This window comes from Saccoglossus kowalevskii, chromosome 4 (genome assembly GCF_978046115.1).
Source record: "Saccoglossus kowalevskii chromosome 4, keSacKowa6.1, whole genome shotgun sequence".
Taxonomy (NCBI): domain Eukaryota; kingdom Metazoa; phylum Hemichordata; class Enteropneusta; family Harrimaniidae; genus Saccoglossus; species Saccoglossus kowalevskii.
Window position 1 is genome coordinate 26076479 of NC_140644.1, and position 111716 is coordinate 26188194.

General features: G+C 34.2%; 11 protein-coding genes and 1 long non-coding RNA gene across 14 annotated transcripts; 6 read left to right on the forward strand and 6 right to left on the reverse strand.

Moving 5' to 3' along the window:
• Positions 1–495: 495 nt before the first annotated feature.
• Positions 496–25000, reverse strand: LOC100375034 (uncharacterized). Its single transcript, XM_085498012.1, has 25 exons — positions 24890–25000; positions 24318–24468; positions 23009–23096; positions 22072–22242; positions 21235–21457; positions 19709–19904; positions 18926–19186; positions 17814–17847; positions 15797–15952; positions 15001–15073; positions 14069–14286; positions 13871–13954; positions 12648–12791; positions 11176–11342; positions 10848–10959; positions 7726–7905; positions 6989–7159; positions 6219–6423; positions 5959–6096; positions 5267–5481; positions 4070–4231; positions 3203–3361; positions 2516–2656; positions 1993–2093; positions 496–1840 (listed from the first exon to the last, which is right to left on the reverse strand). The coding sequence occupies exons 2-25, from the start codon at positions 24374–24376 to the stop codon at positions 1570–1572; spliced, it is 3729 nt and encodes a 1242-aa protein (XP_085354138.1). The 5' UTR covers positions 24377–24468; positions 24890–25000; the 3' UTR covers positions 496–1569.
• Positions 25001–25007: 7 nt separating this feature from the next.
• LOC100373973 (short coiled-coil protein B-like) lies at positions 25008–33422 on the forward strand. The gene is made up of 4 exons (XM_002736949.4): positions 25008–25374; positions 25658–25816; positions 30032–30179; positions 30941–33422. Exons 1-3 carry the CDS (start codon positions 25314–25316, stop codon positions 30172–30174), a joined length of 363 nt encoding a protein of 120 aa, XP_002736995.1. The 5' UTR covers positions 25008–25313; the 3' UTR covers positions 30175–30179; positions 30941–33422.
• Positions 33423–37713: 4291 nt separating this feature from the next.
• Positions 37714–43276, reverse strand: LOC100374881 (protein unc-50 homolog A-like). Of its 3 annotated transcripts, XM_006819199.3 has the most exons (9): positions 43126–43276; positions 42185–42232; positions 41776–41983; positions 41511–41536; positions 41171–41236; positions 40916–41036; positions 40086–40228; positions 38368–38469; positions 37714–37912 (listed from the first exon to the last, which is right to left on the reverse strand). In XM_006819199.3, the coding sequence occupies exons 3-9, from the start codon at positions 41979–41981 to the stop codon at positions 37773–37775; spliced, it is 804 nt and encodes a 267-aa protein (XP_006819262.1). In that variant the 5' UTR covers positions 41982–41983; positions 42185–42232; positions 43126–43276; the 3' UTR covers positions 37714–37772. The 3 variants fall into 3 exon arrangements, with proteins under 3 accessions (XP_006819262.1, XP_085354140.1, XP_085354139.1); XM_085498014.1 differs by lacking the exon at positions 42185–42232 and having other exon boundaries at positions 43126–43273; XM_085498013.1 differs by lacking the exon at positions 43126–43276 and having other exon boundaries at positions 41776–42227.
• A 72-nt stretch (positions 43277–43348) lies between these two features.
• On the forward strand, positions 43349–44877 carry LOC100373820 (cytochrome c oxidase assembly factor 5-like). The gene is made up of 3 exons (XM_002736948.4): positions 43349–43659; positions 44342–44437; positions 44526–44877. Exons 1-3 carry the CDS (start codon positions 43552–43554, stop codon positions 44571–44573), a joined length of 252 nt encoding a protein of 83 aa, XP_002736994.1. The 5' UTR covers positions 43349–43551; the 3' UTR covers positions 44574–44877.
• A 127-nt stretch (positions 44878–45004) lies between these two features.
• Positions 45005–57588, reverse strand: LOC100374734 (TBC1 domain family member 15-like). Its single transcript, XM_002736954.3, has 12 exons — positions 57361–57588; positions 56943–57120; positions 53092–53167; positions 51721–51860; positions 51392–51504; positions 50834–50937; positions 50287–50354; positions 49891–50037; positions 49708–49798; positions 49361–49509; positions 48815–48962; positions 45005–48503 (listed from the first exon to the last, which is right to left on the reverse strand). The coding sequence occupies exons 1-12, from the start codon at positions 57502–57504 to the stop codon at positions 48350–48352; spliced, it is 1512 nt and encodes a 503-aa protein (XP_002737000.2). The 5' UTR covers positions 57505–57588; the 3' UTR covers positions 45005–48349.
• A 120-nt stretch (positions 57589–57708) lies between these two features.
• LOC100373674 (leucine-rich melanocyte differentiation-associated protein-like) lies at positions 57709–61574 on the forward strand. Its single transcript, XM_002736947.4, has 4 exons — positions 57709–57971; positions 59513–59773; positions 60690–60825; positions 61360–61574. The coding sequence occupies exons 1-4, from the start codon at positions 57853–57855 to the stop codon at positions 61408–61410; spliced, it is 567 nt and encodes a 188-aa protein (XP_002736993.1). The 5' UTR covers positions 57709–57852; the 3' UTR covers positions 61411–61574.
• A 2321-nt stretch (positions 61575–63895) lies between these two features.
• LOC100373524 (uncharacterized) lies at positions 63896–71029 on the reverse strand. The gene is made up of 9 exons (XM_085498016.1): positions 71022–71029; positions 68994–69127; positions 68134–68219; positions 67197–67432; positions 66466–66559; positions 65809–65902; positions 65603–65695; positions 64838–64916; positions 63896–64547 (listed from the first exon to the last, which is right to left on the reverse strand). The coding sequence occupies exons 1-9, from the start codon at positions 71022–71024 to the stop codon at positions 64458–64460; spliced, it is 909 nt and encodes a 302-aa protein (XP_085354142.1). The 5' UTR covers positions 71025–71029; the 3' UTR covers positions 63896–64457.
• Positions 71030–71219: 190 nt separating this feature from the next.
• LOC100374582 (WD40 repeat-containing protein SMU1) lies at positions 71220–83052 on the forward strand. Its single transcript, XM_085498017.1, has 11 exons — positions 71220–71268; positions 75976–76186; positions 76629–76781; positions 78753–78992; positions 79526–79666; positions 79957–80052; positions 80276–80403; positions 80788–80914; positions 81406–81573; positions 81852–82004; positions 82745–83052. Exons 1-11 carry the CDS (start codon positions 71243–71245, stop codon positions 82841–82843), a joined length of 1542 nt encoding a protein of 513 aa, XP_085354143.1. The 5' UTR covers positions 71220–71242; the 3' UTR covers positions 82844–83052.
• Positions 83053–84337: 1285 nt separating this feature from the next.
• On the forward strand, positions 84338–86145 carry LOC146747235 (uncharacterized). The gene is made up of 2 exons (XR_014929191.1): positions 84338–84514; positions 85910–86145. It is a non-coding gene; the product is annotated as an uncharacterized LOC146747235 (long non-coding RNA).
• A 1441-nt stretch (positions 86146–87586) lies between these two features.
• Positions 87587–90260, reverse strand: LOC102804972 (uncharacterized). Its single transcript, XM_006819198.2, has 4 exons — positions 90174–90260; positions 89646–89807; positions 88084–88220; positions 87587–87747 (listed from the first exon to the last, which is right to left on the reverse strand). Exons 1-4 carry the CDS (start codon positions 90258–90260, stop codon positions 87618–87620), a joined length of 516 nt encoding a protein of 171 aa, XP_006819261.2. The 3' UTR covers positions 87587–87617.
• A 71-nt stretch (positions 90261–90331) lies between these two features.
• Positions 90332–93927, forward strand: LOC100373371 (signal peptidase complex subunit 3-like). The gene is made up of 4 exons (XM_002736945.3): positions 90332–90534; positions 91918–92071; positions 92728–92843; positions 93787–93927. The coding sequence occupies exons 1-4, from the start codon at positions 90392–90394 to the stop codon at positions 93905–93907; spliced, it is 534 nt and encodes a 177-aa protein (XP_002736991.1). The 5' UTR covers positions 90332–90391; the 3' UTR covers positions 93908–93927.
• A 4064-nt stretch (positions 93928–97991) lies between these two features.
• Positions 97992–107069, reverse strand: LOC100373123 (aldehyde dehydrogenase 1A1-like). Its single transcript, XM_002736943.4, has 13 exons — positions 106961–107069; positions 105023–105127; positions 104661–104801; positions 104243–104369; positions 101254–101444; positions 100720–100833; positions 100330–100432; positions 99891–100075; positions 99467–99631; positions 99126–99283; positions 98960–99034; positions 98389–98428; positions 97992–98175 (listed from the first exon to the last, which is right to left on the reverse strand). Exons 1-13 carry the CDS (start codon positions 107003–107005, stop codon positions 98143–98145), a joined length of 1482 nt encoding a protein of 493 aa, XP_002736989.1. The 5' UTR covers positions 107006–107069; the 3' UTR covers positions 97992–98142.
• Between the last annotated feature and the right edge of the window lie 4647 nt (positions 107070–111716).

The window sequence follows — 111716 nt, forward strand, 5'->3', positions numbered from 1 at the left end:
AGTCAAGTAGAAACAGTCAAAATATTTTATCAGATTTTCTCAATTTTTGCATGATATTTTCATACATTCTGTTGTTCAAACTCAGGGAAGACTTTATACTGATGAATAAGGTGACCAAGTTTGATAAAGTTTGGAATAGAATTAGTAAAGTTATTATGCACACAATAACAATTATTAACGACGACGACGACAACAACAACAACGGACAAAATATTTCCCTTAATATACCTTTCCCTTCCATCTTTGATGGTACGGGCAAGGTAATAAACTGTTTTGTGGCAGTCAATACGGTTCATAACTGGGTATGATGTGGAAAAACAAAGTTATTTATTTTGAGTCAGTGTGTCACATAAGTTCAAAAGGGGCAACTTTTCTTTATCTGGTTTTCTGCCAAAATATTATAAAAGAAAGGAATGAAGTCTAAAAAAGGTATATAACATTATAGCTCTTCTATGGTAAAATCATCACGTACATCTCCAAGACAGAACTCCAGAATTACAGTTGCATAAATAATGCCAACATTTATTTTAATATAAATTTATAAAAACATTTAATAACTTTTGACAAATACATTCAATTGTAATCAACAACAACAAAACAATAACATAAACTGTAATTGATTAATGTAAAAAAAAAAGACACTGTGTTTTAGGTTATTTTTTGCCGTTATAAAAAAGAAAACATTTCAAACTTTTTATAATGTATAATGACTACATTCAAAATAGAGATAGTTTTGACTCAACAGTACTGTCAACGTGGAAGACCAGTGATAGAATTCATAATGAATTTCTCGAAATTTGCAAGTTAAATTTTGTTTGACAAGTAGACATAATTTACCACTTTGAGGGTTTGATTGAACTGAAGCCTTGGTTGTTGACAAAGGCAGAGTGAAATGGTGTACACGGGTACCACACCATCGTCATATTAAAGCATATTTACCATGACCCATAACAAACTTTAGATAGTTTGAAATATTTATAAATCAAACAATAAAAGCTAATAAGTTAGTAATAATCATAAATAATATATTAAAAACTTTCTAAAATACATTGCACATATTAAATAAATACTAATGAGCACTTTTATATGAGAACTGAGAAATCAACATCCGTGATTACATGCATTATGCATGCCACTCCTGTAGCATGACTTTTTGCACAATGCAAGTGGCAGTGACAATAGACCCTGCGACGGGGTATATGATCTGTAATTTTCTTATATACTTTTTTAACAGCACAAAGCAATGGTCCAAGGAATATGCCAGCAAAGAAAGCTAAGAGATAGAAGTCTCCTCGATTATTTTTTTTTTAGTACTTGCACAATAAGGATCGCAGTAGAAAGTTTGTGGCTGCAAAGTTTGAATGAGTTTTCCGACTGACACAAATTTGTCTTGTGAAATGAAAGTAGTTTACCATAATTCTTTAAAATGCTTTGTACCAATTTTTTCGATTATGGTATTCTCAGTTGTATGTAACGGAAAAATGCTTAATTACTGGCTTGGATTTCTGCCTTAAGCTTAATGAGCTAATATGAGCTGCAGTAGCCAAAACTGGAACTATATCCAGACTCTTATCCTCTGCTAAACAAAGCTCTGAGGTCATCATTACTCATACTGCCGATCCATTGCTCACCAACGTTAACCGACAAGTCAGACAGATCTTTCTTCTTTACAATCATCTCATCTATCCTTTCTTCAAATGTCTTCTCTGTAATCATTCGATAGACAAAGACAGACTTGGACTGCCCAATACGATATGCTCTGTCTGTTGCCTGGTTTTCTACTGCCGGGTTGTACCACAGGTCATAATGTATCACATGATTTGCTTCTGTCAAGTTCAATCTGCAAAGATTAGGTATGATGAATTCAAGTTGGTTTTATGCCAAGGGTGGATAAAAAGCAAGGACAAGCAATAGTAGAATGTATCACTACAATTTGATATCACTTGCAAAGTCAAAGCTTTCCTGTACCACACTGGTCCTACACATACTCACCCAGTGCCACCTGCTTTCAGGGAGATAATAAACACCTGTTGATGTGGTTCAGTCTTGAAGGCGTGGATGACTTTATCACGCTTAATCTGCGACATGGAACCCTAAGAAATAAAAAGAAATTATCAATTGTCATGCAAGAGATAACAGAAACCAGTTGGCCATTTTGAATCAGAACTTGGCTGATATATAAATAATATGTGTAAAGTTTGTTTTTATCTGATTTTGTATTGGATCATGCCTATGTATGTGTGATAAGACATATATCGGTAACGTAACTCCACCCTCCTCTCTCCTCCAATCAAATAGCTTCCCATTATTTTCTATATTCTGCATCATGACTGCAGTGAAAATGTTAAGACATTCAAAACTTCAGTTAGTAATAGTTAATTGTTAACCCCAAGATGTAACTTTTATTTCCTTTATCTCTCTATCTAAACATTGTATAGTTATTTGCCTCTTGGAATTCACTGAGACAAAACAATGAGAAAATATTTTAAGCCAAATAAATGACTACTGTACATACTTCTAAGGTTAGTGGTTTAATGTGGAAGTGGTGTTCCAGCATCTTGGCCATTAGTGATATCATTCTAACATACTGGGAGAAGATCAACACTTTCTCTCCCTGCTGCAGTATTGGTTCTAACAATTCAACCAACATTTTCATCTAAAAAAAGAAAAACACAATGTATAATGAGTTGAAGAATTCAATTGTTATCAAAAAGTTAAACAGTTTAGGAAATACATAAAATCTGAATATAAACAGAGCATGTCAGGAATATTACAGCATTCATTAAAACAATATGGCAGCCAGTCAGCCATTTTGAATCCAATGAGATAAACAAAATGACATGCAACAAAATACCATTATGTTCAATGTATGTGCCAAGTTAGAGCAAAATCCATTTATACATGACCTGTTCTGGAATGCCAGAAATGCTTGATTTTGATGAATTGTTAGCACAAAAATGGCTTCTATTCCACTATCTTGAATCAGATTGTGAAACGAATAGCCATTCAAACATATCCCAAGATATACGATGTATGTGTAAATTTGAGAGTGATCAGTCTAGGCATGTCTGAGAAACAAGTGAGGACAAAAAAACATAGTCCAAACAGGGTCTAATCAAAGTACACAGAAAACAAGGATGAAATGAAAAGCCATGTTGATATATTGATTTTGTGTATAGACATCAAGACGTAAAACTAGTACCTTTCCAGAGTGCTCTACTATGGATGGTTTACTGTCAAGGTAGTTGGCTGGATGATTACAGATTTGTTTCAGGTGTGTCAGGATTTTAAAGATGTATTTGTTCCTCTGTCCTTTCTCTTTGCACTCAATGATTTTCTGCATCATCTCTCGTACTAAGCTCTGAAGAAAACAAAAAATAATTAATATGATGCAACACAGAACTTGCTGAACTGTAGAGATTAGGATCCCAAACATTCTGTGATTCCCGGAAGCAGAATTTGAGGGTTACAAAATCCAAAACTCAAGGTTTAAAGTGCTAAGTATTGGACATCTTTGATTCTTTAGATTGTTGAACACTGAGGGCAGTACTCACCTCATAGAGGGCAGCCTGTTCTGTAGACAGACTTACATACTTGTTGTCTATAACCTTATCTGGTAGATCTTTGATTATATACAACACTGAGGGCAGTACTCACCTCATAGAGGGCAGCCTGTTCTGTAGACAGACTTACATACTTGTTGTCTAAAACCTTATCCGGTAGATCTTTGATTATATACAACACTGAGGGCAGTACTCACCTCATAGAGGGCAGCCTGTTCTGTAGACAGACTTACATACTTGTTGTCTAAAACCTTATCCGGTAGATCTTTGATTATATACAACACTGAGGGCAGTACTCACCTCATAGAGGGCAGCCTGTTCTGTAGACAGACTTACATACTTGTTGTCTAAAACCTTATCCGGTAGATCTTTGATTATATACAACACTGAGGGCAGTACTCACCTCATAGAGGGCAGCCTGTTCTGTAGACAGACTTACATACTTGTTGTCTATAACCTTATCCGGTAGATCTTTGATTATATACAACACTGAGGGCAGTACTCACCTCATAGAGGGCAGCCTGTTCTGTAGACAGACTTACATACTTGTTGTCTATAACCTTATCTGGTAGATCTTTGATTATATTCTTATCAGTTTTAAGTCTTCTCATCAAGAATGGTGCAGTGATGGATTTCAGGATACACAGCTTTTCTGGATCTCTCTCAATCTAGTTATAAAAAAAATATTGTATTAGTATGTAACTAGACATCACTTTATATCTTGCACACATATGGAAGTTACTGTGTTAAAACTGTAGTAGTATTTTATGTATACATGTTTTCATTGAGATGTATATTTGCTTTATTAGTACAGTAAATGTGGACACATAAATGGGATATGTCAGTCTATGGTCAAAGAATGCGTTCTTTTAATGATCCAGTGACCAATAAAATACAGTTTTCAGTTTATTGTGTGCTCCTATTGGTGGTTCGCTTATAATGTTTTTATTTTGCTGTTTTAATATTTAAAGCTTCACCTCACTCGGCGCGGAGAAAAACAAGACTGATTTGGAAGCCAATATGACGCCGCCTCATTGCCTCGGTCGCGTGGTTTGTGACCTAAGGGGAGAATCTTGAGGTTATGGGGCTTCCCCTGACCTAGATTTCTCTCTCCGTCATTGGCTGAATCACAGATTGGTGTCTACAGTTCAAAATAGTTATTTTGACTGACCAGAGTCTATGGTGGGTAATTGAACGTAGTGAATCGATTCACATCAGTGCAAACCATTCTCACAAATGTAATGGATAATAAGCACTCTGAGTGAGCATTCAACTGAGTGAATTAAATTCACAGTTACCTCAATACAGCACAAACAAGCTGACCACTGTACCACACCCTGGTCCAACATCTACTGTATATGCCTGTCATAATGTTTTCATTGTTTCATCGTCAAAAGTATTTGCATCAAACAAGAAACAAGAAAGTCATATGCATCAGCACTGAATCAAACAGATACACTGCATTTAATGTCAATTGAATCCCCAGTAAATTAAATAGAGACTGCATTTGATATACTAAATAAAGTTTGGAATAGAATTAGTAAAGTTATTGTGCACACAATAACAACGACGATGACGACAACGACGCTGAGTGGAAATTTTTCCCTTAATATACCTTTCCCTTTCATCTTTGATGATATGAGCAAGGTAAACAGAACAAAGACACAAGAGACTACAACAATATAAAAGTTGATAAAACTTACTTCAATTGGTTTAGCAAGGTTGTCACTGAAGTCCTTTATAGTGCCAAGATACTTTGGAATAGCAAAGTCAAACACAGACCACAGTTCAGACAGTTTGTTTTCCACTGGTGTACCGGACAAAGCAACACGCATCGGTGATTTGATCTTCTTCAGACACTTACTGGTCTGTGATTTGAAGTTCTTGATGTGTTGAGCCTCATCAATAACTATCATTCCTGTAATTTGAACAAAATATTGTTAAAGCTACTTAATGTGTTGAGCCTCATCAATAACTATCATTCCTGTAATTTGAACAAAATATTGTTAAAGCTACTTGATGTGTTGAGCCTCATCAATAACTATCATTCCTGTAATTTAAACAAAATATTGTTACAGAATATTTGTTGTACCTAAACACTGCATTTCAAATGTATACAGTACTATCACTGTAATATCACTTTATTTGATGTAGATTGAAGATTTCTGGTCTATTCTAATAGTATTACATTCAGTAAGCTTTGTGCCTGTGTAACGAATTGCAAAGTATACACCAATACCTGCTTTAAAATTGATTCGTATCTAAAAAGAAATCAAATCAGTTGAACCTATGTTTGGAATTGTAATTGAAGAGTTTATCTTCACAGATTTTTTTTATAGTTATTGGGGTGAGGTGCAGTTGAATGTGTGGTTAGAAGCCAATCACAAATACTCACCAAATTTCATTTTCTGTAGCACCTCCACATCTCTCCAGAGCAGTTGATAGGTTGTCATTATAATATCGCTGCCATTACTGCTGGTCTTCCTACGTTTACGTACGGGTTCTGTACTGTCATAACCATCCATTGAGTCAACTAAACAAAGTATAATTATAGAGTGAGAGATTTAATGAAAGAGTAGAGCAGCATCCTGATCATATTAACGACTGGCAATACTAATAGAGGTATCACTTCACATTGCTAGTCACATGACCTACTTGGTAATGCTCTGCCAGTACCATAGTACTTCTCTACTGTCAAGCATGGTGCGAATCTCTTTACTTCCCTCTCCCAGTTACTCATTACGCTCGTTGGCACTACTAACAGTACCGGTTTGACCAGTTGACCAGTCAGCTTTAAGTGTAATATTGTGGTGATTGTCTGAATAGTTTTACCCAGACCCATATCATCAGCTAATATCACCTGAAAACATAGAAATGAAATGTGTAATTGGAATGAAATTTTTATTACCAATTGGTTTATACAACTCTGTTTTTATCACTATCAGAAATTCATTTAAGGCAGACTGCTATAACATTCCACAATTTTCTCGTGCAATGAAAAACCAGAATACATAACTTTTGTCATAATTTCAAAATCTTGCATTCAACAGATAAAATGTGACGTGGAACTTTTCTGTGGATTTTCAGAGATTTTTGAATCTCAAGGTACTTGCAGTTTATTGCCTGAACAATTATTTGAAATTCACTGCAGTTCTAAATCTTGCTATCCTAGTTTATTACTTTTTTCTTTGAATGAAACATCTTTATGAATAAGTAAACACTTTCACGTTTAGTGATATCATTTTAAACAAACTATCGTATTTGCTTTATCATTAGCACATTTGCTCGTCTAAATGACAGAGGTGTGTCTATGGTAAACTTAAATCATATTTCAATGTTCTATCAAATTTTTGGTTTATGTGTGCTTTTATTTGAGAACCCTTCTAATAGGGAGAATACAGTATTTTAACACAGTAACAACTCACCCCAAATCCATTGAGAAGATTAGAAACCATCCATTTGAAACCATTTACTTGGTATTTACGTAGTGTAGCGTTTAACTCAGCGGGTACAGGGAAGTCAGAAACTCTGATAAGGCGTTTCAAGAAACCTTCTACATCGGATGACAGATGGAATGGAGAATCCACCACAAGAGACTGAAATGAAAATAACTTGTTATAATAACCTTTGACCTTCAAAGTCAACTTTTGATACCTTTCACAAAATTAATTAAAATATTTTGTTTTTATCTTTTTTTTCAAAACTTTTGATCAAGACTGTGTATTGAATTAATAAAGGAATTATAGAAAATACATACAAATTCACAAAAATTATGGAGCTACCAGCAATTACCAAGCATTTAACATGTTGAGCTTCATGATTTTTGTAGTTTTGTATTTATTTTCTATGATAACCAGCTATATGAAGGTCAGTATAAGTGGGACTTGAATTTATAGACTTTCTGGTAACTTGTACAAGCACTTGACAGCAAATACTAAATAAGCCACAAAATTTAAACAATAAAATAAACAAATGTTTTTCAGTCAATCTGGAATCAGCTTTGCTTATACATGTATCAAAAATTAAAGACTTCTAAAAACTAAACGACTGCCTTAATGCGTTTGAAACAATCTGGCTTACTTTTCTGCATTTGTTTTACAACCACCGAGTCAAAATACAGGCTAATTCAAAGGAGAATTTTAAACACAATCATTTCTCCTACCTCTTTGAGTAAGTCCAATGCTGACATCTTTGGTATCTGTTTCTGTACACTAGACAGAATATTTCTCATCTCTTCAGGACTGATTGACACATATTTATCCTTGAACTTTACCAATTTATTGCCAGCCTGCACCATTTTCTGAAACTCTGCTACAGATATCACCTCGTCACCAATAGCAATCTAGTATAGCAATATATTCACATTGATTTATGTGCATTCACATAGACAAGATATGATTTCCAGAAATGTATATATTTACAAGAATGTATAAGATGAGGTTACCTTATGCAACTTTGATGTCTATGCAAGTTTATATGCAATAACAATCTTATGATCTTGTGAGTTCAATGTGCACAATCAATAAAACATATTTTAACCAAAGACATTAGAAAGAAAGACGTTGCATGTCCCTGTATTATCTAGTGTCTTTAACCAAAGATACTAGAGATCTTCTCTAGTGTCTTTGCTTTAACTAATGGAATCACTAAACATAGTGGATGCTTGGAAAAAGTTTGATAGTGTAAACAGAAGCAAGAATATTGTCCTATTCAAAAATGCAAAACGCAAGCACCGTAAAATCTGTATCAAAAGCCACATCCCTATTAAAAGCCACAAGCCCACTATCTGGTCCCATCACCCAATGCAAAGCACACAACTAAGATATGACGACTTTGAATTTGAGGCCAGTTCAGGGTGGTTCTTGCGATGGCAAAGAAGACGCGCTATCGATACACGCAGTCTCAATCCAAGGCAAAGCTCGATATGGGAACACTGACACTGTCAGAACTTTTCCCGAAAAACTGAGAGAAATTATCTATGAAGGTGGTTATTTTGACGAACAAGTTTATAATTGCGATGAAACTGGTTTATTTTGGAAGCTGTTACCGTCGAAGTCACAAGCAACAGCAAGCGACCCATCAATATCAACCACAAACAAAATAAACAACGCAATGTTTACAGCAAACATAATCATGATTTTATTCGAATACCGGTACTGCCTGACACATGTGATGATACATCAATTAACTAACCCGAGGGTTTATATGTGCTTTTATATGTTTTACAATGCACGACCTCCCTCTTTCATGACATCCCTCGGTAAGTCGCGTTTTTTGCTTGGATCCTGACACCTGCGACTTAGCGAGGAGCCACTGTATTCATTTTATGAAACCGGGATATTATATATACTCACTTTTACATAATTTTGAAAATGTCTCTGATTATTATTATTATTCAACATTCACATTTGAGTTTATGCAATAAATGTTTAGAAAAATGACTTTGAAAATTTGATAGCCTGTAGTAAAAATGGAGTATGTTTTACTCAAACCAAAAAATCTATAATTCAGATAATTAATATTTTGCAAAATTTTATAATTTATTTGTTTATTTTGAATTAAATGGACAAAATTTCTTAGGTCTTAATATTTATTTTCGAAAAACAAATTCAATTTGTAAAAGGTGATAATAGTTAGAAGTAAACAAAGCCATCCGCAGTAAGTCCAATCATGGCAGCTAATTTGAATATTAACATGCCTAATTTACATATGGTTATACCATTATTTTCATTATACATACATAGATGTATTTAAAAGCTTTATTTAATAAATGTTAACATTGAAAATATATATCTCTTTTTGTTGTGTTACTGAATAATTCTAAATTAAAAAAAACAAAACAAAAATCAAATCATATAATTTTTTCAATTTTCTCTCAGACAAGAAGTAAATTTTGAAACCTTTTTATGTGTCCTTGGAAAAATATAAACCTGTCTACATCATTAAAATCAGACTTATGGTAATACCTGCAATTTGCAAATTTTTTTAAGTGTGTGTACTACCGGTACTAAAAAATGTCAATCAGTAAATAAATTAAATTATCAGTAGGTAAAATCAATTTAAATTAGCTGGAATTAATGGGTTTTTGGGTGTTTTGTATGAATCATTCTTTCAGTGAAAATTAATTCCAAGTGAAAATAAAGTATTTTACAGTATTTCAAATCCATGGTACTACTGTAACATTAAATGATAATAAGTTACATGTACACATGCATTTACGCTTGTCAATAATGTCTGCAATCAGATAGATGACTCTACATAATAACATCATATATTTAAATAATACTTGACTCTAAATGTCTTGCAGCCAATGTTTTAGCTAATCAGGCAGCTTCTTAAGTCCAAAGTGGGACAACATCAGAATTTAAGTGATGCTTGAAGTATCCATGGCAACCTACTACTACCTCTTAATTTATCTTCATGAAATACTTAAATAAATTAATATATCTAACAAATCTCCTATGATTGGGAGATCTGTAGGAATATTTAATGTGGTTTGACTGAATTGAAAATTTTGTAATTTCTTTGTACTTTTAATACTATTGAGTACCATTACTTGGCATTAAGGATAATAAATATGTGAACAAAAAGCCAAACAATTTTTGGGTTCCTGAATGTCCTTGAAAAATGGTAAAACTTGCATATTATTGATCTTACAATGGTTTCTATGGCGATGATATTTCTAAACTTTGCCCTTGGACACATTGACAAATAATATGCATTGTAATTCATAGTAAATCAAGTATTATTACAATTTGAAAAAAAAAAGCATGTTTAAATTTAATAGCAAGTATTCAAGCGAAATAATAGTTTCGGATTAATAGTATATTCAACTTCTCTCCCATAATGCATTGCACACATGCATGGCAGCATGATGAGTAGTGGAAAATCTGGATTTAACTAACTTCAGCAGCTTCAAATAAATTGCTCTAACTCTCTAATTACAGAGAATCTTGCACTTTGATCGATGTCTCAAACACAAGGGATTAAATGATTTACAAATGTCTGATTCATGTTAATGACACTAGATCTCTGTCAGGAAAAATTGAGGTTGCAATGCTATTTGAGATGTATACAGATATATATAATAAACATTTTGCAATGTACTAACAAACAAACAAATAAAAATATAAATTAATGAAGCGAAACTCTTTCTCATGATATTTTTCTATTGAAAGTCTCACCTAACTGACTTATAACTTATATGAGTTGATTGACAATGTTCAAATATTAATGCACATGTTTGTACATGATTGATGGCAATAAAACTTATACAACTAGTACCTTCCAATCATAGGATAACATCTGGTCGAGTGTAAAGAAACTTTGATGACTGGCTCCAGACAAACTGTCCTTGCTTTCAGCATGTATTACAGCTCTGGGTTTCAAAACTTTCCTGCAAATCAATAGATAAACATGGCAATTGTAATCAAGGGTCAACACATGTATGTGGAGAGGATGGACATAAAAGTGATCTGTATATTCACCATCAAAACTGGTTGTTGTCAAACTGTCACTGAAGGGAACCAAGTAGTCCCCTTTTCATTCTTCTCACACTGATCCATTGCTAAAGGTGCAACTTATTACTATGAATAGACAAGTAAGTACTTACATGAGTTCTTTTGGCAGGACAACTTTAACACCAAGGTTGGTGAAAATTCTGATGGTTTCCAGTATAAAAGATTCCAGATCATCACTAGACATTGGTACAGCATCAGATATCATCAATCGTTCTACTTGATTCAAGTACGGCACCAGAGTGGACAGAAACTTTAACACCTGAATAAAAAAATGTATTTTTAATAGAAACATACACTACTACTGTGTATCATTTTTACTTCCTGACAAAGACACTACTCAATTTGGGGTATAGCAAATAATCTCCACCATAGCAACCAATGTTAAAAACAATTCTAATACTGACAAATGTCTGCCAATTACTATATATTCTTTAAAGATAGGTTGGTAACCCCCAACAAAATTGTATGTCAACATTTTTATAGTTACTGGAAATACAATTTATTGCAAATTAGATAATTGTGAATATCTTCATGTATGCGAGTGCTTTTGCTTTAAAATCCCTAATTTGCGAAATTAACATTATTGCCGGTCTATGCCTTTTTCATTTATTTCGGCAAGTCCAAGGGGCTTTCAGCAGGTACTGTGTTATAAAATGGTTTACAGTATACTGTAAAACCATTTATTTTTACTGGCATTTAATTTCACTATTTTGATGCTTTTAACAATTTCAATAGGTTTTAAGTTCACAAATTTGGCAGAGAAACAATAAGTTATTTTGTTATTCAAGTTCACATGTATTCAGTGAATTTTACTTTTTTGTGAAAATATTGAAATTAAAAACTTGCGCATAATTAATACATATATAGTATGCCAAAATCTAATCAGAAAATTTGACTTGATACTTGTAATTGTTTGTTCCACAAAGACAGAAGCAATTTGTTGAAAGCCTATTGATGGTTTGAGTGACATAACAGAAAGTGTCATTCTGTGATAAATGTAATTATAGTTTACCGACCCTTTTATTAATTATAGGACAGCAAGCATACAAATAAACGATATTCATAATTTTCTATTTACAGCTACCATACACATATTTCAATAAATTAATTCAATAAATGTATGAATGTGTACTGAAAACTGTTTGACCCTGATTCTAATTTTGCACTACTGAATATGTCTATATATGCAGTGCATTATAAGAGACACAGTCAATCAAACGTAAATTTTTAGATAATATTTCAACAATATTAGCATTCATATCAATAATAATACAGGATTTTTTTTATGTAATGTCACCAATCCAAATTTCAGGAATAAGAAGATACAATTATACCATAGACAACAGTGCAAAATGCAATTTTTTTTTTTATATTTCTTGAAAGTTGTTTTGTTTAAAGCAGTTTGTCCATGACTGGAGATGATCACTGGCTATTTTGAATCAGATGGAATAGAGGTCAATCTATAAGTCCCTATTTGTGGTGTTTCAGTAGAGAAAATTATTAACCACTACAAATAAATGCCATCATGCAATAGTAAATCCATTATTTTTGACGCATATTTTACCTGATTTCTCGTATTCGGATAACGTTTCATGTACGTTCGTACAGGGAGACTTTCAGCACGGTCAACTTTCTTAGGTTTTAACCACAAACCCATTTGATACTCATCTATCAAAGACATGCCAAGATCCACATCATCATATTCTTGCTGCGGTGAAAATGAAAAATCAAATATTACAAATTTTAGTAATGTGGCCTATAATTGAACCATGACATGAAATAATATGAATGGAAAGCATTCGATCAACAACACAGCACAATATTATAAATTGCTTTCACAGACTAATCTTTTAGTAAGTCATTATCTGATTTGTAGACAAATCTTGTCAGTGTTATGTCAGATGTCATCTCCATGGAGACGATATGAAGAAAGAAAGAACATGGCTGATATCTATATCAGATATACTTTCAGCATTACCTATACAATCATTTTTTTTTGGTCTATGGTCAAAATAAGTCATACTAAAGATTTATAAGATAAGGGTATACAACTTTCACAACCATGTTTGTTGATATGTGATAAAGGTATTACAAGGAATGGACTGTCATACTTTGCAAGCACTGAAAGAGATCTAATTTGATGGTGCCTGAAACAAGCGCAACTCTAATTATTATTGTCAAAGAACACAGTGGACTCTTAGAAAGGTTTAATTGCGTAAAAATATAGATATAGTCTTGGATCACTACCAAAAACAATCTAAAAAGAACATTAATCGGCTTTTTTTACAGTCACACCACTGGAAATTCCTTTATTTTTGCTTGGAATTTATTGTCGCTGAAAGGAGGATACATGTTTTCTCCTTTATTTTACTTATCAAAAATCAGTGAAAAAAAATCCATACAAAAACATTCCCGGTAATTTGCATTAGAACTTCAGGAAATGTAGATTTGTCATGTAATTTTTGTAATGATTTCGGTTGCGAAATTTTATAAATCCTTGATCATATACATATATACACTATGTGTGAAGAGATGTTCTTCTGATAGAGCAAATATGATAGAAGTCTTTCACATAATCAGCAACTTAGCAATTATTTTTATGGCGAGTCAGGAGTTTAGCTTCCATACAAATCTATGTAGAATCAGGAATTCAGCCTTTACATAAATCTACCATGTGTGTCTTTAAAGTATAAGGAAATTGACCTGCACAGTAGTTGCTAATATCAGACATTCAAAATGATGCACATAAGATAACTAGAGACACTACATACAAATAGTGTAATGTACCTTAATAGATATATTCCCAGCAAGCTGATTCACATGCACAGATACTTCAAAGTCAGTCTTCATCAAATCAAAAACACCAAAGTACTGAAATTTAAAACACCACATAAAAATGAAAGCATCAACATCGATGAGATGCAGCATAAATACACTCCAACACGAATATTTGATCAGTACAAATTAAAATCCGTATTACCCTACCTTTGCAATAGACTTGGGAATGCTCTTCTCTGCTAGAGAGAGTACTTGAAATATGTTACCATGGAAGAATGCCAAAGATTCTTTGGGAGGACTATTCTTCAGTTTTTTATGCATGAATCCAAGATCTCGAACGTAGCGAGTGAAGACTACAGACATGAAATGCAAACCAGCTGACTTGCCGTCCAGGTCTTTCTTACCAACATTCACACATGGCTTACCTGCAAACCAAAAAGTTTAAATTTTCTAGTAAGAAGTCGAAATCTTAGAAACTTTTATAATTTTTCTCAAAATTAACAATCATATTTTTTTCAAAAAAAAATGATCAATATCTGTAAGCAATGGGAGATTATGCCAATTTAATCCAAACAAAGAATTTGTCGAAAAATATTTAAAAAATGTGCAAAATGATGCCCCAATAATATTTTGAGTATAATATGCTCATTACATTTTAGCATGTCTAATCAAGACATATAAAGAAAAAAACTGCATATGACAATTTGAACATCCATAATGTATGAAAAATTTTACTAATGTTCGTAATTTCGCATGTAGAGCTCCACCTCATTAGAATGACACTGATGAGAGTTTTAATAATGTTGATGTAGAATGTGTGTTAAAGATATCGTCAGACTTGCAGTTTCCAACAAGAAATAAAAAATATCACTTTTTACCAAAAATGACAAGTATTCATCAAAATAAGAGAATTGAAGATATCATCACGAAATGAACTAATCTAAGAGAGGTCTACCCAAGGTATATATACACCAAGTATAAAAGCAATAAGAATTGTAGTTTTCAAGAAGAAGTCGAAAAAGTAAAAAGTTGACATATACGACAGACAATGACTCATATGATAAGCTCCGCTCAGCAAAGTCAAAAGCGGAGACTAAAAAACACAACTAGAAAACACAAGCAAATTTATTGTTAGATACCTGGATAAAGATTTGCCAATTTGTTGAGCTGTTCTTCCACTGTGCTACAAGTAAACAGAGGTTTCCAAATAATCTGTAAAAAAAGCAACATTATGACATCTAAAATTTTAGATGATAACATAAGTCTGTTAACAGGTTTGGATACATGACAATGAATGTAGAGAAACATTCACAGACATTTGTATCTATACTGTCAGGGATTTATAAGATAAAGATATGCAACATTCACAACCATGTATGGTTATATGCAATGAAAATCTTACGCTAACTCTAGGTCTTTGCAAGGGTTGGGATGTGACCTCATTTTGTACGTAACAATTGAATATGGTTCTAGCCAATAACATCATAGAACACTGTGGATGGTTGAAAATTTTTGATTGTGAGAACAGAATTGAGTGAGATTATTGTTGGAATTCAGCATACCAGTACCCCAAGGTACATATGTACTAAACTTTATCAATATGCAAATTAGCTGCTTAATATGCACAGACATTGTCCTAAAACTAATCATGGCTGTGTATTATTCCAAGGTACATTTGTATGCAATTTAATCAAAATTCGCTCAGAAGTTTTTGAGATTTTGCAAACACAGCCTGAAATAAGATAATTATTATGCAAATTAGCTATTTAATATGCACAGACATGTCCCCAAGAAATCTCCATACACTGGATAAGTCCGCAAGACATTCAACATAACATTCAGATTAGCCCCAGAGTTGAAATAATTGTACAAACTCATTCAGCAACTTGTCCATGAGTGACAGTAAACCGATGATACAGGACCTCTATGACTGACCTTAAAATTAGCAATCTTTTCATCACCATGAGTGGTAAGAGGCAGCACATCAGGAACGAAGGCCTGTCCTGACATGATTTGTAACGCAACACGACTTGCATAGAAAAAATAGTGATAACTAGAACTTCCAAAGTCATTGCTGATATGAAACAACAACTGCAAAACAGAAAAAAAATCATCTTAAATATTATTACTAAAAATCAATGAGGGGTGGACCACTACGGAAGGGTGATAAATGAATTTTGTTTTTAACTGTTCTAGTAATCATTTTACACGAGTTTCAGTACATATTGCCCATATATATATTGATTTTTTTCTGGTACAAATCTGTATACAAGATTTGTTCTTCTCTTCCCAAATATTTTTATGTGGCCTTCCCTAAAATACCAATGCAATTACTTCACATTTTATGACATTGTAAGTTAGTACATCAAATATTTTAGATTACAAAACTAAATACATGTGAACTGGAGAAGTTTCACAAACAATAGTACTTTTATGGCTGACTCATTTCATTAAGTCTGCACCAACCAAAATAAAACTAAGTTCTAGACAATCAAATTTAGTCATAGACCTTAGAAAAGGTCTATGATTTAATTCATTCTATTAAACTTATTTCATTGAAAACAAATCATTATGATACATAAACCAAATTGTGAATGCATTTTCAAAACAATAAATTATCATTCAATAATACAGGAGTTTCCCTGAGAGAACGCTTGTGACTATATAAATGTAGCTATCTACTTTCAACCAGCTACTTTGTATACAAGACGTGCTGTCTAAAGCAAGTGTGACATTTTGGTCTTCTACTATCTAATTCTAGTCACCTATCTTAATACAGTGGCCCCTCGCTAAGTCGCTGGTGTTGGGATCCAAGCAAAAATCGCGACTTATCGAGGGCCGCGACTTACCGAGGGACGTCGTGAAAGAGGGAGGTCGTGCATTGAAAAACATATAAAAAGCACATATAAACCCTCGGTTTAGTTAATTGATGTATCATCACATGTGTCAGGCAGTATTCGAATAAAATCATGATTATGTTTGCTGTAAACATTGCGTTGATTATTTTGTTTGTGTCTGATATTATGTGGGCCGCTTGCTGTTGCTTGTGACTTCGACGGTAACAGCTTCCAAAATAAACCAGTTTCATCGCAATTATAAACATGTTCGTCAAAATAACCACCTTCATAGATAATTTCTCTCAGTTTTTCGAGAAAAGTTCCGACAGCGTCAATGTTCCCAGATCGAGCTTCGCCTTGGATTGAGACTGCGTGTGTCGATAGCGTGTCTTCTTTGCCATCGCAAGAACCACCCTGAACTGACCTTAAATTCAAAGTCGTCATATCTGAGTTGTATGCTTTGCATTGGGTGATGGGACCAGATAGTGGAGTTCCGCCAGACCGTTCTTAAAGAAACGTAAACAGCTTTATCGGTGTCATCATTGTCGGACACTTTCGCTTGTTTTTCTGTTCAGTCCCGCCTCTTGGTCAACTTTGAAAACAAATTTACTTTTCATTTTTTACCCACCCACGAATAGTGGGCTCAACCACGTGCAACCCTTAACTTGGTTTGACACGGTCGATCGCCGTGAGTTTATGGCGTACGAACAGGCTGTATAGCTTTCGCTTTGACATGCTGCTCAATTGAGAAATAGAGATCAGAATTCTATGAATTCAACTCATTGTAGCGAGTTTTTGTAGGGGTATACCAAAATTGGCCCGGCCAAGAAGTACGTACGGTCACTACTCGACACCCCTGTTGACACCTTGAGTAAGGCCACTGTTGCTCATTGCGTCTCAGCAATTGACGGACAGTGGGTGTTAAGTTGTCTCTTTAACGGTTAGTTAAAAACACTATGCCACGAAACATTTAGTCTTTGTACTTCAAAATTGCTGTCAAAACACAATAGAAATTTTGGGAGCCATCCAAGTACCCGCGACTTAGCCGAATCGCGACTTACCGAGGCGCGACTTAGCGAGGGGCCACTGTACAATCCTAATAGTAGAATACATACCTGTATTGCAATCAATATGTCCAGCTTTACCCATCTCTGTGACACTATATTGTGAGAAAAACAATATATATAGAATTAATATACATCAGCAATGATCATTTTGTTTATTACGCTGAGGAATAACAAATCTAACAAGTCCCCATCCAGTTTTTAGTGACTGTCAACATTAGTGCCAAATAATTATTTACACTCATTCGACAAACATGATACAAAGTGGAGCTAGTTTATTTGTGCAATTCCTTCCTTCATTCTGCCCATGACATTCAAAATGCATTCTTAGCACAAAAATGATGATCAGTCATGATGATCTGAAAGAAATGCATTGCAAATGTGTTATGATGTATGTACAAAATTTGAAGATGTCCAGCCTTGTTAGCAATACTGGTTAAAAACAACATGGCTATCAGTCAGCTATTTTGAATAAAATTTGGATCACCTAGGACCCATTATGTTCAATGGATATACCAAGTTTGAATAAAATTTGGATCACCTAGGACCCATTATGTTCAATGGATATACCAAGTTTGAATAAAATTTGGATCACCTAGGACCCATTATGTTCAATGGATATACCAAGTTTGAATAAAATTTGAATCACCTAGGACCCATTATGTTCAATGGATATACCAAGTTTGAATAAAATTTGGATCACCTAGGACCCATTATGTTCAATGGATATACCAAGTTTGAATAAAATTTGGATCACCTAGGACCCATTATGTTCAATGGATATACCAAGTTTGAATAAAATTTGAATCACCTAGGACCCATTATGTTCAATGGATATACCAAGTGTGAATGAAATATATCCATTTATGACTATTATCCAGTTCTGGAATGGCAGTAATGCTTAGTTTTGATGAGTTTTTAGCAATAAAATGGCTACCATTCAGCCATCTTGAATTGGATTATAAAACACATGAATCAGCTCAGGCATGTCTGGGACTTGGAGATACATGCACGGACAGATGCACAGGGGTAAAATTATAAGTCATTTTTTTCGTATGACATCCAAATGTGGACTAATAATGAAGATTGTATCAGGGCTCAGCCTATTACTAGAATAGTAGTCATTCTACCCTAATATATGCAAATACAAATAAAATTTCCACTTACAACCATCTTCCTGTAGCATCTCAGTTGTAAATGGCATGCTTTGAAACAACTGATTTGGATTCAAATCTTCATCCCACAATTCATTATGTATCCACACAGATCTACTATTAAACTTATCATCCAATGACAGACGAAATTCACTCTGTGATAGAACACGATGTACGTCATCCAAATCTAATTCTGAGAGCCAGCCTTCTTCTTTGCTGCCAGCACCACTCAGTCGCATTAACATCTCTCGTCCTTTCTTGGCAGTAAAGCTAAAAGAATACAAAATACAAATCATTTTATTTGGAATTTACTTTCACCGAAAAAGTTAATCAGATACATGTTTTCTTTTTTGATAGATTGTGGCAGCTAGCTTGTAAATAGCTATCTGCTTGAGATGTGAATAAACAGTTGTTGGTTCTTAACGAGCTGTAATAATTCTTTATCATCATCATCATCATCACAGTCTTTGTTAAATTTGAAAAACATTGTATTGTTGTATTAAAATGATTCAAATGCAAAAGCGTTGTTTGTTTCCTGCTGCAATATAGATTGGTCTGCAGAGAAGCGATTTTGAAATGGCAAATGCCAAAATGCAATCTGTCAGCCAATACATTTGAGAAAATAAATCAACATATAAATCAATTTATTTCAAAGATAAAGTAGCCCAATCAATCTCAATTGTCTCAGAAAAGTTTAGATCAGACTTCAATAGTAGAAGGATTAAAGATCTGATAAAAAATGTACAATGGAATGATTTATTATGATCTATTAATACATTGTAAAACCACTACCTGTAGAATTCCTGCATAACCTCTTTGTAGTCCAACTGTGATGAGAACGGTGGATTACTACTCAGACAGTCTAAAATAAATCCTGACAAAGATGGAATCTTCAACAGTTCACACTTCTTTAGTTCATTCATGTGGTCAAATTCTCCGTCGGTCTCATCGATCTCATCCTGGTGATCAATGAAAGTGTGCTCAGTAAGTGAAGTTAGTTATGAACAATTCACAATTTGTGTTGCGTTTACGTGTTGTATTATACAATTTATGGATAATATCGTACTACCTCATGATTTAATTCACTTCTATCAACAAGGCCTTAGGGATAAAAAGAAGATCACCCTGAGTATAAATCCTACATTTGTAACTTTTGAAATGGATCAATGCAAGGAATACAACACTAATATTTTTGAAATTCATAAATTATCCAGGCAGATTTTGCAAATATTACAGCGGGCAAAAGATTCATATAGGTAATTATCAAGGAAAGTCCATAGCAATGTTCCAATTCCTCAAGAATTCCTCAAATATGATTTGTAGAGATAACTTACAATTTCTTTTGTATAGTCACAATAATCTTGCATTGTGAAACAGACAACTTAGCCATAGTACTACAAAAATTCTAGGGGGAGTAAGATTGTCACAAAATGTAATAAATCGTTTGCATAACATTAGGTTATTTGATAGCACCAATAAGAAAGTCCCTCATAGGCTGCTTGCTAACTACAGAACATACAGAGAATTAATCATACTGAGAATTAAAAAACAATTTTGCTTTCGAAACATACCTTGTTACCCTGAAAAACATTGATATGCGCGAAAATTTAACTAAATTCCGCCTCAGTGACCATAACTTGAAAATTGAGACTGGCAGACACAAAGGAATACCCCTTGCTAATAGATTATGCAACCTTTGTGATAAAAATGAAGTAGAAGATGAGTATCACCTCATGATGTCATGTAAAAGATATACCCCCGAAAAAAATGTCCTATTCGAAATAACAAAAACCATAATCCAAAACTTTAAAAATTTGCCGCTAAAGACCCAATTCATAGCCTTGCTAAACAACAGTGGCCTAACACTCCCCGTAGCAAGGTACCTAAAGAAGTGTTTTGAAATAAGACAGCAACCCCAGTGACAACCTTCTCTCACTATTTGAGTTTTGCATTTTGTTTTCTATCTATCGTAGTATCATAATTTTATACTAGCTATTATCTGTAATGTATTAGCTTAGATTGTTTTTTTGTTTGTTTTTTTCTTATCTATTTTCTGTTTTGTAACCTTTTATTCCTTTTTAAACTTTTGTAACCATTGCCAATCCCTCCGGGGAATGTGTAAGTGTTAATAAAATTATTATTATTACCAGTAGGAATCTTGTTTGTGTTTGCTGTAAAGGTGTTCTAATGCAAGCAAAATGCATTTATTTGTGTTAATATTTATTTGGGGCTCTTAAAACAATTTCGTTTACCGCTATAATAGTGACATTAATTCAATAAACCTAATTTTTTGCTTACCTTAACATGTTTAGCTGGATGAATTGGCAGTGGGTATCCTGGTTCAGTCTCAGACACTTTAATATTGAAATGTTTAACAAGATCCATACCATGTAGGGTGAACAATGTAAAAGGATTCTTGTCAATTTCTGACGTGATCAGGAAATATACTGCTGCCATGTGCTTACAAGGATTACCAAAGTCTGGACAACTGCACTTGGCTTTCATATCACTCCAACGTTGGGGAAACAAATTCACCTTCGCCTGTAAGATAGAATTCATAGTAATGCATAAGTATATTGCAATGTCTATTTTACAGTAGCCTCAACAACAGTGTCCATAACAGTCTAGGAAAACTTATTCACAAGCAACCAATGCAAGGTAAACCTGGATAGGCAAAATATTAAGTGTTTATTTTCATTTATTATTCAAAACAACAGGCTACTTTGAGTGAAAGCAACTATCCTGTGGTCAAATCTGCTACTATTTGTGATGTGGACACACAAGAAAGTGAATGGAGGACAGGAACAGCATACAGGACAATTGTCATTGCTTCCACCTGATAAGATGCCATTCTCTTAAATCTGCTAAATGTTATTTGTGATTTAGACAGAAGATACTGTAGAATACTTTATTTTCGCTATTTTCGCTGAAGGGATGATTCCGTGTAAATAAAATCCAGCGAATATACTTTTTTTCCTATATTTCACATTAAACTCATCAAAAATCAGTGAAAATAAATTCCATACAAAACGCCCAAAAAGCCTTTTCAGCGAAAATTAATTCCAGCGAAAATAAAGTATTCCACAGTAATCTATTTTATACTTCTGAGTCAGCTGGAGGGTGAACCCACAAAACCAATGTTTATCCTTGCTTACCTCTTCAATCATTCCAATCAGCTCAGCAGGTAGTTCACCATTGATTATATGGCCATATAGTAATGGATTCTGTTCAATTAAGGAATACACAATGTTTTTCTTGGCTTGTTTGAAGTTTTCATACAACACATCTACTGTATATATCATTTGCCCCATCACCTTTGCCTTGACCTGAAATAAAAATCATTATTTAAAAGAGATGCCAACATTGGAATGGCTACAAATGATTGCTTTCTATCAAAAAAATAAATTATATAATAGAATTTAAATGCCAAGGTATGAGTACTGGTTGCTCATTAATATTCATAACCTCATTAGCATAATAAACCCATAACATACATTACAAATCAACAACACAGACAGAGGCAATTCTAGTCAAAATCTTTTTTTTTTTTTAAATTATCAAAATTTAAATAAAAAAGGAAATTATTATACTTGTGTCTCAAATACATTTTTTAAATTGAAAGAACAAATTATAAATTTATTCATGAATAGCTTTAATATATCAACAAGTCAAAATCTTGTTCTGAATAAAAAAAAAAAGAAGAAAATTACGAGTACTACAGTGTCTCAAATATTCATTCTTATGTCTACACCGGCAGCTCATTTATGTTTAATGACACAATCTGTGTGTGATGTCTCAAATAATCTGTGATATGGAAATGGTTTTATATAAAACTGACTGCAGAGAAACAGGATGAAAAATCTTACTTTGACTTTACAGTTGGAAACCAAACCGTAAACGGCTTATTGACAATATACAAATGATATTATTGGCACTATAAAATACTTTATTTTATCGGAATTCATTTTTGCTTGAAAGACATTTCAGATGTTATTTTCACTGATTCATCCCTTGTTTTTAAAATGGAGAATATAAATTCCAAGTGAAAATATAATACTCTCCAGTATGTAGAAAATAAATTGTCTAAGATACCTGTGATCCATTGATAGTGATTTTCACCACTTTACCAGTATTTGCATAACTTTTACCTCTTCCCAATCTGGCATTCATATCTATTCTCCTGTCATATAAAAAAAAAAAAGAAGAATATAATTAAAGCAAAAATGTCTGCACTAGCAACAACTGATTCATGTTGAAAGCTTGTTTTGATCTTGAATGTTTATCACCCGCTAATGTCAATTATTTCATCAATTAAAATCAAAAAAATATTCTGTAATAACAGTGGGTGGTTTATTGATATTATTAGATAGATAAAATTGTGCATTTCTCCAAAGTTAATTCACATATCCATAGGCTCATTCATTGAACAATGAAAACAATTCAATGTGACAGACTTCCTGTCAAGTATTGACCGCTTCCTGCCTGCATGGGACAAACTTTCAATATTCGCCAACAATTCACCTGATTTCTTAATTTTAACTAAGAAAACAAAATTTAAATAAGAGAAGCACAAGACATACAATGCTGTAAAAGGGTACTGTAGAATACTTTATTTTCGCTGAAAGAATGATTCCGTGAAAATAAAATCCAGCGAATATACTTTTTTCCTCTATATTTCACATTCAACTCGTCAAAAATCAGTGAAAATAAATTCCATACAAAACAGCCAAAATGCCTTTTCAGCGAAAATTAATTCCAGCTAAAATAAAGTATTTCACAGTATGTTCTGAGATGAGTTAAACTAGACACCAGTATTTTTGGCCAATCATTGTCATAGTATCTAGGTGCTGCTGGTCTTTACAATTTGCAGCAACATTAATCTTGTATTATTTGATACACTGACAGTGGAAAGGTTGGTTGAAAAATTAATACAGGAACGCCATTAATTTCAACCCCTTTTTTTAAGTAGAACAAATCTTATTTTCTTTACAATTTACCTTTCAGCATTATGTGTGGCAATTTATGAAATGTATGTAGAGTTGCAAAATACCATGTACTGTGGAATACTTTATTTTCGCTGGAATTAATTTTCGCTGAAAAGGCTTTTTGGGCGTTTTGCTTGGAATTTATTTTCACTGATTTTTCATGAGTTTAATGTGAAACATAGGGAAAAAAGTTTATTCGCTGGATTTTATTTTCACGGAATCATCCCTTCAGCGAAAATAAATTCCAAGCGAAAATAAAGTATTCTACAGTATACAGCCAAAATAATGCTTCTTAGAACACATACCAATGCAAGAAATATTGCTATAATTATCAATAAAACTTACTACAAGCATGGAGGTAGAAAAGCTCTTTTCTACCTCCATGCTACAAGCAAGCAATGAAAAAACAAACTTACCCCATAGCATCTAGAAATGCCTTTCCCCAGGCAGTTTTACCATATGTATTTTTCACCATGATGAAGTACTTAAACTTGGAGATGGGGACTGTAAGATGTACACCCAAGGACGCTCTGCTCCAGTCTGTTTTCTATATCACTCAACACTAAACTATAAACAATCAGGGCATCACACAGGAAGTTAGTAAGGTGGTGTGCTGATCCCCACCACCACTGACACAAGGGATAAACCATTATTGTAAAGGGCGAGAGGGGCTAAAATAAGTTTGACATCACACAAATAACGCAGAATAGAATGTTTCATTTGGTACATTACTGTGAATTCAATGTGTTACAAATGGAAAACACAACATATTTTGCAACTGGAATCTTTCCAGATGTAGTGAGGGTCAACTATATAACAATAACAACGCAGAGGTGATCTGGAAAACTTAATTAAAGTCGAGGTGGACAACAACACCACTTTTCATGTTCAATCGATTCAATCACTGCCTCGCAGGATTACTGATAACATTAGTTAAGTGATGAACTTTTTTTCGAGACCAACACTTAAAAATAAAAGAAATACTCACAAAATACCGCTTAATGGGCAGATGTGCACCTTTCCAAATTTCTAGCGTTTATGGGACACCCCCTGACGTCACCAAATTTCGCGCCAGACATTTAACTCCCATCATGCCCTGAACTCTAGTGACGTCATTACTGGCAAGATGGCCGACGGTGGTGAGAGGTTTTATTAAATTCCCGTGTTTTGTTACTAAATTTAGCCTTTGCTGGAGAGATTTCGCGACCGATAGAAACGGCACAGATATTGGACTAACCAAGCACGAGTATTTACGCCTAGGTTACCTCGCATGAAGTAGAAAAATTCATAGTAGAGTGGCAGTTCTAACAGACGTCGTTAGGAAAAACCGGAAGGCGCTGGCGGCCTGCATACAAATAGACTGACTGACTAGACTAGATATTTCTTCAAATTAAACGCTTTCAAAGATCACGATGAGTGGTGCTGGAAATGGTGCGATGTTTAATGTGTCTTTGTCAGATGACAGTGAGCAAGGTAGGTTAGCCTCGGTTAAGTTTAGTATCAAACTAAAACGTCGTAGTAATCGTATTGTCTGGCGGTCAACGGATGATTCAGGACTCAAGTCGGAGTCATAAAATTGACCGTAATGTCATTATTTCCGGAATTTGATTAAACGCTTTTCATATTTTTCCAGTGACCTTGACTTTTATTAATTTCATTTTTAATATGTACTTATTATTAATGGGATCGATTATGATATAATAACACGTTATAATCCGCCCTGTAAATTAATAGTAAACCACTTGTTCGTTCATAGGTGAAGTTCGCAGTGTAATGCGGCAAAGCAGTAGTATGGGGAGTCAGTTTGCTAGTACCCCAAGCAGCACTTGTAGTGATGATAAAATAACTGACGATGAAGCTGAAGAAAAAGCCAGGCTCATTTGTCAAGTTCTAGAGTTACAGAACACGTTAGATGGTGAGTATGTTAGTAGTAAAATTTACTGAAATACTAATTTAACTTGGTGCATTTTTATCACCTTATGTAATCTCATTTATATGTATTATTATTTTTTATTTGTATATAAGAACTAATTCTGGGTGTCCACTAACCCCACAGTTGCCAGTGTGACAATGCATCTTTTCAAGACAGACAATGTTATGTATAGTGAATATGATTAGCACCTCTGATAATGTTTATGTAAACAATGGGCGGGCCAATCAAATTCCATTTTCCAATATCCAATGATGCAAGCTGAAGCATTGCAGAGCCGCAATTTTAGATGAATTTTAAACCATTCAGAGTAAGTGGAAATCGTTTATAAACCAAAAGTCTTGGTAAAATTGATTTAAAAAGGTGTTTTCATGTATTATTCTGATACAGTGTATGGCAACATTCTATACCATGCTGAGTACATATGCCTGCAATTATGTATGGATATGATGCTGTTATTTAAAACAGTTGATGTCTTTGAACTAAAGCCATTCCAATGGTCATTGGTGGTGCATTATCGAAAAGAACCCTAGCACCCCCAATGTAATTGTAAGTGCCCCTCCAGATAACTGTACGTGTCTTGAAGGTACGGCATATATACAATTAAAATGGGGGGAGAGGCATGGTTAGGGTTAGTTATTGGTAACTGTGAGGGGCCCTGAAGAACTTTTACCACAATTTCTTGCTGATGCATGCACAAATAGTTGCTTGATGTCCAAAAAAAAAATCACATTGCCGCAGCATTTTTTTTTAAAGATTAGACTGGTGTCACAACACCGTTGCTGGATTTCTCAATCGGAATACTAACTTCCATATGAATTCATAACATTTTGTACATCAATAAACCATTGTGATGGGGATAAGCAAAACCTTTTTTAGCCAAACAGTCCGAGTGTCATTCAGTGTCCTGGGTTTGTTATTGATGGATATGAACCTCTTTATTGCATAATTGGTGAAACAGGTTTGTGTTTTGGCAAGAAATGACTGTGAATCCTGTTTTTTACTACAAAATATATAACTTGATTATTGACACATACTGCTGAATTTGATTTCCTGTGGCAGTATGTGAATTATGGTCAAAAATACATCAAAACTCAAGCATAAATACCGTGATTATCCGAGTAAGCGCCGAAGGTCCTTAACATGGAAAATGGACGAAAAAAAAGGGTGGGCGTATACCCGAACATCCCCTGCAAAAAACAAAAATTCACGAACATTTTTAACACGCAGATCAAACTGCGACAGGAGGTAGAATGGTAAATGAAAAAAAATCAACAAAAATAAATGAACAATATGCAACATTAGAAGTAAAATAATTTATTTAGAAGTCGACAATGAGGAATCATTTGAATTAGGATTACCCCACTGACAAACATGCCCAATACACATGAACTCAAAATGAACAAAAGTCTCAGGGTAAAACTGTGTAAAAATATTTGACAAATACCAGATCAACAGTCATACAAGATCAATAATAATTTACACAGTAAAAATTACGAAATTTCATAGTTATTCGAAAATTCATTGCCATCTTTGTAAAAGTCAGAATCCTCAAAGTCAAGTCTGCGTCACTGCGGCTGTCGAACAAAATCACTACAGCTTTGTCCTGAAGTTTGTTGATGTTGTCGCACTCAATTTGAACTTAGCACATTTAATCCATGGATTTAGCTTGGCTATTTAATTAATTCATGTCTAACCAGAATAAAGAGACAAGAAAAATGGGGTCACGGCAAACGACTCTGCTACAATGGAAAACAATGCTTCTGTTCACCACCTGTCAATCATTTTTAACCTTTAAGCATCTGCTTTACTGATTGGCTAAGAATGACATCACTACTAGTGTTTCATCATAGAGATCAAGTCAACATTGCTTTCTTATCAGACTAGACGCTCATCAATCATATGGAAAGTTACCATTCAGCAGTTGGAATGTCTCACTATATGGATATTGAGGTGGGCTTGAAATAGCAAGAATTTTTATTTCCCAACGACAGAAGAATAATTTTCTTGACATTGCAAAATTGCTGGCCCCAGTTATTGATTTATAAAGCTCAATTTGATTCCTTCTGGTTATGGGTTGCTACAATATTGCAACATTTGTTTCATTGTCCATGACACTAAAGCCGAACAAGTGCCCAGGCATGGGCGCTTACTCGGATAAATACGGTAACAAAAGTCTGTGCCTCATGGAATGTATATTGTATATCAGTAGTCTAGGTTATTTGCTCAGCTATTGTGAACAAATTTGCCTCTGCCAGTAAGGGTAATATGAGACACTGACTCCAATTCAGAATTTAACATACATATTTTCGCCAAACATACATATATTGTCTTATAATTTTCTGTGTAGTATCTGCTATTTGTATAAATTTCATTATTCGCTTATGTATTTAATGAATTAGTGCATTAAAATTAATTTATTGATTAAACAGTAAATTGATTGAAGACTTCAACTAAGTCAATACGTGATCTTCAAATCTAAGGCATTACTTCATTATAATAATGCAGTTTTAATTAATTGATTGTCTGAGTACATGCTCATACAACTGTAATCAATCATTATTAAACATCTATATTGGAGCATATTTAAATATTTGACAGTTGTAGTTTTGTGACATAGGTTTAGTATTACAGTTGTATGGGAAGACTTGAACACAAATAATTCACTGTCTGAACATTTCATATAAGCAGTATATACATATGATTCATTGTAAAAGACTTTTTAACAGTGTACACACTGGAGGCTGGTGGTTTCATTAAATGTTATTAATATTAGAGAGTTATTACTTGCCTAAGGCACTCCTGCATAGACATCAAAGATTAATGTTACAGTGTACTGGTGAAAAATTCCTATAGTCATTACATAGTGTAAGGCTGTGCAAAATTACAACTATCAGAGTTTTCCCAAGGCCTTTTCAAGCATAATATATCTGATGCTTGAGTATTTTGAAGACAAAAACTTAAATTTGAAAGAAGAAAAAACGGGTAAACCCTTGTTTTAAATGCAAATTAGGCACAATGCTTTAGCATTTTGCTGGAAAGAAAACTGACTTGCATGTACAGCAGTTCTAAAAATTATTCCGACAGTCCGTTGTCATGATGGCTTGCAACTTTGGTTGGTTGGTTTTGTCCAATTTAGACTTGATGGCACTGTTCCATTGGCGTTCACACAGTTTAGATAATTTCATTATCTTACTAGACAAGGGTAAAGCACGAACTGATTATTTAATCGTTACAAAATTATAACATTTCTTGAATAACATGCAATGTAGATACACAATAAATTTATAAAATAGTTATTGAATGTATGCTCTAGTTTTGTAGATCATCGTGTTGACCACCCCTATGAAATGGTGAATCCCATAGGCATATAGCATTCCATCTGTCAAGTAGTGCCATCAGGTATAGAACAAAGCAAATGTTAAGCTAAATGACTGTCCAAATAATTTTCAAAAATGCTGTAATTATTTTAAACAAATAAAAGAAAATAATGTTGGATTTCAATATTCTTTTTTTTAACAGCATAATGATAAATCGATTTTTGTAAAACTAACTTTGCAGTTGTGGCTTACTGTTTAAAACTCATTGTTATTGTTTTATTGCTAAACAAATAATCAGTCTGCTCGTACCAACTTTAAAATTTATATTATGAACTGTGACATGCTGCTCATTTATCAAATCATACAAGATCATGAAAGGTACTAGAAAAATTCTATTCAGTCTAAAGGGGGCCAGGATTTGTTAGTACTCTCTGATATGCTGAAACTACTAATTGACTTGATATGGACAGCAGTACACTTTATAATTGTACTATTACTCATGAATACACTAGTGAACCTACATGTAGCCTGCAATCACGCCTTTCCCAGTGTACTCAAGAATGGTGAATTGCTACGTAAATGTGTAGACAGCAGAGAATTGATTGGCTCAATGTCATTATTGATTGGCTGTCTCCACGACTTCAGTACATTACCATGGAAACTTGCATGCACACACTGACTCTTAGGTAAGGCTCGCCCACAGCCCTCCAGACCGGTTTACTAGTCTATTATTTATAATTTTTTAAAGTCTCACAATAATAGACAACATATAGTCTAGGTTTCCTCTCTAAATTTCCATTCTGAATCCTTGGAGGTTGAACAAACCGTCCCTCAGTTAGGCTACCGTGTAATTGATTCTAAAATTTTGATTTGCACGTAGATTTATCTGCACGTGTGGATGGTGTGAAGGAAGAGAACCTTAAACTGAAATCTGAAAACCAAGTGCTTGGACAATACATTGAGAACCTGATGTCTGCATCCAGTGTGTTCCAAACCACTTCTCCTAAGAGTAAGAAAAAGTGACTACAGTAAGTGGCTGTATTTATTACATTTCTTTATCACATGGTCACTCATTTGGGATAACACATCTTGGCTATGTCAGCCAGAATTATGTATGCAAGAAGCTATTTCGTACTTATGGATTCTATACTTGAAAAATTACCATGAATATGCCTTTATTCACACATGCTGTTATCTGCCTCTAATATAATAGGAGGAATGAACAACCCACAGCAAATGGATGAGGAGTCAACTCTGTGCGAGATAGTGTGCATGTTATTATGATGAATCAACATATGCTAGGTGTTCAATCAGTAATATTATTTTATTCCCCAAACCTGAATTGTTCGCTGACTAAACATGAACGAGTTTCTGGATTTGTACTGAGATACATAGATAACATTACTGAGTAAATCATAAACAAATGTTTAATTTTGATATATGCTTTATTACATGTGAGTTTTCTTATATCATAATAAATACCTAACAAACCCTGCTGAAAACACTGAAAAATTGAATGATTTGTTGCTACCAAAGTAACATCAAACCGTAGGTTCAGGACCAATAGAAAGCAATAGAGTAACGGTAATACTCTACGTGTATTGTCTGATAATGTTTAACGATGACACACTGTAATTTCTAAATAGGACCTAGTGTGTTATTTTACCTGAAATTAAGTCTGTTATTGTGATGCCGATGATGATTCAGCTGTTGCTCAACCAATTACATTCTTGTTTTGAATATCAATTTATTTTTAATACAAGTATCCTTATATCTGCTTACATTTCAGGACGTCATTGATAACCACCGTTGAAGAAGCCAAATAATACACACCTTTCCAGATGAAATATTCTTGTGACGTTTCACCCCCAATGGATTGAACCAAAATTACAAACAATTGGATCATTGTACTGCAGAGAGTGGGGATGAAATGCTGCATCCATCATCTTTGCTTATGTTCCGTTTACGGCATTGCTCCAAATGTGTTCTCTGTAATTAATGTGCGCTTCCAGACTCTCTCTATTTCCTTGGCTTCTCGTAAAAGCTTTTTACATCGACATTTTACAAAAAAAGACATTGTTTATTGATTAAGATGTGCAATATTTGTCAGACGTTCTCTCTGTGGGTTGGTGTAAGTTTCTTCACGGTATACATGTGGAAGTCTAGTATGAAGTCGCGTATTGATTATATTCACAGCAGCTTACCTCGCAATGCACCATTCACGACAAATGCCTCAAGTTATCAACATAAATTGGCTCGCTTATTGTGAACCTTGTTGAGAGGTACGCTATGAACATCTTCCATGACCAACTGACAGTTTGACAGATACAGTAGCTTTGGTGAGGCATGTGTGCGACGAATGCTACTGTGACAGCAAAAAACTGCAGTGCTTCTTGCAGGATATAGCTGCATCGCTACAGCATGTACAGTCATGTATTTCACTTAATTAGTAATTCATCGGTAGTCTTGTGTACAGATGTTGAACTTTAGTGGTAGTCTTGTTTCTCTGATGTAAACGATAAATAGATTGATAGTTACAATTTAAAGTACTTATGGATAAATCTGATCATGTTGTAAATTAGTTGTTCAGTTTTACTCACTACATGGCGGCATTTGCAAATGTAATTAATTTACTGTATTGCCAGAGAAAATGCATGCAGTCAGTTTATTTAATGAAAAAACAGCTAAAAGTTCATTTTCAGGGGAGTAATTTTTCCCCATTCCAGATCATTTTTGAGGCAAATGATATTAAGAAATCGCAATATATCAAGTGTTAAAGAACACAAGTAGTATTCCAGTGAACGTACTCATAGATAATAATATTGGATTTTTGGTGAGGTTGCACTACACGATTCACATAGGACACATTTGTAGATCTATAATGATTTGTTTTATTGTTAGTGTGCCCTCACTATCAGAATCACAAATTTGAATGTAGTGCGATTCTACTGTAGCTCTTAGCCCCTGTCAACCTAGCCTCCATACATTAGACTTGATTTCAATTAGAGATCTCCTTTTAACAAGGTGAACTTTCCTTTGAACTGAAACCTGTTCAAAATTTAAAGGGATTTTGAGGCCAATTCTTTTTATTCGTATTTAAAAAATGTTTTCTCACTGTCTATGTAGGTGTAGTACATTGATTTCCACCGACACACAAACTTCTAACATAATGGAATGTTTTACTTTCAAGAACAAGGTCAATGAATAATGACGGAAATGAATACAGTTGGTGGCAGAAACGTTTTATAAATTCAAAATGGTTGTTGGATTTTTAATTGGCCAATGGTATTGTAGCCAGTATAATTCAATGTCATGTAATTAGTAAATGTTTTAATTCGAACAAGTAACCAGTCGCAGTGCGTGCAGTATGGGTGTAGAGAATGTTTTTGAGCCAATCATAATTACATATTTGAGTGAGAGCAGAGGGTCAGTATTTATAAATGAGTTTATGCATGAAGGTACAGGTTTCTGCCATCCACTGTATGTTGATGCCTTCATTAATTATTGAGAATTTGCCCATGTTTTCACATTCACATTATAGTAGCCACCTTTTCTTTCATAGTACTTGAAAATTGTCAGTTCATATAATCCACCTATTTCACACTTCCTGATTATTTCTATTTTGATCACAACACATTAAGGTGCCACCATTTCATTCCTTGTTTTAATACTATATAACCATGAATATATACGCTTTGTTCTCGCTGTGAAATTTATTTATTTATTGAAAGTGCAAAAAGAATTCAATCATTTTCAGATTTTTTTTGTGCCAAGTGCCGATCACGAAATATAACTCACAACTGCTACTTATTATTGTTCCTGGTACATTAAAAAGTTTTAGTGAAATTAAGAAATTTACTAGTTTTTTTTATCAAGTAGTATTGCGATAATTTGGAAGTGCTACTTAGAATAGGCAAAAATAGTATGGTTGTAGTGTACAACAAGTTTTCTATTTCCATCACAGACACATTGTTGTACTTTCGAATGTAAAGAAACGAAAGTGACAAATGTCATTTAATCCTTACAAATAATATTGGCATTTGCAACAAATCATACACATTTGTACTGTATCTCAGTTTTAATAGACTGCAGTTTCTTTACTTTGAATCTATCACAGATTTTGTGATTAGCACTATCTGCCTAATACTACTGGTATGTCTGTACTAAAAGTTTTTTTTAATGAATCGAGCATTAAGTTTTTTTTATATATATATATTCCTTTATTTATTTTGTTCACTTTATGCAACAAATAAAATATAATTGTGTCCCAAGATATTTGTCATGATTTTGCATTTATGCGTTAGTGAACTGATGGAGTATGAAGCTCCATAGTCTTGAATGTTTTTACCCCATTATTGACACAATACCAGTCATAAATATAATTACTTCTGTGTTTCTAAACATTAATACAAAGAAATGCTTGGTTGATCTCATTGAGCCAAAAATGATCCAACTCTTTGTAGCCAAGTTCATTGCCTTTCTAAGAGATTAAAATAGAGATGCACAGAATTGAGGCTGATGCCAACATGGGGAAACAATTTGATTGTACCATTACATCATCTATGATTTTTGTATCCCATGCCAACAAGACACAAAAATGTATCATTAAGTGGTCTAATTAGTCACCGTTTGGACACAGTCCAAAAAACTGGGACTTGTGGATTGACATCTGTGCATATCTTAGATATGCCTGGTACAATTACATTCAAACTTCACAAATACATCACACATATTATACATATGCACATCTAATTTTTTCAAGATCTGATTCAAGATGGCCGAATGGCGGCTGTTTTTTAACTGAAAAATCATCAAAATCAAGCATTTCTCAGTTGTTCAGATGGATTATCAAATTTGGTTTATACATTGAACATTGTGCACATTTTGTTTGTCAGAGCAGATTCAAAATGGCAGGCTAGCATCCATTTTGTGGTTCTAGTGCCATATCTCTGACAGTGTTCAAAGTTTATATATTCATCATACATGTACAGATATATTGGTTTGACGATCCAATTCAAAATGGCTGAATGGAGGCCATTTTGTTTTGATTAATGCTGTTTCAGAGCAATATCTGTCAATGTGGACAAGTACTCATACTATATGACTATAAATAAAACTATATAACTTAGATTTGATAACTGGGAATGTGCATGTATGGCATGTTTATACACAAGTGAACTGTCAGTCAAATAGCTCCACTGTCCTACAAGAACATTGTGGTGGCCAAGTCAAGAGTAAATTGTTTACAAAAATAACCTACATATCAAATCAATTGACCTGGGCTGGTATTTTTTTAAGAGTACCTACATACCAAGTATCGGGGCAGTTGAGTCGGTAGTTTTCAGGAAGAAGTTGAAATATAATTTTTTACCCAAAATATTCCCCCCAAAAATAGAATTGAAGTTATCGTTATGAAATGAACAAATCTGACAGAGGTCATCCCAGGTACCAAGTATCAAAACAATTGATTTGTTAGTTTTCAAGTAGTCGTCGAAAATGAAATTGTTGACGGATGAACTATCACCTATATAAACAGCTCTGCTCTGTCATGGATGACAGCAATGCTGAAAATGGGTAAGTAACTTGGACATTTCAACCATATAACAATGATGTACATTTTTGGAAATCTAATTATTGGATCCTGCAGTATTTGTTGCTAATTTATGTAAATTGGGTAATTAGTATGCACATATTTGAACCCTAAACCAATCCTGTATGCTCAAGAGTATAAAAAGATTTTTTACGAAATCGATGAATGCTTCTCGAGATATCGTGGGGCAGAACCTAGTCTATTTTTTTGCTGAAAGAATGTGCTAGTGAACTTTCTATGATATACCTACACTAGGTATAATGTACAACAGGTGTTTTTCCCCCATACTTATTAAATTTGTCAATGCCACCAGTTTATAAATCAGGTGTCAAATCTGAAGTCATAATTTCCATCACATACCTGTATTGCTGTTAATATACAAGTTGTGTTCCCCTGTTTTCAGCATGTCTGGGAACTACTGTATCACAACATGAATTTATCAAAGGTTGATCCAATCAGCGAATTCAGACAGTTATGTGGAGTTTATCACAGATACTATCGACAACATACCCTTTGTTGTTGCACAAGTTCAAACAGAACTTGATGTGCGATTATTAATGGTTTTGCCACCATGTTGTGTGCCACATCAGGTGTGCCTTTACACTCTCTGCTCTTCTGTTTGTGCGTTATGAAATTATTGTTAGGAAAGCCTTTGGAATGATAGGCTTTATTAAAAGAAGACACAACAACTTTTCAAATTTTGACAAGGGCACTCTGTAAACTATGTGTGAAGCCATCTGGAGAACTGCAGTATTATTTTGTCTCTAATGGCAGGTACCACAAATTGATGAAATAGAAAGCGTTCAGTTTTTAAAATTTGTGCTTTAAATCCAATGTACAATATCTTACTTATAGATTTAATAATCCATGCAACTGTTGGTTTATGTTCACTTGTATTAGGGATATGCTTCTAACAGAACAAATACAAGACATTGTATATCTGTCACTAATTTGGCACTAATTACTAGCTGTGATAAGCAAGTTAAAATAGAGGTCAAGGTAGATGAGCGTCTTCGGAAGATAACAGTTTATTTAATTTTATTTCAGTGGAATACATTGATTGCAATCACATCAATAATACCACGAACAATAAAGCATATACAGCCAATCGTTTGATCAAAAGCTGTAAGAATTCTTTATCTTGCATAGTTTATTTTAGTCCCACAACAGTATTTTTTTTAATGAATGTGACGTATTGGTTACTTCACATCGTTTTAGGTTAAAATGTGAAAAACACATTTTCGTTAATTTAATCTTAAAATTAATATCCCACTTGCAAAAGTAAAATACTGTAAACTGCTTTCATTTGCGAGTCAAAGAAATAAAAATGTTTGTAGTGTTCTTACCTAATAAAAATTGTAATGCCAGCAAAATGCTAAATACAAGAGTTCCTTAGCCCTGCTCCTCCAGTACCCTTCCCTCATTTCAATTGTATATGTCCCACCTTCGGAACATGTATTTAGAGGGGCATATACAATTACATTGAACCATTAACTTTTCACTAGTTTAATTTGAGTTATACTGATCGAAACCTGAAATTTTTATATATTATTATTGCCTGCACTACAATAAACCCCCAAAAAATCACCAAATTAAAGCTTGGTAACCTCTCAGTATGTACACATTGGTTTGCGCAACAGTCAAAGTCACTGTCTTATGAGACCCATATCTGGCGCATACATCGAGTGACGACCACCACCCTTTAATGTCATATCGATTTTGTGATACGACCATATTCGATCATCTAACAGGAAAACTTAATCCTGAGTGAGAGTTGATGATTAAATGATCAATCAATCAATCACAAATAAATCCAAGGAAATACTCGGAAAGTAATTTTGGCTATTGACAACAAACTTCTGACGCAACTATCTTGCCAAAATGGTAACTGTTTATTATGTTTAATATGTATAATACTTTACATACCAAAGGCTTCAAACAATTATGCTGCTGAAACTACTTTAAAAGACACATTCAAAGATTTCACCTGATGAATATTTCAATTTACAGTGTCTAGAGTAAAATAGGCTTGATGTACCATACGTACAATTTATATACCGGTACAAGACATGTATAACTGAATGATTTCCATTAAGTAGAATAGCACATATGTATCAAAACACACCCTCCTCCTAGACCAGATAAGCAATAAATCTTTCCTACTGAAAATAAAAATAAAATTGTTTTTAAAGTAACAGCATATTGTAGTAAGTATCCCTTTAACAGAAAGTAATGTATTCATAATGACTGATAAAATTATGATTACCAAGAGTCAATCAAATAAAAGACAAATTTTGATGTTACCCAGTCGTATCTGATATTTTATACTATCATGCTGGAGCACATCAGTACATGCCCTTAGATTATCAAATCATAAAGCATGCAAATTGGGAGAAAATTATTGTTGTCACTGCGAAATTTGCTATTACAGTAAATAGTCAAAAAATTAACATTCAAGAATTCAGGGACCATATTTGCTCTCTTAGAAGTATATCTTCAATAGAATCACTTAAAAACCAAAAATTACATGTGTTGTATACGACATAATTACAATATGATTTATTTTCCTCATACACCTGTAATGTCCCCCAAAGCATAAGCACTTCTAATAGAGCAAACATAGTACTTCATTAGAAGTGAATTATTTGACAGCATTTCCAGGTGTAGACAGTACATCAGTCAAAGGTGTATTAAGTGAGCCTATGACAGCCAAATATGTATTTTTTCCTACAGGATCAGGTGAATCTAACATGCCACCTTGTGGAATACAGGATAAATACAAAATTGTGATTCATACTTACTACACCATAATTCCACTATAACCCCCATTCCCAAATCTTACCTATACAAGACACTTTTTGTCTTATACACTCAACATAAAAATATTTATAAATAATTCTTGGAACTCTCCACCTCTTTATGGATACTTGCGTAACTTGCATTCAAATATCCGTAATGGTAAGTTTTTCATATTTTCAAGTTACACAGGGTACTGTTTGTTTTGTTTTCCTTGTCAGTCCTTTCACATTCCTTACAGGACTCTGTACTCGTAGAAATCCATCAGCCCTTTACTCAGATTCCAGTGCATGAGAAGAGACAAGACATACAAAGAAAAAAGTCCCAACATCGGCGGGTACAACAAAACTACAGTTTTCTTCAGGAAAGGTAATGCTGAAAAAAACAAAGCAGTAATAATATAGTTTTAATGCACAACATTCACTTTCAGTTAATTACAGTAAAATATTCATTGAGACCATCATGGTTAGTTCTAGTGAAGTTGAATAATAGTACCCTTGTATAATAATATGTATATATGTAATACTGTAGACACAAGTGACTTACAAGTACTACAATGTTTGTTGTCAATTACGTACAACTTGTGTACAATATAAGATGTCATACTTTTTATATCAACTCAACTGAGGTATTGTATGTTTTGTTTCTGATTTTGTCACAACAACACAAGTTGTTAATTAAATAAAATCAAAAATCTAGAATCTAGTGAAGTTAAAGTTTTTCCAATGGCAAACTATGTTGTTTGCTATTTGAGGTGTCATTGGAAGACAGACATACACAGAACACTCTGCATTAGGAAGATAAAAACTGTGCACAGCTGGAATACTCACCACTATATCCAAGGAACGTTATGTAAATATAGTAACCAATTGCAATCACCCAAAGCGTGTTACCAAGGAAATAGGAAAAGAACCAATCATGGACAATAACAGCTGAAATCAATAGAATAAATACATAAGGATGTAGATAATACCTGGGCATTATTATTTATGTGTGGTCCACTTACAATAGGACAATATTATACATCTGTTTCTTGAATAATTAGGTTGAATATCCTATTTAGACAGTATAGTGTCTTCAAGGCCATAAAATGAAATCAAGTGAATATACTATTTTTCCTGTATTTTATATTCAACTCTTCAAAATTCTGTGAAAATAAACCCTATTCACAACACCCAAAAAGTTATTTTTTAGCAAAAATTAATTCCAGCTAAAATAAAGTATTTTATAGTGTGACATTTGCATATGATGTCAGCTTGTTGCAATGTTGGTAAATGCTCTATTTAAATTTTACTGTGACTGTGTAATACACATTATGCAACGACAAGTCGTAAAACCTCAAAAGTTCATCCCCCCCCCCACCCGCTCAAAATTTGACCATGCAATTATTCAGTAGATTTTTGTATTTATTGGCTTCTAAAATGTTTACAGAATGTTACAAGTTTTTCTTTTTGGACTTATGGTTAAACATTAATTAATTAATTAATAAAAAAACATTGAGGGAAAGTAAACAGTGCTATGGATGGAGGAAGAATCAAAACAAAACAAATAATCATCTAGACTGCAGACAAACACACAAAATAACTAACTTACTTTTTTAGGTTCTAACAGCAATGTTGAATAGTAATGGTTTAATATGAGCCAGAGCCTTATTTGTTTGCTAATTCTATTCCCTATCATAGGTTTATGTTATCCCATTTTCATTGCTCTTCTTGTCTTAGGATAAAAAACGACAGGCGAAATGATATCCCAAGAGTTGAACGCCTTTGCCCACTTGGTGAAAACATAGAAGTTGAAGATAAATTACACTTTTTGTTGATTCGTCCCTTCTTTGATGAATTTAGGAAAACATACATCCCTAGATATTATTTTACCCCGCCCTCATATGAGAAGCTTTTAACCTTGTTATTGACTGAAGACAGAAATGAATTCAAATCTTTTGCAGCCTTTTTTTTTTCTTTCCCTTAAATTACGTTATGAAATTTATAAACACTATATTGTTACTTTATATTTTAGTTATAGTTTATGTATTTTGGGCCACAGGCCTTTGATTGCAAAAAAAAGACCTTATATATATATAAAAGGTTTGATATAAAAAAAATGGTTTGCTATGAAATATATGTATACTTCAACTTAGTTTTAACATGAGGGAATGTTTTAACATGCTTGACCAATTCCTAAGCTCAGATTTGCCATGTTTTTTCATAGACTGTTGAGTAGTTATGGTATCCTCAGACCTGATTATAAGCAGTATCAATGGTTTCAGATATCAGAATATTGACGAACACAAGGTATATATTGCCTGTTGCCAAAGTGAAGTTTCATTTGTTAGTGTTAATTTTACTAATGTGTTTTTAAAAGGTAAAACAAGTATTAAAAGGGTTTTATAACAGCTTTCATGATAACAAATAATAAGCATTTTATCTACTCTTGCAATAACACCCTATATCTCTAAAAAATTATTTTAATTTTAGTTTTCACAGTACATGTTGGGTATTTCTTGAACACTAAAACAAGAGATTTGTCAATGGGTAGTAACGCTACTTACGTTTGAGGAAAAACAGTTGTAGGAAGTGTAGTATCATGAGAAGAGGAAAGAATGCATTGAGGTGAACATCAAAGGCAAATCCCCATTCAACATCTTGCGGCTTATCACTGCTGGAACTCCTTAGATATTTGTTGGAAATGAACCTGGGTAGATAGAACTATGTCATTTAATCACAGTGCAATACCCAAGGCTTATTGAATTGTGATAAATTCTAACTCAAAATCTGCTTGTATCTGTGAATCAAAGTTAATGGCTGCAAAACTCTTGCGTGAACACAAACTATATGCAATCATTGTAAAAACATATCTAGCAAATGAAAATTCAAAACAGTCAGTGAAGTAACAATGGCATGAGACGTTCAGCACCAATATATAACAAATTTGATGATAAATCTGTTCTGAAGTTTTTGAGATTTAATTTTGCGAATTTAATAGGCAAATTAGCTACTTACCGGTAATATGCAAAGACATAGCCCTAAAACAAATTGTTTCTGCACAATTACCCCAAAGTACCTACTGTATGTTCTAAATTTGATCAAAATACATTCAGAAGTTTTTGGGGAAAAAACAGGAAGAAGAGGGGGTATACAAACTTGTTTGCATGTAAATAATTACTTTGTGGTATCCCTGTAGCAATACTACACTCTAGTGGCTATTTTAAATTAAAAATCGATTAAAATGCGTACAATTTGGGGTTCATAAATTAACAAATTAGTGTTTTTTTAGCTTTCGAATTAATCAATCACAAAGAAACAACTTTCAACAATTTCAGAAAATTCTTGTGTTAAAAAACTACTACCCCCGGTAACTTTAATTAAATGGGAAACTTACCAGAGAATACTTGCAATGACAAGACCAACTCCAATACAATCAACAAATATCACCCAAAGCAAAAATTTAAAGAACGCTACAATGTGAAGTTTTAGGACAATAGCAAAGCCGATTGATGACACTGTAAAGAAAATGATATATCAAATACAAATAGATGAACTAAAAAAAAAATGGAATACAATTTCGTTTTTATAGCATTATTGCACCACACTTTTGAAGCCATTTTGATTATTGTCCAAGTTTAAAAATACCTACCACAAAGACAAATAGCAAGTAGCACAAGGAATGCAGGATCATCACGAGCCCATTGATCTTTGGTCTCTGAAAATAATAATACAAAGCAAGTTAAAGCCTGCATTCAGTGAACGAATAAGTTTGGATAGAGACATATGAACAAATGTTTAGTTTTGGGTTTATTAGAAGTTGGCCAACCTAATGGTTACATCAGGTACATGTATGCATGTGCACAGTAACAGCAGCATGGCCTTGATTAGAGATTGAAAATACCAATTATCAAATATTGCACTTTCCAAATTAAGAACATAATGTAAGTACATCTACAAGAGAAGAATAAAGGACATAAAAAGTTACTTACGTTTTCTGTATTGAAAATTTCTGTAACTGAAATCAAAATAAACATTTATGATAGCACTATTGGAATTAGCCTGACATGGTAGGCAATAATTATTGCATCCTAACTACCGTTATTGCCAAAATGTCTACATTGACATTGAATTGCAACAAAATATTCACAGGCTATGTCTGTATGAAAGTTCTCATAAATATTGCAATAGTTTCTTCTCACATTTGGGAACATAAAAATCAGTATATTTTTTCAAGGGGAGACAAAATATACTTACACTTTTTGTGGGGCAATAAATAAATAAAGCATCTGCCATAGAGCAAATTCAAAGTCCATCTGTCGAAACCGGAGAATCCTTCTCAGGTATTTGTATCTTTTTGCCCCAGCTGTGTGCCTGGCCTGCATCCTGGGGTTGTTTACTCCAGTTGGACTTGGAGGTGGCGACGTCTCCACTTTTGTCAACAACATGGAATTTGTGAACATGTCTGTAAAAATTAACATTGTATTGCAATTGGCAAATGTGTATAATGATGTAATATGTGGGACCCATTTATAGATTATGTTAAATGTTTTTTTTTTAGATATATTGATCTGCATCTCCAAAATATGCATTGTGATCAAAAATTAGATTTATTGAATGTTTAACCAGTAAAAGTTCCTGAAGTACCATCACCCCCTAACCCTACCTTAATCAAAACCATACAACATCACCAATGTAATATATACCACTGTTTCTACACAAATTAAAAAAAGCAATGTCATTACATATATACATGTAACTTTAAACAGCAGAAACATGGAGATTAATAATTTGGATCATACAAAAACATCCCCAAACCATGTCAACTTTTTGTTTGTCCGAATTGAACCTCTCCATGATAAATTATTATTAATGTGACTATAATGGTTAGTTTGACCACTCAAAAAATTATGCTACTGAATTATATTTTAAAATGGTCAGAAAATTAAACATTGTTGTCATCTGTCAAAGTTAGCTAAGTCATTCTATATCTTATGACTGGGGATACTGTGAGGATATTCACTGCTAATTGTGGCACGCACATACAATGAAGTCCTTTTTTTTCCATTTTATCAGAGCTGATAAATTTAATTATTTTTTTTTTTTTCATTAGGACAGAGCACATGTTTATCATAACTGAATTTGCTATTGGAGTCTGCCAAAGAATCATTTTAGTAATACTAGGAATTATATTATTTGTAAATAAGACCCTAAATTAGGAAGTTACCAGCCTATAATCTTCCAAAATATGACTTTTGCAGGGTCAAGTTAGCTGCAGACGATTACACATGGCGTAGTGTAATGTTCTGGCACATTATAACTGAAAAATAGCGAAATAAGTTATCAATAAAAATATAAAAATCACTTATAATATAAATCTGATTTAGAATTCTAGTCTAAAACTGAAAGTTTCCTGTATCATGTCGTATTTTACGCTAATCTATATTTTATCGAAATAATACGACGTCATCAGACAGGTGACTCTCGTTTTGTAAATATTACAATAAATACAGGGAAATTCAACGGATATAATAATCAGAGTTTTGCAGGCATATTCTGGTGCACGATAATTTTAGAAACTCCAGACTGGAACAAGTCGATACCCACCTTCTCAAATGTCCAATAGTATATCGCAAATATCACGTCGAGATAGCGCTGCGAAATGGGTCTTGTTACGGTGTCTGTCGCCCTTAATAACATCCAAACGCGTTGGTTATCAATTGAGTCAATTTTAGTCAACGAGTCCCAACTGTTGACGTGTTTTAGTTATCTGACTCATATTCGTGATCTGCGCAGAAATATCACGCATTACCCAGCAGCCATCATCCAAAATGTCTGCGCCCATGTAAAACGTCGCATCGAATTTCAATGTTCCTTTCACATGAGGTTCAATAGCTGATGCCAAACAAATACGTTTCTTTGACACCTTACCTTTTCCTACGTTTAAACGTGACGTAGTTTGTTTAGAGCCGCGATTACTGTTCGGCGTTATTTTTTTTACTTGAATTCACATGGGCGAATTGTACCGATAAAATGCCAAAATATTGGGATGAGAGGCCAGAGTTACAGGATAAAAGACCTTGTGCTGCAGCAAGGGAAGACCTCAAGATGTGCCTCCTTGCTAGTGATTGCGTACGAAAGGTGGGGATCCATGATAATACCTCGCCAAGCCCGAGGTGACATGTTGATGGGAGGGGTGGGTATGGTGTCATGCTGACAGAGCTGTGGACTATTTCTCGTGAATTTAGCAATTTACTGAATGTTAGATTTCAGATCCTGAGAAAGAAGAGATGCAGCCATATTCGTTTCCATGGAAACTAAAACTGGGTTACATCATAATAAAGAAGCAATCAAGGCTGTTTACGATTGTTTTAAAAAATATGATATTGAGGCAAGAGTTACCTAGGGCCCCCTCACTCATAACAATTATCCTAACCTTGCCTCTCTCTCGGGTACCCCTCCTCCATTGCAATTGTATCCTTGGGCGAACATCCTGGCATTTTCACCACCTGGCAACCATCACGGTGAAAACAAAAGCCAAAAACTCCCAGAAAACAAGATTACCCCTATATATACATACGATTGCTCAGAATTACTTTCTTCAAAGTTGAGTTTGTGCTATTTCCTTGCAGAGCCCATAGAAATACATGGTAGAATGGTCCATAGAACATTCTGTAACGTAGCTTCGCCCCAAAGATATGCGAGTCATTGGGTCACTTTTAATTATTTGGAGGGGCATATTGAATTACATTGGGGGGCTGGAGTGTGAGGGGAGCTTATGGAACTCTTTCCTATTCTTAGTTTGTATAATTCTATTTAACAGGAGGGGAAGACACCAAGAGAATGTCTCAAAGAAGGGAGGGTCAATCAGGAATGCAATGCACTCAGAGTGGCATTTTTTGAATGCAAGAGATCTGTGGTAAGTGAAAACCAACTTTCTGGATGTTTACAGCAAATTCTGACAAATTCTGCTTTATGCTACTATAAAACTTTTTTTTTTTCCACAGCTTGACAACCGAACTAGGTTCAGAGGACGAAAAGGTGATTTAATGTGATTGTGTTTACTATGAAGAGGGTCACCTGTGGCGTATCCACCGACTTCGACTGCATGTGTTTGCATTTAACAGTAAAATTAATGTTGAATCTCATTTCTTGATGTCATCTGCTTATACAGAGGCCAGCCTAATATGCCTTGTAGCAGGAGTTCAGTTTTCCCAAACAACATTCTCTAATTATTTGTCGTATTTTGGGTGTATCTGAATCACTGCTGCAAAAAACATTTCCAGTTTGTGTAATTTTTGGAAAAATGTACACAATCTATAGCCAATAAATCACAAAGTAACTTTTACTACTGGTAAATCCAGTACTGTAATCGTGTACATGCATGTCATAGTTCTAGATACAAAATAAATCATGATTGGCTTGTTTCTTTACGAGTACTTTTCTTCATTTGTCATTGATAAAATAAAGACAACCAAAGCCAGAATTACCATAGCAACAGGTAAATAATCCTTTATTATATTATATCATAAATCTCAACATAATCCGCCATGACAGATTAATATTGCACTTGAAAAATAACAAACTGATATCACAAACAAAGATAAAACATGGCATATGTACAAACCCACGTAATTTTATCTCGTGTGCATAGTCTGGCAAATGGAGACTGCTATGTGTTTGATTGATGGAAACAAGCATGAAAATGTTCTGCAGTGTGTCCCCCAGGAAAGGGATACAAAATTAGGTGTTAGATTTTATTAAGTTTGGTAAGAGATGGTAAAATATTGGTTGCAAGTATCACCACTTAACACACCGATATGTATTGAAGGTGCCATTGAAAATGTGTAAAGTGAACTTCATATTACAATGCAAGTTCTCTGTGCATGTTACTTGTTATCAGTAACAGCATCACAGAATGCCATGGATGCTTTGGGAAGGTTAAATTGTTAAAAAGAAAATGAGAGAACTCAAAGTAAAAACATGCAGTACACTAAAATGTATTGTAAAAAATACAAGGACACTAGAAAAACCAAGAATATAACTTGCTAATAAAAATTTACAGAAATGTTTTTGCATTCATCTTGTGATCCATACCCTAACTCTGCATGTACATTTGGTTATACATGTATACTGTTTGTGTCACAGTGACGACTGCTTTATGGTTCCTATCAATCCTGGTGGTAATTTTAAAAGCATTTGCTGTCATGGCAACCTACATATACATGTACATTTACTGTCCAAATTTTTATTTCCCCAAAAATGATATTTAATTCCGAGAGATGATCTTATCAATCTTGCCCACCATACTGCTTGTATAAACTGCTGTGACTTGCTCTCGGTCAACTTTATGAGCGGAAGGTAATTTAAGGTAACCCTGATTGGTTACTTTACCATAACACCTAAATGATAAGCCAATCACAGATGCCTTGCTTGTTTATTGAGCATTCCACCTAAAGTAACGTTGCAGATAGGAACATCTATTTGTTTGTTAGAAAATATTAGTAAATCAAATGATAGCATAACTAAAGTATAACATTTATCTGTAAAAGTATGTGCATAAATGTGATAATACATTATTACAATTTGTATTATGTCTTGTCAACACAGCTTCAGCTAAACACAATGGGTATTTATGCATGACCCCTAAAGTTCAAACATCCTGGTACTTTTGAACTTTGTGTAAACATGTATTTATGATCAGGCGTTGGGTCGTGGTGTCTGCTTGCTGTCAACAAAACCACATGCTAACTTAAATACATGTATATGCAAAATATATCAACAAAATTCAAATCTTTGAATTCACACATTTCAATTAGTAGAGCACAATAAAAAGTTGTAATGCATGTACATTTATATACTAAATGTTCTCTTTAAAAATATGTAATGACAGATTAAGATAAAAGCATTAAATATAATAAAATATACCCCCCAAAAAACACAGTAAAAAATGCTTACCGGGTAGTTATGGCTTATGGCTAGTGTTAAAACTACCAACAATATAGATTTAGTTGTCTCTTGCATAATGTGCTGATAAATCGTGAAAACTTTCTTTAACAATACCATACAAGCAGCCTGTCGGCTGAGATAGCTCCGCTGTTAGCAATGCACATTTCAATTAAAGAACTGAAGATATCATTAGAAAATGAACAATATGTATAGTATCAAAGCAATCGGACTTACAGTTTTTAACAAGAAGTCGAAAATATCACTTTCTACCAAAAATGACCAAAATATTCACCAAAATTAGAGAATTGAAGATATCATTACAAAATGAACAAATCTAAGAAAGGTCTACATGTAGTATCTATATAGTAATATCAAAGCAATCGAACTTGTGGTTTTTAACAAGAAATCGAAAATATCACTTTTTACCAAAAATTACAAAAATATTCACCAAAATTAGAGAATTGAAGATATCATCACGAAATGAACAAATCTAAGAAAGGTCTACATGTAGTATCTATATAGTAATATCAAAGCAATCGAACTTGTGGTTTTTAACAAGAAATCGAAAATATCACTTTTTACCAAAAATTACAAAAATATTCACCAAAATTAGAGAATTGAAGATATCATCACGAAATGAACAAATCTGAGAGAGGTTCACATGTAGTACCTATATATGTAGTATCAAAGCAATTGGACTTGCGGTTTTTAACAAGAAGTCGAAAATATCACTTTTTACCGAAAATGATAAAAATATTCACCAAAATTAGAGAATTAAAGATATCATTACAAAATGAACAAATCTGAGAGAGGTCCACATGTAGTACCTATATATGTAATATCAAAGCAATTGCACTTTATCACATGAATTGAAGATATCAACATGAAATGAACAAACCTAAGAAAGGTCTACCCAAGGTACATATACACCAAGTATCAAAGCATTCGGGCTTGTAGTTTTCAAGAAGAAGTCGAAAAAGTAAAACATTGACACGGACGACGACGACGGACAATCACTCATATGATAAGCTCCGCTCGACAAAGTCGACAGCGGAGCTAAAAATCTGTATTAGAAACCCTAATAGAAGTTCTTTTTGAATAATTGAGAATCAAAAATTCATCATTCCTCATATGTGTAGATGCTTTAACAGAAGCTGCATCCCCTCTGTTGTATTGTACCATTTTAATAGAAGCCGCAGCTTGTAATACAGATTTTACAGTAAGTCACTTCATCAAATAAATAATAGAAGTATAATGAGTAGTGAATCCATCACTGAGACACTTTATGATGAGGCAAGAACAACCCTGTGACCATGTGTTATTAACTAAAATAACAAATAAATGGAAATGGTCAATTGTTTTCAAATTAAAACAAGAAAGAATATATTGCTACACAGGTATTGATGTGTATCAAATGTAACCATAATGTCTTCTATACTCTCTTGTAAAGATTTTTCTAAAAAAATTAACAAATACAAATTATTCACTCTTCTCAGGATGTCACTTTTCAGCAACACATCTGAACAGGATGTGAAATTTTTTTAAATACTCGTTAGTCACAAAGAAATGCTTTAATCTCTGATAACACATTTTAAACAACTGCATAGAATAAATTTTGTGTGAGATCTGTGCAAATAAATCCACAAAAGTATACACAATACACTGTGTATAAATTGTAATGTTGGCAGAGATGTGAGCTACTACAAGAAACTCAATATTGTGGAAAGGCATGTGTACTTTTCTTTATATTAAACTTTAAATTTTGTAAATTTAACTTGGTTAATAATATTACTTGTAACTGGATTCTGCAGATAACATGTTCTGATGACAATCAGGTATGACAACTCCACATGTTCTCATGATGTCAATACCTACAGGGGACTCAAAGGTACCCATGATTCTGTGCAACGTATGGCACCGTTGATTGAGGCAACTCTACCAAGGCAAAACAATCTTGTGCTGATTTTCTACAGTAAGAGAGGAAGACGTTCTCTGCTCGATTGATGATTGTGGCAAGATCCATTGTACACATCAAACTACAGACAAAAAAAATTATTCATTTACCAACTGATATTTATTATTTAGTGATTATGACCAACGTAGCGGAAATGATTGGATTGGACAAATAACAACTTTGGAATAGGAAACAAAATCTGATGTGATCATTCTTGATGCACATCATCCTCTCAAATATAATGACAGCTGGCACAGAATGAAAAGCACTTGAACTACACATTCCTATAAATGACACCCACCACAACCGAATAGCAATGACTCGTTTCAGAATTCAAAATTCAAATGTGCAACAACACATCTCAGTAGAGAATGATTCTACCCTCTAGCTTACCCATTGACTGTAGTGAAGACAGAGGCAGAGTCGTCACATTTCAATATCAGCTTTCTTTCTTCTATCAGTATAGCAGCACACACGAATAGTTCAAAGGTGAAGTCGTTGTTAGCACTGCTGATTTCAGTCTCTAGGATTCTACCACCCTCTGTAGTGAACAAATGAAAATGTTCACAGAAAAATAATTAGTGTGGTCGCAAATTTGTTTTGTACACTCAAAATCTGATAGCGATCTACTAAAACTTTCAGCATAGCCATTATATGTATAAAGAATATAACGTATAATGAGTACTACACTTGGGTTCTATTGGATTTGCTTTGGCTGATAAAAAAACTATGGTCAATCAGGGTTTTTTCTAGAAAAAATGAACAAGAGGAAGCACACACTGGCGAGGGAGTGAAACGACCAAGCCCCCCCCCCCCCCCCCCCCGATAGGTGTGGAAGGTTATATTTTTTGGAGAATTTAATTTATTTTCAACTGCACAAAATTTCGTCTAATATCTGCAAGAACTCACAAAATAAAAAAATGCCTTTCTATCACTCACCAATTCTCTCAAATTCTCGAGCTCTCTCCATGTCTCGTTCTCTCTCAGCCTCGACTGACGTTAACTCCAGATAGTGGCTACTGATTATCTCAAATAATTTCAATCCATCTTCAAATGGAAATTCCCTTTTAAAAGTTAACATCAACCACCTAAGACGAACACATGGACATCAAAAAAGTGTTATATTTAACCTTCTCTATATTTGCAACACACAGCCAACTGTGGGGAATTCAGTCAATGTGTTTTCAGTTCAGTGTCCAATCAATATGGTAAGTAGGAGTAAATTATGTGTATAGACTTTGTAGAAACAACTTTCAAAGATTTAAAGACTGGAAATCTTAACATACCTGTGTGCAAACATCAAGTCTTCCGTGCAACATCTATTAAGATGCCTGTAGAGGGGTCTGTCAACTTCCTGTAAAAGCTGCCTTAGAAGTTCTAGAAGCAAAACATTTGGGTCAAAGTTTAGCATACACATTGTATAAATTGTACTAAAACAATTGATATTGACACCATTGCAAAATACTTACTGATTTTCCGAAGCATTCCGGATTCTACGAAATCTGTGTGAATGTTTTCCATGTATTTAATAAAGCACCAATAAGCATCCACTTCTGAATTGAAGACGATGAGAAATCTGCTGACTATGTCATTCATTCCCTGTGCATATCCTACATCTGTATCAAGTCAAAAATAAAACTCAATTATTATCACATAAAAAAAATCACAGCATGGATTTCAGTCCAATTTTGAAATGTATACATGTATACTTGCATTTTGTAAAGTTCTACATTTTATTCTAAAGTGTGCCATGCTCAGTTTTTCAATAAACCAAACAGACTCTGGTACATTTTAAAAACAACAATACATACTGGTGTATGTATATAAAACTTCAAATAGAAATAGTTTGACTATGCCATGGTTACCTGGATGAAATACAGCAAATGTTATAAGTATATCTCGCAGTACTGATAAATGTGGATTTTTATCACCTCTGTGTAAAATAAAAAATAAAAAAGATTATTACTTATTTTTACTTAATATCAACAAAAAATATCATAATCTTCTTTTGGTTCAAAGTTGATTTTGTAGGTCTCTATAGAAAGAAAATGCCACAATATTTTTGTGTCACATTTTTAATCATGTTATGTACATTGCAAATCTCTTGGCAAAAGATTTTGATCAATAATTGACAAAACTTCAAAAAGTTAAGGAAAAAATAAAAGGAAATGAATCACTAATATTGCATACTGTGGAATACTTTATTTTCACTATTTGAGCGTTTTGCTTGGAATTTATTTTCACTGATATTTGATGAGAAAAAAAGTATATTCGCTGGATTTTATTTTCACAGAATCATTCCTTCAGCGAAAATAAATTCCAAGCAAAAATAAAGTATTCTACAGTATTTCACTAAATGTACACAGCACATCAATTCAGTGATAATATTGCCAGTACAAGTAATCAACTTACAGAAAATAGGGATGATCTCTGTCGGTTCTCGGTACATCTTTATCTATGATTCTTATAGCACAGCAGCCTGAGTTCATATCAATGGATTGTCGACCAGCATACACCTGTACATGAATGTAGGGATGATTGTTACAGAGTAAACTTGATATTAATCAATCAGGAGTGACCAGAACTGAATATTTTACAGCAGACAGTAATAAGTTTAATTAACCACTCAAACATATTGAAACGATGCCATATAATGCTGAATAAGATTACACTGTATATAATTAAAGGAATATTATATTTGCTTCAATAGAAAATTGCATTTATTTAATATGGTTCATTAAAATATAACTTAAATTGACCTTTGACACACCTCTGTTATTTACATTGTAAACAAATGCGAAACTACTAGATTAACAGCAACACCAACAATAATATTCCAGTTCTTTTTTTTAAGCACTTTTTTTCAGCTGCACCACTGTCAATTAGAAGCAATATCTGTTTTCTGTTCACTATACCTGTCACCCCTATGGACTAAATAGCATGACCCAAGCACAGTCATTGGATGCTCACCTGTCCCTGTATATCAGCAAAACATTTCTGTTGTTTCACTTCTTCACTAAGTTTCCGTGTCCCACCGACCGTGATGCTATTGAGAGACTCAATCTCATTTGTAAATACTTCATCTGTCAAAATATAAAACAAAATACTGTCAAGCATAATGACCTTAGCTCTTGTGCCTTTCCTTGAATTCTGCTATTTTTACAGATCAAAATTGTGTTCATTCTTATTTTGATCTCCTTAATCTTCTTGCATTAATATGAGTGACAACATTCTTTTAAATTTTATATAAACATTAATTAACATTGTGGATATATTACCCATAGTGCTATCATATTTACCTTGTTCCTGACTGTCATCAGTCAAATAATCAGGTTTATCAACACAATAACTATACTGCGGTGATGATAGGTTTTTTTTCCATATAGTCTTCAATGCATGGTACCTGCAGTGATTCTCCAGAGCAAGAGTTTCTCGCTCCCTGAAAAAAAAATAAGCTGTCATTAATCATTGTGATTTTATTATGGAAAACACAATCAGGGGGTAACTGGCAGTTAGGGAAGCTGTAACATTTCAACATTTTTTATAAAATATCTGCAATTTTCACAGATTCTACCAAACAACTGACTAAATACAGATCTAACTTTTATTGCTGCCAGTGACTATTTTTTTCCTTTTTATGATTTGCATTCTGATTTAACTCCTGTAACATTCAATCTACATGCCAACAACGCATTGAATTCATAATACTGTAAAATCTGTATTAAGGGCCACGGCTTCTATTAAAATGGTACAATGCATCAGAGGGGATGTGGCTTCTATTAGAGCATCAACACAATATTAGAGCATCAGCATCAATAATTCAAAAAGAATGGGTGCGACTTCTATTAGTGATGCAGCTTCTAATACAGATTTTACGGTAATTTATTCAAAACAGCAAAAAAAAATGTTTTATTAAAAACACAAAAACAACACCAAAAAAACGCAGGTACTGACAGCCATGTTAAGTGCATAAAAATAAATGGCTGGTATTAAATTAAAGATAACTAGCTAGCTAGAGTTCCTTTCAAAAAAATTATTACCAGTAGATACTGAGAAATCATTGACATTTGAAAACATAGGGGTAGTTCTGTATTTTGCTGTTTTCAATAGAAGTGTATGTAAGCCACATCATATTGTTCTGAACACCAAAAAACCAACATTGTCAGCATTTATTCAATCTATATAATAAATGGCAAAGTTAAGTATTTACACAGTATGAAATGTCTGGACACTGGCGATGGTGTGGTACGTGTCACTTTTGCTGAATGGCGTACTCTTGTAAAAGTGGTTTGAACTAACCAGTTCTAATCAGGCAACGATCTCGAGACATAACAAAGCGGTCAGCAACATAGCTGGCAATGTTGATGTTTTGATGTTCGATACAATATTGCTATGACAGTAAAAACTAGTTTATTTTGTCTCCATTGGAGGTGTAACCATGGAAAACAATGTCTTTTTGGCTTCTTGCTATTGTCTGACTTATTGACATCAATTCTAATTATTATTTTTGAATCAACTGAAAGAAAAGCGTACAAAAAGAAAATGAACTAAACATTAACTCCAATATAAATGTCCCCAACACATAAAAATGGATACACATAGCTGAACCAATTTCTTCATATGGCACAAAATAAATACATGAGTTTTGGTGTTGACCAGTTCTTACCTACCTGGCTGTGGATGAACATGGATAAAGGCCAAACAAGAATTTCCAGGCATCTTTACGTACTTCTTCACATATTCCACCTACAAAAATAAATCAATCATTGCCTGAAGGTTGAACATTCTGATACTTGGGAGATCCCATAGAGATGATTTACTCTGAAGATAGTCTGATTGGATACATTTATTAGTCCCCGTTCGGACGAAGTCCGAAAACGGCGACTTGTAATTCGGTCTCCGTCCGTGCGTCCGTCCGGAGTCATATCTCAGAATCCTGTGGACCGATACCATTCATTCTTTGCATGTGTCTAGTACCTTATGTGGAACATATGCACATGCAGTAATTTAGTGATTTGATTCAAAATGGCCAACTGGCAGCCATCTTGTTTTTTGAAAAAGTTGTATTTTGGACATGCTTTTTCAGTTTTCATTCAAACTTGGTACATAGATTATACATGTTAGGATACATGTCCATGACGATTTATTTCACAATTGGATCAAAGATGGCCGACTGGCAGCCATCTTGTTTTTTGAAAATGTTGTATTTTGGACATGCTTTGTCAGTTTTCATTCAAAATTGGTACATAGATTATACATGTTAGGATGCATGTCCATGACAATTTGTTTCAAAATCTGGTCAAGGATGACCGATTGACAGCCATCTGACTTTTTGGCCTTACTACTATATTTCCACAATTTATGTACCATTTTCATTCGTATTTGGCACATACATCATACATATCAGTGTGTTTCATAATCAGATCAAAGATGGCCGAATAACGACTGTTTTTATTTTTGGCCATATTACTACTACACGGAACACGTGTTTTGATGTAAATAAACAATCTGTTGTATCCTCAAGTTTCAAGGACACGCTCGCGACAACCCCTCCGCTTTAATATGACGAGCACAAAGAGAACTTTCAATAATTTAACGAGGACTGTGTCATTTTCAATGACTTGTTTTCAATAACTTCACCCAGTTCCAGTATAAAAACATACTGTACCACAGCAAAAAACACTGTGTAACAATATTTCTACAGCAAAATAGGAATTCAGTATGTACCGGTAAGTATGAGTGCAAGTATTTTCTGGAATAAGTGCTGACAAACAGTTGGCTTTCTGCCAACTTTACTTTGACAAATACATTTAGTTTGTCAATTTCCCGACTACATAAAGGTTATCGGTTATTTTCTGTAATACGTTCTAGTATTGTAACATTTTTATTCACAAAGGAAAATATTTTGAAATTTCAAAGTGGTACAATGTTTGACCAAAACATCGCAACTGAAACATGATGACTTGAGAAAATCTTAGGAAAGTGGCAGTTTTGGAACCAGGAAACAAGTATATGGGGCACAATTGTTTATTAATACATCAGTTTAGAAAGTATTAAACAATTACTTATCCATGAAGAACATGATCAGACAGAAAATATTTTGTTTCTTTTATAGTAGAGAGTGTACTCAATTGTTTATTCTGAAAACATGTTTGAATTTTATATTAAACTTATAAATTGTCACTTGTATTTTTTTTTTACATTTTTTAAACAATTTGTCTCATGACAATAAATACCTGGGGAAAAAACTTAAACCATGAGGCAAATGTTTGAACACTGAAGTGGTATGTAGATTTTTTGATTTCATGAGGATCAATAATTATTTTCTGTAAAACAAGTAATACAATGTTTGTCAATAGTATGTCTAAACATAACATGCATACAAACTGATGAAACATAATGTTTGCAACAAAATGTCATTTTTAGATCATAATCCACGCTGGCAATGGAAATATCTTAGGGTCCTATAAATAATTATTAGGAGACTGACCATTAGAAATTGAAGGGTGGGGCAATGGCAAAATTGACAATAAAACATGCAAAAAAATATGCAAGCCTATTTCTTAGGGAAAATATTTTTAATGGTCCATCCCTTATACCAGTAATAGAGAAGTCACATGGAATTTGAGAAGGTAACAATGATCCTGTAGATATTTGAACAAAGTTTTCTGTCCAACATAAACACAGCCTTGTATAGAAAATGAAAGGACCAGATCATCATGTGATGTCATCATGTGAGATTCCTCTCTACAGGGAATTCTAATATAATATTTTTATTATGTAATGTGATACATATGAAACTGATCTATCATCTAATAGAACTCCTCCTTGATGTGATAGCACCAGACTCTCCTACATGCGAGTACACCATAAAAAAATCCTTCATCCTTTTAATGAAATTTTTTGAGTAACATTACATTATTTGTTTGAAATATGAATATATATATCTCATTGTGATGACAAAAATTTAAATACTAAATTTCAGGAGGTGGGGGGATCAATAATCATTGTGAAACTGTATTGAGCTTACGACTGTGTTCACATCCGTGTTTTTAATAACTTGTGGCACTGAAAATATACGGGTAAATCAGGGGATTGGCATATTTAGAAGAGAGCTTTATAAAAGGTTTCTCAATTTTGGAGGCTGTAATGTAAACAAGCAGCTGCCGTGAACGTGACCTTGACATGTGTTCACGTTTTCGTTGTGAACTGGACAACAGTAAGGAGAGTTAAGTCTGTCCTCAGACTAGTAATACAACAGACTCGCAACGCGGCGTTTTCTTTTGAAGTAATGCTGCCACGTTTGTTTAGTTTATCAGTTCTTATCGTACCGAGTAAACGTTGCTGAGCAACAACATTTTCATTATATTTCACAAAATAACGCGAGATCTATTCATAATACAATCAACTATCGCGATGCATCGCGAGACATAAAGACAGGAAGTGGCATAGACGACAGCAGTTGACAGTGAACTTCGAAAATGGGAAGCTATTTTAGGAGAACATTTTGACGAAGATAATGACAATTTTTCTGTAGAACTTTGCAACCCCTGATCGATCTCGTGTTTTTTATTTCCTGAAATTAAGAATAAGAAGAAATATACTGGGCTATTTTTATACAAAACTATGACAGAAGTCAAACAAAATCAGTGAAACTCGAAATAGCAACAATACAGACACACAATAGAAAATTGAAACAGTCACTGAACAACACGTAAATCGCGTACTATGAAGTCGAACGCGACAAAAATAACACACCTCCAGTTTTTACCGTTACCCGATCACGCTGATACGCTGAGAGAATTAGTATGTACATGACACTAGCTATCTGATGTTTTGGCATCCCGGAACACGAAAACAAAACGAGTAACACACAAAGAAGTATGATCGTTCAAAACACAGCGATATGCTCTCTCCGAAAAAATATTGGAAAGCTTCCGCAAAATCCGCAACAGCGAGAAATATCGTTTCAAAGTTGCTCATTATATATTCAAAAACTATTTGAGGTAAACACTAACACATTCAGTTACTTGTAACTCCCTTGATTCTTGGTCGATTCTTAAAATTCTTACACAGCTGCAAAGGCTAAAAATGTCCAGAACGCATCTCCCGTTTTTTAAAAAAATATCCGGACCCGTTTTACGAAGAAATACGCAATTTCCGAAGAAGCGCGAAGTGTGCAGAATATCCAGTGTTCGGTAAACTTCGACGGTGTCTATGCCAATGCTACAGAGCGTGGCACACGTAGCATATACAATTAATCCGATTAACACCTTAAACAATAGGCGTTGCGAGTCTGTTGTATTACTAGTCTGAGGTCTGTCCGGTCATTTTAGTGGCATGGTCGGCCACAGTGCTGAAAGCACGCGGTAATTACGTAACATATTCCACTGCTACTAGTACTACACTGTTCTGTTGTCAAAACACACACACACTCAAAAATATAAGAATAAATGAGACCACTACTGACACGTCTGACATATTGCATCAGAACCCACAATAATAGTTCCACAATACCCACCTCTAAAGACGGTTTTTCTGAACAAATGTTCATCGACCAGCCTCCCATCGGAGTCGAACAACCTCTGAAATGTTTCCTTGCCCATCGTTTCTAATGTAATTGGTTTGTCGCTAAACTGAGGATCTTCTGAACATGTTGTAACCGGTTCGTCTTCCTCCGAAGGATTTTCCAAATCCACCTAAAACAAACACGATATAAACACTTGCAACGAGAAGGATGTGAACAAAATACATTTAATAGGCGGAACTTGGTGTGGGTTTGAAGTAAACAAACTTGGCACGACGTCGTTATTGTTGTCAGATCGGATGGCATTCATGATATGCGGTTGTTATAAACCTTCGACTTTGGTCTTCCGGTATCAACAGAGTCATAGTTTTGTTATACTATTTTCAAAATAAACAAATAAATACACACTCACCTGGACGAAAGAAGAATCCCAACTACAAGTTCGCGTCAACGGGACCGCCGCCATTTTGGACTGTTTCATCTGTAAATTTGTGTAGGGGTTGTCGTCTACCTTAAATACATTTCGTAACATTGCATTGATTTCTACAGCATGCATTACGTCGTTCTTTCACATATATTGCGGGATAAACTTATTGGCCACGATCTACAGAGTTCCAACTGTATATCCGTATACCCAACACCGGTATTACTCATTGTCACATGCTACCCATACCAGCAAGCAACATTCCACTGAAAAATGGTGTTGCCATTCTCAGGTCAAAGTACAGATCGAGGTCATTACGTCACTTCAATCACCTGACTTGTATGTAACTTGGATGAGTGACTTGGCCACCACACGTAGACAACAAACGAATGCCGATCTTGAGTGGATGTTCTTAACATGAGGAATAGTTCACTGTTTCATCATTTTGGGACGTGACTCGCATTATAAATACAACTGGTCATGGATGAAAATACTCGGCTGTCCCTTGCCTACCAAAATCTGACTGATCTGCCGGATAGGTATATAAGACAATATGCAAACAGGCTTCAAGAAGTTGATCTCAGCCATAACCAGTTCACGTATCCTTTTCATACCTTGTCAGCCACTGACTCACTCTCAAAATGAAGGTGACTGTAAATAAATCTCTTTTGGCACAAAATAGTAAACAACTTGTCCCAGGGTCATTTCTAGAGTGCATGGAAGGTAAATTTCTTTTAGGGGAGATTTATAGACAATATTGTTTATAATTTTGGTTCTGTTTTTGTTTGGATGATGCATCTTTAATCATCTTTATCAAGGGTAGATGAGAGGTAAGGGCATGTGACTTATGGTGGCATCAGGGGTTACTAAGCATGCTACTACAACAACATATACATCATCTGAAAGCTTATATATATACATGTAGGTACATTGTAAATATGTTGCATGTGCCATAGCAGTATTTGTCTCAAGGATTACCTGATGGCCAATTTCATTCAGACTATTGAAAACACTTTCAATACAGAGCATGCGACTGACAACTGATTGTCGGTGGCATGTCTATAGTTATTTGGTTGTAGCTAGAGACGACGGCAGGTAAAGAGAAGCAAAGAAGTGATCCTCGAGCCTTGACCCTCTAGCCTACAGTCATACATGTACTGTACCATTTGCAGGTCATAATTGAAAGTATCAACAGTCCAGAAAGGACAATAGCAAAATTGGCTGTCAGTAATCCTCTAGACAAACATTGGTAGGCATATGCACTATAGTATTTGCTCAAAACACAGTCCCTCTATCAGGGATAGAGGGACTGTGCTCAAAAGGAAAAAATATGCACAGTGTATTTGAGTCTATGAGTTTATAAATGTTGAACTTGATCTGTGACATGCTGCTCATTTGTTGAATCACACGAGATGTTGCAAAGCACTTGAAATGGTCTATTGTATACAAGTTCCATGAAGCATAAGTCAAATGTGTTCTGACTGATAATATCACAGAACTCCTGACACATGTCACAGTCCCAGTGTAACATAACTTCCAAACTTGCATTGCTTTTTCATAAAAACTTATAAAGTTTTAGAGTATCAATGTAATAACTTTTTTCAATTTTGTAGTACTCTCAGCGCAACAAAGGCATTCTTTTCACCTTTATAAATATTTATAAATTTCACATTTCAAACTGAAACAAGAGGTTTCTATTGGCCAGTTGAAAAACATCAGAACATATTTAAATGATGTAACAACGCAAAGTACTTGTTGATTGCCTAGTTGAAATTTATATATATGAAGGTAGGGAATGAGTTTGTTGTGCTGAGAGTATTTAATAGTTACTAATATGAGACATATTTTAAGCAGATAACAAATTTTAACACATGGCCTGCTGAAAGCATCGATGGATAGCCAGTATGAATACTAGTAGTACATGTATATATAAAGGCATGAGCTGACAATGTGTCCATTTACACCAAGACTGTATATATGTAGAGGTGTGATTATGGATTTAGGTTAAATTCAGAAGGCGAAAACCTGCAATATCTAATCAAATATGGTCACTAAATTTTCTTGATTATGGAGAATCACAATAGCGATGTGAAATCTTGATGTTAAGCCATGTAAATTCCTTAACCATTGAATTTCTCAGTCAAGTTCGTTTCCTGGAAGGCTTTCCCAATCTTGACACTCTGATATTGGATAATAACAATATTAAGTCGCACACCAAATTTCCACCACTGCCTAATCTTACAACACTTTGGCTGAATCGAAATAAAATTGACAATTTGACAGTCTTTGTAGACATGTTGGCAAGATCCTTCCCAGCGTTGAAATACCTATGCATGATGGACAATCCTGGTGCACCAAGTTATTTTAATGGTGGTACTTTCCAACAGTATAAAGAATACAGGTACGACTTGGGGCGGGAGATGAGGGGACACGTTTATAGGCTTTCAGTGGCAATCTTGATTACCTCTGAAAATTAGTATTGTTAGCAACCCAAATTTTTTCAGATTTAGTTCTTGGTGGAACTCTTCTTCGATAATTTTTTTCTATTAATTCCTTTTCCTGTCTTTCCATCTGACAAAATAATTAAGCTAATCATATTCAGACAGCTTTCTCTGGCAGCTAGGACTTAGTTGAATGTAAAATATAGGGAAAAAATGTATTGGGTGGATTTTATTTTCACTGAACCATCCTTTCAGCACAAATAGCGAATGAAATTCCAGGCTAAAATAATGTATTTTACAGCAGTTTGAAACAATGTACACTGACTGCCAATAACTGTAACTGACCAGAACTAAAATTCAGTTAAAATTGATGCAGTACTTCATTCATTTTTAGCTCCGCTGTCGACTTTGTTGAGCTTCTTCTTTAGAGAATTGAAGATATCATCATGAAATGAACAAATCTGAGAGAGGTCTATCCAAGGTACATATACACCAAGTATCAAAGCATTCAGGCTTGTAGTTTTCAAGAAGAAGTCGAAAAAGTAAAACATTGACACGGACGACGGACGACGACGATGGACAATCACTCATATGATAAGCTCCGCTCGACAAAGTCGACAGCGAAGCTAAAAATGGTTGATATGACTTGTTTAAGGAATGAGATAAGCAGAACCATGCTCCAGATTTTCTTCTCACCAACTGTTTTATATTTTCTGTCATTCTGAAAAAAAGAAATAGTATTACAACATTTGCTTCTCAGTTTTATTTGTATTAAATTTTTTATATACAGTCATCAGAATAAAATTATGCCAAGAGGGAATATGACTTTATTGCTAAAATAAATTATACACATATTTATTGGAATATCATTTTCAGGCAGTATGTTATCAGTCAGTTGCCATGCCTACAAGTATTAGATGATGAAAAGATTGCTCAAGAAGAAAGATCAGAAGCGGAGAGAATTTTCCGACAATTACCTTCACAAAGCAGTGAACCAAGTCAAGCCAAGAAGGTGAACAAAGCTGTTAACATTTTGACATTTTGTTCTGCAATACATGCACTATTCCCTCTAACATACATGTATAGTGATTTGTGGTTTTTGTGAGTCAATAGAGAAAAATAGAAATTTGAGTCAATTTTGACTTCAACTATGCATAGCAAATTTCCATAATTGGTTTTATAATTCTTTGAGACATAAAATTATGATTTAAGCGAAAATATTGTAATTGTTTTTCTAGGAGAGGGTAGCTCAAAAGAACAAAATAGAAACAAACAAAAGATCCAATATGGCTGACAGATTATTACTGTAAAATAATTTATTTTAACTAGAATTAATTTTTGCTGAACAAACTTTTTTGGTGTTTTGTATGGAATTTATTTTCACTGATTTCTAACAGCTTGAATGTAAAATATAGGAAAAACGGTATATTCCCTGGATTTTATTTTCACTGAATCATTCCATCAGTGAAAATAGCAAAAAATTAATTCCAAGCAAAAATAAAGTATTCTACAGTACATTACAGTTTTGTAAATTTTATCTTCACAGAGATCCAAGAAGAAAAAAAAGAAAAGAAGATCAGACTTGGAAGTCACATGATAGTCACATGATCTCATTTCATTACAGTATTGTAGTGAAAACCAAGTAGTACTTCTCAGTTTTGAGAAATCACTCCTGTCTAGTTATATTTACACAAAAAGGTGCACTGTAGAGTATAATAGGTGAATAATCAAATAAATTATATTTTAAGTTTGATTCGATAATATCATGGATTACTTGTAGTGATATTTCTGCTAAATAATGTTGGTAGGGAAAATCATTGAAATTGAATTTAATTTGATTTTAAAAAGCACCATTTAAACTCATGATTCTCAACAACTATATATTTTCCCAATATTTCAAGTGTACATAGTTAAAACAACTTTTGTCCAAAACACATTTTTAGATAAAAAAAAAAATAGAATATTCAAATTTCACAGATTGAACACGTCTTTATAAATTGTCTTGAAAACAGGCAGTAGAAATTGATATTGTTCACAGGCTATCCTGATAAAAATTGCAAGTTTTCACATATCTGTATCAGATATGTATCAGAATTCCAGTTCGTATGTGGAAGATTAAATATTGAAAACTTTAATATAGGAATTTTCTTGTACTAAATCAGACATGCAGACACAGACTATAAATTTGCCATGGTAAAAACTGCTCAATTTTTTTAATCAAATACATGTAACCATCTTTAATTGTTACCTGTACCAGGCAGACAGAAGAAGTATATTTTCTGAAATGAAGTAAGGTTTGTATCTTCTCAAATGCTAATTCAGTTTTATCTTTGATTGTTTATAGTAATTCAAATATGCTTAATAACTAAGTGTTCACGTACATGACAGATGTATCTATGATCAACGCAAGTCATATATTTGATTATCCAGAACACATTAAATGCAATTTTTAATATATGTACATGTTTATTAAAGATGATCTTCTAATAGAGCCTTGCGTACGAGTTAGGGGTTTTTAATATTCCACAGAATACAATCAGAGTCAAAATTGATTACCAAGGGGTATTGAAGTTTAATTTGCAGATGCTGTAAGTAAGGATTTGTTTTGGTTTGATAATTTCAAATTAATATGCTTAAAGTAAATATTATCTCTTCAACTACGTGCAACTAGAAGTAGATCTATTTCAAACACATTTGTTATGTGCTTCATAAGATTTTCTTTTTTAATGCGGATGTGTTTTCAAATGTCCCATATAGTAAGCAATGAAATGTGCTTTCTGGCTTATAACTCAGGTTCTCTCCTCAAGGGGCCCCATGTATGTTTTTTTAACATTGCAAACTAATTCATGGTTTTTGTGGTGTTTTATTTAATGTATTTAAGTTTCCCAATAAAATTACCATAGCGTGTTTACTGTTAAATATTATTGGATTATTGAACATTATGTTAACTAGACATGTATGGATAGTCAACTACTTACAATTATGCAGATACAGAAAAGAGTATCTGTTCCTTGCATACTGCATGCTCAACAATGAATTGAAATTGCTGGTGTGGTATATTTTGAACAGCATTATACTACTCTTTGTAGTGTCCCAGTGACAGTAAATGCCCAAACGCCAGATCAATAATGGTTATTGTGTTTATACAACAGACCAGTTTGCGGTGTACAAGTAACAGAGTCACTTCTCTACTCTAGATTGGATTTTTCACTGTTCACATTCTTGCTGTTTTTGTATAAAATTAAAGATGCTTTTGATTTCACATGTACTGCTATGGAATATTTGATTTTTGAATCAATTTGTTAATTTATCAACATATTCCTCACCAAATGATCAGATAATTTATGTGTTGAGAATTGTAGATGTAGTTTACCACAAAAAAAAAATTGCAATGAACTGACAGTTCAGCCATCATAGCATCATGTCTGCCATTCTGTGTGTTGTATATTTCCACAGAATAATAAATATACAAATTCAGTTTTCCATGTCTTTTTGATGTCAGCTACCATTATTCAACCTTTTAACTTATTCAAATATATATTTTTACACTTCACTGTTTTATAACATGTCAGTTCTGAAATGGGACGAAGTTCAGATCATGCCAATTTCTTTTTCTGTTCACTTGCAATCATTAACTTAATACGCGACTCCAATTCTCCGGACAAAAATTGATTATTAAATTACATTCAGACGGTGACTAAACATTTTTAAACTGACTCTGTGTGATGACCAGATGTCTTTCTGTAGCTTACAGAACCAAAGCGTTCATATGAACTAAAATGTCTCCATGTTTGAACAATAGTTCAAACCCTTCATTATCCAGCGCATACTATATCTAAGCATTCTGAGTTTGGGTCTACCTCCTCATTTATAAAATGAAACACAAAGAGGTAAATTATGTACAGCAGTTGGTAAATTTACTCTATCATTCCAAGTGACTTTCAAAATTGGGGGTTTTCTGCACCCTTTTCTTTATAACATGAGGATGCACAATCAGAGTTGAGGGTTAAATACCCTCTGTATAAGGTAAATAGGAATACTAACTATATACATTAATACAATTAGGCAAGAAAAACCAAGAGTGTACACACATTATTTATTAAATCTTGAATAGGAAAAAAAAAACAAATTTATGTACATTTTATTTGGTAAAGAAAACATTTAAAGTATGCCCCCTTCCCCCAAGCTTTGTTCTGGTGTCTCTTTAAATCATTATATTGTCTTTACTAGGGATGGTGATAGTGAAATGAAGTAGACCGTAAAATTTGTTGTATAAATAACAATCGATCTCTCACTCGGCTTTAACTGTTTTGTCAAGCCAAAGCCTCTCTAAATGTCAAAACAAATCTGTCTTCATGTATATGATGGCTGTTTATTTCAAAACCTGATTCTTAACTGGAATAGGAAAATTTAAATAATGTTCAGGGACATTTTTCCTTCAAAAAAAATGGAAAATAGTAATCACAGCAATCTGTCAGAACTATAACTTATAGTTGCTATGGGAGGTATATGTAAGACAAGTAAGCCAAGTAAGCACATGGAAGTATAGAAATATAATTTCCTTTTCATGTTCAAACTGGTGAATAACAGTCCACTTCCATTCACCCCACCCCTCTCCCTTTGTCTGACGTAGCTTTGTAAACTCTACAGTGGACAGTCATAAATATGTATTGCTCTGTCGTCTGAAACTGATACAATCTTTGATCCGTTACCGTTGTACTTTGCTTGCCAAACCTATAACAAGAAACAACACAAATGTTCAAAATTCAATATTGACTTTACTTGATTTGGTGACAAAAAGTATTTCAAATCAATTTACCACAGTGACTATATATTTGAGAAATAACACAAATATGTGCCAGCTAATTATACATCCTTAGGATATATGACAAGCCTCCTCCCAACGCTTCAAAACTGATACATGGAATCAATATACGAGGTGCTAAACAGTCACATATATTAAACAAAGTTTATATGGCAATCAAAATATTTTAAAAATGGAAAAATGACTGATAGTTTCTTACCTGGTCATAATGATCATAAAATGTTGCTATGCACTGTCTTGTACCAGCATCCCATATTTTGACTGATTTATCTGATGAACTAAGAGCAAATAAACCATTAGGATTAAAGACATACAGCCATAATAGATGGCAGTCAAGATCTCAAATAGTGTTCCATTATTTGCTGTCATTATGGTTACTGTTTCACTGACCTATGTCACCTAATTATTTGGAAGAGTTTAGGCAATGACAGGAGAAAACACTATTTTCAGAATACAAGTCTCTTGGCTCTCTTAGCTTTCATGAAATCTTGGTGTGCATTTGTATGCATTACAGTATACATGTCACATATCTATTTGAAGCACATGATATTTCATGCCAGTAGGGTGTAATACAGCATTTGTATTGCATGTACTTTGCATGCAATGTCACCAATTTTGTGTCGTTGGAGAGCAGTTCACACTACGGTACATCAAGTTCAGTGAGTAAGTTTTGGTGTTTCTGTTACTTCTCAACATAATATTTGAGAAACTGTTTCAACACATTGAACTACGAAAGAATTCTTGTGCACAGATACATGAAGTTATAACGAGAGATATTTGCAAATATATGTACCATATTTTCTCTATTAGTAGCACATGCACTGTAACTGGCAGGGTTAGTATAATCAAAATAAGTCATATTTTAAATAATCATTCAGGATACCAATAAATGCAATTTTTTGTTTATGTGCACTTCTAATAAAACAAATACCGTAATTTTACTGTTATTAATTAATCCACATACCTGGAGACAAAATGTGTGTTATCTGGACTGAAATTAACACTTAAAACCCACGATCCATGTCCTGACAGGGTACCTGCTAAATTAGCATGTTGTCTGTAATGAGGCAATAAAAAATAGATTCATTAAAAATCTAATGACAGCATTTGAAAAGCTATGGATCGACAGGAGACAGAAAAATTACTCTAGCTTCCCTCTGTCCTACTTACACATCATATATTTTAATATGTCCATCATCTGAGGCTGTTGCTAGTAATTGGGAATCTGGTGAGAAACACAGTGATCTAATTGGCATAGCATGACCTGAAAAATACAACATAACATAAACATTGTTATTACTGTTTTGTAAAAAAAACCATGTCTGCATTTGTTTCAAAACATCTGTGCACTCATTCACATTTATATAGAGGTAAGTTACATAACCAACGCAGAACATGTTCAAGGTTATTAAAGTCACATTTGAATATTTTCCTTTGATTACATTGGACACAGAAGCACTGCAGTGTGTGATTGAAATAGAATACAGTCACTGAACGCAAATTTATGCAGCACTAAATGTTTATATTTTTATTTCTCATCAAATTATTAAGGTGCAAAGTATGCACTCAGGCAGTACAGATTGCATCAACCTTCACTATGTACTGGTCAATAGAACCACCACACTGTCTACCTGCATACTCTGTGGTAGTCTCATGTTAACTACATAATACATACCCCTAAATTTACAACGATTTCAATTCAGTTAATAAGCAAATATGTTCCTAGTTCATGTCAACCTTAATCAATTGTCAGACAGATAAATTCACTGGACCATGAGATAAAACTAGCATGATTTTTAACCTTTAGTGTTCAAAAAATAATTTTACCTTCCAGTGTGTGAAGTAATTTTCCAGTGTGTATATCAAATATATTTACAATACCATCTATGGCCCCACTGGCTATGTATTTACCATCTGGACTCTGCAATAAATTCATTGGTTTCACGTTTAATACAACATTGCAAGATTATGTTATAATCAGCTCCCATTGAATCGGTAGAATAAGTGTACCAGAAATATAAATGTCAGCATTGAAAAACTCCATTCGGTTTTAACTTGCATGTGTGAAAATGGCAAATGACCAGTATCTGACAATACCATTCTGACTGTTTGCTAATTAAACAAAACAGTGGAGTTGACTAACACTTCATCAGGGGTTTTTCTAAACCAGGGAACAGGGGCACCCTCTTACCGAATTGCAGATTGAACTTTCAAGTCATAAATATATTTCTTGAGCCACGCACTTTCGTGCTGATGTACAACATGAAATCTTTCTCAAATATATTTTTCTCCTTGAAAATTAACTTCCCAGCAACACCAGCTGACAATGTGTCTGGACACCAAATAAACTAAAATTACTAAAATATTACAGTAGCGATAGATACATGGCGCATAAACCTTCTGTTATGGCGTTTCCAGGTCGTTCCGCCTGTGTGTGCTCCCTCTTGTTTATTTTTTCTAGAAAAAACCCTGCTTCATTAACCAAGAAATTAGCATCATCCTGCTGGAAGAACAATACCATGTAGTTATAATAAATCCAATCTATTTTATACACTTACATATGCAATACTTAATGTGAATTTCCCCCTGGTGTCCAAGGCACTTTCTTTCCTACCACTCTCTACACCAAATAAATTAATTTTTCCAGTATGGCTTCCTGTAGCCAGATATTTACAATCTGGTGAGAATGCTATCGTCCATGCATCTACAGGACCAGCATCCATAGTTTTCAACTGTTTGCCACTTTCTAAATCCCATAGTCTTATATGGCTGTCTAAAGAGCTGGAAGCGGCAACTGACAACATAGGTTAAAGACTATTAACTAAATATACAATGTACCTTGCCAAGGTGGTAGTAATATGAGAGTAGTGTACACTATGCATAGGGCTTAGATGTTAGTGTTAAAGGGAAACGAGACCTGCACTCAGAATGTTATTTTGCTGTTTAATATTACATCCAGTGTTTGTCACTAAACATCGAAGAGATGCTTGCATACAGGATCTGAAAGCTGAAATAGTAGCCCTACTTAAACAGTGTTGGCCCAAATTAAATGGACTGAGCTCCAAAAAAAAGCTAATATCTTCTTTGGAGTGATAGAGTGACAATTGACTTTTAATTAATATGATGCACAGTTTTGATGACCTAAAAAGAAATATACTCTCACTATGTATAATGTTCGTCATTTTGACCAGTATTAAACAGGAGTAGACATAGGCGGCTGTTATATTCTAAAACTTGTTTGCCCTACTGCAACGTTCTAAGCACTAGACCAAGGGGGCTGCCCTAGTATTGAACACTGATTACATCACATGAGAAAATGATTTCACCGGAGTGGCTTTTCTCATTTTGGTATTTTGAATTGAAAAATTATTTTGAAATGAAACAGAAACTCATGCTGGATAAAATAATTAGTGACTAGCAAAAATTGGAAGGTTTTACAGCAATATGTAATGTGACAGTAACTACAAATTGTGATTACACTTAAAAAAAGGATACTTGTGCCAGTTTGGTTGATATCCACCGAGACCACACCAAGCTGATGACCTTCCAATGAGTACCTCAAATCAAGCTGTTCATTCTCCCTGTAAAACATTAGTTAAACATGTGATTTTTACAGATTTACTTCACAGTGTCGTAGAACCATCATGCATTTGTAAACATGAAGATTGTATTAGGTCTCTGAGGTCTAAACAATGATAAAAGTTTGAAAGCCAAGATAAGGATTTATGTCCAGACTGCCCCCATGGCTGAGGGGGAGCACATCAAAAAACATGCTTTCAAACAAAGCCATGGAATAAAAGGCTAATTCAGAAAAAAACATGTTTCCTTCAACAATTTTGATTAAAAGTACAAATAAAATCTCTTTTCAAAATGGGAAAATGATACCCTACCCTGGGTATTCTGTTTATCTGTTACAACATATTGCTGCATTTTGAGACAACGCATGCAAATACTACTATCAAATGTTGGCTTCTTATATAAAGATTATATTTTCTAAAACCATTTTTTTTCACTGGTATTTGATTTCACTATTTTGATGTTTTAGGCAATTTCACTGCATTTTAAGTTCACCCGGTCACGAAACAATAAGTCCTATCATTTCTACATGTGCAAGTGAATTGAATTTAGCGAATCAGCAAAAATAGCAAAATTAAAACCGATAAATAATTAACGTAATTTATTTTCCGTAAAAGTACTTTTTCCAAAAAGTTTGCATATAATTTATGGAATGAACTATAAATCTCATTGTGTCAACTGAAATTGTAGTTTTTAGCAAAAAAATAAGTTCAGCTAAGATTTTAAAGAAAACCTGCTGAACCATTATGGTTTTACAAAACAAACATGTAAACACTTACCATTTCCATATTTTCACATAATCATCCACAGATCCAGTAGCAATAATATCAGAACCATCTTTTTCACTCTTTGCCCATGCTACACTCCATATGCTGTCATCATGGGCCTGCTCTTGTTTGAGCTGAACTGTGTACTAGAAGCGAAAACAGTGGGTTATGATATATTTGTAAGTGAATTTTTACACAGATACTTAAAGAAGACGATTGTAATGTAAAGGACTGAATGGAAAAATTACAATGCTGAAATCATGATGGACAAGTTTTCAAACTACAATATTTGCTCTACTAAAAGCTTATCTATCTGAAAGAAAAAAAAAACGAGCAGCAGTATTGCAATATAGCAACAAAATAGCAATATTGATACTGGCTTACCGCTACAAAGAGTGACATTTCAACCATCAATAATGCTATTTTATTTGTAAAAAAGTGAGCTATATTGCAATACAGCTGGTTGGGCTGCTTTTTCGCTTACAGTAATAACACTGTGCATAAACCCAGTAAACCACATCTTGACGCCCTTTTCCCAGATTTATTTTGGTTATTCATAAAAGATTCAGCAGGCGATATATTAATATATATCAGCCAAAAATGAATTTGTAATTTCATTACAGTGTAATAAAACTGTAATAAAACTGTATTAATATTATATAACCACACAAAAATGTATAAAATTCAGTGTAAATCAATTAAATATCACAGCAAAAAACACATTTAGTTATATAGTTATATCTGATGCAATAAAGGGATATGTGCAAATAAAAACAAAGCACCAGCATGGCATATTAATGGCATGTGACACAGGAACACAGCAAAACACCAGAACTTGCATTAGTAGGATGCATACCACCACACACGACTCACCATCAGCGGCATGCTGTTTCATTTAATGTGTGAAACTCAAAAAAATGAATGCAATGCTAGCTTGGTTTAGAGCTGAAAGTTGTGAAGCAAAAATGCTTTCAATCAATAGTGTTCTGCAGCCTGTGATTAGAAGCTACTTTGGGTTCTGTAAATATAATCAGTCTTGAAATATACATGTATGATAGCCAGCCAAGTTATGCAGTCGGCAAGCAATCGCAACTACAACACACATTAACAAAACATTCTAAGATATGAATAGTACATCCTGTTCTAAAATTTGCTGCAGTTGCCACTTTGTTGACCCAGTCAAACCAAAGACATTCTAATATCTTTGGTCAAACCAACAAATCATTAAAAAGTGAGAATATATGCCTTGACCAAAAAAATACATTTCATTTTTTATTCATTTCACAAAGTGCACGCTTATTGGTCAGCTGAGGATATTCCACAAAAGGTCGTCACTGGTGAAAAGAACTTGAAATATGCCTTTAGATGTCAGAATCTGGTGATCTATTTATTATGTGTATGATCAGAAAAATACTTCTTTATTACATCACCATTAAAAAACAGTAATTTGCTTAGACTTTCTATAAACAGAAAGGTTCTTAAATAAAGTTTAGTAACGTTCCCTTTCTCTCTACACCGTAGCCCTGTGTACACTTGTGTTGGGTGGCATAGCCTATGGTGTGTAGGATGGCATAGCGGCTGAACAACAGACATGTACACTGACCTATCTACCAGTGTACCCCCCCCCCTCCCCCAACACCGGCCAGCTGACTGTGGTTGGATGTTTTCATTGTCTGTGACAAATATCTACTTTGCTCAACAAACATGCAAACTTGCCAAAGTGAGTTGTTGACATAACACCGCGACCCCCATCCCAAACTCACCTACCCCCTCCCCGCCCCGCCTATGGTGCGCGCATTTCAAAACATTATCAACACATTGCACAGTAACAGCAGACAACACTGTCACATGCCACAAACATTACACCACAGCATCACACCAGATTCACTGTGGTCGCGATACCTAGAAGTAACATCGATTCATTAAATAGTATTTTCGAATGCACCTACGATCAAGAAACTACACAAATATCACTTAGTTACTAAGAAAACGTGCAAATGTTGTACGAGGAACAGGACTCAAAATCTCTTGGATACTCACCATTTTGAATATTTATTATAGACCTCGTTCGCCTAAAATGTATTACGAGTAAACGGTGTAACGTTAAGTGAGTAATATATATATATTGAATTAACAATTCTTAGATAATATTCGGTAACATACTTTTATTGATGTGTTTCATTTTTTATTCATATAAATACAAAATTCTCTATTTACAAACTAAATAGATTTGGAAACGAGGATGCTTGTAAGGTTCCAAGATGGCGATCGAAATAGAGTCAGCTGAGTAAGTAATATCACATTTTCTAATATTTCCCACCTTTCTACGAGCATCTTCCACTGATGCATTCATCCATGGTGCGGTGAAGTCTCACTGATTGTATGTGTGAAGAATAAATATTTACAGCTCTTCTATGTTAGTGGCATACCTGATTGGACTGTCCTGGCATTGCCTTGTTATGAACACATGTCCAATGAAAGTACATGTAAATAGAGTTTCCATTCTGCGGTTGTGCGTTCTTGACAGAAAGAAAGCGTTTTTGTAACGTGGCATTTTTATAGAACTTAAGGTCTATGGTATTTCCCAGAGAATGTTTTCAGAGTTCATGTATATACAGAATTACAGTTGATGCTAAAAATTACAACTTATATGAATTAAACTATCGGTACAATCTTTTCTTATTGGTTGACACAATAGTTCTTGGTTATTAAAACAACAATTATGGGCACAGATCTAGAAGCAGTGCCTACACACGAATTGGTGACGTCATAAAATACATGACCTTCAATCGGGGTCGTTTCCTCGGTATATACGAATTGGTATATACAAATTACAATAAAGATACTTAAGACATTACACATAAGGTAAAACAAATCACGTGACAATATAATGATAATAACGGTAATAAATCCTAGCTTAACAGTTGAAGAGAACGCTCATATAGTCAGTCGGGTGACGCCGAGGGTCACGAACTGCGTTGCAAAATGGCCGTGTGGTTGAAACTGGGTCATGGCGTGACGGGTGAGGAAGACATCATTAAACACTCAAAATCACAATAAAACGGGGAAGTGGTTGCATATTACGGCGTAGCTACCATGGGAAATAAAAAAACGCCCAATACAAACGACATGGGTTCGAATCACACTAGATACACACTCACCAGAACCGAAGCAATCAGAAACCAGCAATCGTTTTGGCTTTTCCGTTCAACTCATCGGAACACTAGAGTAGTTAGAAAAATGAACACCACTTAACGACCAACGTCGTGGCGTGGTACACAAGCGTGCCATCAAAATAAAACAAAATTAGCTTGAAAAGACAGTGGGTTCGAGTCCCGCTCAGAGCTACCGTAAAAACGTAAATCAAATAAACTGAAATCTCTCAAACCGTAAACAAGTAAACAAAGAACGTCGCAAAAAATAATAAACCTCACAAAACTGCACCATACAAAACTGAATGAATAAATAATAAAATAACTAACGTCTTAAACTGGACGACGCGCAATTTGTTCAACAGTTTCCAGATTGTGACAAGAGATAAACAAGACCCAAGTCAAGGTAAGTTTTGTTAAAGTGTCGATGGCGTTCCCTATATTACGAAAACAATTCAGGCAACAGACGAATATCTTCTGTGGTGTTGTTGAATTTATACCGTGTCTGTGGAATTGTTGATTGAGGGTTCGAAGCCAGCAGTTAACGTTTTGTTAGAAAGTTTCACAATTAAATCAAATATCCAATGATACCAGTATTATTTATTTTAACAACTTGCAATGGTGGAAGTTGGTCAAACACGAGTTCTTACACCTAAATAAGTATCAAATATTTGTCGACACATTTATTCTCTCAACCTTGTAGAGGTGGAAATTAATTAAACAACAGGTATTTACTCACAAATATAATGGTCAATATTTGTCCATACATTCATTCTGTCAATTTAAGAACTTGTAATTGTTGGAATTAATCAAATGAGAGTTGTCTACACCAAAATAAGTTTCAAATACTTGTCCATACATTTATTCTCTCAATTTAACAACTTGTAATGGTGTAAAATAATTAAACGAGAGTTGTCTACACCAAAATAAGTCTAAAATATTTGTCCGCACATTTATTCTCTCAATTTAACAACTTGTAATGGTGTAAAATAATTAAACGAGAGCTGTCTACACCAAAATAAGTCTAAAATATTTGTCCGCACATTTATTCTCTCAATTTAACAACTTGTAATGGTGTAAAATAATTAAACGAGAGCTGTCTACACCAAAATAAGTCTAAAATATTTGTCCGCACATTTATTCTCTCAATTTAACAACTTGTAATTGTGGGAATTAATCAAACGAGAGCTGTCTACACCAAAATAAGTCTAAAATATTTGTCCGCACACTTATTCTCTCAACCTTGTAGAGGTGGAAATTAATTAAACAACAGGTATTTACTCACAAATATAATGGTCAATATTTGTCCATACATTCATTCTGTCAATTTAAGAACTTGTAATTGTTGGAATTAATCAAATGAGAGTTGTCTACACCAAAATAAGTTTCAAATACTTGTCCATACATTTATTCTCTCAATTTAACAACTTGTAATGGTGTAAAATTATTAAATGAGAGTTGTCTACACCAAAATCAGTCTAAAATATTTGTCCATACATTTATTCTCTCAATTTAACAACTTGTAATGGTGTAAAATAATTAAACGAGAGCTGTCTACACCAAAATAAGTCTAAAATATTTGTCCGCACATTTATTCTCTCAATTTAACAACTTGTAATTGTGGGAATTAATCAAACAAGAGCTGTCTACACCAAAATAAGTCTAAAATATTTGTCCGCACACTTATTCTCTCAACCTTGTAGAGGTGGAAATTAATTAAACAACAGGTATTTACTCACAAATATAATGGTCAATATTTGTCCATACATTCATTCTGTCAATTTAAGAACTTGTAATTGTTGGAATTAATCAAATGAGAGTTGTCTACACCAAAATAAGTTTCAAATACTTGTCCATACATTTATTCTCTCAATTTAACAACTTGTAATGGTGTAAAATTATTAAATGAGAGTTGTCTACACCAAAATCAGTCTAAAATATTTGTCCATACATTTATTCTCTCAATTTAACAACTTGTAATGGTGTAAAATAATTAAACGAGAGCTGTCTACACCAAAATACGTCTAAAATATTTGTCCGCACATTTAGTCTCTCAATTTAACAACATGTAATTGTGGGAATTAATCAAACAAGAGATGTCTACACAAAAATAAGTCTAAAATATTTGTCCGCACATTTATTCTCTCAATTTAACAACTTTTAATTGTGGGAATTAATCAAACGAGAGCTGTCTACACCAAAATAAGTCTAAAATATTTGTCTGCACACTTATTCTCTCAATTTAACAACTTGTAATGGTGTAAAACAATTAAACGAGAGCTGTCTACACCAAAATAAGTCTAAAATATTTGTCCACACATTTATTCTCTCAATTTAACAACTTGTAATGGTGTAAAATAATTAAACGAGAGCTGTCTACACCAAAATAAGTCTAAAATATTTGTCCGCACATTTATTCTTTCAATTTAACAACCTGTAATTGTGGGAATTAATCAAACGTGAGTTGTTTACATCAAACTAAGTATTAAATATTTGTTGAGACATTTATTCTCTCAATTTAACAACTTGTAATGGTGTAAAATAATTAAACGAGAGTTGTCTACACCAAAATTAATCTCAAATATTTGTCCACACATTTATTGTCACAATTTAACCACTTGTTAATACTGGAAATTACTTAAACGCGACTTGTTTAATCAGTTGACATCAATGCAACTTACCCGCAGACAGTGCACAACAGAGTATCATTGTTGAGCAATTATTAACAGGAACGTGTCTTGGCATTAGGGTAAGGGTCGGGTCAGGTATGGGCAACGGAATTATTAACAGGAACGTGTCTTGGCATTAGGGTTAGGGTCGGGTCAGGTTTGGGCAACGCAAATGGCAAACACCCAATTGGCAAGATGTACACTAACGGGTTATGGCATGCATATAGTTTACACAAGTAAAAACACAAAATTGGCAATTTTTTGGACAATTGTAACTCAATAATAGAAATATGTTGTATTTCTATATATATACACACTATATAGTCTTATCAAATGCAAATACATCCAGTCAATCCATTGTGGTCTTGTGGGTCAGTTCTCTACATAGTGACCAGGAGGACCTGGGTTCAATTCCCTCCTTGCCTGCCCATCTTTTTTTCGCAAACACCATTTGGCAATAAAGCTAAATATGACAACAAATTATTTAATTTGCATGACTACCCACATAGCTCAGTTGATTTGTACTATGTCAGCAATGTGATCGATCGCTGGTTCGAATCCAGTATGTTTAGTTAGATTTTTGAATGCTAGTGAAGACAGTGTCCTATGAATAGGACTTAAATCCTAACTCCTGTGTGAAGACACTCGTGGTACAGTGGACAAGACAGTGCGCTGGGAACTCAAAGATCGCAAGTTCGAATCACGGATTGGACACTCCTACAAAAGACATGAAAGACGTTAAAATCATAAACAGCGGATTCAAAAACTCAAGTCAGAAAACAGAACACAAGAATACTACCCCACGTGGAAGCCAGCCGAAGTCGTCGAAGAACGAACACAGTCGAAGAACGAACACAGTTGACAGCTGTAGGTCACGTGCAACAACAGACACGAGGAGCATGGCTGCTCTCCAAATGGGTCCCTTCTTTTGTATTGACCCCCTAAGGATTGCTAATCCCCCTTTCTAACTCTTCCCCCAAAAATAATATATCGCCCCTTTTAAAATGTTATGACCCACAAATTAATGAATATTCATGAGCACAGAAACTGCTACGTCATGAATAAATTAGCATAATTTTAAAAAAATTTGCGTAAAGTGTAGGTACTCCTTCTGGAGCTCTGCCCAATTATGTACAAAACAAATGCCAGCGATTTTCTTCTCATTCTTTTCAGTGTTGTCCGTCTTATTCAACAATACCTGAAGGAAAACAATTTACATCGCACATTAGCGGTATTACAAGAAGAAACCAGTATATCTTTGAATACTGTGGATAGTGTAGATGGATTTGTATCCGACATAAATAATGGTCATTGGGACACTGTACTCCAGGCTATTCAGTCACTAAAACTTCCAGATAAAACACTTATAGATCTCTATGAACAGGTCAGTAATCTTGGTGGATATACATTCCATACTACTATGAATATAAATTATAACATATATTATGAGTGGGGACTCCAAACGCTAAATCCATGCAACAATGTACAATTACGATTAATTGAAATTAAATGTACCTAATGTCAGCTTATAAGATACTAACATGGAATGACTGGAATGTTCTATAGTGGTACCGTCTTCTCAGAAATGTTTTGAATTAGTAAGAAGTAAGAAAAACTATCATTATTAAGTAGATTTCATTGCCCTCTACGTATTAATGGCCCAGAGTTCTTCTACCCATGTGAATGGCAAATGGAATCTAATTTGGTTCTCACTCACTGTTATGCTAAAAAAAAACATGGAGAAACATGATCCAAACACTATGTAATTTGTGACAGACAACTGTCTGTTTGTGTAGCTCGCTTGTATAATATGCTTTTCTCAACAGATTGTATTAGAACTTATTGAACTGAGAGAACTGGGAGCAGCGCGTTCATTGCTCAGACAAACAGATCCTATGATAATGTTAAAACAACAACAACCAGACAGATATGTACACCTTGAAAATCTGCTGGCAAGGTCGTATTTTGATCCCAGAGAGGTAAGTTTTATACTTCTATATTAATTAAGATATAATCGGGATTCAGGAAAAAATAAGTAGTGATAGACACAAATGGCTGCTGAAATGTTTCTGAGAGCAAGAAAATCACACGACTTTTTCCAGTCATATGGTATTCCATTCTCTCTAGTGGAACAGCGGATGCAATATGTTGAGATAAAAAGGAGAACTATCTATGGTCAAAAACTAGTCTGGTATTTATTTAATTTTTAGCATATCAAATTTCCTAAAAAAACTATGAACCACTTTTATGAGACAATTTATCTCATCTGAGGGAAAACTGAAATATTGGAGTCACAATGATTATTATGGTATCATACAGCATTTTAAGCAAAAGTCGTAAGGCCCGAGGAACTGTTATAGGTGGAAGACACATTAAAACTTTTCATATAGGCAGAGCTCATCTGCATGGAAAGGTCAAATCGTGGGATTTTAAGGTAGCGGGACTAATATTTGCATACTTGTTTTCATCTTCTAATTGTGACTAAATGACTACAAATAGACCCGGGAAAGTATATATTTTTAGAATCGCCAGACTTCAAGCTTTGCACAAGTGTATTTTGCATGCCCGTATCTGCATTCTACGACGCGTTACTCAATCAAAGGTGAAAAATTACTTTTTCTGTAAAAAAAATAATTACGCATTTATGCTGGCGATAAGAAGTATTTTTTTCACTTTTCCTAGTTGTTCAATAGTCTGGTAAATTGAATGTGTCTGGTCAGTTTTATTCAAGCAACGCGTTTTAAAAAATAGTGTTCTGAATTTCAATTACTGTTTTAGTTGCATTGCCCCCAACTCAAACCACAACTCGTTGGTAAATAATCGATGAAATAGTTTGTCTGGACACATTCAAGTTCCTCTCATTGTCACCTTAAAGCTGTGAAAATTTGGTGTTAATCCGACAACAATAAGTATGCGTTATTTTTTGTTAAAGACCTTGTATTTTGAAAAACATAAACTCCTAGAAAACGTCCATGAAGTAACAGCAAAGATTTTCAAGCTTGTTTATCGGCACAATCAATTTGTTTTCCCATCAAGGTCTGTTTTATCATGTGTAGGGACATCCAAATGTGTAAGGCTATTGGAAATCAAAAAAATAAAGGAATGGGATAGCTATAATTGGATAAATTCGGCATATGAAAACACCAAAATCAATGATTTTTTTCAGTGGCTGTGTGACCTTGCGTCTGACACATTCATATGCAAATGACTAATCTGTGAAACAAACAGGGGCGGAGACAAACCACTCAAATGTTTGGAAACACTCATTGTGTGTCAGATAGCTACTGATAACACATCCTAACATTGCTTTGTCTTGAATTTATCTTTGAAACTTATAGGCACACAGATTAAACCTGTGTTGTTGATTTTGGAAAACACTACTGAGGCTGCCTTGCTTCCCTTCAGAAAATCTAAATTTTAACCAACTTACATGACATTCTATGTTATATTGACTTTATCATATGAAAGCTTATGGTGCATTTCATCAATTAATAAATAAATGTGAAAATCGTAATTTTCAACACAAATAATAGTCTCGCTACCTTAAATGTCATTCATGTGTTTGTTTATTCAATCATCTTGTGTCATGTTTCCTGTCCTCTGTCTAATAAACCATTTCCAGAACTACAAATTGTTTCATTTTTTACCTCAAAGACAATGCAAGTCAATACTGCATTTCTCCAGTGACTTGCGATTGGTCAGTAATTTCATGATGTCATTCTACCGGTATCTGTCAATCACCTTGATATGCTGCAGTGACGAGTGATAGCATAGCAACCCATAACAGGCCTTACGGCTCTCGCTTGAAATGTCTTCAGCATTTCGCGAACACATTGCAACATTTGATTAAATCATTATAGTTGAAAAAAACCATTAGGCCAGAGGGAGTGTTGACAGTCTAGGGAATCTGTTGTTCTTGTAATTCTCAATATTATATTCTTGGTTACTAGGCCTACCCTGATGGAAGCAGTAAAGAACGAAGGCGAGCAGCCATTGCACATGCCCTGTCTGGTGAGGTTAGTGTGGTACCACCATCACGTCTATTAGCGCTGTTGGGACAGGCATTGAAATGGCAACAACATCAAGGTCTCTTGCCTCCTGGTACAAATATTGATTTGTTTCGTGGTAAAGCAGCTGTTAAAGATGAAGATGAAGAAAAGTACCCAACACAACTGAGCAAAACTATCAAGGTACAGTGGGAAATTACTTACAATGTATTACTCAACTCTCCTAGAGTCAAAGCCCTTTCCAAGGTTTTTAGATAGCTACAAAAAACACATGGCATTGATGATCAATAACTGAAATCATGCTCAGCATGTTTATTACAAATTTCATTTTATAATTGGGATGACATGAAAATGAGCTGTGCCAATCATCTGAAGATGATTATAAGTATTCAAGACTAATAAATGTATTTTATTTGCCTTGGTTCTGGTGTCTCCAGGCTGAGCCCATAGTGTTAACACATGGATACGTGATACCCATGGCTAATAAAACTGCCTTTCAATGCTATGTTTCTATTGTATAACTTAGTGCCTTCAGAAAGTGCATTCATTCTAGACTGCCCAAGACAATCTTTACAATCTCCAATCTAGAAGTTTTATAATCTTCATTGCTGCTTCTTCTTTTTTCATATAACTGAAATTATTCTGCTCTCATTTCATATCTAAATTGTCATGCATTGTAAAAAATTCAAACCTTATCTGTATGTTTGCTGTTGTAGTTTGGACAAAAATCTCACGTGGAATGTTCAGCGTTTTCAATGGATGGTCAGTATCTAGTTACCGGCAGTGTTGATGGATTTACCGAAGTGTGGAATTTTACAACCGGAAAAATCAGGAAAGATCTCAAGTACCAAGCACAGGTATGGGGCTGTCATGTTGGCTGTTTATGTACAATGTATATTCTCTTGCCCTTTAATTTCTTATTGCTGGTCTTTGTTTTGATTCCCCTGTCAGAGCAAACTTTTTTTTTTAATGTTACAGCTCAACCATTGCCAGTTGCAAATTATTTTGTACTCAACTGCAAAATTTTCACTTGCAGCACTCACAATAATAAAACATTAAAATTGTTAGCCGTGTAGATAACGCCATCGTTCATCCATCTTGTTGTTTATTGTCATTTTCTCTCCTCTGACTTAAATCTTTTTTGCAGGATAATTTTATGTTGATGGATGATGCTGTTCTCTGCGTATCTTTCAGCAGAGACAGTGAAATGCTGGCGACTGGTGGTCAGGACGGAAAAATAAAGGTAAAATTTACTGCAGTAAATCAGAATTTGCCTTAATTTCTTTATGTAAGTGCTTGTAGCAGCGAATTTAAATTTTGCATACCATGTATAATCAACATCACAAAGTGCTACAGATGCCACTTTTCAACACTTTTCACTTCAGACTATTTCATTTGTTTGTGATATACAATATTGTCATTGCATTCAAATCAAGGTAACATGTGCATGCTTGCTTTCTGATTAGGTGTGGAAAATCCAGACAGGGCAGTGTTTGAGGAAATTTGAAAATGCACACAACAAAGGAGTAACGTCAGTAAAGTTCTCCCGAGATAATAGTCAGATATTGAGTACATCATTTGACCAAACAATCAGGTGAGTGAGTGATTCCTGTTTTCATTTTAAAAGAAGAATCCTAAAGGCAGAAGTTTAAGTACCCTAATTTTTTGCTGAATACTGCTTTGTTTCTTTTCCTGGCTCTCAAATTTTAAACATTATTCCTACTTCCTATTAGGGTCGTCTTTTCACATCATCTGAATTTCCGAATTCCTCATTCTCACACCATTGGGATTTGACATTCAATTTTCATGATAAGGGCATTATCATAGTAAAAATAGTACTTCATTTCTAATGTCGAAGCACATATACCGGGTATACTCTGTATGAGATGTCTTTTTATTGTACCAACTGAAAAATCTAGCAAAATTGCCTCTAAACTATCCATTGCCTTTATAAACATGATATTTATTTTTTATTCAGAGTGCATGGTTTGAAATCTGGGAAGACGTTAAAGGAATTCCGTGGCCACACATCATTTGTTAATGACGCTATGTTCACACCAGATGGGCATTTCATTATCAGTGCTTCATCGGATGGTACTGTCAAAGTAAGTTAAAAAATGCAGGATATATATTTGTGATGACTCTATTTAAGGCAGTAAGAACCAAATTTTCAAATTCAAATTTTGCACAACTGAGCACTCATTCCCATTGTATATAATGGAAAACTAGTACATGTGTATCAGCCTGGAAATGATTTCATAATGTTATATTTCATATCAATAAAAATATATATATATGACTTTTTCATCCCGTGTCACTAAGCAACATTTGAGATATGGATAAATAATCCCCCCCCCCAATGGGAACCAGTGTAAAACTGACAATTTTTACCATTTCTGTGACATTTCGAATCCTTGTGATCCCAATTTATTTTAATTTTATTTTCGGCGTTACAAACATGACATATCTTTATGTTGTTAAAACCTTCTTAAAAGCATATTATTTCTGATGTGATGTGAATGTTTGCAAAATAGACTTAGATTTTCTGTGTGGTCATTTGCATATTTCAAAAATACAATCTTTCCTTTGTTGCCAGGTGTGGAATGTAAAGAGCACAGAATGTACAAATACTTTCAAATCACTGGGAGGAACATCAACGGCTGACATCACTGTCAACAGTGTACATCCAGTACCTCGAAACACAGAACAGTTTGTTGTCTGTAATCGGAGTAACACTGTTGTTATTATGAATATGCAAGGCCAGGTGAGTTGTACAGCTATTGTATCAATAGGTGGTAATATAGGATTAACTGTTAATTTGTATACTATATTTAATGTCTTGCGGTACATATAATGTCTTTAGGTATAGGGGTTGTGAGAGGCTTTGAGATATTTGATTTTTTTCACTCAAGTTTAAGCAACAAGAAAAATAATGATGAGCACAAAGCCACAAACATTAGAAAATTACTATTTAGCATGTTTGGATAATAAAATTTCAATAGTCACCAAAATAGATTCTACCTGTTTCATATTCTTTTTCAGATTGTTCGTAGTTTCAGTTCTGGTAAACGTGAAGGTGGCGACTTTGTATGTGCTACTATCTCACCTCGTGGTGAATGGATCTACTGTGTAGGAGAAGATCTGGTGCTCTACTGCTTCTCAACAAACACTGGCAAATTGGAAAGAACCCTCAATGTAAGTTATAGTTGATTGTTTTTACCATGCATCTAAGTGTATTGCAGGATTTATGATTTGCTCTAGATTAGCACCGCATGTGTTTATGTAAATTGCTGTGTGTCTATGGTTAAAATAAGTAATATTTGAATAATTCAGTATAATACATGCAATTTTGGGCTTATGTGCACTTCTAATAGAGCAAATACAGATGTTCTGTACTATAAGATCTTATCAACTTGTTGTGAGTGACCAATATGTGTGTACTTTAAGTGACTTTGTCCTTTTCTGTCAGACATGTGTAATGGACACTGGCATTGTGACAATGAGAGAGAGTAGAGATGTATTTACATACAGTTGAACTTTTAGGTGTAGTTGTGTTTGAAAATTATTATGTGACATATTTGATGGCATCAATTGCAGCAAATCCAGTGGTTAGCAATCGTTTTTGCTATCCATTTTAGTAATCATGTTTTGGCACCTGTGGATTCAGGAAAATTCACAAGTGTTACTGGGAGCCAAATCTTGGTGAATATTTCCTTCAATTCACACCTTGTCATTTTAATATTCAAACATACAGTAAATGCAAATTTTGGTTTATCTGTGCTTCTAAATACGAGTAAATACAATATCATGATTTGAACATGGTGAAATTTCCCCTGACTTTGTGCAGTTTTCCTGGTCAGAAAAACAGCCCAGTGAATGTTTGACTTCATAATAAATAGGATCTTCTTAATGAATTATTTTTCTATGCCTCACAGGTTCATGACAAAGATGTTATTGGTATTGTACATCATCCACACAACAACCTGATTGCAACATACAGTGAAGATGGTCTACTGAAACTCTGGAAGCCTTAGCACAAGACATCTTGTAAAACTGCCACAGATTATCATCAAGTACCGGTACTAAACAAGGACTGCCAAGAGAAGTGCTTGACATCATGTTATCTGCCTTATCTCAGATCATGGAATTTTGCAACTGATCTGATTGGCTGCTTTCTCAATTTTATAAAACCTATCCACTTTAATTTAAGTTCTGTCCAAAAATGTCTAAAAAAAAACAATAACTTTTGCATAAGAGAATGAAACTGCAGAATTTGGTTTTCCACAGCAAGAATTTTGCTTTATTTGCTGCCACCCCAAGATATCTTGTTATCATCACAGCTATATCCCCAACATTTTATTAGTTCAATGACTTTTGACAGTGACTAGTCATTGACCGTTCCTTCCTTGCAGTGAAATGAAGTTGGAATTGCTATATATTTCACAGCAAAAGCTTCAAATTGACTGTTTGTTCATGTTCACTTTTCTCCATGCCAAGGCCCTGTGTTTCAGTTTATTTAAACTGAAGCCTACAAAGAATAACATATTTGTCTGTCTGTTCATTTGTAAGAAGCGAAAAAAATGCAGATTTTCTTGTTTTCAGGCCACAAGATTTTTGAATATTTAAAATATACCATTATGTTGTATATGTAATCATGTTTCACAATGATTGTTATTACGGTCAACATGGATTTCACTTGGATGTAGACATTTTTAGTCAAATAATAAACTTAATGATTATATTCACTACTGACTGCTTTGTTTTCATAACTTGTTCATGTTATAAAATCATGTAGTAATTAGTTCTGATTCAAACGAAGTTTGAAACAATGACTTAATGCAGTCTCTGTCTGTCCAGTCATATTTGTGGACCAAATCTGTTCATTCTTTGCTTGTGCCTAGTACTTTATCTGGTTTACTGATTCAATCCAAGAGTGCCGACTGTTTTTTGAAAAATGTGGTATCGTATCATTCTTATGCATGCTTTGTCAGTTTTGGTTCAAAATTTTAGATTACATGTTCACAACAATCTGTTTTACAATTGGATCAAAAATGACTGACTGGTGAAAATTTTGCTTTTTAACCGTAATACTATATCTCTAAAGTTTTTGGACCAATCACCATTTTCATTCATATTTGGCACATACATCATAAATATATGAATACATGTTCATGTCAGTTTGTTCGATAATCAGATCAAAGATGGCCGACTGGCATCCTTGTTTATTTGGAAATGTGGTTTCAAATTTGATACAAACATATATGTTGGCATATATGTCCATAATGATTTGTTTCTAGTTAGCCTTCGCAGACGAAGTCTGCCGAAGGCTTATAGATTGGGTTCTGTCCGTCCGTCCGTCCGTCTTTTACCTCTTATAACTTTAATATGCTCTGTCCATTTTTTTTCCAAGTTGGTGCAAATTTTATTCTCAATGCCATGCATATGCACGCCAAGTATTTTTTTGATTCGCCAAAGTTTCATTGTGTTTTTCTGTGATTTTCAACATTTTACTAGTACAAGTGCCGAAATTTGCCGGAAAAATCCGAGTTTTGCCGACATCTCGCAAGTAGAACTGGCATACCGTATTTCGCATGCGCCAGTCTAACCGCTGAGGAAATCGCCGTCGATTTCGTCTGAGGATATTGTATTCCGGGACTGTATCTTTCTTTGCACAAGGCTTACACAGATTAAATTCTATCTCAAAGGTAAGAAACTGTGCTTTTGGTATTTATTATGAACTTTGATTTATTCTTTTGTGTGTCCTGACTTTAGTGAGAAACGATCGCACAGTGTCACACTTTGCCAGAAAAACAGTCCTGCTATTAGTTCAAGAACTGGTTATGAAACGTGTAAATCGAAAGTTTATCTCGTCATTAAGGAGGCTTAGGAATAACGTTTGGCATATGAAATACTGGAATAATAAAAACGTAAAAGTTTAGAACACGCTGATCGTGATTCTGTTATGTACGATTGCTATTTCCGTTGTTCATTGGCAACTGCTAGCAGATTGAAACTTGGTTTCGTGACGACATATTAGACTAGAATTATCGAGAAAACAAGTCAAGTTCGGCCAACAGTGACTGCTTGAAAGCAATGATGAAATTGAAAAGTACTTTAATTCAATATCAATGAATCTATCATCACTTTTAAATTACGTTTGAAGTAAATATGATACCCGAGTGCGTTATTGCATTCGTGACCGGAACTTCCATGCTCCATGCGGTGTTGGAAGTTTATCGGTAAATCGAACCTCTGTCAACAGAGACACATTTTCCCAATCAGCTATTTATTTCGGTACAGAAGACAGGGTGGCAATTTCAATGTTTAGCTACCATAATTTATCTCCATTATGAGCAGGAAAATAAATTACGGACCTCGATTGAGATGGATTTAACGGCGGCCATGTTTTTAAGGGATATGTGAAATAATATTAGGGAGGGGGTCAAATTCACGTAATCCTCAATTTTAATGATGTTGACTTAATATTAAAAATATTTTTTTTCAAAACTTCGGATATTATTTTATATAATATTTTAATACAACTACAATATGTTAATTAGTATGCAAATTAATATGCAAATTAGCAGCCAATCTGAGACAATGCAATCCAGTTCAAAGGAAATTTGACATACACTTAGGTTACATGATCACTACCTCTGCTGATTAGTTTTTTATGCACTTCTATCTGCTTTTATATTAAATGTATTTTTTTGTATTTTTCTCAATAGTTTTTTTTTATTACTTTTGATAGCTTGGCATCCATTTGGTTCAGCTCAAGTGAAATTTTCGGCACAAGTACTCTGGCTTTTGGCACATTCTTAATATTTTATTTTTGCAGAATCCTGTGAATATTAATTTGACAACTTTGTAGAGTGGAAACTATTGAATTAGTTCATCCCAGACTTTGGTAGAACATGTTTAAAATAGTACAGTGTGAACTGCAATTTCTTTCTGGCTGGTATAAATTTATTAAGTAATATTTTTTCGTACTAAAAAGACTCAAATATCTTTTTTAATTAAATCTTACAGCCAATGGGAGTACATATGCTACAACCTCTGCTTACTTTGGACTAAATGTTTTTTTTTTTGTTTTTTTTCAGGTGCAGAGCCAGATTTTTTTCTCAGAAAGCAAAGGCACTGGAACTACATGTATTACAAAAACATACCGGTGCTATTCACTGCGTGTCTGACAATTGTATAAAGTTTCGCAGGTCCTCTTTTTTTTTTTACTTTGAGAAGTTCTGTCAACCAAAGCATAAATATGTGTTTTCTCTGCACATAAAATTTCACACGATTTGTTAATATTAATGTATGATAATAAAAACTTGATAATATTCTTCTGGATTTTTGTACTTTATTTGTATCATTGTCGTATGAGAAGTAATCTTGTCCTTATTAGAGATATTGAAACTGATCCAGGGCCACAAACTAGTTTATCCAAACAGACACAACACTGACTCTACATATTTGCAGATCTGATTTGTATACTTCCTTGTCATTTTACCTGTTGTACTGGTTTGGTGCTATCTGGTTTCCTTGCTGAGAATAATGCTGACCTGGATGGAGAGTGCTATAAACTTGAAAATGCCATAGAAATCATGTTTGCCAATTTATGTCCATGCAACTTTAGAATGACAACTAGCGAAGGCAGTGTCATTCATGACTTGTTTGAATCTAAAATGACCAACTGGCAGCCATTTTGTTTTTTCAAGAAGTATTGTTGACATTTTTTTCTCTTCATATTATACATGTTAGGATACATGTCCATGACTAATAGTTTCACAATCGGGTCAAAGATGTTGACTGCCTGCAGTCTTGCTTTTTACCATACTATACCTCTGTACATGAGCCCAGACAAAGGAAAATCAGTTTGAATACAAAAAATGCATAAACAGCATATCCTGATTAATTTCTGACCATATATTTCAATCATGGGAGTGTAATTTAATACATCAATTTCTGTTGATACTAGACCGGCCATTTATTCTCTCTCAATTACTAACTATGCTTTAGATCCATATTTTTGGCATTACCGGTAATAACATTACCCTCAATTTCAACTGTGACTATCAGTATGCTATTAACAATGACTTGTTGAATTGGAAACAGACTTTTTTTTGAATGCGTTACTGATGTATTACAATACTACCCTGCATTACCAAAACTTGTGCTATGAAACATTAGATAAATATAAACTTCTGCTGCTGTTTGAATACTGATTTAGTGATGGTCTCATCACCTTGAGCAAGTACTGCTAGGTCACACAAAGGATTCTCCAGTTATCTAACAATTGAAACCTGTCTTGTCTGCACTAACATCAACAAATCTGATTATGTGAGTGAAGTTTCTTTCTGTTCAATTAAAATTGTATATTTATGCTTCAAAAGCTGCCTTCTCATTTGTTGGCAGTTTACAATTTGTGCTTCTCTGTAGTATATTTACCACCATAAAAACGCTGTGACAACTATAGAGGGTGCTGCAGAACAGAACTGCCATAGAAATTTCTCAACAGGAGAGATACAAATATGTTCATCACACTTGGTGTAGTACCTTATAACCTTGTATAGTTCTATGGGAGTTAAGTACAAAAATTTGGCTGAGCTCATCTAATTTTCTTTTAGACTAATATCTACAACAACCTTTAGATATGAACAGTGTCCAATTGAACAATCATGCAAAGAATGTTGTGAAATCAGCTTTCAAAAACTAAACAAAAAATCACCAGATTGTATAAATAAGTGATGACTGACAGTAGCTTGTGCAAATTATTTATTCCACAATCAATATAAATTCAACATAATGGATAAATTAATCACATAGCAAAATTGATTCAAAGATTTGCTTGAGAGCCTGTTGTCTGGCTCGGTTCCTGGCCAGTATCTGACCTCTCAGACTTTCTCTTTGTTTCAGAAGTAAATATCTGATGGTGTTCTGGCGGCTAGAAGAGAAAATGATTATTTGTTATTGATCATTGTTAAAGGCTACAAATAAATATTTTATCAAAGATATGTACTATTCAACAATTTGAACAATTCATAAACATTTGTGCCAGTTGTGAAAGTTTCAGACAATGAATGCCACTGTTCACTATGTATGCAATTGCAAGTGCCAGAAGCCATACATGCAATTGCATTTTGCAAATAAAACCAGAATCAATGTTTGTGACTGCATGGGGGACTATTCATCTTCACATTCAGTTTTCTCCTGGACAGGTTAACAGGAATGAACTGCAGTGCCTCTTTGTGGTAAAAAATAATAATAATATAGTACTTACGTTGAAGACAAATGCTGAATACCCCTGACTGCTACACATTGTAACTCTTGTGTTTGCTGATTCTTCTTACAAGCCAAAGCTTTTGTGGTACTACAGCAAGCATCATAAACGGAATGGGAACCACCTAGTAGTGTACACTGTAGAACATGATTAAACAAATTTAGTCTACATGTATTGATGAGTGTCACATATCCTAGACTACAATAAGTTCAGTGCCATCTCTGGATTTTTTAAGTGTTAATAAACAAGTGTTAATTTGGAAAAGGAAAGCAGGAAATGGAAAAACTTCTGAATCAAAATTAAGCTAATATGTGGTTTTTATGTATAAAACTATGTGGCTTTAAGTTTTAGTTTTTAAGGGCAAATTATGGAACATATTTTTACTCCTTTAGTTTTTTTAAATGTTTTTTTTTTTAAACACATCTAATAAAAACAATAAGTTTGAGACTTACAAAAGTTTTTGAAAATGATGACCATACAGAAAACACTTGAATTTATCAATATTAATAGACATTATATTTTCTATCCTCCAAAAAATAAAGTCTGTATTTGTTTTTCTTCAGAAAATTCAGTAAAATCAGCAGTGAAACAATTATCTTTTGAGTGATGTCACAATCCTTTGTTTACATTTAACGCGAAAGCACTATGGCATGCAATAACAAAAATATTCTGTCATTATTTCCACTGCCTAAGACATTTTTTGTTGCCAATTTTCGCTATAAGCTCTCATTAAAAATATTACTACAAGCAGGAAAAAGATGTATAATAGGTTATCATGATAATTCTGCAAAATATGAACTTAGGCGGAACAGAGTGCCTTGACCTCTGCTACATACCGTTCAATACGATCACTATACTGATTTTGTGCATACTTCGCATTATTTTCAAGATAACCTCATAATATTCAATATATTACAAAGCAGCATTTTGGTATCTCTGGCTCAGTGCCAGCACTCAAAGTTGTTGCTGTTCTGGTTCAAATAATTCTTTTAGCATTAGTATGGAAAAATTTTTGGTTCACTGTCTTTTTTTTTTGGAGTAAAAGGGTAAAATAATAAACATAAAATGACATTTTAACAGTGGTTCCCATAAACCACAATGAAAACATATTTCCTCTTTAAAAACACTTTAAATATATTGCCAATTTTTCAATGTGTTAGACATTCTTTGTAGACACTATATATCTTTTTTCATCATATGCCACAGAGAATAAAAATAAATAGGAAATATATCCTTGCCATGAGAAACAATGATGAAAACATGTTATTTTCACTTTATTTTGTACATTGATCGTCTCTGAACCAAGTACGGTCACCCCATATTTCTAACTATTTTTTACATCCTTGTAACATGGTAATCGAATATGTAAAAGCCAAAAAAAGGACAATATGTTTACTTTTGTGTAGCGTTACCTAAGTTGTCGGTACCATATTTACTAGTAAGAAACAGACCGCAGGAGACCTGTACAGCGTTCAACATCAAGTGTTAATGTTTTTTAACTAGGCTAGCACTAGCCTCATGTTTATTTCTACTACCGTGTGAGGTTTAATATAATTACTCACATCTGATCCTACATCATGTTCTATCTCACAGGAATGATGAACATGACCCGGACCGCGTATCAAGTCTTCGATGAATACATCCCTTCTTTTCGTTTCCTCCTGAGCGCCACGGTGACTTTCTGCTGGACGTCCTTTTTTTGCCACAGATCTCCCGCAAACAGTCTGGAAGTTGACGCATATCATCATGACCAAACATGCCACAAAAACGAGCGACTTCATAGTGACGAATATGGGATAATTTTATATCCCGGGGTTATATCAGGGGTCTCCTTCGTTTTCAAAAAATATCCCGTCAAATCCTAAAAAACGGTTTTAGCAAAATGGTGCTGCGCGTCCAGCCGTTGAGCCAAAGAAGGGAATTCTTGCGAGATGATTGGATGAAAGTTGGCAGACGAAAATAGAATGGTTGGTTCTGCGCGCGCTTTTTGCATAATGCATTTGAGATCTGCATAACAACTTGCAGTGTTAAATTTACAACGAAAAATGACTACTTTTTTTTATTTAAGCTACTATATTATTAAGGCTTACTGTATGACTGAGTTTACATAAATGTATGAAATCAATGAGCGTATTCAAGTTGAGCGATTCCCTCAATGACCCACGTTGGCTGGTCATGGCGCATTCGCAAGGAACGCCGGGAACCTGCGAATGACCCATGGTACTGAACAGCGCCGTCTGTAGACGACCTTTCGCAAGCGCTATCCGGAAGACAAGACAAAATACACGTTGCTTTACGCTATTTCAAAATGAATACCTTTTTGTCGCGTTTAAATACAATTTTTGCTTTCACTTTGAGTGTGATGGCTGCTTTAACGTTCGGTTGTTTTCTATCAACGGCATTTAAAGAGAACAAGACTGCAGTTGACATAGGAACTACAAAAGCCGTCGTGTAAGTTGACATAATAATTGTTACCAATCGACTATCGAGCCAACCATATGCTTACACTATTATTTCTTTTGATATGCAGAATTTCTCTTGTTTTTGGCGGAATATTAGATACTATCCAATATAGGATGTTTTGTTACTTGCTTTCCTCTTTATTTACGTGGGTTCACCAGCCTTAGTTTCAATTTACCGGTGTTTCTGAACAAAAGATTTCAAACCACAGATCAGAAATAAAAATTCTTTATAAAATCACTACTAGGTACTTTCATTTACTATCGCTTTTATCTCATTATGAACTAACTAAATTTTCTTTTAATACTTTATTGCTATAGACTAATAGAAAGATCGTATTTCTAAGGATGCAATAACAATTATTATATTATTATAACTACAGTCACTCACTATGATCATATAGAATGGATAGTGGCACTGTGGCCTGGCCAAAAAAATGAATGTCATTGAGCTAATCTAGGTATTGGAACAAAATGACTTCTGTCAAGCAAGTTGGATGTATTAATTCCTGAAAATGATTTTTAAAGATGCAACAGTGTGATATGCAATAAAGATGGATTGCAAGATGATCACAAAATCGCAGGATACAGTACAACATCTCTAGAAATCTAGAGTCTGTGGAATAACTGATGCTTACATAATATTTGTCCTTGATTAATTGCAAAGCATTTAATACATGCATTTTGCGTGTTTGAACGTTGTGTTAATTTCGCCAATTTCTATTTACCCAATTAAACATTTCCAAACACCCACTGCGTTCTGTGATGCTTTTGGTTGAAATATGTTCAGTTAACATGCATGGAATAGGATTGTTTCATTTCTCATGAGATCTTCATCACACATCACATAAACATGGTTATAAATCCTTATCTTATAAATATCCTTGTTCGTAACTACATGCATCTCAAAACATCTCTAAGTAAACTTAGAAGGGCGATCAGAAAAATTTTAAAGAAAAATTCTTAACTCTTGGTAAATTTAGGTGTAAATTATGACTATGCCTTGTGAATTTATGAGGGAAATCAGAAATACTGGTTTGATTCCACATAATTTTGTAAAGCATCGCATTTCTACAATAAATGAGCATAATCACTCACCAGGTATTTGGCAATTGTGCAAGTAGCCCTGTATTGAATTTTTCATGTTGTTTGTCACACCGGGCAAATTCTATACATGTCCCAGACTGGCGTATTTAAGACAGACACGCATGTGTCAGTTTCTCAAAGTTGCATTGATCAATTCTGTTGAAACTTGTAATCTTGCCAATGCCTGTCGGCTTGGTAACATGCAACAGTTCTCTCATGACTTCATCATTTACCTGTAGTTATGTGCGACTACTACCAACTAACTTAAACTTGCTTTCTTATGTTACAGTAAGAATGTCCCAAATTTTGCAGCATCTACACGAGACAGAAATGATCTGGGGCAAATTGCTTTCGATCTTCACACAGAATTATCTTCTTTATTCAACTGGAATACAAAGCAGCTATTTTTGTACCTCACTGCAGAGTATGAAACCAAAAGCAATGTAAGTACAACTATATTGAGAAATTTCAGTTGAAGTGTTTAGGCCAAATAAATCAAATTGTACAATTTTTGTAACACAGAATCCAAAGGTATGTTAGTCTAGTTTTTATTTTGCAATTGTTGTCAACAAGATGCTGCTGGGCATGTTGGTCCATTACATATTATAAAGAAGCATTATGTAAATGAAACTTTTATAAGATATACATGTATGACTGACAATTGTGTTTTCAGCAAGGAGCAGTAACTAAGTGCCCTCTAGTGGCTACTTTCCAGTTTACACATAAAAAAATACAGAGTTGACACTATTTTTTTAGATTTGACAAATGTAATGGCCACAAACTCTGCATACATTGCTAACTAAATTTTTGGTTCTTCTGTTGTGAAGTATTTGTGTGAGAGAGCACAAGTATTAAGGCTCTAGTTTACCATAATAATAACAGAGAATATTGTTGTATGTTTATGTATACAATATAAAAAAACTTGTGAATTCAACATGACTTCTTTCCTTTCTTTTGACTAACATTTTGTTCGTAACATATTATAATAGCAACATGGCGAATACAAATAAATGACCATATGTTAGGGAGATAAAAACTATTATTTTTTCTATTTCTGTTGATAATCATCTTTTACTGTTTAACTCGGTTTATTCCACAGAAGCTAAATCAAGTTGTTTTATGGGATAAAATTATTAGAAGAGGAGAGACCACCAAGCTAGACTTTAAAAGTATGAACACCAAGTATTATTTCTTTGATGATGGCAATGGTCTCAAGTAAGTGTTAAAATTTATATTTTTTTTTTCCTATAATTATATAATTTGACTATTCTTAGGTATGAATTCAACCAGGATATTTCATCACGAATCAGCTAAATTATTGAAATCAAAACTTGATGCATGAATCGTCTGTCAATCCTAACTGTGTACTGTAGAACATTAGGTTTAGACAGATCAATCTAAAGAAATTGTGATAAATAACATACTCAATTATACAATGCACAAAATTGACTTACAAAACTGTTTTTATTACACACAAGTTTTAAGTTTTCACCAACTTATCAATTTAATCTCAAAAGTCAGCAATGACACAGTGGTAATGGATGGTACTGTAGCAGTCTGCATAATGACTGTGGTAGAGAGGCAGGAAAACAAAGCACTGTGGCATTGAAATTTATTTTGAAGTTTAATAAAAATAAAAATTGAATTACATCATGATAGATTATTTTTAAGAAAAAAATTGTTTTCACTTTGGTTTGTAAAATTGCCCATAATCGCATTAACACTTTAGATGTCAAACCATATGCTACCCATACAATATATGTGGCACAAAATGTAATAAAAATTATATAAGAAATGCAGATACTATATTTTCACTTGGAATGTTATTTTGCTAAACAGATAAATCCACAAAAATTAAATCCAATGAAAATAATTCCCCTTTTGGTTTTGTAATTCAGGAATACAAAATATTCATGTTTCTGTTTACTGTGTGCACCAATAAAAAATGATTGCATCACATGTTTTAGTCCGAATTTTAGAAAAAAGGTTTTAATCAAAAAAAATCATAAACTTTAAAAATAAATCAAGCACATCAATTTTGGAAAACAAATTTAAAAATTTGCCTGATATTAAATTATATGTACCAACCTAAGTTGTAATTGTCAAAGAAACAAAAGTGAGAAATTTTACTGATACAAATGTCTATATTATTCCACAGAGGAAATCAGAATGTTACATTGACGTTATCATGGAATGTCATCCCCAATGCTGGAACATTACCACGGATACAAGGAGAAGGAAGCTACATTATACAATTCCCAGATGAATACAAGCAATAAAATATATAATTGATTTGTAAGATATTGTTTCTAATACAACATTAATTAATCAACACATTGCCTGCTGAAAGTTCCACCAAATATGACATCAGTGGATGATGTGTTAATCACCAAAATTAGGCCTTGAAGAAAATACTTTCCCATTTGTGAAGCTTTCCTCAGATTCCTAATCTAATTACTGACGGTACTCTAGCAGTATTTTCCGACAATTCCTGACTGTCCGTAAGATATACATTAATGTAGAATGAAACGAACACTAGGACACATGTCTCGTTTGATTTACTTTGTTCAACACTTTGGTGAGGCCACAATTTGAATCTTGGATTGTAATCTGAATCCTGAATCTTAGGCTCAATTCAAAATCTGAATCTTCTACTGGATTCGGAATCTGAAATCGGAATCTAAATTCTAAGCTGCATTCTGAATCTCGGGCTTCAATCCAAACCTGAGAGTAAGCTAGTATCTTACAAGTGCAAGTGTTTAAATTGTTTTTAAGTGCACATGAATGTTGCTGATAACATCTTTTCTTCACCTGTTTTTATTTTGACATCCATAACTTGTGTGACTTAGTCAGATTTTATTTCTGAACATAAAGAGCAGTAATTATAGTTACGTCTTTATTTTATAGAGATCATAAACACAAGTTATTGTAGTCAGTTAATTTAATTAATTTCATGTTTAATATACAACATTTATATGTCTTGTTTTCCTTGTTGTCCCAACGAAAGTATTAAAGGGTGGTAGTCGGTGCGCTGCCCATGCGCGAGATATGAGCCTCCTATAAATAAAGATGTTGACTGTTGCACTTACCAACTAGTACAAACTGAGAGGTTTGATTAGGTGTTTGGAAGGCATCGAAGAAGTCACTGGCTGGACATGGCGCCCAGAGCAAAACTCTTACTCATGATTTCATTAGAAAAGTGCATTGGATTATGAGAAAATGTTAAAATGTTGCACATGTGTGGCGCAACAACTACCTCCCTTTAAATGTTAAATTATGTAAACATAGAAGATTAAACGAAAAATGGCCTTCATATGATGAAAATTTTTTTGGATGAAGAAATGTATTATTTTTAAAGCTTTATAATATCAAGGAAAAAGGATGTTTAGAAAAGTTCATGAATTTAGATTTTGATAGAGTTTAAAAAAAATTAAGACACCTACATTGCATAAATTATTTATGTTTCTGATCAGAGGATGCTGTTATCATCAGCCAAAAAAAACCATGACTTGTTCATCAGAGTTCTCAGATTACATTGAAATCATTGCTTTGTGCTCAGCAAGTGCAAACTGGTTGATTACTTGTCTGTATTTTCTTCTTGACTTTAGCAATGTTCACTGGAGTTTTGTACATTCTCTGTGGTTTTCAGCTAAGTCGTAGTTGCTGATACTAGTGTTTTTCTCAGTCAATTTTCAGTATCTCAAATACAAACTCGTGCGTTTTTTGAACGTTTTCACTGTTTTCGTTATAAAACAAAATTATAACTCTAAAAAGTTTATATGCGCAAATAGTTTCCATTTTGAATTCTCAACCAAACGAAGGTAGTAAGATTTATATCTGCACATTACTGGTATGTTTTGGGGTTTAATATATTGAATCAATGTTCAATACATTTTGATGAGTTGATGTGATCCAGTAACGTGTAAAAATATACAACATAAGTTTGAATAGAGATGACACATTTAAACATAAAAATAACATTGAATACTGCATTTGTATAATTTTATTTGGTGAAAATACACAACACATTAAATGGCAGATATGACTGCTTTTATGATGGCTGAACTCACTGTTCAATGCATCTTATTTTGCCATTCTGCGTAAACCATCATGCACTATGCTTGGTTTGTACAGTAAAAACAAAACATCTCAACCCCAGAAGTTGGAATGTGGTTACTGCTGAATTGAGCAGACAAGCTATATTCAATTTCCTGAAAATTACCCCCAAATTATTTAGTATCTTAGTAAACAAATCTGTAATTTCTGTAGCCTTCTTTCAGATATAGTTGACTATATATCCCACAGGAATCACATAAAACAGTTAGCCAGTTCGTGAATGATTTAAAATTGTATTTAGAGTAATCTTATGAACAAATGTACTTTATTTGAAACTCAAAGCTGCAGAAAATTGCTTACCATTTTATTTAGCAATTTAAGTGGTTGGTTTCCCTGAAAGAAATTAGTATAAATAAAATCAATTTCTGCTAGTTTTTATTTTAAAAAACAAAAAAATTAATTTTACTATAAAAATGCACAGTTTTTCTCGCAATACATATCTGAACATCTATCTGACGTTCTAGAATCAGGCTATTAAAGATATAATTTCAATATTTATTTTTATGTGTCCCCGCAAAGAATATGGATACTTGTATTCAAACAATTTTATGTATACATTGATGTAATAAAATATACATATTTCATGTCTAATGTGTAGTTTTATTTGTGTAATACAAGGTCATTACAAAACATCTAAACCACCCAGCATTGTTGTCAGCCCCTCCTTATATACCCTTGTTGGTAAACTTAACTACACATGTGAATTTGTGAATAGCAATTTGATGGTGCAGAATACCAGACGTACATTTCCAGTATCAACCAAGACCATCTGCATAAACAGCTATATTGGTGTACAAAGTTCTGTTTTAGCTTCTATTTATTGAAACTAGATGACACTCTTGTTGGCGAGTTTAGGGTGCTTGTGTCACCAAAAGCAAATGTGAAATGCTTTATTTGGTGGTGTTCATATCCACTGCACTCTTGATGGATACTTTCATTGGAAACAGTCTGTAAAATATTCTATCTTCAGTATTTGAAACGGGACCTATAATTCAGTTGAGTATATACCATACTGGATTTGATACGTTGAAAAACTAGTCTAAAAATAAGCTGGTCTCTGATTGGTCTGGCTGTTAGATGTGGGGTTGAGTAACCAATCAGGAACAACCTTGTAGCTTCGCATTGACTTTATATTAGACACCTACCACTGAAACTAATCTTGTATGTGGTATATTTTCACAGTTAAGGTGTGATAGATAATTAAGTGTATGTGCATATTGAGGGGAATTAATCGTAACCATGGATACGAACATATCTCAGAAATACATAATGTACATATTCTTAGTAATTGCTAGCACAAGTCTATGGAGACTGCAACTTGCAAATACCACGAGGAAGTCTGATAAATCAACTGTTTTATACTTGCCCACAGTGAAACATGCACCTACCTCTGTAAAGAACCTTTGAAATCAACAAATCACCATTTACGGTATGTGATGCATTTTTACATGTTTGCCAATTGAACTTAAACATATCTCGTATGAATACATATTGTACAGGTTTATATTCAATGCTAGTACAATCCATTCCAAACTCCAATATTCTACCCCTGCATAATTTTTCCTTCAAAGTCTTTGCCATACAATCTTTGTCAGAATTGTTATACAAATTAAAGCGAGAGGGTCGTCACCTGCGCACGCGTCGGAATTGAGTTCCAAGCGACGATAACACGCACTAAAAATGCAAAGGCTTATGGTTAGACGCTTGTTTGTAAACAATGACACGTTATGCCCATTAGACGCATGCGCAGGTGACGACTCCACCCTTTAATATTTCCACCTGAATAACTGACTCATCTTTATTTTTAGAGATAACATTTTGACTCTGGATTCTTGCAAAAATCAGTGTACATTGAATCTTGTAAATGCAATACTTAGTAACTCTGTAAACACCACACTTTAATAGTACAATGAGAAATCGTGTGAACAGTAAACACCGGAAATAATGTAAATTCACCAAACACAAGTTATAACGCGAGAGTTTCGTAATTGGAGGGAGAGAGAATTAATTGAAAACTAAAACATGACTTGAAGGTCTAAACATCTGAGTATTATGGATTGAGATGGATGCTGATAATAATTGTGCCATTCATAATAATATATCATAAAACAATAACCAGAGTTACTACCCATAGTCCATTACGTTGTAGAAGAACTATGTGAATTATGTCATACAGTCTTGCGGATAACAAGGATATGTGACATTGGTTTCAACATCACAATGTCGGTTACAGATTAAAGCACAAGATTATGTAGTAAGAATAGAATATTTTATTTTACTAACAACAGTGTGTGTTTTGATGATGTCACATTTACTGAAATGTTAATATAAAAGACAGTGCAGTACAATTAATGAAGCAAACTGTTTAGAAACAGTGTGGCGCAATTATCTCAGTGATTTAGGAATTCTTCTGTGGTAGTTTCACAGTAACCTGTTGATAACAAACATTGTACATTATTCAAGGGTAAATATGTGGATAAATATAACACAAGGATAAAATTAATTCTAATATTATAGCCTAATACTAGTATCTATAAATCATATCCTTATATTTGAGTAGGACAATAACTTAATAAGACAATTTTTTTGATTTATGTATTATTTATTATGTTGAACAATAATAATTATAATATAAGGAACCTACAGTTTTTATTTCTGTGTATTCTTCCAGTCCATATTCACCCCTGTGTAGAATACAACAAAAAGTAGTAACTTTTGTTACATTCATTTATACTCGTTATTGCCTATACAAAAAAACTACTTTTAATTTGTATTTATTTATCCAATACAGCTAAGATTCATGATTGCCCAATAAAACAAATAAGAGAACAACTTAGCATATTAATGTACGTATAACTTGCCATAGTACACATTAAAAAACTATTATTCACACTGAAAACGCATTAAAGAAGAAGTTATTTATAAAGATAACAATATTAGAATTCACATCAATAAAATTTATGAAACCTTCATTCCATTTCGAGATACAACAAATTCATCATAGAAACCAACAATTTTGATATCAGATACGAGGACTGAGACAGACTAAAGTAACAATAAGTATACAACTCAACCATTGAACAGCTAATCAAACATTAAAATGAAGATTAAAAATACATTAATTTGAAATAAAAATCACTTTTTACGGACATTTATACCAAAAACATGAGGTAATACTGCATTTACACGTACAAGAATAGAAATACAATACTTACAACTCTCGACCATTTCCAGACATTTTGAAGCCACCGAATGGAGCGTTAGGTTTGACTGCGTCCCAGCAGTTTACCCTGAATAAGTTAATTAATTGAATTGAAACGTCATTCAAACAAAACGTTACACAGCAACAATTTACTGAATTTAATTTCTGAGAATATTTACCATACAGTGCCGGCTTGCAATGCGTTGGAGATTGTTAATGCCTTATCAATGTCTTTAGTGAAGACACCCGCTGCTAAGCCATAATGGGTATTATTGGCTCTCTCAATCACCTCCTCAATGGTTTTGAATTTCATGATTTGCTGAACTGGACCAAAAATCTGTTGAATAGGCAAGATTATACATAATTCACAATATTGTGTAAATGTTAAACATAACTATCATACTATTAAATGAAATGTATACTGGGATAGGTTATCTAAGAAATGGTATCACTTGTAACGAAATAGTTAATATCATCATGAAAGTAGAAATGTGTTTATCGGACCCAAAACCGATAGTACCTCTTCCTTTGCTATGCGCATGTCATCCTTAACGTCAGAGAAAACTGTACTCTCGATAAAACATCCTTTATCACCATGGCGACCACCTCCACATTCAAGTTTGGCACCTTCCTTCTTGCCACTTTCAATCAATTCAAGGATTTTCTCACATTGTGTGCTGTCAATCTAAAGTAAAGAAACGAAATAATAAATAACCATTAGGGACATAAAAAGTACATCAATGTTAAAAATATTCCATTATTGTGTGTTAGTAGATATTTATATATATATCAGTTTTGATATTTTTTTTATAACATTTCGGCTCTTTGTTTTTCGAAAGATTGTCCAGTGCCCCCATTTTGTCTTTTTATTGTCGATAATTAAAGATTTGACAATTTGGCACATATAGATATTGTAATAGTATTACAACAAAGACTCCTTTCACCTGTGGACCGGATTCAGTGTTTTCATCATATGGATCGCCGATGACACGCTTCTTGGCTCGTTCCACGCTCCGCTTGACAAACTCGTCATATATATCTTCTTGTACAAATGTACGAGACCCGGCACAGCACACCTGCCCCATGTTTCCAAACATCGCCTTGTGTGCGTTGTCAACAGCATACTCCACTACAAGGAAATGGAGATAATCATGAAGTAGATCTTTGTGTATACAATAAAGTCGATCCTTGCATATGTGTATATACGATAGAAAATAAAAACGAATACGTATTTTATGTACTCTATTTACGCGAGTGTGCCACTTATATTTTGTATTGTCTTACCCAATAACCTACCTGTTACCACGTAACGGAATTTACTATCAATTAATTCCAAATATTACTAGTATAAAACATTCAGCAATAATTTAAACTTCTACTTACTATCAACATCAGAAAAGACGATATTGGGACTTTTTCCTCCGAGTTCCAAGGAGACTCGTTTTAAGTTGGACTTCGCAGACGCTTCTTTGACTATTTTTCCGACCTTGCGGTATAAGAAGATAAGATACGCAACTATTCGTAGAAGAAACTCGAAATGTCATATTTTGGTACACAACATTTATTTTCTGATAATTATGTAAATTTATGGTTAATATTGTTTATGAAATACTGTGATATTTGGATGATGATTATAGTGATTATTGCACGACTCGTTACGAACGAGGCTTCTCTGACTATGGAGCTAAATATTGCTCTGACAAATTATATAACAATACAATAATTAATAATTGATGAAGCCATGTATACAGATTAATTGTGTTTCATACTTACCTCAGTGGACCCGGTAAACGCCACTTTGTCAACATCCATATGTTCTGCGATCGCAGCACCAGCAGTGGGGCCATACCCTGGTACAACATTGACAACTCCAGGTGGGAATCCAGCCTGAAATAAAAACAATCATGTTTATATTTTGTATACAAAATTCAAAGAAATTTAATTATATGTTTAATGACATCTGCTGTAACTAACTAACTAACTAACTAACTAACTAACTAACTAACTAACTAACTAACTAACTAACTAACTAACTAACTAAATATATATCTAACTATATAACACTCGAAAGATAACACGACCATGCTTGTCTGTTTGGTTTCCCGATTGCGGCAATTCATGCTCAATTGATATCGTTTAATGAATTCCCAAACCATACACGTCAAGATTTGCCATTGCACATTTCATATATTATAATTTTATAAAAACTAGGACGAATATTTCTTGAAATTCATCTTGTCACACGAGCCTATTATCTAGGCGGCGAATCTAGCTGTGACAAATTTGTTTTTTTCATAGAAAACATACCTCTTTGATGAGATTGCACACATAGATCGCCGTCAACGGTGTCTGTTCTGCGGGTTTTAGTACACATGTACATCCACAGCTCAAAGCCGGCGCAATCTTCCATGCTAGCATCGCTAAGGGATAGTTCCATGGAATGATCTGCCCACATACACCAACTGGCTCATGGCGAGTATAACAGAAGAATGAACCATCTACGGTAGAAATCCATACATATATGTTGATCATAACGAGATTATTGAAAAGTACGAGACAGACAAAAAAACTTCATATGAAAATTTGTGCTTACAACTGGTTTTTAATCCGTGTCGAAAACGTGCACAGAATGGTCGTTTTGTGCACGTTTTCGACACGGCTTATCAGCTACCTCAAGTGCCAAATCCCTGAAATAAACAACCAATGTCAATAGAGTAGCCTAGGTGTTAAACATGGATTAAGTACTGGCAAACCAACTTCTGCATATGTATGTTACTAAACGCTTGCTTTTTAGCTGATTTAGTCATAATTTTTGAATTCAGAAGCCCGCAAAACCTAATATTACATGTGAGTACGAAACAAATCCGTCGAGATGTCACGTTTTCCCGTAAAAGGGATGCTGGCTGTTCCCTCTCTGGACTCCCTCCCCGCGTATACTAGTACTGGTACTACCATGGATTAGTACCTTCCATGGTACTACCAACTCTAACCATGTCCCTATTTGGTGACGCATGTAAAGCTATAAATGGGCATCAATACTCATTTCGCCCAATATTTCGCTTAATAATTTCCGACCGGAAACACGACCATGTTTTTATCCCTTGTTTTTCTCACTCGCTTATTAAAAACACTGACCGCTTGTTCAAACACTGAACACTGGCACATGAGTTGTCGAAATGGTTGTTTTAGTGCTAAAGTTTGAGGATTCAATGAGTATTAACCATTATTTAATTTCGAACGACACTTCCAAACCATCATACTTTGTTTCGTTCGCGAACGTACAGCGGGAATGTGTTCCGTTTGAATCCAGGGCTGCTATATCCTTTCAACAACATGATTATCGAGACAATTACGTGATACAGGCAATGCTAACAACTCCTTAGGGCAGAGAGCAGATACACCAGGAACATATTGATGCCACGGCCATGTATTTAAAATGCGAGCATGCAGACGGGCGATATTTCTGGGTTCGCGCGCTCAAAAAAATAAGCGAAAATTATTCAACAGGCGGTTGCAAAAGCGATTAAAAATGATAATCGAAAAGCAGAAGCGAGCAGGAGGTTGGGTGAAATTAGTGCTGTACATTCAGGTCCTTTGTAAAAATACGATCGGCCAAGATCTATATCATTCTGAGGCACGCTAGAGACAGACAAAATGCAGTTTTAAATATTGACACCGTTCGTATTTTTTAAATGAGTCAAAAAATAAATAAATTGTATGCTGCTTAAGCAATGATGGATTGAAACAGACTCGTTTTGCAAGTTTTAACGGCTACGTTCTGCTGAAGATATAAGACTTCACTTTCGGAGTTATTACTGAAGATAATGTACAACAGCAAAAAACAACAACATTTGGTTATGTGAAATAGAGTAGCATTCATGTAGGTCCAATCAGTACTGTTGTATCGTCTATTTCGTCAACCGAACGTTACTACCCGGACCTGCTCGTCGATTATTATTGCAAATGTCATTTTTTTTCCAGAATCAATTGGGTATAAGTACGTTATTTTAGAATGATTTTCATTTGGTTTCACCAAAGACAATTGTCTTTGGTTTCACGTGATAGTTAATCTGATTTATCATATAGCATTACAAACAGGAAGTCCTCGGCATGGGTCAGAGTACTAGTATACCCCAGACCACTCGTTTTGATGAATATAACATGTACGGAAACATTACTGCCGTCTGAAACTAACTTTTAATTTTATTCAATTAAACAGGAACATATATATTAAAAGTCATATTTTTTACTAGTGAACCACGTTCACGAGAACATCTGATAACTATTGTGTGTTCGGAAGATGCGCATTGCGGAAAGATACTTGTAGTTTGATACGAAAGTAGTGACATCGCATGGAAGTAAATATGACGTTATTGTTTACTTGCTCATCATAATATTCCAGCCCTGCTTACGTTGGGCATACGGCGTTTGACATTGGTGTTACTATATGTACTATACTGTCTATGGTTAAACAGGGCCCAAATTGATAGGGAGTAAAACACGGAAGTGGAAGAGCTGTCCATGCATTGACCAATCACACAAGAGCTCACAAACACCAACGAAATATTTGTTGTTGTACTTAACAAAGGGGTTTGGCACTAAAAACAATGGAACGTTTATAGGCTTAACGTTGGATTTAGATCGTGTTATAATCCAAATCCCCCACTAAGACTTGTAAGCACCAATTTTCATATGTTGCAAATCTGACGGCTAATCTGCATAATCATATAGTTGCCTACGTTACTTTGTATCAATATTAAACAACACATTTAAATTAATTTCCAACTTAACGTTTGATTTCCGTGTTCTGTTGGATAACATTTCCCATGAACAGCAGAACATCTACAACTCGTATGATGCTGGAAAATGTTCGGAGAGTGGTTTTCCGCAGAACAAGTGAAAAGTGGAAATGCAAATTTAAACTCAAACGAAATGTTCGCTGGATGACTATAGTAGAAAATCCCCACTTTTCTATTCGCTGTACTAATTTTAATATGTCACAGGTATATTTACATCGCGTAATTCCACTGAAACATTATAATAGGACAATAACAATTTCAAGCTAATACGCTAGCTAGGCGAGTGTTCATAACAGTTGTTCATAACATACCACTACTTTGCACTCTAGTTTCACACTTTTCACCACGATTCCACAACTTTGCACCTTATATCCGCATTTTGCACCACTTTTTCATTAATTTACACTCTAGTTTCACCTTTTTCACCACTTTTCTACAACTTTGCACATTATATTCGCATTGTACCAATTTACCACTACATGCACGCCCAACCTTACCAATAGGGATAGTGCGTCCGTGTATTTTGTCAGCATACCCGGCATAATATCGACATGTGTTAGCAGCACCCCTCATATCACCACGTGCAGACGTATAAGGTTTGCCATTGTCCAACGTCTCCAGATTCTGAAAATATTCAATAATATATAAGAGATACAGTACAGGCGACAGGAGTGTCTATTTAAAGCGGTAGGGTCGTCACCTGCGCACGCGCGAGAATTGAATCCCACTGAAGCGACGATAACAACACACGTTAAAATTGCAAAGGCTCATGGGTAGACGCTTGTTTGTAAACAATGATACGCTATGGCCATCTGACGCATGCGTAGGTGATGACTCCCCCTCTTTAATAATAAGTGACCGTTATTTGTGAGTGTCCCATGATCTTCCGATGTTAGAACAATTAATCTATTTTACCGCCAAATAGTCAATGTCTCTCTCTATTAAATCCGCTAACTTATAAAGTAATCGTCCTCTGGCTGACGCGTCCATAATGCGCCATGGTGACCCAAGCTTGAATGCTTCCTTGGCTGCCTTAACGGCGATGTCCACGTCGGCCTGTAATTATTAACAATTAACATAATGATGAACCAATAAGATAGTAGAGTATTCTGCACGTGACGCTGGAACAAGGATAGAATTCAGTAACAGTATGTAGCGAGACATTGGCAAATATGAAATGTGGTTCAAAGACCAACATTCCAATAATGACTTTTTAGGTGCCCCTTTTCAAAGATGTAATTGAATATTTTAATTGTAAGTCATGAAAGTGCGTTCACCTTATCACCCTCCTGTATATCACATATCTTCTCCCCTGTGCATGGGTTGATAGTTGGGAATGTCTTTCCACTGACAGAATTCACAAATTCGTTATTGATGAAAATCTGGATAAATAAAGAAGAAGAAAATGCAAGCAAAAATATAAACAACGAAACAATGGAAAAACAAAACAATTATGTTTAAAAAATATGTTTTAGGGAAGCTTGATGAAGACTAAACACGACTCGAAATACAGGCACAAATCTAAAAAGCAATATTAAAATGCGGTGACATATATTTCAGGAAATAAATTTATATACTATCGATAAAAAAATGAGAACTATGATGACAGATGATATTGCCGTCTCCTGATAAAATTATTTGTCATATATTTTGCTAATACTATATTCATTGCAATATTATTATTTTCTGTGTACAACATTTGTAATTGATTTGACAACGTTGTTTTCAAGTCATATATAACATACACTGCCAAGTTTAGCTAGGTTGCTAACACTTCACTGTGTGAACCAAGAATACTCATGTTTCTCACGTAGCATAATTTGTTCGTCAATTCGATTGTATTTTTCTGTGCTCGCTTCTTTGGGAGGGGTTTTGTTTCACAGCAACATTATACAACATAGAATACAGTTCCATGTTTCACGATATTTGTAACAAACAATAACAGAGAACGGCCTGATCTTTATCCAATAGTATTATTTAATAAAATTTTATTTGCAAAATTTCAAATTAAGAAACCATAAATAACAAGCCACGCATGCACAGTCCCCGCTAATTCAAATTTAAGATATATAGTTTTGTTTATAGCAATATAGTTGGAACAAAACATGTCAGATTATGGATCCAGAAGCCGATGCTTGAAAATGATTGACATTTGTATCTGACCGTCAAACGAGTACTTGTCCATATTGAGAAATATTGCTCTGGAATAGCATTAAATAAAACAAAATGACTACCGGTCGGCCATTTTGAATACATCAACATATATGTAACATGATGTATAACGAATATAAAAAATGTGTACATAATCACTCAAAGCATGTCAGAGATATGGCCCTAGAAGCGCATTCATTAGCCGCCAGTCATTTTGAATCGGATCTGAAAAATAAAATGATGTGCATAAGGAACCTTTAATGTCTAGTGTAGATACCAAGTTTGAACAAAATCCATCCATAAACGCCAAGATCCAGTTCTGTAATGCTTGATTTTTGACGATTTTTTAGCATAAAAATTATTCTCATTTGGCCATTTTGAATCAGATCCTCAAACCAGTATATCTATTTCATGATGTATAATGAATATATAACATTTGAACATAATCAGTCAAAGCATGGCAGAGATATGGCACTGGAACTTCATTCATTAAAACAAAATGGCCGCCAGTCGGCCATTTTAAATCTGATCTGAAAGTTAAAATGAAGTCCATAAATCCATAAATGCTTCATTTTGATGATTTTTAGGACAAAAATGTCCACCATTCGGCCATCTTGAATCAGATTGATGCAAATTTTAACAAATTTAATGATGTCTTTTTAATGATGTTAATTTTGAGTAACATACTTTTGATTTTCAACTTAATCTTCCTACCCGATTTTATACATATACATTCAAACTTTATAACTCATAGCCAACTATAATCACATCTGACAAGTGAGGGTTGTGTCATCTTCAAGTTCAGATGACTTGTTAAGTTTAGAATAGAGTCTAATTTGACGTTTGCACCAAAAAGCATATTTCAAACACTAAAAGTCGCGTGGAAACGTAGGCAGCAAAGGACCGAATGCTGGTAACGCCCATTCGGACAACGCCATGTTGCCAGGGTAGTTCTCTCTAAATATTTAACTCTTGTCAGTGACCTTTCAAAGTTCAGCGGCTGACCTACATAATGTAAACTGCAAAATAATATAATGCATTTAACAGAAAGACGATATATTTACCTGGGTGTATTTCACCTTAGCTGGTTGCACTTTGTCTTCGGCCATGTTGGTTCCTATACTGGTGATATGTTCCCTGGCGTCCTACCTGACAAACACTGTGCAAATGCATGTCAGGGATGATAAATCAACTGCGCATGCCCAATGTGCAACAATGCGACTTATGTTAATAAGGGGTGGCCCTTTTGAAGTACAACCATACATTTGATTGCGAGCCAAGGAAAATATACTAACACCAAATTAACGTTCCATATGCTTAACTCAAAATCTGTTACACGCCGAAATAAAGTACTAGTTTGGCAAGTTTGGTATGTCGGTTGGTTTGAGTGATTGTAGTTGGAGGTGCCAAACTTGGGTCACGCAGGTCAAGGACGTATGATTGTCTGTCATACATCACACTATTTGGCATATAAATATACCCTGTGTTGACTGTACCGTCAGTTATAGTGTATTTTTGTATAAAACCTGAATGAAATATAAGGTAAAAAAGTTATATTTTTCATGCGCAAGTATGAGAGTAGCGTTTTATTGTCTTGTGTCTCTATAGAATTGTAATTTCAACAATGAAATGAACTATTATGAAATATCTAATGTAATTGTGATAATAATGATTTGCAGCGAAATATAAAAAATGTAGCAAGGTGCCTGATTTAAATGTTATTTGCTTAGTACTACATGCCAGTAACGTTAGAACAATGCACTGTGAACTGTCATTCAAATTAATGTATTGTGATCCACGGAATGTGCATCATAAAGATAACTCTATTGGCTAATTCCGGCCTACTGCAGTTAACGAGTGGTGAAACTCGCCAGTGAATGACATTCCCGATTTTGGTTCTGAACTGGATGCGCTTTCTAATTTATGTTGCTGCCTACGAATGTGTTCCGCGGTGCAGGGGAATTCACCCGGACAGCCTTCCTTCTACAAGTTACGAATATTGGACAGACAATCACCTTGAGTCATATTTAGTTAAGCTAAAAAACTTTGAACTGCGTAGTATGCTTACCAAATTTCGTCTTAAAGACCATTGTCTCAAAATTGAAATGAGTCATCATAAAAAAATTCCCTTAAACAACAGGGTGTGTGACATGTGTAACAAAGGTCTAATTGAGGATGAAATGCATTTTCTGAAATAATTAGATAATAAAAGTAATTGATTGGTACCATGTTCGACTGAGTGTGCAGCGCGTGTTCTACTTCTGACTGCGTTCTATAATTACTGTTGTCGCCACCGTTAGCAGAGACTCACTGGAAAATACACCTTCATCACGCAAAGAAACTGTAGGTAGGTAGGGCCGTGTCTGATCGCCACTATATTATTTGCGCCCGTTGTCGTCTGTTATGTATGTTTGTCTCGTAGTTTATACAATGCATGCAAGCTTCTATGTTTTGGCATTTCCTTGTAATAATATAACGTAATCTACTACCACCCTTATAACGGGTCCGGATAAAGACGTAAATTCATTTCACAAGTGAGGGGTAACATTTCAACACACGACGACTCTTTTACGTGTCCACGATAATACAATATGGCAATGCAACTGACCGAGAAAGCATAGACTGACACATAATGAACTGGACAAAAAGTACAGGGGGGTAGACCGGTGTTTTTCGAAAGTCGCGTATATAAAAATATATGACCCTTCCCAAACATTTGCATGAAATTTGCTGACCTCCCCCTTGAATGGTACATGGCAAATTGTGACCCTCCCTCCTTCTAATTGTAAGGATAGTACATGTATTAAAACTATATACACATACAGCTTAGAACTTTTATACTTCAATCAGTTAGCCCAGCTCTTATTGAGAAGAAAACAAATGTATGATATACTTTATGTTCTACATTAGGGTGATTATATAGACAATACTGGATCCTTTATGAGTGTTGTGTGTTGAACCATGCGCATTCTTTAAAATACAAAATACACGTGTTCAATACGACCATTCTATATTTTTATTACGTACTCTAGCTAGATATACACTTTTTTATAATTACAATAAGATTCAGCCAAATTTTACTGGTCTAACGAATTCTAGTAATAATTGCAAAAGTATCGAGAAGCCTTTTATCCAAAGCTTGTTGGAAGACTTGCCCACCACAAAGTATAAATATGTTAATGAGAACGTGCAGTGGTTTACTGATTCAAGTCAATCACCGTCCCGTGTTGAGAGATGGTGATCCAATATATCTGACTGGCAGCCATTTTGTTTTTTGAAAATGTGGTATCTTATGCACGCTCTGTCAGTTTTTATTCAAATTTGGTACATACGTTATACATCTTAGGATACATGTCTATGTCGATTCATTTCAGGATTGGATAAAAGATGGCCGACTGGCAGCCGCTTTGTTTTTTGAAAATGTGGTAAATTATGTATGTTATGTCAGTTTTTGTTAAAAATATGGTACATGCATTTTACGTTTTAGATTACATGTCCAAGAAAATTTGTTTTAAAATCGGATTAAAGATTGGTGGCCATCTTGCGTTTTGACCCTACAACTATATCACTAAGGCGTTTAAATCATTTTCATTCATGTTTGGCACATACATCATAAATATATGAATACATGTTCATATCAGTTTGTTCCATAATCAGACCAGAAATTGCCATGAATAGCTTATTCTGTTTAATTTCTGACCATATATTCGATTTTGAAAGAGTAAATTAATACATATAATTTCTGATGATTCACTCTGAATTACTAACTATACTTTTGCTCCGCAACTTTATTTTTGAATAACATTTCTCATAATTCCAAAGGAGACTATGTCATTCACAATGACTTGTTAAATATGTACGCTTTTGGGTCAGCACAGCCATCATGCCAACACAAGTTTCCCTAGTTTGGGGTAAATACATCCCTGTGAAAAAAATTCTACAATCATACTATGAAACCTACACTAAAAAGAAAAAAATATAACAAAGAAAGTCGGATATACTGTGAAGGGAAGGGTGGGTAGGGGAAAATGTCTGCCTTGTAGCCAAACGTTGCAATAATGAGAAAGGAGAACCATATGTAACATGTTGCACCGTTATAGTAGAAATGTGCTAGCTACGCCACTGCTATTATTAACTAGTACTGGCGGCCTTAATTTCTCCTACATTGGATAAACATGGCTTGAGATAATTACATTTTAAAGATCACATTTGAATAATCAAGGTATTAAGAAATGTGGTGTAAAAGTTACATTTGCATATTAATTACAATCTACTGAAATACATGTAAACAAACAGTGGCTATTAGTATTGTAAAACACATAATATAACACTACGACAAATATGCGTGCTTTAATCCAGCAGTACTCGTACATAAATATTATTTTCCCCAGTGGTGAATAGCTGGTCGCCAATAAACTTTCTGTTCCAGTAACTTGTTTTTTTTCTCTGGCGAAACTTTCATTCACACTGTCTGATGATTCATTATTAGAATCATCAGACAGTGGGTCCTCGTCACAGCTCTGAATATAAGTTAAGTTTTTTAACATTTCATTCAATGTAAATACAACTGCTGAATGAGTAATAAGAATAGGTGTTTGTTGAGGCAACACAGTCAACCAGACTGGGCATACAATTTCGGCTACTTTTACTGTAGTGTCATGGGGCTTGCATTGCACAACCAATTGTGACCCTTCCCTTTATGTCTACACAGATCACTGTAACCCTCCCCTCAACACTGCACGGAAATCAGTGACCCAAAACCAACTATCGAGGTCACTCTCGCACATCAACTCACGTACTAAGATAAATATCGTTCGACAATCACAACAATCACCACCATATGTTGGCTTGTAGTTTCAAGTTTCATGCCCGCAATTTCTGCTCTGTCATTTTTTATCCCTGAGCGAAGTGCATCAGTTCCAGACTGGGATGAAACATAATTGTTATCATATCCATAGATACTGTCTGGCAATGTTCATCTAGATCAAACATTGGCAGCTTTGTAGGAATGGCAGATAATTTGATTTCATTCTCAAATATCTCATAACTAATATCTTCCTCTTTCACAATTCTTCATCTGTTTCAAAACACTTGTTTTTACATGCCCGCTTTCCATGGAGAGAACATGGTAGAGTTTTTTCTGCTCTCCAGATTTGGTTACTCAACTACTACTATTGGGTAGGTGTGAATTATACAATTACCCAACTGCCAAGCATGCTCTACAATAACTGTCTCATAACACTATGAAAGTGGATGGTGACGATGATGCTCTTTAATTAGCAGCCACTCAGATATGATTATTTCATGCTCAACTGCTGATATGTAACTCAACTGTACCTCGCATTGGTTTAAAGTCTGTATTAAAAGAAACAAATCTTATTATATGTAGTAGTATGACATAATTGTGTTTGCAAGTATTATGTCTGTATTTGAAGGCACTGGATCACCATATATGTTCATTTGATTTCATTGTATGTTCACGGATGTAATATCTGGATCATTATTCATTGAATGCTATATTGAACAGATGTTTGTCGTGCATATATGACCCTGCATAACATACATTATCATGTGACCTCATTTAGTATGGAGTACTATGCCAGATTGAACAAGATATGACCAACATATTAAGTAGACTTATGTGATCATGTGACCTCATTACCTGTGCACAATTTTAATATTCATTTTTGAAAGTTAATTAATTTAGATGACATGCAATTATTGTACTTTCTCATCACAGATTGAACATGCCTGTAAGTTGTGGTGAGTTTAATAACAAGAATGTGATCAACAGTCTCTATATATCTTTTTATTTTCCAC

What these genes read in the sequence shown, in the direction of transcription:
- LOC100374582 (XM_085498017.1), top strand. Translation starts at nt 71,243, where the DNA reads ATGGCGATCGAAATAGAGTCAGCTGA. An exon ending in ATCTCAAGTACCAAGCACAG is followed by an intron (nt 79,667 to 79,956) that starts GTATGGGGCTGT and finishes TCTTTTTTGCAG; the next exon opens with GATAATTTTATGTTGATGGA. An exon ending in CATCGGATGGTACTGTCAAA is followed by an intron (nt 80,915 to 81,405) that starts GTAAGTTAAAAA and finishes CTTTGTTGCCAG; the next exon opens with GTGTGGAATGTAAAGAGCAC.
- LOC100373820 (XM_002736948.4), top strand. Translation starts at nt 43,552, where the DNA reads ATGCCAAAATATTGGGATGAGAGGCCAGAGTTACAGGATAAAAGACCT. An exon ending in CTAGTGATTGCGTACGAAAG is followed by an intron (nt 43,660 to 44,341) that starts GTGGGGATCCAT and finishes TCTATTTAACAG; the next exon opens with GAGGGGAAGACACCAAGAGA. An exon ending in TTGAATGCAAGAGATCTGTG is followed by an intron (nt 44,438 to 44,525) that starts GTAAGTGAAAAC and finishes TTTTTTCCACAG; the next exon opens with CTTGACAACCGAACTAGGTT.
- LOC100373973 (XM_002736949.4), top strand. Translation starts at nt 25,314, where the DNA reads ATGAGTGGTGCTGGAAATGGTGCGATGTTTAATGTGTCTTTGTCAGAT. An exon ending in GTCAGATGACAGTGAGCAAG is followed by an intron (nt 25,375 to 25,657) that starts GTAGGTTAGCCT and finishes GTTCGTTCATAG; the next exon opens with GTGAAGTTCGCAGTGTAATG. An exon ending in GTTACAGAACACGTTAGATG is followed by an intron (nt 25,817 to 30,031) that starts GTGAGTATGTTA and finishes ATTTGCACGTAG; the next exon opens with ATTTATCTGCACGTGTGGAT.
- LOC100375034 (XM_085498012.1), bottom strand. Translation starts at nt 24,376, where the DNA reads ATGGTGAAAAATACATATGGTAAAACTGCCTGGGGAAAGGCATTTCTA. An exon ending in TACTGGCAGAGCATTACCAA is followed by an intron (nt 6,097 to 6,218) that starts GTAGGTCATGTG and finishes TACTTTGTTTAG; the next exon opens with TTGACTCAATGGATGGTTAT. An exon ending in AACAGGCTGCCCTCTATGAG is followed by an intron (nt 3,362 to 4,069) that starts GTGAGTACTGCC and finishes TGTTTTCTTCAG; the next exon opens with AGCTTAGTACGAGAGATGAT.
- LOC100373371 (XM_002736945.3), top strand. Translation starts at nt 90,392, where the DNA reads ATGAATACCTTTTTGTCGCGTTTAAATACAATTTTTGCTTTCACTTTG. An exon ending in GGAACTACAAAAGCCGTCGT is followed by an intron (nt 90,535 to 91,917) that starts GTAAGTTGACAT and finishes CTTATGTTACAG; the next exon opens with TAAGAATGTCCCAAATTTTG. An exon ending in GATGATGGCAATGGTCTCAA is followed by an intron (nt 92,844 to 93,786) that starts GTAAGTGTTAAA and finishes ATTATTCCACAG; the next exon opens with AGGAAATCAGAATGTTACAT.
- LOC100373524 (XM_085498016.1), bottom strand. An exon ending in TATGTGAAAATATGGAAATG is followed by an intron (nt 68,220 to 68,993) that starts GTAAGTGTTTAC and finishes AATGTTTTACAG; the next exon opens with GGAGAATGAACAGCTTGATT. An exon ending in AACACACATTTTGTCTCCAG is followed by an intron (nt 64,917 to 65,602) that starts GTATGTGGATTA and finishes ATTTGCTCTTAG; the next exon opens with TTCATCAGATAAATCAGTCA.
- LOC100373674 (XM_002736947.4), top strand. Translation starts at nt 57,853, where the DNA reads ATGGATGAAAATACTCGGCTGTCCCTTGCCTACCAAAATCTGACTGAT. An exon ending in CAACAGTATAAAGAATACAG is followed by an intron (nt 59,774 to 60,689) that starts GTACGACTTGGG and finishes TATCATTTTCAG; the next exon opens with GCAGTATGTTATCAGTCAGT. An exon ending in AACCAAGTCAAGCCAAGAAG is followed by an intron (nt 60,826 to 61,359) that starts GTGAACAAAGCT and finishes TTATCTTCACAG; the next exon opens with AGATCCAAGAAGAAAAAAAA.
- LOC102804972 (XM_006819198.2), bottom strand. Translation starts at nt 90,260, where the DNA reads ATGACCAGCCAACGTGGGTCATTGAGGGAATCGCTCAACTTGAATACG. An exon ending in TATGTAAACTCAGTCATACA is followed by an intron (nt 89,808 to 90,173) that starts GTAAGCCTTAAT and finishes GTCAACTTCCAG; the next exon opens with ACTGTTTGCGGGAGATCTGT. An exon ending in AACATGATGTAGGATCAGAT is followed by an intron (nt 88,221 to 89,645) that starts GTGAGTAATTAT and finishes CATGTTCTACAG; the next exon opens with TGTACACTACTAGGTGGTTC.
- LOC100374881 (XM_085498013.1), bottom strand. Translation starts at nt 42,110, where the DNA reads ATGCATATTTTGGAGATGCAGATCAATATATCTAAAAAAAAAACATTT. An exon ending in TTTATTGCCCCACAAAAAGT is followed by an intron (nt 41,537 to 41,775) that starts GTAAGTATATTT and finishes TTTTGATTTCAG; the next exon opens with TTACAGAAATTTTCAATACA. An exon ending in ACAACTGTTTTTCCTCAAAC is followed by an intron (nt 38,470 to 40,085) that starts GTAAGTAGCGTT and finishes TATTGATTTCAG; the next exon opens with CTGTTATTGTCCATGATTGG.
- LOC100373123 (XM_002736943.4), bottom strand. Translation starts at nt 107,005, where the DNA reads ATGGCCGAAGACAAAGTGCAACCAGCTAAGGTGAAATACACCCAG. An exon ending in TCTGGAAATGGTCGAGAGTT is followed by an intron (nt 98,429 to 98,959) that starts GTAAGTATTGTA and finishes TATTCTACACAG; the next exon opens with GGGTGAATATGGACTGGAAG. An exon ending in AATACACAGAAATAAAAACT is followed by an intron (nt 98,176 to 98,388) that starts GTAGGTTCCTTA and finishes TGTTATCAACAG; the next exon opens with GTTACTGTGAAACTACCACA.
- LOC100374734 (XM_002736954.3), bottom strand. Translation starts at nt 57,504, where the DNA reads ATGCATGCTGTAGAAATCAATGCAATGTTACGAAATGTATTTAAGGTA. An exon ending in CAGAAAAACCGTCTTTAGAG is followed by an intron (nt 53,168 to 56,942) that starts GTGGGTATTGTG and finishes TTATTTTTGTAG; the next exon opens with GTGGAATATGTGAAGAAGTA. An exon ending in TTGCTGATATACAGGGACAG is followed by an intron (nt 50,938 to 51,391) that starts GTGAGCATCCAA and finishes ATTCATGTACAG; the next exon opens with GTGTATGCTGGTCGACAATC.